General features: G+C 37.7%; 1 protein-coding gene across 1 annotated transcript; it reads left to right on the top strand.

The window, feature by feature from the left end:
* The first annotated feature begins 48440 nt into the window (after positions 1-48440).
* ZNF804B (zinc finger protein 804B) lies at positions 48441-118972 on the top strand. The gene is made up of 4 exons (XM_074900239.1): positions 48441-48552; positions 85394-85537; positions 108656-108786; positions 111486-118972. The coding sequence occupies exons 1-4, from the start codon at positions 48544-48546 to the stop codon at positions 115162-115164; spliced, it is 3963 nt and encodes a 1320-aa protein (XP_074756340.1). The 5' UTR covers positions 48441-48543; the 3' UTR covers positions 115165-118972.
* Positions 118973-144179: the final 25207 nt, after the last annotated feature.

Consider the following 144179-nt stretch of genomic DNA (forward strand, 5'->3'; position numbering starts at 1 on the left):
CAACCCCATAACCTTATTCATTTAAGATAATCACTCAAATACCTGAGTGAGTCACTGGAAAGCACATTGTGTCCGAGTTCACTGTCTGTCACAGTGCCAGGAAGCCCAGTTAAGCTGGTTTTAAAATGCCACCATGGAACCAGATTTTTCTAAGTCCCCAAACAGCAAAGCAATTTCAGGAATACAGCAAGATAAACAAGGAGAAAAATATAAAAGCAAAACAGTAAGTGCAGGCTGCTTATTCTCTTGAAACATCAAGTGTTAATCACAGACTGCAGCAGGGAAAGGGGAACATGGGAAAAATACCGAGTAGTGACATTTTGTAATTGCAAATAGTACGGTGAGTACCAATAACCTTCATCATACTCAGAAACCTTAGAAACACTGTCTGTGAGTGATGCTTGAGAAAACAAGAAAAAGCTGTCTTCTTGTCAAAGAGAGTTCTTCTCCCTCTTGGTACTTAGCTTCTGCATGAATAGGCTGATGGTGGAGTAAGATGCCTTTTGTGATTCTATTTTTTGCTCCTGTGTTGCTGGTATCACGGACCAACGTGGTCCATCTGGCAGCTTATAGGCTGAAGCTCACATGCAGGGCTCTTTCTGCAAGTCTTCCTTTCCATCAGTGTAGCCCGGGACCAGCACATCAGCTGCTCTAACAATTCTCCCTGCCGCTTGTGCCCTCACCCACAGACGGTGCTTAGAGCCTGAACTGGTGCCTCTGTGGCTGTGTGTGTGTGTGCGTGCATGTGCAGAGGACAGAGAAGTTTGAAGCACCCATGTCCACCTGGCATCACAAGGGAGCTGCCTCCCCTGCACGGGTCTGGCCTGCCTGGCCCCCAAAATTGGGGTTCAGTCCCTATAAATACCAAAGTTAGAGCTCATTTGTTCACATGCAGCATTTCCCCATAGAGACTTCTCTTAAGGAGGAAAAAAAAAGTTGAATTTAGGCACTTTAAAATAAAATTAAGCTGGTGGATTTTTTTCTGACCTGTGTTATTGGGTCAGTGGGTTTTTTTGAGAGGTTGTTTGTGAAAATAGAAGGTGGAGAAGCTGACATTTCAAAGATGTCTTTCATACACAGAAGAAATAGAGTGTAAATACATTTTGGTTTCATGAATTTGTATGTTTGTACTGAGATATCTTTCTGATTGAAATACAAGGACTACAGCTATATGGACCCTATGCTGAAATTCAAGATACACTTTTTGCTGGTGAAGAGCACGTGCTTTTTCCTGGCAAAAAAAAATTCTGCTCTTATGTTCTTGTGCAAAAGCAGCATGTATTTAAATTAGCGATCTATTTTTATGCAGTAATTCCCTGTTAATAATGGCAGGGTTACCAGCTATCTCTTCTCTAGTTATGGAAATTCTTCCACATTCAATCCAGGAGCTTTCCTATTTGATATTAATACATCAATCTAATTATAAGAGCCTTATATAAATGGGCAAAACAAATGGATATCTTTCTGCTCTGTCTCACAATCACAAGAACATTTATTTTCAGTTCACATATCTTTGCATTGCAGGTCATATATCTCATAAACTTTCAAAATAAAGCCAGCTTATGACTAATTACATTTGCCCTCTGCAGTGCCATCAAATTCATTTTCTACTATGACACTGTTACAAATATTCTATTTCGTTGCTAGCACTGAACATCCTTATGAAGTCTTTGTCAACTTGTTATTACAGTAACGTGTGGCTTATAACAAGATGTGTTTTATATTCATTTTAACATGTTTAAATATCAAGTTGCCTTTACTTTACCCTATGTAATAAATCACTGAATGTGCAAGAGAATGTTAATGCAATAGGGAAAAAAAACAATTTCAGGTTTCAGCTAATAGCCTTAATAGCTGGGCAAATCTCATCAAAGTTTTCTGTTTGAGGCTAATTTGACAGCAGGCCTAACATCAAGCAACAGTTACTGGCTTTAAAGTGGTTCTTGTCTTTATCTCCTGTTTTAAGACACTTCAAATGAAAATTAGGAGAAGGGAGAGGAAACGTTATGGTTAACATTAAACTCCTGAGTATGTGAGTTAAGTTCATTTTACTGCTCAGCTTGAGAAGTCAGTGAAATGCAAGGCCTAGGACTTGACCTCTTTGTGTTGTATTTTGTAATTACAGTTTATGGGAATTCACATGATTGTTTAGAGCAAGGATGCTGTTGGATGTCTATATAAGTTTCTTCTCAATTGTTCTAACATCTTTTGCTGAACCCATAGCTGCCAGCTCATGTGTTCCTAGTTGGGGACTCGAAGCAAGGAGCTTGTCTAAAGCGAGATACAGTGTGAGATACAAAGCGAGACACCTCTGGCTCCATCAGGAAGCTTGCTAGTAGTTGATACTTCATCCTGATGAGCATGGTCACCTGGTGGGCTGCAGTCCATGGATGAAAAGACTAATTCAGAAATGAACAGGATGAGTGTATAAGAGGTATTGATTTTATCCTAAGACCTGTGTCTCTTCAGACCAAGTCAGGTGGAGGTCTCAGGTCCTAGTTCTAGGTGTCCTCACTTTAATGGCTTTCCAACTTAGCATTAATTTTCTGCTAAAATGGGTTTTGGAAGCTGAATAATGCATAAACAGAAACATACACAGAGCTATTTCAGGATCCCCAAACTGGCATGCCTTCACTCAAATGATAAGCATCTAGCTGTGTCTGTGAAGCTAGGCACATCAAAATGTCCTTGCGCTGTCGTAAATTCTTAACTTCAAACTAAAAGCATTCAAATATTTTATTCAAAAATTCAAAGGACTGGCCTCAGTTTATTGACTACTTGTGTGCTGTATCATATCACTTGCCATATTCTGTGTAGGCAGCAAATGCATCCACTTGGTGAAATTTCCAAAGAATGTGTAGCAGCAGATTAGAACTTTCCTTGAATCCCAATATTTGGATGAATAGTCCATACTGTTCCTAGAACATATGCATTTTCTGGCACCAATGAAGAATGTGATGTTCTCGCAATAAATTTAACTTGACACATACGAAGTATTGAAATCTATTATTTCTGGACAACGTCATGGCACATTTTTTGACTTGAAGTGTTCTGTAACTGATGTGATGAACCACTGACGTTTTTTGGGAAATTTTACAAAGCATTCCATTTTTACTATCATAACCTTATTTGCCATCAGAATAGCCTTACAGTCTAAGTAAATCCAGACTATAGAGCTGGAGGGATACAAATGAGAAAAGAGAATGTGCTGATCCTGAAAGCACAGAGAGAAATAGCATGCCAAGTAGAAGAAACAATATGAAAATGAGAATAATACAAGGCACAGATCAAAGCTGACCTGGAACCGACAATATTCTGGTGACAAGCATAATAGTGTCTCTATTGCTCTTGGTAAGTATTTACTGCAGCAGGAAAGCGTTATTTACAATTCCCATAGGAAAAGGATAGCATAAGGTACCACTTCAAGAAATTTCTTTGTCCGGTTTCTCTGTCATGGGTTAAGCAGCAGATCACACTGGATGATGAACACAACACCTTTCTGGCCTTGAAATCTGAAAAAGGTCAAGAAAATGTAGTTAAAAAAATAAAATTGAAGAAGTATGTGTGGAATGGTATTACTACACAGCTTTAGTGATTGCTATCCAGTTCCACACATATTTCTTTAATTTAATTTTTAATGGGCTCCATTTCACCTGCATAACTGTCCCTCTAGGAGCATGAATCCAACATTTAAATAATTAAAATTCTCACCACTTAACCTTACAAGTGCCTAAAATGTGTAGTGGTCTATAACCTGGTCCATCTACAGGAGTAGTACTGCCCTGAAAGCAGTTAGATTCATGTGGAAGTTGCATTGCCTCTGAACTAAACGTGCTCTAGGAGTTTTAGAGTTAGCTTTGTCAGTCCTGTTTCAAGGATTTCTGCACCATCTCTGCCACAGGTACTCACAAAATAAGATTTATGTGATTTGGCCCTGCAGGTGTGTGTGACTAAAACAGAAAAAGTTTAGAAGTGAGTGAGAATAGGTACTTCCTACTTTTTTCTTTCAGCTATTGCTGTTCTTGTGCTTGTTTATTATCAGTATTCATGATGTACATCATCAAGGCCCATTTGTGAACTCTCAGCTTTAATTCTTACATCAAGTTTTCAAAAGAAGAATTTGAGCAATGGAAACATAAAAAATATTACACCAGCAAAACATGCTTTTTCCATTCAGCACAACTCACTGAGAAGTATTTAAAATATGTTTATATATTTACATATTTTCTGGGTTTGGATAAACAGAGAAATCTGGTGCATATTTACAATAAGTTTGAAAGTTCAGTAATTATCACCAGAAGTCATCATTAAGCCTCCAGATAAACAATGAAATGTCACTTGGTTTGACAATGCAATAGAAATAACTTCTACTAATTATTCCTGTGATGAATTTGGCTCATTATCTTTTACTAGAGGAAAAGGAAACTGAAAAATCAATATTTCAGTTCACTTTTTTTTTTTTTTCATCACCTGAGAATGCTAGTTATATGTTTTGCACAGTAATAAAGGGAACCAGAGGGCAGTCAAGGAGACCAGAAAATATTAAACTTAGAACCAATAGTGATTAACAATAGATGCAGCTGTTACCAGAATGCAAACAACTGTTGATTCAGAGGAAAGTTTGGTCCTTTACAGTCTCTCTTTAGAGACTCAGTTTTTTCTTTTTCCTTAAAACAATCATATAGATGGCTCTTTTGGACAAATTATCTAGATTAATCTATGTGGATTCAGCATCACTTCTTTCTTCCTTTGCTCGTATAATGTCTAATCACAACACTTGTTTCTTCCCATTTTTGCTTATTAAGGTGTTGTTTGGTACTCCTTTAGTTTTGCATTAATTTTGCCTTTTTAGTATCTTCACTCAGTCCCACCAGTGATGATGTGAGATCTTTCCTTTGCTGTCTGAACACAGCTAGAAAAGCCAGTGAACAGTCGAGCCTTTTAAAACACATTTTAAGCTGGAGAATTGCTTTGGTTGGGAGCATTGGTCAGCCAGGTTCTCAACTTATACTGCAATTCAATTAACTATGATGCCAAAGAAGATGTCAGGATTGTGGTGCGTCAGGATCAAGTCACCAGCTGGTTTGCAATCTTTAGGGGATATATAAGGCTCAGTCAAAACATGTACTCAATCTAGGATGCATTGCATGCTAGTCACATTAATGAAAAAAAGAATCAGTGTTGTTGAAGAACTAGAACTGATCAGAAACTTTCTGACTGAGTTTTTTGCCCTCTAAAGATCCTGATCTGTCAGGGAGAAATGTTCCTATGGTGTGTAGCACCTGGGGGAAGCCTAGCTTGTTCTCCAACTAGGTACCTATCTTGGCATGTATCCTGGTGCTGCCTACCTTCAAGCACCCCAGGCTCTGAAACTTTGACAAAGAGAACCCCAGGGTTGATTAGAGAAAGTCAAAGAATAGGATTGATCTTAAGCTATTTTGATTGTCTAAAGAAAGATGACCACATCTAGGTTATGTATATCACTCTTTGTAGTCATTGCAGAAACTGGGTAAACCAGAGACGTATTTCATCTGTTCTTTTTTAAGGTACTTTTCTTCAGCTGAAAGGGATCATCCTTTGGGAATGCCTGCTTCCTTCTGTTGTTCAGAAATCCTAAATTACATTTCAGTGTAAACCTTTTAGACAGGAAAGCTAGGACAGAAGAGTCCTTCCCAAAATAACATGTAAACTCATATATATATATATTTATAGTTAAAATTATAGTTGTGAATATGTATGTATATATAAACATACATAGAGATATATATAGATTAATTTCAACTGTGCAAGAAATTTTACTTACTGATTTTCCTTTTTTTTTTTTTTAATGATATAGTTCTGAAATCTGGGAATTTCTTGAGAATGGCAGTTCCAGTTTTCACAGATTTCTGTGTATAACAAATATCTTGCTTTGTCTTTTCTGTAGAGGATGAAATATGAAGTCTGCTAACCACAGATGTGAATGACATAGCATTCTAACAGAGTTTCAGATAAAATAGAACATGAAAATCAGAGTATTCCTGCAGTTCTGATGATAGAAAAACAAAAATATTTTTTTCAATGTTGGAAAATAATATTTTCAGGAGTCACACCTAGCTGGGTATATCCAAATGCTTTTCATCAAAAGAGTGCACACACATCAAATAAAATGATCTAAATGCAAGACGTATTTTTTTTAGTCTCTCAATATGGCTATCATATTATGAAAAGAGAGATACACTAATTTACCATTGCTCATTGCGCTGTTTAAGCGTGGCAATGAGTAATTGGCCAATAGGTTCTGAAACAGATGTAAAGTGTCAGTGCAATGTTTCCAGTGGGGTTATTATAAAACACTTGCTTTCTTAGTTTCCAATATAGAGGGCTTTGGGCCATATAACTCATCAAAGAAATTGCTAACTAAATGAAATCCTTATTCTATATAGAAATAAAAATCTATTTATGATATTTAGGAGACCTTTTTACTGTACTATCTGAGCACCTCACAACCCTTTACAGTAGCTTCACTTATATAGAAGTAGGAAATGGAGACTCCCTGAGTCACGAACTCTGACAGAGTGGTGTCAGGCACTCAAGCCTACCCACCTTCAGGCTAATGGTCTAACTGCAAGCTCCTTTGTCTTTCTCCCAGCGAAATAAGTATAGCTGCATGCAACCTAAAATTGTAAAGGAGCTTGATATAGAAAACTGTAGGAGAAATAAAAGAATCATTAAATTCAAAAATTGAGGTTATGTCTGGTCTGAACATCTTTATGACAGCAGAGAAAATAACTAGCTGCAAGCGGCTAAAGGACATTCTGCAATTTCAGATATGTATGCTGCTCCAGTTCCCCTTTCCAAGGTTGTTTACTATTATGGCACCATGACTTGTGATATCAAGTTATCTCATATAATGCTACTGACATTTCAGTGTATGTCAGATATGTTTTAGTGCTGCATGAAAACATGAGATTTTTAAAGAATGTATGTCTCAATGTATTCCATTGCATTTCAAATATCCAGCAAGAGCAGCATTGGAAATGTGTCTTTGATACCTCTTAAGAAACAGAAGGCTGAATTCCATGGTTACACCCTGGCATCTGCAGAGTTTTCTCTCAAGTTCTGAGCAAAACTGGAAACAGAACATTTTAAAGCATTTCTCCATAATTGGACTATTGTAAGGGTTTGATCTCGTTACTGGAGCATACAGAATCTTTAACATCTGTGACTGACTTTGAATGCAGTTTCTGTCTGTTTCTATGATTACGAACATGGTGAAAAATATGGCTGGATAGGAAAAAAGCGTGTATATGGCTAATGTTTGACACTTTTGTTGAGCGCCTGTTTACCCAATTACAATTTATGCAACATGTAACAATAGAATGTGTATGAATGGCCTGTAAGTCAATCTGAACTTCTTTAGGTTGTGGTGATCAGGTAAATTAAATTGTATTTTAAGTTACTCTCCCAGAATCTCTGAAGTAAACATCTGAGTAAAGATGGTGATTTTGGTTTACCTCAAAACTGCTATCTAAAAAGGAGAAAAAAAATGTTGTCTTTTGTTGTAACGTTGATGGAAATTCTTACTTTGTTTTCAGTTATCTGAATCACATCCACTAGCAGGAAAATGTGCAGAATGCAAAATAGTATTAGATTCCCAAAGAGCATGTGGTACATATTTTATTTCAGAACATCAGTTACACTACTGAAGTAGGATACTGAAGTTGCCAGTTTACCAGATAATTATGCATAATTCAAAATTTCTGGAGACTTGAGTCTCAGGTTTTCTAGTTAGTCATTCAGTGACTAAATTTTTAGATCACTGCCCTGAGTTTGGTGCCTTGTTTCGGTATAGTGCTTTGGGAGACATAACTGTCTAATAATGAGATTTGCAAACTGTGCAGAGCTACTTCAGCTGGCTGGTGGGAACTGTTATGAACAGAGGTGGTCTTAAGCTGTCCTCGAGTACTTACAACTTTAGCCCCAGTGGGACTCGCAACACCGAAGCTCTATTGTGTAAGGTGCTATTATTCACTTCTCACAAAATGCATCTGGAGAAGCCAATGGTGATCCTTCCTTAACCTTTAATCCAATAACTCATGATTAAAGTACTCACCCAGGCTGCAGGAAAGGCAGATTGAATTGCCTTCTCTACTTAATGGGATTCACCGCCCTCCCTCCCCCCGCCCATGTCCCAGAAGAGCATCGTAATGGCCAGACTATAGGCTATTCTGAGTAAAGGCTTTCCCAGTCCCATGAAAGCTCTTTCATGCTGTCTGAAATAATTGAAACTAGTGGTAGTGCTCTTGTAGCTGTAATGGTCTAAGAATAATAAGAGAAGAAAAGCTTGGTGGAAAAAGGTAATGTCTCCTATAAGAACATCTGATGAAGCTGAAAGAAAAGGACAAGTTCAGGGTCATCTAAGACATTCCCCAGATCTACAGTAGAAATTTAACTTCACAACAATACATTTAATGTAAAAGATGTAGGGCCAGTGAGACAATTATTATGACACTTGGGAATGCAGACTTCATCCCTACTCAGATGAGTACTTAGTACACATTACTTATTCATGGGATGAGGACATGGCATTTAGGTAGCTAAGTTAGATGGCTCTAGATCCATTGCCGTTTTATCCATTTACCATGTAAAAATGAATAAAACAGGACATGCAGCTGGAAGTTGCAAACGATCATATTTTTTTCCAACACAGTTTTTAAATACTGTTCATGCTTGTCAGTGCCTGCAGCTTTATGTCCTGGTAGCTTGGGAGAGATGTCCTCTTCAAAGGCAGTATCTCAGGTTTTGCACACATGTTCAGTGAGTTATTTCAGACTATCCCACCTCTGTGTTATGTGGAACACTGTCTCTCACTAAATTTCTCACACTCGCTTCCCACAGGAAACATTTTTCATCAGAGCTGGTGGGAAAACAGTTTTCCATTCTGGGCTGGGTGCTCTGGGATCTGTCTTTCCGGATACTCCCCTCCATAGTGGACACCTGAAATGTGTAGACTGGGCGCACATGGGGTCCACCAGCGTGCCTGAAAGGACAATGAGTGATGCTCGTGGCCCTGTCTCCCAGCTTGGTTGGTCTGACTTCAGGTCAAAGTGACAGCTCTTACCTTCATCTTACCCTTTTTCTTCATTATTAATTTTTATAGGAACATTATACAAACTCTCCTGTAAAGTCAGAGGCCATATATGGTCTCCATGTGAGAATAAGTCAGGAGATATTTGCTGCGGTTTGGAGAATGTATTTTTATTGTTTTTCACAATTACATACAGAATGCCAGTTAAACAATGTCCACCGGCCAGGATAACATCCCAGAGGTCCAAGAGTACAGCTGTACTATTTTCCGGACCACCAATCCCTCATTTACTGTTAACAATCTTGTCAATATTGCTAAAAAAAAAAAAAAAATGTTTTCTTCTAATTTATCTTGCAGAATTGAGTACTGGCAGCTGTAGCCCTTAAATGTAAAAACAGGGAGCTAGTTCATTAATTATAAAAAAAAAAATATTTTCTTTAGGTTTCTTTTATATTTCAGCCTCACTTTTAACTTGAGAATTTGAATTATATTTGAATCTTACCCTTCCTTCCTCACCTGTTCTCTTTTGTCTGTCCTAAATAGGAACAGCTATACTGTAGGGAAGACATGGGATGGGGGAATAAAATAGGATAGAGGATTAGGACAAAAAGTAAAAATGCTAATTAAGATTATTTGTTTCATCAGTTCAGTTAAACAATAAGGTCATATAGGGAGTCTTTGGCTGGAAATTCAATTTTTTATACCTTTAATAATACACAGAAAGCATAAAATTCAGTCCCATCAAGGCTGAAATCTAATTTGAAGAAGAGTCAGCCCTGGAGGCCTCAAATTTCTTGTTATTTGTGAAATAATGTTTGTTACACAAACATTTGTCATTAATGGTAAGCATTAAAATGAGAAGAAAAACTCCATGGATTGGTCAGAGGGACAGGTAGGATATGTTTATACAAAGTCTAAAGAATCAACAAACGCATTTCTTGTTGGCATTTCAGTGTTATTAGCAAGGTCATAATTTTGCATGGAGCCCTTTCACTGCTGTTACAGGACAGCTGTAAAGGGACTTGTTGATCTGCATGTAGCATTTTCTGAAGTTAGAAACACTTTTAGACCTTTGGAAGTCTTGTACTACTCACCTCTCAAAATAATGATGTACCATATGTAGAGTGTGATTTCCTGCTTACAGGGATGGCAGATGCAGAAGCATTGCAACAGCTCGTAGAAGCAGTTAGAGCTGAAACACGCACCCGTTGGAGTTTTACGGAGACAGTATCGTTCACCAAAGACTGGGTGGGAAGATGGCACAGCAGCTACAATCCACATAATAACAAAGAGGCTTAGTTTGAGCTATTACCAAAATCTTTAGAAGAGGAATGGGGAAATTTTGCACTTAAAAATACAGTTTTGTTTGAGGTTTTTTGATTTTGATAAAGTTTTCAAACAAATGTCAAAACTAATGCTCTCTGTTCTTCGGAATGTGTAGTAGAGAAAAACTCATTTAGCTATGACATGGTTCTTTCACTTAATACAGACTTATTCTAGTTGCTACATCAGGAATGCTACTCACTTATGTGGAGCTGTTTTCACATTATCAGGCTATTGTTCATCTCTATTAGAATTTATATTATATTAATAGTTTGCATTTTCCCAGTGCTATTAAAATGATTTTAACTTTCTGAGACAACATATTTTGACACTAGCAAAGTGCGACAATTTGACATTATAAAAACAAACGATTCAGTCTGATTCTACATTTCTTGGAGTTTCAATTCTGTGAAAATTGATGACATTTTGACATTTCTCTCTGATTTAGAATGAAAATACATTTTTAATTGTAAGAATTTTTTATGGAAAGGAAACTCTATTTAAGGATTGGACCCTGTTGTGACTCATACTATGGGAAGGCAGCTAGCCATCATTTAGAGGATCTCCAGAAGATAATTCAACCAGTTCTAAAACAGGTGTTCCAAAGAGTTGCAATAAATCATCAGCTAGAGGTGCCCATTCCACTGCACTGATTGGCAAATATGTTTAGGCACCTAGTTTAGACTTTGTTTAGACTAAATTTAGAAATTTAGATGTCTGAAGTGGGACAGGAGTCCCATCCAAAATGGACCCAATTTCAGCAATAGTTTACCTATTATCACCTCAAGTAAGGGACTCTAAGTAGTTACAATTAATGCACCAACCATGAGATAAATTTTGCTTTGAGTAAATGGTGGAAAGGGAGGGTTATTTTAATTTACACTATCTTACACTTTCTTGTTAGGGTTCTTTTTTTTTTTTTTTTTTTTCCTTGCTATATTCCTCCTATTGCATTTCTCTTGTAGGCTTGTAGGTTATAAAATCTAAAAAAGCTGACTCCCCTGAATCCATGTTTGTCACATCTGAATTTGGCCTAATGTCTTTAGCCACATGAGTCAACTAATTACTTAAATTCAATCAATTGCCTGACCTGCAGCAAACACAAAGAATCCTGATCAGCTGGTGAGAATGTTAGCTTTACTTCTTGCAGGATGCTCTCTAAGAGTGGATTATGTTTTAAAAAGTAAATAAAGTCATGGGGAGACTAAGCTTTAGAAAAACTCTCTTTCTGATCAGTTACTCTCTTCCCAGGAGCCATGTGTGATAGGTGTCATTTTTCTTGAGCTGTAAAAACTAAATAACCTCAGCCTTGTTCTGTGGTTTCCTCTCTGGCTCTGTTCAGAAAACTGTTCTCTCAGAGTATAATTGGGACCCCTGATGCCATGTTATACTCCAAAGAATTACAGCAAGGAGAAAACTTATGATTTGTACTGTTCTGCACACAGACTGCATTATGCAGTGCTATGGTCAGACTAAGACAGCAAAACTTGGGGTTTTTACCAATTATTTTCTTTCCCTATTAAGACTCTTGAGTGATCTGAGCTCTGCTGAATTAAATGATTCCTGCTGGTGCTGGTGACTCAGTCCATGGAGAACAGTCGCTCCTGCCTTTTTCACAGGAGCAAAACCGCACAGCTCCATACCTCGCGGAAGTTTGAACACTTAACTTCAGGACGCCACTAAAATATTCTCCTTGAATCAGCTGTGCCATCAGCAGCCTGTGCTTCATAAGCAGAGTACATCCTGGATTTCATGTATTTTGCCTCAGAACACCCAGGGAAAGCAGGAAACTTCTTTTATCTGTATTTTCACCAATGTGAAATGATATTCTCCTGGTTTCAGCTGGAAGAAAGTTAATTTTTTTCCTAGTAGCTAGTATAGTGCTGTGTTTTGGATTTAGGATGAGAATACTGTTGATAACATACTGATGTTTTAATTGTTGCTAAGCTGTGTTTATATTGTCAAGAACTTTTCAACTTCTCTTACTGCCCTGACAGCAAGGAGGCTGAGGGTGCACAAGAAGCTAGGAGAGGAAACAGCAAGCACAGCTGACCCAAACTAGCTGAAGGGATATTCCATACCATGTGATGTCATGCCCAGTATATAAACTGGGGGGAGTTGACCAGGGGACACCATGGCTCAGGGACTGGCTGGGCATTGGTCAGCAGGTGGTGAGCAGTTGCATTGTGCATCACCTGTTTTGTGTATTCTATTTTTCTTCCCTTCCTTTTCTGTCCTATCAAACTATCTTTATCTCAACCCATGAGGGGTTTTTTTTGTGTTTTTGTTTGTTTGTTTGTTTTTGTTTTGTTTTTTTCCCATTTTCTCCCTCATCCCCCTGGGCAGGAGGGAGGGGAGGGAGTGAGTGGCTGTGTGGTGGTTTATTGCTGGCTGGGGTTAAACCACAACACACAGAAAAGCTAAAGCTTCTTTAGACAGTTAAAGTAGATATACAGCCACCTTGCTCCAAACCCAACCCTTAGCCAGGCGCGGTCCCAGAGCCATACAGCTGCGTTCAAGTATAATAGCTGGGAGCCATGAGCAGGGCCCAGCTGAGAGGAGGACGTGTCTGGTAACTGGATGGTTTTCTGGCTGCCAGGCTGCAGCTGTGTTGTGGCCCTCAGGGACAAAATGCAGACAGAGAAAGATGCTGACTGCCTGCCCTTGGGTTGGCAGCATGCGTATGTGGGATTTCCTAACCACCCAGGTGGTCTGTGGAGGATTTTGGACTCAGGCAAGCCCTGTCCTTGGAAGGTAACAGTATGTCCCTGTGTGTTCACTGAAAGTCTAGGGATTATATTTTTTGTAAATTATTTTTTAAAAATGCTCTGCAACTGTATGAGCTCTGCGAGTTGTTACAGCATGCATTTCTGAAAGATGTCCTATGAAACAGATATTCTGTAAATGCCCTCATTCATTATGTAAAGCTATAAATAGCCAGTCATGTCAGATGTGAGTCAAAGCTTGTAGGCGTTATATAGTCCATTAAAGAAAGACTGAGGACAGTGGCTCACCATGGTTATCACATCAACTGTGAAGTACTTGAGAAGTTCTGTGTGAGTTAATGGAAACAAATAGAATTATTTACAAGTCCTCATTAGTGGAATCATCTGGTATGAAAAAGGCAATTGTGGGGTTTCTTCCTCAGTTTGCTTACTTTTTTACCATTTCTGTGATAGTTTGCAAACTTTTTGCTTAAGGAAACAATTTACTCATTTTCTTTCTCAAGATGCATTTCTAAAATTGAGGGTGTACCTGCAGAACACTCAATCTCCTCCTTCAGAGAGTGTGAGTTTCCAAGTTGCACAGGGTGCCTTGTTGATCCAAAGAGTTGCAATGATTTGCCTTTTCTTGCTTTTGCTTCAGACACTTGCATTACGTGGGGCTGTAACTCAGCTTTTCATTGCTGTGGATTACAGGACCACTGTGTTGTGATGGTGTGTGTGTAACCATGGCTACTACCATTTTTCAGACCATTTTTCCTTGTACATATCTGCAGTCATACTTTTGGGGTTACTTTATTTGGGTTTAATTTTTGAACAGGAGCCTTTGAAATAGAAGTGTACTCTGATACGGAGTTGTCCAGTGTCTCCAGTCTTCCCAACTTTGTGAAAAGAGGTTAGAGTGAAATCATTCCACTTCAACTTTACAATTTGACTGAACCTGTTAAAAGCGGATTACCTCTAGGCAAGTCTGCAAGCTCACATTTGCTATTGACAGTGAGAGCTGGTGTTTGTGACACCCTTCAGGGAAAGCATCTTTCCTTGAGATAAAGCCCAGCAAAGCAAACTGCACACCTTTCATCACAGTGCATAGTGGGAGTAGGTCCTGAGCCAAAGTCTGCTAACGTCAGTTGAATCTCTTCATTTACTTCCGTGTTATTGTTCAAGTCCTACAGTAAAGTGAATGTTTTCCACTGCTAAGCAGCAAGCAGGAGGATCTGAGCTGTGGTAATGCAGAAGTATGGGAACACAGTGCAAGTGCTGTGAGGTCTGTCAGTCTATTCAAAGGGGATTTCACTTGGGAGACCCTTTCTGAGAGGTAGAATTGGTCTCTTAAAACCTTTTTTTCTGCCTTAGATGTAAAAGACACTGTCACTTATCTTCACTAAGAAAATGAGGAATTTAAGCAAAAACAGTTTTTGCAATGCAGCCAGGCAGCAAAGCTATCTAACCTCTGACAGAAAAATACTGAAAGCACTAAAAAAAACCTGCTGGTATGATGACTACCACTGTTTCCTTCAGATCATTTAAATCAGAATGAGACTGCATGTAAACACCAGAGCAAAGCAGTATAAACCTACAAAAATCAGTACAGCTCTTCTAACTACAAATCTGGCCCCAAAGGCACATTTTGAAACAAAGCGATAACTAATTTTTTTTCAAGCTGGTTATTAAGAACAACCCATGACAACAATGGCTGATAGAGAGTTCCAAAATGTAGAGCTAATGCATTGCCTTCAAAAGAAATAGAGTTAATCAGTTATTACTGCTAGCTGTCCTGCTTGGGCACAGGTTCTGCTGGAATGTCCTATCTGTTTAGATTCATATAGTGTATCCTGTAGACTAGAGTGCTAAGTGGATTGTAGCATCAGTTTTTGGAGGGGATTACTTTTTAATTTATATATACATATGTATATTATATTCATCATTCCTTTTTACAGGAGAGATCTCAGTCAGTAGCTGATAGTTAAAAATAACATTCAAATATTAGACTAGTATGTAAAGCGAGGTGATAATGTAGCTTATATTGTCTAGCTGTTATATCAGCTTCCTGGACAGGGAGATGCAAGGATTTGTTGAAGAATAATAATTCTAAATTTGCCATACTCATGAGTGCAATTAACTGAGAACAGTCTTCAGGGAATAAGGCTTCTGCTGCTGCTGGCTAAGAAATGATTAATAACTGGTGTAAAACTTCACTGTTCGGGTAAATACAAAAATGAGACATTAAATATGCTAGAACCATCTAAGCTCTCCTTATCACTATTTATGACTACTGACAACAGGCGTTTGTGATATGACGTGAAGCTAGAATTCACTTTACATATAGAATTTTCTATTCTGCTTACACTCCGTGGAGACAGTATTGCTGTCTAAGTGATTGGTTATGAGTACAGCTTTTTGCTTTGATGCACTTTTCTCAAGTCAGACTTGCTTTTCACAGTCTGCTTTCTCACAGTTCATACTACCCTCATTAGTATTTCAATCAATGCTCCAAAGAAGTGTGGAGGAAACTGCTGGTTAGCTAACGCTCTCATTCAAACCTCCAGACCCTGGAGCCATGGAGAATTTACTTCTGCTGTGAGACCTGCTCTGAGACCTTATTCCCCAGCTATACAGACACCTTGGGCAGCAGCCCAGCTGCCTGGCCCCGATGGGCAATGCCCCAGTGGGGCTGGTACCCTGTGTGCACACGTACACTTGGTCTCCCTGTACCTCACCACACCACATCTCCAGGGGCTGTTGAAGGCAGTCTGTGAGGCAGCTGTGGGGAGGGAGGTAAAGGAGCACACTGTGCTCTTCCCTCATCTCCACATGGCTCTTTAGCATTGGTGTGGATAAAGCCAAGTATCTTCTAACCTATAGGTCTGTGCCTCTCATTCCTCACAGCCAAAACAATCCTTCATTTTATGCCTCATTTCAGTCCCAGAATGGTGCACCACCCAAACTACTATTTTATCTGATTTTTTTAAATGCATGCTATCTTGTTCTGGTCCCTATTTCCACATAAATTCATTCCTGATTGTGTGCCTTTCAACCATAATCCCCTTTCCTTTCTGCCTTTGCGAGTACCCTATTCTTGACTCTACTCATGTTCCACATAGTTTTTCCTCAAATATATTTCTCTCCCTCCTCAGAACAGATTCTTGACTTTCCAGGTACTCAAGCCTTCCCCTTCCCAGGGTATTTCTCAGTATTTTTACCACCATCTTACTTCCTTTCAACTTTCTCTTTCACTACAGAGACAGTGTATGATGTTTTTCTCCCACAGCTTTCTCCCCATCGGACACTGACTAGGTTTTATGATCCAAGGGAAGAATATTAAATGTTATGATATCAGAGGGTGGATTGTAATGTAAGTTTTGAGAAAGACATGTCTTCCAATCCCAGTCTCAGTGGACAGGAAAGTACACACATTTGTGAATAAGCACCAAACTGTGCAGTTTCCTTAAGTGCAAGTGCAAAATATTTCTGCACAGGAATAGGAGAGAATTGTTGTTGAGATAAATTATGCTTGAGGCTCTAACCACCAAAGTTAGTTCATGGCATTATAAATTACTATTTATGATGATGCAGGCGGAGTAAGGTAGAAAAGTGGAGAGTTTTGTCAGATGTAAGATCAGCCCACCATTTCAAAGTAAAACCAGACTTTTAAATGTGACACTGTGCTTGCTCAGACAGTGTAGAAACAGTTATGGATGACCCTAGCTAACTAGTGTAGCCCTGCTGATCTTGAGCTCATGCCAAGTGCTTGCTTGCCATGGACTTAATAATTCAGTGTCTGGCTCTCCCTCCATCCCTGCTACTACACGCACATTTTCTAACTAGAAAGTAGCCAGGTAGGGCTTGTATGTTGAATGGGCGATTCATTTAGAACATGACTAATCTACAGTTCTTGCAAAAGCTTTGTTGAGAAGCATCACTCATTCAGAGTCCTGGTGGATGTAGATACTTGCCAGCTGCATAAATAAATCTGTGTCCATATGATTTAGGAGCATATCCGCTTCCCCTGCCACCCTTCTTCCCAGGCACAACAAATAAGTGATTTTGTAAGCGGCCAGGCTAAGTACTGGTTCTGTCCAGGTTAACAGCTGTTTCAAAGAGAGAGAATATTTATTCAGGTCAAGCTGTCCCTCTACCTCAGACAAGTTCCTGTTGATACACAGAAAATTTTCATTTCCAGTGTTAAACTAAAAGGAGGAGGGGTCAGGCCCTAAGCTTTAATGGCAGTGGCAGATCACAAGTCTTGGTCTGCCATTCTCACTAGAGTGTGGCCAGGGTGAGATTAGGACAGTAAGGACAAGGTGACTAGACAAGGAACCACAGAGCTGGGGAGTCGTGACAAGTCCTTGCCCCATGGGAGATGGTGGGAAAGGAGGGGGAAAGTGTTCTGCCACAAACACCCTCACTAACATCAGGCTCTCAGTGGGAGAGCTACCACCTGTACAAACCACAACACCTGAAAAGTTTGTCGTCAGGCTGCCTAGACTTAAGATATTTCTCGGTGACAACTATCTTTTCTTTTTTTTTTTTTTTTTTTTTCCCAATTCATTAACTGTTAACTGTATTTTGGTGCTCTACAATCTGCTTAAAAAGGCATTGGTTTCAGAATACTACTATTACACACATCTTAAATATCAGCTTGTGTCATTTAATCTCACCTGTTCATACAAGTTGAAGAGCTAAAGAAAAGATTGAAATGGTACATTTCTTTCCCTAGAAATCAACAGCTCTGTATTATTGTTGATTTATCTTATTAATAGAATGCTGCTTTTTTTTTTTTTTTTTTTCTCCTAATCTTCCATGCTTTTTAAAGTGAAAAATCCAGGGAAGATTAAAAATCATTGAAGGTCGACTGAAGTTTATAGATCCATACCAGCCATGGCCAGGGACAGAACTGCCTGCTCCTTTCAGTTCTACAGTATGTCATCAAAGTTTAAACCTGTTGGGAATAGCTGCATGATGACATAATATTTTTATATAGGAAGACAAAGTATGTACAAAGATATTTTCACACTTAAGTCCAGCTTAAAACAGTGGAATCCAGGTGTCAAAGTCTTTGTGGATCTGGGCTCTAGGCTCAAATACTGAAATTGTTCCTGAGCTGTTTTCTCGTTTCCTAAGGTGATGTATTTTCCCTGAGTGGACACTAAATAAATTTTTTTAAAAGTGATAAATGTTTGTACAAACCAGGGATTTGTTTTCATAGCTCTTAAATTTAGTTTAATTCTCACTGACTTTAGGAGAGATTTTATAGGAAAGGTTCTCTGTATTAAACACTAACAAATACGTGTTTACTTTTAGATATAAGTAGCAATTTATGCTTCATTGCACAGGTGAAAATTGCACAGGTGAAAATCTGTAGCATCTTCTCTAAACCCTACTGAATTCTTCTGAATTTGAACTTTGTATAAGAAATCACAATTTGGCAAGTAATTTTTAGTAATTGCTTTCCTTGAAGAAAAACCTAAATATGCAGGGAAAAATCATATATATAAATTTTTCAAGCTAATGTTTCTATAATTTGTTTATTAGGGGTTTTGGTTAATAGTGTTTCAAAAAAGGACTAACAACATTTTCTAAAGAAATTCAGGGTCTGACATATTGTTGGAAGTGGAGGATTTTGTGCTATTGCTGCTTTTCAGCATCACAGAAATTACAGGAAAATAAACCTTTTTCATATCTGAAGACTACTGCTGGAAGATGTATGTACCATTGACCACCCACTCCTCTCATGTGGCTATAAATTACTTCACCCATGTTTATTCACTCAGCTGATTTGGAGTAGAGTGATTTACCTTTCTTAAGGAAGACATACATTCATTTAATAAACAGCTAGAGATTCTGAAGTTGAAGTGTTTATCAGTATACTGGTTTTTGCTAGGATACAGTTAAATTTCTCCATAGTGGCTAGTGTGGGGCAGTGTTTTGGATTTGTGCTGGAAACAGCATTGATAACACAGGGATGTTTTAGCTGTTGCTGAGCAGTGCTTGCATAGCATCAAGGAGGCCTTTTCTGCTCCTCACCCCACCCCACCAGTGAGCAGGCTGGGGGTGCAGTAGGAGTTGGGAGGGGACACAGCTGGGACAGCTGACCCCAACTGACCAAAGGGACATCCCACACCATATGACGTCATGTAGAGCTGGGGGAAGAAGAAGGAAGGGGGGACACTTAGAGTGATGACCTTTATCTTCCCAAGTAACTGTTACGTGTGATGTAGCCCCGTTTTCCTGGAGATGGCTGAACACCTGCCTGGGTGGGAAGTGGTGAATGGATTCCTTGTTTTGCTTTGCTTGTGTGCATGGCTTTTGCTTTACTTATTAAACTGTCTAGCTCAACCCACGAGTTTTCTCACTTTTACCCTTCTGATTCTCTCTCCCCCATCCCACTGCGGGGGGAGTGAGCGAGCAGCTGTGTGGTTAAACCATCACCATCAGTTTCAGCACAAAGTTCCAGGGCTTGATTTCATCTACTAAGGGAAGAGGTTTGCCCAAAGCTATGAGACTTTGGAGCATCATGGCTGGAGAGCAGTCAGATCCTGTTTTGCTTGGGCTGTGAAGGCGATAACCTCTAGTGTTGGATCAACTTGTATGGGATCTGTGGGGTCAGTAAGTTTTACTCCCTGTAGCTGCTTGGTCAGTGAATGTACATCTAATATAAAACATTACATTTGGATATACCCATAGGTAAAGCAAGATGTTAGTACTTAGAATCTCTCACAACTTCTTGACCCTTTAGATGTATACCTGGGTAACTGAGAGCTTGTGTAATACCAAATAATGAAGATTAATCTTGGTATAGATGTTAAAAGAAGAAATTAAAAGTCAGCAAATACCTTTTATATGGATTTTCTTGGCCAGAGAATCCTGCTGTTTGCAGTGCAAAATGTGGCAGTGAACTCATTTGTGGCAGCTGCAGCAGAGATGGTGACATTGTGGATCTGTGAACTACAGTCAAGCAGCAGACACAGGTGATGAGTTATGCTCATCTCCATAAACACAGATTTTTAATTTTTTAAAAAAAAAAATTTCATTCCACAGTAATGAGGTGAAGCCTCTTATTTCACCAAGGTGCAAAAGTACGTGAGTGCACCACACTCATTTTCAACTGCTTAATAAACAGTCAGGCTAAACCATCAAACCGTTGGCTTCTCCCAATTCGAATGCTGTGCTGCAGTGTTCTGGAACTTGATGCAGAAAGGGGTTGGTAGGTCATCTACCCTACTGGTCCTTACCATGCGGGGGCTTTCTGTCTGTTGTGAAAGAGTGGCCCAGATCTTGGGGTATCACAGCCAGATGCTGTGGTTTAATAGATTTAGAATAAGCAGATGTGTAAATAAGTGCTATGAGTGCTGTCTCTGTACATACACACACACACACACAAAAGTATAACATATTTGGTGTATGTGGCAGTGATAAGGAGATATTTCCTTCAAGATACTTCTGTCCCTAGCAGTACCACACACCAGTATCTCTCCTTTCTGATAGGGGCAGCTGTGACAGGTAGAAAAGCTGAGTGTGTACAGCATTTTTGTCCAAGCAATACCCAGAGAGATGCCAGTCCTTTCACTCTGTCATCCCTGCAGATCTGCCTGGAAAAAAATCCAAAGTCGTTCAAAGCCAAGCATTTTAGCATATAAAACAACCTGCTGTTGGTCAAGGGCTCAGTCTCGCCAGTCCTGAGGAGCAGCATGGTTTGCAGGAAGATGAGTGCTAATACATTGCTGAAATTTCAGAAACGGCCATAGAATAGGAATAAGCAAAGATTTTTAGAGCCACATCATCTCTAAGGGCTAAACCCACCTATTAATTTTGATACTCACCTATCAAGTAGAACTTGCTGTCTCCCATTAGAGCCTAGGCTCTCCTCACAATACTTGGAAAGAGCTGCATGACTGGAGAGGAGATTCTTAGAAGTGAGTTTAGCTCACCAACAGAAAATGTTGTTGAGAGGGATGTGACACGTGTCCTATCCTCTTTAGGGAGGTAGGGCTGTACCGTGGTGAGATATGGGGGGGTATAATGTCACTTTCCTCTGTCTGAGATTCACAGTTCTGTCCTCTTCCTTGATTTAGATGCCTAAATAATTTCTCAAACCTAAGGAAGCAGAGGATTTTTTAGCATATAACATGGTCATTATTTCCTTTCCTTAAACAGGTTACATAAGACCAGGTCCTCACTTCGATTTAGAGAATGGTTTTTGACCCCCAGTGTCCCATTTCCCATTGATGACTCTTACCCTCTGCTGCCTTCTCCGTTGTTTGCACACAGGTCTTACATACCTACTCTACATTGTAAATACAAAGTTAAAACGTGTTGGAAATATTTGCACACCGTCTGAGGCCTGACTTTCTACTATGTACGTGTTACAGACTTGTGTGAATGTTTCGCAACTCCATGCATGTCTTGCTTAGGGTGTAAAGTGGGAGCAATGTGTTTAATTTAGGGCTGTTAATTGTACTACATCAGTGTACTGCATTTTGAAATTAATTCCCTAGTGAATCTTTGACTCTAAAAGCCTCAGGGTGCCAAGGCAGTAAGTTTAGGCCTCATATTACGGAGAAACATGCAATTAAACAACACCAATTTTCATCTAACTACAGAAATGCTAATAAACAATACCTGCTTATGATTGGGTCTGGATCTTCTGCTTCTGACTTCATAGAAATTTGGAATAAGTTCTCCTTGCTTTTTTCTGCCTTTCAGACAGACATCTCTGAAACAGTCCATTTTGTGAACAGATTTTGAAAAAGGCTAAACTTAGCTCCTGCTAAAGATCCGAAAGCTGATTTAGAAATAAATAAAATCAAACTACCACTGCATGCACATTTATTCAGTTTAGGAGGAGATAATACGTATGGTTATAATATGGAAATTATGTCCTCATATGTTTCTAAATAAGAAACTTTTGCTGTCTAGCACTTATGTCCATTTTGCATGTGAAAGCAAAGACAGCTTCTCCTTTTGACCGCTAGCTATTTTCCAAAGTATGGCATGGCATGCAAAACAGCATTAAGTTATGACTTCGATATCGAATACTAGTTCACACAATCAAAGCTCAAAGACCAAATATGTACAGTAGTTTTCCAGTTAATCATCTCTTATAAAATGAATACATCATTTCTGTCTTGTCAGTCTGTGCTTTTCAGCTTCTGACATGCAGACTACTAGGTCTAAGGACTATTTCTAAATATTCTGTGGAGGATATAAAAAAGAAATAGAGTTATTATTATTAAGCTTACATTCTCTACTCAGCAGTCTACTTCTTTATTGTAATATTCTTGGAAATGTTTATCAAAGAGTTTTTGAAGGCTGGTATCCAATCATTTGTTTTTTCTGTACCATCAAATCTAAAAGACCTTATACCCATTTGCACAGAAGCCCTGAGAAATGTAAACCAGACATTTTGGCTGTGTTTGTATCAGTACAGAAAATAGTGTCAGGAAACACCCACAGGCATTGGATCACAGTCATTTCTGCTGTTAGATTTTAGAATGATTCCTGGCACACATTTGGGTGCAGGCCAGCATGCATTTTCCCGTACAGTTCCTGAGCATGTTTGAAGAGTTCTCGGAAGGAGGGGACTAGGTTGTCTCTGTCTTGGAGAATAAGATAGTTAACAACATTGGTATGGGCTGTTTCAAGCCAGTCAGTTTTAGTGCCAGAGAATGTTCCTGCCACCTTGAGTGTAATATATACATAGGTAGTACTTGTGCAGATACCTCACTTCAGTTTGAGTGAAGTATCCAGTTCCCATCCTAACTTGTTTATGAGTGTTTATATGTGTGACTGAACACCTACCTTGTTGTTGACAGGTGGCTCTCTCCAAATGGCAGCAGAGATTACAGTTAGGAAAGAGATGCAAATATTGTTGATGTTTTCTAGTTTCTATCTCCTTAAGCTAAAAGATCCTGCTTAGTTTAGTTTTCCTTATGTGTGGGTCAAATCTGATATTTATATTGCACATGCTACTTTTTGGTTCAGTTTCTTGTTCTGAGGACACTCTTTTTTTCCCCGTTCTTTCAGGAATGAGTCATAAACAAATCTCAACTGATAAGCAAGACATTTTTACAATGCTTACATGTTTATGTATCTTCAGTATTCATGCAATTTGTGCTCTGGTTTTAAAGCCACCTGCATATTATCTCTCACTTCTGAACTGTGTTTCCTCTGCGAAACATCAATAAAACACCAGCTTGTGTCCCCAGTACATATTACAATCCCTCTTTGAAAGATACCACAAGTTGCTACATTTAATAAGATCTAACCATTTTAAAAAATACTTTTAATAAAGCTTTCAATTTGAAAATAGCATGTCACATTGTGACAATCACAACTGTAAAGGATGGAAGTGTCAGACTTGGGCTCTTAGAAAAATGTAAATTTGAAATATTCCTGCAATACAAAAAATTGTGGTTCCTGAAAGGTCACACAGATAGAGGAAAGGGAGCAGGAGCGGGAGTGTGAGCAGAGTCGAGCAGTGAGGAGAGGGAAGGGGAAGGAAGGGGAAGGGAGTTATTTGCCCTGCGTAACTGGATAAACTTCTCCTTGAAGACTGCAACTTGCATACAGGTATCCTGCTGTTTCTCTTCCACATGTCAAGCTAGGGACATGTATAGTGATCAACTTGAAAAATTAAGTAACAGAAGCTACATAAAAGATGTAAAAATGTTCTGGTGTAGATGAGCCTGGTTTATTTCAGCTTTTTGATAAGGTTTTTCTCAAACAAAGATCAACATGCAATATATTACATATGTTGTTGTTTAAAGGTTTGCAAGCAGTTGCTGCATAGTTGAAATGCAAATATGTTCATGCCCAAACCAAAACACAGTAGAGCGCAGTTTGTGTGACTAAAGTTGTTACAGTCTGTGCCACAGAAAGGAGAGACATTAAATTTCATTTGAACAAGAAATAAAATTAATGTTATGAGTTAATAAAATTAATTTGGTGTGAAATTCAGCCCATGTCAAGGGGCTGAAATAAATCTCCCTTTAGTGACATACATGGGACTCCTGTAGAGAGCAATCTTCATGCCTTACAGAAGTCAAATTACTTCATAAAGGTCAATACTAGTCATTTTATTGGTGTTACAAAGAGTGTTGAAATATGTGAAGGCATTGTTGTGCCATTTGTAAGAGATCCAACCAAGGAAACAACACCATGTGCCATCAGTAGCAAACTGTTGGTAAACAGTGAACCTGCAGCTCAAAAACTGTTTGTATAAAATGAACTATAGAATTTCATTAATGAAAATATTTATAAAAGCAAACCTGTTGACTGTTCACAAACAATGCACAAAAAAATATTTTTCTAAAAATGTTCAAAATTGTTGCTTTGCCTGTATTGGTCAAAGAGAATTTCCTCTGCAGCATTATATGTGATCCACTTTTATATTGTTAACTCTTCAGGGATGCAAAATAGTTGTAAGATGTATAAGTACATGATAGCAAAGCTTTGTGTAGTGATTCTGAATTCTGATTCAAATTTTTTTAATTGGAGAACACAAGAAATATGTAGGTCCACAGAAAATAAACTTCATGTGTACTTGCAGGCCATTCTTTGTATTTTGAATTTTTGATTGGGTTCTCTGGGAAAATGCAGTCTTCATCTAGACAGCCTATTGCTGCAGCTAGAAAATTTTGGAGCTCTTTTAGGTCAGAGGTCTTCATGTATATATACATCTGCACAGTGTTTCTGAATGGAATTTTTTGACACATCTCAGCTGCTGTTGTGCTGGGAAAATCTCTATTTTGCAAATCCCTCCCTAAGAGTGGCAAACCAGGTCTTCTTTAGACTAGAAATTTCTTTAACATATTTGTAGTTATTCAAATTGAAATTTTTAAACACTGTTCATTTTTCTAGACTAGTGGGTAAATGTAATTTTTGACTGCAAAAGGAAATACAGAGATATTTCATAATAATACAGTCATTTTCAGAATAGTAACTTCAGATTCCTCAAAATTTTAAAGCATAGATGCAAAATTTTCCTAAATTCAGGATCTTTGGTTTATGTAGAAAGAAGACAGCAACTCTTTAAACGCCTCAGAGGATAAAGTGACTTTGTTATTTTGCTGAGTACATTAAAAACTGTTAATTTTTGTGGGGAATTAGTTTAATCTACAGCAGAAGAGAGATTCAGGATTCCTGGATTTTTATTTCTGTCTGCATACATCAATTGAGTACTGCATTCCTCCTGTCCTGTCTCACAAAGAGTTTTGTATGGAAAATCCATGTTACGTGCCACAACGATAACAGTAGTATCTTTGTACTAGCAGAATTGGTTTAGCTGTGATAGTCTAAGGACATAAAGTAAAAGGCAAGTTTCATAGGAAATATTAATCTTTTTTAAATATAAAGTTGGAAAAAACAGATAAGCTTTTGGAAGCATGAGACCTTCTTCAGGTATCCTTCTTGTTTATACAGAGAATATATTAAGAAGTCAACTTTCAAGAAACAGGGCATGTTATTCTACTAGTAGCAGAAATGCTTTTCTTGTCCTACACAAGTGCACACAATATGTGATGACTGGTAACAATGTACTCTGTCATAAATTGTTATTATTAATTATTTCTATAGTGTCATAGGTCTGTACAGACAAATTGTACACACAAATTGTGCAGACAGATAAAAACTGACAGCTTCTTACCTCAAGGAGCATGCAATCCAAATTGCACATAACACAGCAAGGGATGACAGTAAACAAAGAAAGCAGGTGGGGGAATGCAGAAGGCAAAACTTCCAGGATTGTGAGAGATGCATTTCATTAGATACATATGCTGTTTGTTCCTTTTTAGCTTTGCTGTCATTTAAAATGAGTGTATGAGACACATGAAAAGACATGAACAGTGTCTAGAACAGCAGCATATTGAAGCTGTTTGTGTCTGAGTTGGGGGCTTTGGAGGAAGAGATATGAGGTGGTCTTGTCAGTTAAAAAGGGCAGATAATTTATGTCCTGGATGACCTAAGCCATTCTGTGGAGAGTTTTGTTCTGCATGAGAGCGTGTGCTTGCAACATCATCTACACAAAACTCCTTATCATTAGCTTAAGAGCCAAGTTGCTCTGGTGGTGAAGGACAGGGATAGACCATTTAAGCTCAAGAATGATCAAGCAGGAATTCCAGCGAACTTGCAGGGAGCCTGCAAGTTTGAATAAGGAGCTCCTGACTAAACTCAAACATAAAAAGGAATCATACAAAGGTGGCAGTAGGACCAGATCAGCCAGAAGGAAGATAGAGACACTGTCTAAGTATGCAGGAATGGGGTTAGGAACAGAAAAGCCCACCTGGAGCTGAATCTTGTCAAGAGATGTCACAGTCACAAGGACAACTTCTTCAGGTATATCATAAGCAAAAGGAAAATATGGGCCTTCTGCTGAATGGGAATGGGGTCCTAGTGACAAAGGACATGGAAAAAGCTGAGGTGCTTAATGCTTCCTTCACATCAGTCTTTACTAGTAAGACCAGCCTTCAGGAATCCCAGGCCCCTGAAAGCAATGGAAAAGTCTGGAGAAAGAAAGACTTGGAGGGGGAGGACATGGCTTGGGAACATTAAAACCAATTTGACATGCACAATTCACCAACTTCATTAAGTTCAGCAAAGGAAAGCGCAAAGTCCTGCATCTCAGGAGAAACAACTCCAGGCACCAATATATGCTGTGAGCCACCCAGCTGGAAAGCAGCTTTGCAGAAAAGGACCTGGGGCTCCTGGTGGGCACCAAGTTGAACGTGAGCCAGCAGTGTCCTCTTGCAGCAAAAACAGCTAATGGTATCCTGGGCTGCATTAGACAAAGTATTGCCAGCAGATCAAGGGAAACTATCCTTTCTCTCTCCTCAGCACTGATGAAGCCACACCTGGAGTGCTGTGTCCAGTTCCAGGCTCCTCAATACGAAAGAGACACAGACATACTGGAGAGAAAGTCTAGCAAAGGGACATGAAGGTGATGAAGGGACTGGAGCATTTCTCCTGTGAGGAAGGGCTGAGAGAGCTGGGACTGTTCAACCTGGTAAAGAGAAGGCTCAGGGGGGGATCTTCTCAATGTATATGAATACCTGAAAGGAGGGTGCAAAGAAGGCGGAGCTGGGCTCTTTTCAGTGGTGCCCAGCAGTAGGACCAGAGGCAGTGGGAACCAACTGAAACACTGGAGATTCCATCTGAACATCAGGAAACACTTTTTCTACTGTAAGGGTAACTGAGTAGGGGCACAGGTTGTTCAGCAATGTTGTGGACTCTCCATTCCTGGACGTATTGAAAACTTGACTGAACACAGCCCTGAGCATCTTGCTCCAGCTGACCCTGTACAGAGCAGAGCATTAATACTGGATGGTGTCCAGTGGAGACTCCTGGCATCAGCCATTCTGTGATAGACCAGGCCACTACAAGGAGAAGCCTGACAGCTGTTCTGGGTTACTCTTTGCATCAAGAAGTTCACAACCTGGATTTAAGTAGCTTTTTCATTTTCATGGAGGTAAAATCGCAGTTTTATTTGACACCACTTTTGAAAATACCCATGTGAAGAAAAAAACCACAGCATAAATATGATTACTGTTGTAATTATCCATAGAGATAAGATATGATATTATTTGCATAATTAATTTTATGTACAGATTCATCAAAGGCAGTTTAGTATGAAACATTTTATTAGGTTCTGTCAATAGCAATGAAGAGAGTTTTATTTCTTTTCACTGTAGTTCAGAACTACTCCTAAGGGTGCTGTTTCTAATTTCCTGTTTGGGAAACCAATTGTGCTATTAGCAAAACAAAATCCTCTATTGTTTTTAGCAGCAATATTCAGTTTTTGTAGTGATTATTTCTTGGGAGATGTATGTAGACTTTGAAATGGAAGAGATAAGTCAAGTGACATATAAATCTTCAGGATTAAATCCTGAAAGCACGTTCAATGTGATGTTTGCTGTGACACATAGTTTATTGGTATTCCTACCCTTGTGATGCCCTTTTAGTTACATTTATAATTAACTATGATTTCAGCCATATTTCTAGCAGCATTTTATTTAGAAAGTATCCAATGAAAATAGTGCTTTCTTGGAAAATATAATAGCTCTTCTATCAACATAGAGTAATACTGATATAATCTAAATGTAATTACTTTTGTATTTAAATGCTAAGGTTGAGAGAGAGAATGACTTTCTCAAGATTGGTGTAATTGCCTGGACCAAAAAGAGTGGTATTGAACCCATAATTTCATCAAAGTGGAAAATTGTTTCTTCTGTTTTCTACTGTGTAGATTAGATGAGTGTAATAAAATATTAGTAATATTAATAAAAAAGCACATTAACATTTGCATATGAGGTAAACAGGATATATATTACATGTATGATGTTAATTTAACAGTGCAGAACACATACAAGATATCTATCTGATTAGATATATAAATAATGTTTGGTTTTATTTCTAGTACAGTTCTTCTTGAGAGCTAAGTGCACTCAATTGAAGTTTATTTGCTGCTTGAGTCTCTCTAAACAGAATAATTTCTTAGAGAGTGCCTATGAGCTACCATGCAAAAAGAAAACATTAGTCAGTGTCAGAAAATATTACATGGTAGAGTGTTGTTTGTCTAATGACTATGTTGGTGTTTATTCTGGGTGTGTTGTTTGTATTTGGCTTATGTTTTGTGTTTATTATGATTTTTTTATCCTCATTACTTTTGCTTTACAATCTGTTCAGGTAAGAATCTTTCAAAGACCATTACAAAAGCTACTAGTTTAGTTCAATACCATTTCATTCATAAGAATTTCTTATTTTACAATGTCGCCTGAATGTCTTCCAAAAGCTGCTGATTTTTCTATTGACCTCAAGATTGTTCAAGTTGTGTATATCTTTGATTTTTTCATAGTAGCTTTAGAAAGTGCCCTTTTAAGTGGAGAGGAAATGAACAGTAAATTCTCTCCCTCTGTCTCTTGCCTCATTTTTTTGTTCTTCCACTCTGACCCTTCAGGACAGCAATGAAGTGCATATTTAGGCATGAATATATGTCAGGGTCCTGTGGAATCCATGAGTTGTGTATGTGTCTGAGTGCCTGTCTAAAGCACAATTAATGTAAACCAATTTAAAAAAAAAACACACCCAAAGCTGATCTTAGAAAAAATACCCCTAAAAATGATTGATAAATGGTCAACATTTGCAGCCTTTCAAATACACATCCTACCAACAGAATTATGGCTTGATGCTCATAGCTGGCTAGCAGATTGAACTTGTGGCACTGAGTTGTCTCAGAAACATATTTCACATTTGGAGGCTATTTTTTGCCCAAGTGCTAATAAAGCTAAGTAAAATTACATAATAATTTGGACAAAAATGCTGACAATATTTTTCTTCCTCTTGCATACAAATGTTTCTCATTTGGGATAATTTTTCCAAAGGAAAAGTTGTTTGAAAAAATTATTCTGCTTTGTGTTTCTGAAGGTTTATGAGATTGATCCATGAAAGACATGATTGGGACAAGTGAAAATGTTTCAAACTTCTTTCAGTTTTATTATGAGTACATTGCACACCTTATATTAAAAAAAACCCACAAAAAACAAACAAAACACCCCCCACCCCCCAAACAACCACTTTTTGTTGCTGTGTTTCTATCAAATTGATTAGGACTTTCACAGGAGCCATTTGTTTTAGCATAATCCTCAGCCTTCCATAAAAACAAAGAGAGAATAAAGAAATTAAATAAGATGTCAGGAATATTCCCTGCCTACTCTGCTAAACAAAGACAGAATAAGAAATACTCTCTCAAAAGACTTGCAGTGTTCAAAGCTCTACTTTGTCAGATGTGGAAGATTTCTAATGGCAGCAGATAGAAACAGTTTCAAGGGGGTGATGACAAGCCTAAAGACCAAAGGAAAGAGGGCAAGAAACAATAGTCTTGGGGTAATTATTTAATGCCAGGACCCTGAGAATGTTTGGTAATGGAGAAAGTCTGGAGAGATGTTCAGCTGATAGACATTGAAGGTTTTTGCCTGTTGGGAAAACTCAGAAAAACAACCAAAACAAACTTTTTTGTTTCATATTCCACAGTTGGACCTCACAGATCCTAACTCACAGTCTTACAGTCTCCAAAGTGTCACATTACTTTTTGCTCCAGAGTCACATGGGCACAAGAATATAGGAGAAAAAGTAGTAGAAATGGGATTAATTGAGCAAAAGAGATGTGATCTCTCTCGGCTCATTTAGAAAAACGAATTATTTTAATTGTGAATCTGATACATCTTTATTGAGTACATGAAAATACAGGCCTGGAGATTTTTTTTTAAGGTTGGCCTACAGGGGTTCATTCAAATCTTTGCTGAACAGCTCACTGAAGATCTAATTGAAACATTTAATTTGGTACTCCATAAAAATACCTTGAAATACATTTTATCACAGTACCAGCAAATATTAAATGTTACTTATTACAAGGAGGCAAAAATGATCCTGTGAAAAATTGATTTTTGCTTCAGAGGTGCCAGAAGGGAGCTAATTAACAAAATGCACACTGCATACATGAAGTCAGTTTTGATTATACAGTGAGATTTTCGGTGTGAAAGAACGGTGTATTTTTTAATTGTTTTTTAATTCTCTTAAGTAGAATGTGGAATAATCTGCACATATCTACATGTACATAATATTGTGTACTCTTCACATAGCAGGTATTCATTTAAAATCAAACAAAGGAATCAAGGACTACTGTACCACAAATCAAGGACAGACTGAAGAAAACTGAAGCTATATAAAATATCTTGTGTGTGTGTGTGTAATAAAATGGCTTTTGAAGAAATTCTTGGCTATGTCTGACATTTCTAGTGATGAATGCTGGTGTTCACTGGGGCATACTAATAGGGAAAACAAGAAACAACTGAAGGTCTTTAAGTAAAATGAGGGTCATTTTAAAGATATGCATAGAGGAGTCTTAGCCACTAATAAATGCAGCCTGTGTAACCCAAGGTTTATAAGAAGATGAAGCACCATATGTCTGTGGAAGGATCTGCAGAAGTTAAATCCTTCTCCTGCATGAAAATCTCTGGCTACTTTTCTTCTCTCCTAGAATTTCCACAAAAAGTCATGTACTGTTCTTTCTCAAACTGCTCTGTAGTTTGCTATGAGCCCAAGAGAGATATTTAAACAAGGCATGAGTCCTGCAAGGCAGTGGGAGTGGGGGGCACTGTAAGCACACAGGTCATCACTTCAAGGTGGTACAAAGGAAAGCCACCATCAAAGATTTCAAGAAGATATCCTGGAGATGGGTCAGGAGGAGTGAAAGCAGCTCACTCAGCAGCTTACTCCATCAAACCACTTTATTGGCAGTGTTGTCCTGTGAAGTGGTGGAGACTCAGTCATTCTCGGGGAAAATATATTTTCATTCTTTTTTCATTATAGCAAATTATTAATATTTGACGCAGATTTGTTTGGCTTAAAATAAACCCGGTGAACCTGTTTAAAAGGAGAATGTAAAAAAAAAAAATTCCAAATCAAAAATAACAAGCAAAATGTCAAATTTCCAGAAAATATTGATTTGGGACTATAGAATTGGTTTTGTATAAATCGTTACATAATTTTCATATGGTCAGGAACACTCCTGAGTCTTCAAAACTCATAATCTTGCTATTACTATGTTTCAATTTATCTCAAGTTTTCTGTCTATCCTATGTCTATCCTCTGTTCCAATATAAGAAATAAGAAGAAAGAAGTGATTATGATCAAAAACCATATTATTAATTCTGGCATTAAAACTTAAACATTAAGATTGCCTTTTTTTTATTATTATTATTTTTTTATTTTTCAACAGGTTTTTTTGGTCAGCATCAAAGAAGTGACCCTTAATAGGGCAAATTACTGGGGAAAGTGTAGAAGGTAGGGCATTAGTTAAATGAAGCTGTATTGTGGGCAGGGGGATCATGGAAGAATAGTTAGACAGAAAGATAGATAAAGAGGGCTGAGACAAATCAAAATCTGGGTGCTACATTCTTTGTTAAATATGAAACTGAAAAATATGTTACACAGTTGTAAGCAATCCAATCTTGAAAAAGTCAGATGTGCTGAAATAGTTCCTAAAATTCAAACAGTATAAAGGAACCAGTAACATCACAATAGCACGAGGCAGAAGAAGTAAAAGAAATGGTCAGACATCTAAAATCTGAAGGATGGGGCTATTTTTAACAAAATAAAAAATCATTTAGTCTTGAAGAAGTTGCAGAGAGAAAGAAAAGAAGTACAACTGCCTGACCCTGGCCAGATCAAACCCTGACCCTGGCCAGATCATACCATCCATTCTTTTGTGCCCAGCTCACGTCAAGATAATAGATCAAGATAAAAGCACTTGAGTTTTTAAGACTGCCTTTTTAGAAGTACTTTCACCTTTGAAGGTCTCCAGTATTAAAAGCCATTTCTCTTTATACTGATGAAAATCTTTTTTTACTGTACTCTAGAATTATAAAGTTCCTAAGATGAGTGTAAATTAAAATGATAGAAAGAAGTATCTACTGTAAATGGAAATATTCATAATTATTTTTCCAGTTGATCTCAAGATTCTAAAGTGAGTCTATTTTTATTGGGAAACATTAACTTAAAAAAAAAATCCATTATCATTTACATTTCTTACTACAGTAAATGAGCAACTTTTAAATGACCTCAGCTTCTCAATTTTAAATTCAGTAATAAAATTATGTGCAGAGGACACTACACAGAACAAGAGACCATGCAAAGTAAAAATGTGTGCCTCAGTAAGTCAATATAGTGACTCAGAAACCATAAGTCCAGATTGCTTAAAGGTTTTCTGAAAGAGGAAATATCATGTTGGTAATGTTCAAATACAGAATCATAGAAACAGAATCGTACAGTCACAGAATCATTTAGTTTGGAACAAAACATTAAGGTCGAGTCCAGCCATAAATCTAACACTGCCAAGTGTACCACTAAACCATGTCCCTAAGGGCCACATCTACACGTCTTTTAAATACCTCCAGGGATGTGACTCAAATGCTTCCCTGGGCAGCCTGTTCCAATGCTTGACAACCCTTTCAGAGAAGAAATTTTCCTAATACCGAATCTAAACTTTCCCTGGTGCAAGAAGCCATTCCCTCTTCTCTATTGCTTGTTACTTGGAGAAGAGACCGACACCCACCTCGCTACAGTCTCTTCAGGGAGTTGTAAATGGTGATAAGGTCTCCCCTAAACTTCCTTTTCTGCAGGCTAAACAACCCCAATTCCCTCAGCTGCTCTTCACAGGGTTTGTTCTATAGGCCCTTCACCAGCTTTGTTGCCCTTTGGAAGGGAAATTCAATCTCTTTCCTGTAGTGAGGGGCCCAAAACTGAACACAGTATTTGAGGTGCAGCCTCACCAGTGCCGAGTACAGGGGGGTCAATCACTTCCCCAGTCCTGCTGGCCACACTATTTCTAATTATATAATAGAGCTCAGTAAAGTGTAGTTTTGTACTAGGATCTGTCACAATTGTATTGGTGCCCACAGGCAAGGAAGTATTTTTCCAGGTTGTTCTGATCAATGCTGTTAATCAAGCTCTTCAGCTGAAGATTCTTACACTTGTTAAATTAAAACCAAATAAGATGCTTTCAGGCTACAGTAAGTTGAGGGGCCATTTGGAACAAAAAGGTAGTATGCACATAAGAGTTGTGAGAGGTCTATATGGGGGGAAAACTGGAAAATTTTTTTTGCCTCTTTTTTTTCTATGGAATTGAAGGCTGATATATTTCTTTAACTATTTTAAAAACCTTTAGAAGATTGCTCTAGAGAGCAACTGCTTATTCATGTTTTTATATAAGAAAAATAATCAGCTTAAATTGTCACAAATGAAATACAAGGTAATAGCATTCTAAAATGAGTAGGTATTGGAATAAACTCATTGAAAGATGTGCAATCAGCAATACTGAAGTATTTTAAATTGTGTTAGAAAAAATATTTCAGGCATAGCTGACCATGTCTTTGAAAACTAGAGGTATACAAGATAAATTCTTTATTCTGTTGTGGCCCATGTCCTATGACTTCTTGATGGGACATCTAATGTAGTACAAAGTTCCGGTGTGACTTAAGTATACTAATGACCCCTTTCGCAAAAGGCATAATTTCTTCAACAGTGTTACTCAGTTTTTATTTTTCAAGTCATGTCTGAAAATGTATTTTTGTTAATGCTGATGCCAAAGTGATTTGAGATTCAAGAATGCCTAAAACTTCTAAGAGGCTAGCATGCAAAAGATTGTGTTCTGGTATTGCTTTCTATTAGGTCAACTTTTAGGTAAGACCACTTAAAATTTGTTGGCTAGTGGTAGGACATTTATAACATTCCAAAGAGCTTCTATTGTTTGTTTTAAAAATATACACAAAAACTTTAAGGTATGAAAATGTACTGTGCTGGCATTCAGTTGCATAGATACCATATATGATCTTATTACTTACAGGTTCAGAGATACAAGAGCCAAACGAACTATCTACCAGTCTTTTTTTTTTTTTTAAGGCGATGTATTTCTTTCTGGAAAATACACCTAGGTGTTTCCTCTCATCTAAAAATTGGCACGTGAATGATCTCCTGCCCAATTGAACTGTTCCAACTTAATACTTTTAAGTGTTTCTTAAAGAAAGATACAGTTCGAATTTCCTCACTTCAAATTCCAGTTGTTGGACCTCATTGGTTTTGGGTTGGGGTTAATCTATCCTAACTTCAGCCACCCTAAAAGATGCATGTGCGGTGTTTATGTTTGTCTAGTTTCCCTCTATAGTCCATGGTAGAGAAAGGGAAACTTAGAGACCAGTTCATCCCACCTGAAGATATATGCCCAAGACAGGCAGCATAAATTGATGTTTTCCAAGCCTGTTGCCCTCCATGGAATAAAGAAAGAATCTAAATGGATGGCTTAGATTAGACACATAGATTTATATTTACAAAGGAAGGTGAGATGCAGTTTGCTTTAATCAGCAATATTGAACTGCTTCACAGTATTTGGCTTGTTTTCTGGCCCCTGGACTTCTCTTGGTAAACCATTGAACCCTATTCAGTATCTTCATGCTCTCTGAAGTTTGGACACAGAACTATGCTTGTGGGCCTTAACAGTGCTGTGGGAGAAGAGATCCTTCTTATCACCCTGTTTAATATATCTGAGAGTTGTACAAAATCTTTTCATGTTAGTATGGCTCTGGCAACTCCTGAAATGATCATGCACAGCAGCCCTTTGTCACAGGGGACTATAAAATAGAGAGGTCATAAGAACTCTCTGCTAATGCAGTGCTACATACCTCATTTTCTTTCTTATGGCAACTGAAATGGCAAACTTTAATTCTGTCATTCCAGAGAGAAGATGCCTCAAGGCAGGCAGAGCCTGGCTTCAGGTCCAGGTGAGCTCAGCAATGTACAGTGATATAATACATAACTAGGTCAGCTAAAAATTTTTGCCTGTTCAATATTTTTTTTATGTTATCATACCCAAAATGGTGACTCAAACATAATGTGTGACTGTTACTAAGCTTGGGACTTTGTCTTTCTCCATTGATCCCAAGCTGCTTTGTAGCACAGCAGCTTTTGTTTTTCATCCTGTTTCCAGCCCTCTCATCCTCAGGATGGTCCAACTGCATCATTTGGATATATATTGCATATGATATGCATATATGTTTGTACCTATTACATATGAGTGACAAGCTTCCAAATGTCCTTAGCATACTGCTACCTTTTGTGCCAAAGTCGTTAGTGAAAATGTCTTAAAAAGATCGGTTATGGAACTGGTCCTTCTTGCCCACAGCCCCATACCCTATTTCACACCCTTGGTGCCATCAGTCCCTGCCCAAGCAACACTGCAGCAGTTCCCATCTCCTGCTCCTCTCAGCCCTGCCCTGAGCCTCCAAGCTGGGTCCACCTGTGGGCCCACATCCCAGCCTAGCCTCAGCTTGGGCTCAACCCCAGCTTGGTGCCTGATGCCTGGGGCTGGTCCTGCCCTGGCTGCCCCCAGCTGCCCTGCTGCTGTCTGGGGTGGTGGTACTGGCCCAGGCTGTGAGGTCCTGCTCAGCCCCCTCGGAGGAGCCCCCATGGCTGCTGGCTTCTGGGAGTCCCCAGCCCATGTGGCACCCTGACACTTTTCTAATGCCCTCTCCCTAGCCGTGTAATTGCTTTCAGTACAGCCATAATGGCCACTACCTGCTCATCTGTTTTAGCTAATCATTTCTATAAGCATTTGCAGAAGTATGAGTTTTATAATACAGTTTGCTTTGAAGTTTATTTTGGTATAAAACAGTGTGCTACCTTTGTCTCCTCAGAGAATAAATCCTACCCACTGGTTTTATTCTGGCTAACTATTAACCACAGAGAAGCAGCTGCTGCTAATGAACTTTCAGGAAGACGTTGTGACTAAAGCTTTTTATGCCAAAGAGCTGCAAGAATCTTTTCTTGTCAACAAAATAATAAGACAACATTATGTTAGTCAAAAATATGCTCTTGGTGCATTTAACTCCTGAGTCTCTTTGGAAGTGCAGTTCAAAATTGCTGATGTGATTGGCATTTGACAGGCTGTTGCTGAACCTTTTGTTATTTCTTATCACCCTTCTCTTCTGGATTATACTACTGAGCCTGGTGGAAGCTGAGAGAACTAAGCTCCTTACTATGAAATAACATTTGATATCAGATATTCAGCAATAATATTCAGGGTTTGTGAGTTCCAGGGACTTGTCAGCAATTCTATGTGCACAACTGAAAAAACACGAGAAACAATGTAAAAGTCAGTGTTTGAGTATTCACGTGTAATAGTGGCTATTCCAGACAGAAAACGCTCAGTTTTAAAAGTTGATAAAATTGTTATCAGAAAGTTCAGAGACACACAGTTCAATAAACATTGTCAAGCTAAGTAGAAAAATGACCGGTGAAAGGTCAGCAAATTGAAGTTGGAATAATATGAACATACTTTCTGCCAGGTTAAAAATTACTTTTTCCAATATGTTCTCTTATCGGTATACCTAAAATAATTCCTACTCCATCAGAAAGTGTTAGGCAGCATAATTTTATTGATAACATTCAAATGCGAGGTGAAAGTGTTTCCAGTGCAAGGTCCATGTCTTGAGATGTTCATGCACTCATTTATGGGAGGATATATTTAGTCTGGTTTTAGCCATCTAAAAGTTTTCTTTAAGTGTCTCATCTGCAATAACTATATTTAACAGTGCGAGAGCATTTAAGGGAGTCTTCTTCCCAATCATATTAAAAATCAATCTTAGCACTCAAGTGCATGTTTGTTGATAACTATAAAAGGAGTCCAAATAAATAATAGTCTGCATATCTACACCTCTGTGGGGTAACATTAGGTCAGAAGAATCATGTATCTTGCTGAATATAAAGACGTTCCTCATTGCTTGTTCTGTGATGACCCTTTCATCACTATCACAGTTTATCTGAGACTGTAATGGTGATAGTAGCATAAGTGTGTTTTATGGAAAGGAACATAAAGAATGGCTGAATTACAATAAATGTATAAATGAAGATATATAGACCTTTAATAATGCATGACAGGACTGAAATGGGGTGCAAAGCATTTCATTTTCTTGAGAATGACTCATCTTTCCAAAAAACTGCATCATAAGAGAGAAAAATCACAACCCTAAACGATATGTTGCAAAGCTTTAGCTATCACGGAATGTTATGGACCATATATATGATGAACATGTTACTGTGTTTGGGACTTCAGTCATCTCAGCCACAACAGGCTGTTGCTTGAATGAACTGAAGCATTTTTCTCTGTACAGTTGTGTGATAAAATTAAACATATGTTTTAATATGTGTCGCACTGAGGCTTTTAGGCCAACAATATTTCTGACTCTCAGGATAAGCTAAAATAGCTCTTTTTGTCTCTGCCTGTCTGTCAGTTCCTGTCTTGTGTTTTCGATATGGGGGCTCTGTTTCAACATTACCTTGTGGTGTGTTCTTAGTACCTTATGGGACGTTTTAAGTCATGTAGGAATATTAAAATTAAAGAATGGAAAAGGAAGTGCAGACCACACTTCAGTTTCTTCAAGAAGAATTGGGACCATCCTCACTCACAGGTTTTTCGTGTTTGACTGAAGGTTAAAACATTTATAAACATTATGGGCATACTTCAGCCACCTAGCTAGATATGGGATGGATCTGAAGTCTTTAAAGACATTTGCTTCTCTGTCAGCTACGTGTGGACCTTGGGCACTTTACTCTAGGAGATCTGATTCATTAACAATAAAGGAAAGTTCATGCTGCATGGCTAACTCAGGCAGAATACAGCAGCCTGAGTTCTGTTTGTTTCTTTGTCTTTTTTCCTATGTCCAACACTCCCCCAATTTTCTCCTGAAAAGTTAGTTGAAAAGTTTAATCTTGAAAAAAAAAAAGCAAGCATTGTTCCTACAGCTTGACTGCATTATATTAAGTTTGTTTGGCTTTCTATTGTCCAGGTAATTTGGGAGCTGAGTGAGATACACTGGTCAGTGGGAAAGCCAGGTAATAGTGGTTATATGAGCTGAACTCTATAGCTGAGTTATGTGGGCAGCCTAACCACTGGAACAGAGAGAGCACAGTGCAGAGAAATTGAAATGGCTCCACAGAAATTATATCAGGCATAGAATCATTGAAACAGAATCACAGAATTGTTTAGGTTGGAAAAGACCTTTAAGGTCATCAAGTCCAACTGTTAACCTGTCAGTGCCCAGTCCACCACTAAACCGTGTCCCTAAGGGCAACATCTACACGTCTTTTAAATACCTCCAGGGATGGTGACTCAAACGCTTCCCTGGGCAGCCTGTTCCAATGCTTGACAAGTCTTTCAGAAAAATTTTTTCCTAATACCCAATCTAAATGTCCCCTGGCACAACTTGAGGCCATTCCCTCGCATCCTATTTCTTGTTACTTGAGAGAAGAGACTGACAACACCCACCTTGCTACAACCTCCTTTCAGGGAGTTGTAGAGAGCAGTAAGGTCATCTCTGAGCATCCTTTTCTCCAGGCTAAACAACCCCAGTTCCTTCAGCTGTTCCTCACAGGGTTTGTTCTCTAGACCCTTCACCAGCTTCATTGCCCTTCTTTGGACACGCTCAATGTCTTTCTTGTAGTGAGTGGCCCAAAACTGAACACAGTATTTGAGGTGAGGCCTCAACCAGTGCCAAGTACAGGGGGACAATCACTTCTCTAGTCCTGCTGGCCACGCTATTTCTGATAAAAGCCAGGATGCTGTTGGCTGCCTTGGCCACCTGGGCACACTGCCAGCTTATGTTCATCAGGCTGTCAATCAACACCCCTGTGTTCTTTTCCACTGGGCAGTTTTCCAGCCACTTCTTCCCATGCCTGTAGCATTGCATGAGGTTGTTGTGACACAGGTGCAGGACCTGGCACTTATCCTTATTGAATCTCACACAGTGGGCCAGATCCCAATGATCCATCCTGTCCAGATCCCTCTATAGACCCTTCCTACCCTCAAGCAGATCAACACTCCCACCCAACTTGGTATTATCTGCAAACTTACTGAGGGTGCTCCCTTGATCCAGATCACTGATAAAGATATTAAACAGAACTGACCCCAGTACTGAGCCCCAAGGAAAACCACTTGTGACCAGCCACCAACTGGATTTAACTCCATTCATTACAACTCTTTGGTCTGGCCATCCAGCCAATTTTCTACCCAGCAAAGAGCACACCCATCCAAGACATGAGAAGCCAGTTCCTCCAGGAGAACACTGTGGGAAACTGTGTCAGAGACTTTACTGAAGTCTAGGTAGACAACATCCACAGCCTTTCCCTCATCCACTGAGTGGGTCACCCTGTCATAGAAGGAGATCAGGTTAGTCCAGCAGGACCTGTCTTTCATAAATTCAGGCTGACTGGGCCTGATCCCCTGGTTGTCCTGTACATGCTGTGTGACAGCACTCAAGATGATCTGCTCCATAACCTTCCCTGGCACCAAGGTCAGACTGACAGGCCTGTAGTTCCCCAGATCCTCCTTCTGGCCCTTCTTGTAGGTGGGCGTCACATTTGCTAATCTTCAGTCAACTGGGACCTCCCCGGTTAGCCAGGACTGCTGATAAATGATTGAAAGTGGCTTGGTGAGCACTTCTGCCAGCTCCCTCAGTACCCTGGGGTGGATCCTATCCCATCCCACCCCATAGACTTGTGTGTCTATGCTGTCAGAAGGGCAGCACTGAGTCAGAATTGGTAAGCTTTGCTTGACTTCAGTGCAATACATACCTGATTATTCAGTGTCTCTGTAAATGGGCTTCCCATCATTTCCTGTATAGAAAAAGTTTGCTAAATCTACATAGAATCACTTCAGTGCAGACTCCATGCTGCAGATAATCAGATTTACTCTTTCTGGGCTGAAGGTAGACCTGGAAACAGTATTGCCAAGTTTTTGCAATGCTGCACCTGAACAGTGCATGATCTTGCAGATCAAACATATATGGAGCTAGCTCCAATGTCTCTCTTTATTATAAACAATAAAACTCCACTGATATTCCTCTCAGGTTTGCATAGCTGCCTACTGCTAAGAAAATTGCCTTGCTCATTATTCTGCCAACACAGCCAGTTGAATTTCATTTTACACGTATTTTTCATCCTAGATAGCTAATAGACAGGTAGAAAAGCTATTTCAAAGACGCCAAAGACATCTCATCCTCTCCAAAAAGACTTTAGATTCACAAGTGACCGTTATTTCACTGATTAATGTTTTTAAAATGTTTAGACTAATCTGTTTCACTTGGATTTGCAGTAAAACACCAGGAAAAAAAATTTATCCTCAAGCAAAATTGGACATTTCTAGAATTTGTGGAAGACAGGTATAAGCATGCTTTCTCTTCTTCTGTGCAAAAAAGAGACACCTTACTTCAGAAGAAAAGAGTCTGAGCTATGGATGACAATTAGCATTGTGTCAGATTATTTGGCAGCAGGCAGGAAGGTGCTCCGAGGATCTCATTCTGACATCCATGCAGTCCAGTCATTCACCAAGAGCTTCATCTGTGTGAGGGGCTGCTGCCTGCAGGGTCTTCATGGCTTGGAAGGGAACAGATTCTGCAGCATGCAGTAAACTTGTCTAGTATGCTGAAATCACCTGTCTTAAACCTGTGAGCTTCGATGTTGTCCCCATCTCCTTTCTGAATGGCAGGTAACTGAAAGTGAGTAAAAGAGAAGTTCCTGTTCACAGAAGTCCTACTTCATAATGCAGAATGTTTCTTGCATGCATATACATATAGAGCAGGTACAATCTGATACTTTGTTGTTTGAGATGAACACAATTCAACACTTTATATGAAGATTATTCTCCTCTAGACTGCCTCACTGAGTAGAATAAGAATGTTTGTCTTTGTATTCAAAATATATTGGAATTGAAGAAGAGGACATTTTGAGTCTTTTCATTTTAGCTTTAAAATCTTTAAGGAATGGACAATCATGAATGGATCAATAAGAATTAATCCAGATTTTCAGTCTCAATTTAAAACTTTGTTTAGATTTACAATCAGGTAAATGTTGAGTTTTCTTCTCTATTATTGCATTCCCTCTAATTTTCCTGTTATAGAAAGGGAAAATATGTTCAAATACACCAAGAAAGGCCACCCAAAAAATATGTGATAGTGTGATTGTGTTGCATTGGCCCAAATGTGTCCTTAAAAGTCCAGGTTTCCAGAGTTCAGTTAGGATTGAGTAGGCATCTGATCTATTGGATGGCATAAAAGCTTCGTCAGTAAGAAAAAACAAAATCTAAAAAAGCCCCTGTATAAATAAAATCTTTAATCCTTTTGAGGTAAAACAAAGACAAGGAGCAAATTGTCTGTCAAAAAACAGCTGGCACAATACATCTTTTAAAAGATCTGCTGACACTAGTCAAATTTCTGTAAGAGAAAAAATGCCATGCAACGCTGTGTCAAAACAACAGAGTACATTTTGGTGCAAGAAAATAGATATGATGGAAGCTCAACAAATCCATCCATATTGGGTGATGGTTCTTAACAGATTCAGAAAAAAATAGACAATGGTAAAAACTAAAAACACCAAGGACCTTCAGTCATGTCCAAATCAGTTTGTGGTCCTTGTGACACCAAAATCTTACCAGTGCCTTTTGAAGTCACTGCCAATTCTGCAGACTTTGGAAGAAGGATAGTGTGTTCATCAACCAGTTCAGCAAGGTCTGGTGTATTACCAGTAACTATGATGCTTACTATGTATCTGTCACAAATATAACAGTTGGCTTCTCTTTGAGAAGCAGAATATGCTAATACGTGTAATAACTTTGGTACTACTTTGTTACTGGGAGTTTACCCTGCACCCTGATCTAAAACAGGTGAGAAATATCACCTTCTGGAATGCCCCTCTCCCTACAGACTGTAGAGAAAAATCAAAAGATTTTGTGCAGTCAAAATTTGATTCTGTGAATGCCACCCTACATGGCAAAGTAAAGCAGCATGACTGTTTACTGTCTTAAAAGTAAGCATGTCCTGCACTGCTTTACTTATAGCCAGCTGCTTCAGCTAGCAATGCAAGTCATTAGGACTGGTTCACCTGGTGCTCATCAAGAGAGGTTCAGTGATAATGCCATTAACACACACAAAACAATGACAGCATAATGAGGTCCATGGTTTAGCATGGAAACCAAAATCACCATGACCACAGAATGTAACTTGAAGATACACACTTGTCTTGTTGCCAACATAATCATAGAAAATAATTCACAACTATACCCTATCTTACTGTCATTGAGTTGTGGCAAAAGACCCTAGACAGGAACTACAAATCTTCATTGGTCTCAGCGCTCAGATATTCCTTTTATCCAGATACTATTCAGTTCCTATAATTTCTGTTGGAAATATCACTGATCAAACATAATTTGCAAAGAACACAAAGGCTTGAGATGCATTTTAAAATGAACTTCTGAGGCATGGTATTGGTTAATAACTTCACTTCAGGTTCATAATTATTTTTATCAGTGTTATTTCCTTGCAGCTTTTTAATTGTCTGAGACCATAAAACATAACACTGTTTATTATAAAAAAAGAAGCAGCAGCTATAACATAACATAACGTAACATAACATAACATAACATAACATAACATAACATAACATAACATACATAACACAATTTTACTGTTGATGTTATTAACATAAAAGGATATATTGAAACAATTTTAAAACTGTTACAATATTTAATGATAGTAGTCATATTTTATGTTTGTTTAGTTTTCTGTCCTCTTCATCTTTTATTATATCATCTATCCTTTTAACTTAAACTACTTCTGCCATTGACAAGAGGAAAAACCCTATTACTTTGTTAGAAAAAAGTCTTCATATACTCTCATTTATGAAGGAACCTTGTGATGTGCCTAAATTTCAACATGTGAGTAAGAAGTTAGGTTATTTTCACATATATATTTCTTCATGATTTCAGGCTAAAAAATCCTTAGAAGTGTTCTCACAGTTCAAGTAAATAATCTTAATTCATTAGTTTGAGAAAAAGATGTTAAAACATGTGGAACAATGAGGGATTTGAATAAGAGGAAAGCAGAGAGGATCAATATTTCTTTTTCATGGGCAGAGAGAAGTAGTTATCTCTTATGGTTCTAAGTAGTGGAATTCAAGATAATTGCCAGAAAACCAATTTTCATGCCAGAAAACCAGTTTCCATGACATTTAATATTCAGAGGAACTGTGTACTTTAATTCCCAAGTATGTCTCACAAGGATATTTTACAGGCTCTCTTTTAGGATGAGGAATGAGAAATTGCAGGTGGAGTAGCGTGAAATATTCTGGTATGAATAACTTTGTAACTGGTTGCAAGGCCATGGCTAAAGAATAAAAAAAAATAATAAATGATATATAAATATATAAATATTTAGCAGCAAGTATTCATAGCAAAATTTTATTCACATCCACATTGTTCAAATTCCCACAGTATATCCCACAGTTTAGTACAATTACACATTATTTTATCATTAACAACAATTTATGCTTGCCATTGTTTTGAAATAAAGTGGGAGATGCTAGGGAAAGTTGACATATGTAGATGTGAGCAGAAGCTACAAAAATTTTTTGTTCTACAAAGTATCTCCAGAAGCTACTGGAACACACATCTTTGATACCATCCTACCTACTTGCTTGTACAGTGTATGGAAAACTCTTTGTAATATTTGTCTGTGAAACATTATGTCCCTCAGCTAAGGAACATGTTTCTTACCAGAACTGTGCTGACTGGATTTGTCTCCAGAGATTTGCATGCTGATGAACAAGCTTCTCTGGGCAGTCTGAAAAGTCTACGAACAGACCTCTAAAGCAGTTGTGAGAATAGACTCAAAGGGGGAAAAAAAAAACCTTTCCAAAGGTCGTGGCATTATATGGTAGAATCAGTGAGCCATAAAATATAATTAATTTCCAAGAACAGGGCAAGCAGAACACTTTGAACAACTCTGGTAATGGAGAATTTGGGAGATACTTATAGGAAAACAGGAAAAAACACAACATTGCCTACTGATAGTATTAGACACAGGTGATGTGATTAAAGTGAGAATAAAAGACAGTACTCCCTCAGGAATCTTTCTTGAAGATATATCTTTGCTTCATTCCCTGCATTTAAATACTATGTAAAGATGCAGAATTCCATCGCCTGTTTCAATGCAATAAACAATTCCTTTCAATAGTTTTATAAATTATGAATATACAGGGGCGGTGGAGCATTTGAACTAATGATTTATCTGAAATTTAATGCTGTGACTCACTGACAAACTACAACATATTCATAGAATTTAGTAAGAAAATATTAGTCCTTTCCTATGCTGGGTCTCAGAAACATAGTTTTGCACAAGGAAAACACGATATCACTTTGTGCTGTTTAAACAAAAAAATCCCTGGATGGTGTAAATGGCATTACTATCTTCCCTTTAGTAAGCCAGTTTGCACCAGATGAAAATATTTGCTCTTTCAGATGTTTCTCACAGTAGCAACTATCAATCTTCTGACTGATGTGATTATGCATAATTCTGAATGTAGTCTATCAGCCCTTGAGAAACTTATGATCTTTGTCTTTTCTTAGGATAAATTCAAAGTAGTAAATCTTTTCCAAATGAAAATATTTCTAATTATTATTTTACTGACAAATGCAAATTTTTGCATTATTTAATTTGCAAGAATGGTATCATGACCACCCTAGATCCTAAGGTGTTTTTTTCAATAATATTTATTCAAGATGAATGAACATTTCTCATTTATTTAAAAAATATAATGCATGAAAAAGTCTTAATAATTTCTTAAGACATGTTTTTATGGGATGATTTTCCTTGGGTAGCTATTTATGTACCTTATAGTTTACTCTTACATAGGTGATTAATAGAAAACACATTCACAGTATTTGTGGAAAGAGATAAACAATCCTTGAGGTATCCAGACAACATTGCAGAGATCATTGGAAGTCACCCAACTAACCATTCAGCTAACTTCTTACAAATGCTGATGAGGGATTACCTTAGCTTTTGTTACCTTTGCCTTAAGTTTAAAAAAATCTATAATATTTTTAGTCTTGTATACATTAAGTATCCTCTTGATTTGTAATATTATTTATATTCAGAATCTTTCTCTACATTTTTAGGAATTTTGGAAAGATATCTTCCAATTGACTAGTCTTTCGTTATTTCATAATCTACTCAAGACCATTGTTCACCTCCTGCACTAAATGCAGAATTTTGACAGTTTGCCAAGTTTTAATAGACTTGTTCTTGGGGTTTATTTTCATGATGTCTGTATTTGGTAGCTAATGAGCTGTAGGGCTGTAAAATTTGTATCTTTTTTGTTAAAAGTTTCTAGATGTCTTGCTTCATAGCCTTAAGGACTAGACTTTGATTTTACAAAGCTATGTATCTCTTGGGCTTGTGATGGCATGACACCATTGTTGTCCAGCCCAAAGCAAAGAATAAGGAATAGTAGGAAAATTTGCTTTCTGTTTGTATCTATCACTCTTCACTGATTCCATACTCTCTGAGACTTACTGCTGAAAGTTTTATATTGCTAAACTTAACAATTATGAATCCTTTTTGCTATGATATTCATCACACAATAATAATGAAATTTTTACAATGGCATAGAGATCCATAAGATGTATGACCTGACATCATGATTTAGTTGTTTAGTTTAGTTTTGGTTACAGATTTTGATAAAAGAATGTATATATTGATTTTAGAGGGATGAGCTTGTTTCCAAAGACAAGTTTCTTGAAGATAAGAGGTATTAGTGCCTTCAAATCGTTGTTCACATATCTCACATTAGAAGACAGAAATCTTTCATCTTTCAGTATTTTCATGATGGACCTGTTGGTTGTCTAAAAAGATCCTGAAAAAGACTTTATGTGGCACTTTATGACAAAATTATTTTTTCTAACCTGGATTCTGCCTAAGGGCACCCACATGTGGAACTGCCTGATGTGTTTTCACACTCAGCAGAAAGGATTTGAGGGGGTTTCTAGATACATCTGGAGACTTCTCATTTGGTTATGACCCTGTTGGATAGAAAGTTCCATTCCTGATAAACAGCAAACAGCAATACTTGTTAGTGAACTGGCTTTATGTGAGCAGTGAAATATTTAACAACTGAAAATTGAGTATCTGCTTTGTCAAAGAAACTGGCAATACACACTAACAGAATACTCTGGTCTTTCATTAATTTAATTCTATATATATGGCCTTGATGGCCCATCCATCTTTTTCACACTTTCAGATATCACAAATACATACATTTTCTACCATCATCTGAAATGTCAAGAACTAGAGAGTGGAACCAAACATCAGGAGCATGTCACTGGTGTTCCAGCCAAGATTACTGAGACACCTTTTAGATTTGTCTCAATAGATCTGGAATGGCAAAGGTATGAAAATGGTAAGTACTGGGGGAACAAAGTATCCTGACATTTATTTAGATAGGGGTTTGGGTCATGTTTTGTTCATGGTTACTCTTGTTTTATCTGGGTAGATTGAAATGTATACACTTGACGTTATTGTGTCTGAATTTTCTCTCTTTATGTCTACAGAATAGTAGAGATTAAGTTTCAGAAGTGCAGCATTAATAGAAGTGTAAGCAGCTCAGCTGTTCATCTAGTTATTCTTGTGCTGCTGAACAAATCTGGTTGAATGACTGAAAACTTAAACTTGACCTGTAGAAGTAATTTGTCTGAGAGAAGGATATGGGTGTGTAAGCATGGAGTTATAGCATGATTTTTCTCATGCTGGAAGAACCTAGAACTTCTTGGAATCAGCACAAAGTAGAGACAATTTGCTAAAGATAATGGAAACAATACAGATTATCGTCTCATGTTATAAACACCTAAAAAAGAAGGAAAGCTGTGACCTCTTCCACTCTCATCTAATAGCATTATTGGTATTATTAATTATATTAATTAACTAATATTAATTGTAAAAGTCTTTGTAATGAAATTTACTACCCACGGGGGACACTTTTTCCTTTTCCAAAGGCACAGGTTTCCCTGTTGTGTTTAAGAAGTTTTACTTTCTACTGTAAATTATTTTCAAGGTTAATGAGCTGAAAATTAGTTTGCCTTTGCAATTCCCAGAATCTAACCCTAGTGGAATCTTCTGTTTTGTGAAATATTTTGCAAAGTATAGGTAAAATAGTGGCAACAAGTGAAAAATACATGGAGCATTTCTGCATGTGTGGGTTTCTAATGTTAGACACAAATTAAAGGCACTGATTAATACACTTGCAGTTGATTCCATTTGTAATTACTTCCTTTCTCCAGTAAGACTAAGTTTTAAGGGCAGTAATAGTGCAGACCACTGTGGTTAATTGTGTGTGTTACAGCTTCTAAAATTGTGTACACGATTCATTTGGAGGTCTTACAATGTACATGCACAAGCCAAATAAATTAAAAATAAAGGCCTCTTATTAATAATGATTTTTTTGACACTTGGCATAGTCTTTTGTGTTGTGTGAAAAAATAGACACACAGCTGTTAATTGACAAGGTAAGTAATAATCCTTTGATTACAGTAGCTAAAGGCTGTCCTTTAATGGATTTTCCTTGTCACTTTTAATTCTTTTTAATCTTTGTCTGCATTTCATTAGAACGGCTTTATCATTCTGATGGCCCTCCTGTCGTTATTCTGATTGAGTTAATGGGTTGTCGTCATACCACAGAGCTCCGGTATAAAATATAATAGTGTTATATTTATAGTCTTCAGGGACGTTTTTAAGATGATTGCTTTACCAATCAGCTTTTCTGGTTTTACATAGTACATTATTGTAAATGGAGTGCTGTATTTTGCTTTCTCTTGCCTGGTAGGTACTCTGAGCAAAGCTTCTGTCTTAATCTTCCATGACTTAATCTACCTAGAAAATTCAACAGCCAGTTGGTGAGGGAGCTAGAAAAGGTCTGTTATAATTTTCTGTCCTGCTCGTCAGCTGCGATTTTGATTTTCTGTTTAAAAGCTACATGCCTGCACTGCAGTTTTCCTAACAGATGATACAGGTACTTGAATATTATTCAAAAAACTTACCTGAGGTCTCATAATGCAGCTATTAAAATGGATTTGTTACTATCTTGTTTTCAACTTCAGCTGTACAGCTGAAGGATGCGTGATATTTAGGCCTTTATGCTTAATTTTACTTATCTTTGGAAAAACTAGTATTGAGGGTACTGTATTTTTTCCACATATTATTGAGGAGCCTGATAAATTACTAACAGTTTTAAAGATAATACCATTTAATGGAAGAAAACCTTGCTAAATAATTGTGGAACATGTGTCGGGTAGCGCATGATTATTTTTTCAATTAAATCTTTAAACAATATTCACTTTGCATATAGAATGATACTTGGGTGAACAAACATATTTGTCTTTTTAGCTTGAGACAAGCAATATAATATAATATAAATTATTGCAGAGAATCCATTAATACAGTTTTAATGATTATATCCGTGATACAAGTCCAGCTGTGACACTGAGCCATGCTATTGGTATGGAACTCTATAATACTCTGCTGCAGAACAGATGTTGTAATTATAATAGGCAATATTTTATTATGTGTTTTCGGAAACTTTCCTAGAGCATGACTTACATGTTTATAGTTTATAGCGAGGTAATCTTGCATATGAGCTAAGAAATGAGGAAGATATGTGGAATGTAGCTACCTAAATTGATGCATTTCTATTTTTAAAACAATTTCAGTGTAACAATTTCATTTCTCCCTTTTCTGTACAGATTTGCTAAAATGGGGTGCAGTTTTCAAAGAACATTAGTGGTTACATTTATTGTCTAAAAATTGTTGATGAAGAAGCAGAGACATGCTGATAATGTATTATATCAGTAGGAAAGGTTTTCAGGACTGTAAATAGAAATGCAGAGGATTTTTTTAAACTGTCTTCTATAAAGAAGAAATATCTATTACATTTGGGGTAGTCTGTGTTGGTAGCGTTAAACAGCCTTTTCTTGACAAGGGCTACTTATGTTCCTTGTGTTATTTAAATCTCTTACAATGTTAAGTACTGTAGAAGACAAATACTGTGTCTGTTTTCATATATACATGTATGTTTGCTTATGCTCACTGTGCTTGTAATTAACTGTTTAATTGGAGAGGGGGGAATTAAATATTTCTTTTACTTTAGTCAATGAAACTTTTCTTTGAGACACACTTCCATTTACTACATTATTAGCAGACCTTAAGCAGTAACAGATACCTGACTGCGACCTTTTCAGTTCCACTGTACTAAATTGCAGGTGTTAGAGCTTGATGAATCATGCGCTGCTGCTGAAAAAAAATGGTATTTTGTTGAAGTTCCAGATGCAACTATATTTAAATGTTCTAATCAGAGATAGAGGCTCCAGAATAATAACCTCTATGATTTTCTCCTGGGACCACCAGAGAACATCCTTCAGGCTGTCTATCTTCTAAATAATTACTATTATTATAATTTGCATTCCTATAGTGCCCAGGAACCCCAGCTGGGAAGGAACTCCATCTGAGTCCTCCTATACTATTTCTGCATGACAACAATACAATATGAAATCTTTACAGTACAGACAAAGCTCACTTTACAAATTCTGTCCCATGCAAATCATTGAGTCCAAGTGCAAGATATGCAGAGATTTTTTGATAGTAGCAACCTATTCACTTTTTGAAAACTTTTCAAAGACAAATATTTTCAAAACATTATACTTAGTGCCTAGGATTTTGTAATTTTTTTTCCCCTTTTTGGGTAGCTACAGCAAAATGGCTCACATCAGAATTAGTATATTGCAGAGAAGTCCATATAACAGCACTCTGAGAGATTATACTGGTTATAATAGGTATTCCTATTCTCTTGTAATTTTTAATGATTTCTAATGTTGTGCCTACTGTCTGAGCTGTTCTTCAATTCCAATATGTCAGCAGATATGTACACTACTGCCTGACTTCAATGGAAGCAACCTCTCCTGTTCTCTATACTTAGTTCAACATAACTGACTTTATAGCTTGCTTAAAGATTGGTGCATAGATCTGTGTTGATTTATCTCTTTCTCTCCTCTATGAATTTGCCTTTGTGGATGGTGCCAAACAAACTCAGCAGATTTATTATAGTACTTTTCTAGCCCAAGTTAAAGGATAGGCAAGAGCAGATGATGATTTCATGTGGGACCTATTGAAATACAGTGGTCATAGAACAGTAAATATTTACTAGAAACCTACAAGGAAATAAAATGGCTCCTAGAAATATTTTAGTGTAGCTTTACTCCACTGAACCGAATCAGCAGTGAAAAATTCAGAAATTTAGGTGTTTTGTGAAGTATCTGTTCACTCTCAAGTGGTCTGCTGGACTACCCTTATTCTATATCAATAAATGAGGGCTCATTGACAGAGGTAGATGACTGGCAAAATACAAAAGACACAAGAAAGTCAGAATGGACATTTAGAAAATACTGGGTAGAGAAATGGAGACAAAAATTGACAGAAAGCAGAGAGGGAGAGGGAAAAAAGAAGGAGAGACTAAAACAAAAGAACTTGGATGAAGTAATAAGAGAGAATATGTGCAAGTTGAAAACAGCAGGATTTTAACTTCAGCTTTAGACTGATGATATTTAATGCCCTAAGTCTCTAGATACCCTAGCAATAGTTGGGTTTATCTTTTTCATCTCTCTTGCTTCAGCGCTGCGCTATGAGTTATAATTAAAGCAGGGCTAAGATAGCAACAAAACTGAATAAATTATTCATTGAAAACCAGCAACATTTTCTAAATAATGTATTCAATGAATAATATTCAACTAAAAATAGGTACAATATACAAAGTATTCTGTGCACACTCAAGAGTTGGTCCTTGGCCCACATTTTATCATAACTAGTAGATTGATATATTTTCTTTCTAGGAGAGGCAAGCAAGAAATACTGCTTTTCTTTCTAGCCTCACAAGATAGGATATATGAGTGCATTTTGTTGTTACAATTTTAAGGTTAATTTCCTATAGTATTGTAATAAGTAAAAGTGAACTCATCTCTTCTCTGGAACTTGTGGTGGCCTAGACATTAGTGACGATATGATCTGCTCAAAAAAGGAAAATAAAGATAGTTCCAAAACCCAAAGAAAGATAAAAGAAAATTCTGACTTACAGCAAAAAGGTAGACAGAAAATTTTGAGTGGAAGTGGATATGAGAAAGGATTTATGGAACAGGCAGGAAGCTGCATTGCCTTACTGAAAAAGTCTATTGCAGCTCAGTGGCAATACAAAGGGCACCAGTTGTCAATGAAAAGCCATGGGGAGAAAGTGGAAGAAACGGTACATAAAAATTAACCAGTAAACATGGGAATATGAAGTAGAGAGTATTTAAAGAAAGATTAATCAGTGTAATGCAGTTGAGATACATTAAGTCATGTTTCATATTATATTCTAATACGTTAGAAGTTTTCCAAATACAAAACCAAATGGATTTAGAACTGTCCCTTCTTCTGTTTCCTAAGAAGTTGGACCTGTTATAATTAATTTTACACTAACATTTACCCTTACTTTACATTACATAAACATGTTGTTTAGTTTTACATTAAATAAATACATATTTTTAAAGCTGCTATTGTTGAAAAGTGGGATGAAGAAAGGCATTATTGACAGAATACTGTATTGTCAGTTAAGGTAAATAGAACAAATTGTTTGTGGCTTTATCACAGAAAAGCATAGTTACCATTTTGTACAAAAGTCATCACCACCCCACTTGTCAGGACTTTCTAAATTAAAGTCTGTTAAAAACAGGAACATGGAAAGCAATTTAGTGGAAAATATCAGTGTTTTGGCTCATTCAGACTTCTCTTGTTAAAGCATTTGAAATATATAGAATCTTTCAAAAGTTTCTTGTTCAACCACAATCACTGTAATCTGCATTCATTATAACACTGTGCATTGTACTCCTTTGACAGCAGAGCTAAGCAGTCAATATTCTCCTTTTCAGCAGTCTGTGCTGTACCAATCTCATATGGTTAATAATTGAGACAGATGCACTGTATAAGAATTTCACAGTTGTACCAAATGCATGTTGGCCTCTTGCAGCCTTCTGTTAGCAAGCAAATGCTTAAAACAATACCTACTACAGTAACTTCTTGCTCAGCTTTTAGAATAATTTAAATGGAAGAGCTAAACCCCATATTTTAAATCTAGAAGAAAAAATGGTATAACAATGTAGTTTAAAATACATACAAGCAAATTATTATATAAAACCAGCAGTTTAAAGATGTAAAATGTCAGTATATGCAAATACATAGTTAAGACACACAAACTTAACTTTATGTAGGCCATAAAAAAGACAAAGATACATATTACATACATCCCATGCTTCTAAGTGACATAAACTTTCTTATCCATATATATATCTAACTATATTTGTTCCTCTCTTGTAAATAATTTTCTTTTAAGTTTAATTGTCTTTTGTGTTTAGAATAATGTCTCATTGGATGTATAAAAATGTCAGATAATAATTAAGTCTGCATAATACATCTGCTTAATGCCACAGCTGTGTTAGGCAAAGAAAAAAAGCCCAAGATGCCCTGAAGTGGCAGTTAAACAAGTCTGTACATGGTATGTAGGATCCAATATTTGTAAGAGTTTTGAGGAGTTTTATATTTGATAAATTTCATATTGTTTCTAATTTGTGTGTATGAAGGCTGACATCACAGAATCATATGACCACAGGATAATTCAAGGTGGAAGAGACCTCGGGAGTTCTCTAGTCCAACCTCCTGCTCAAGCAGGGTCAGCGGTGAGCTCAGACCAGGTTGTTCAGGGCTTTGTCCAGTCTGGTGCGGAAAACCTCAAAGATATAGAACATGCAGCCTCTCTGGGCAATTTGTGCCACAGCTTGATTGTCCTCATTGGGAAAAAGTTTTTCCCTATATTGTCTGAACTTTCCTTCTTTCATCTTATGCCCACTGCCTCTCATCCTCTCATCATGCACAACTGTGAAGTGCCCAGCTCCATCTTCTTGATAACCCCTTGCAAATGCTGCTGTTAGGCCCCTCCAAAGCTATCCCTTTCCCAAGATGACTAAGCCATGGTTCATTCAGCCTCTCCTTACAGATCAAGACTTCCATCCTGACCATCCTGGAGGGCCTCATCAGACAAAGAAATCTCTTATAAGTAGGTAGTGCAAATCTCTTGAATTGCCCATATAGTGCAAAAGGCACCTGCCATCATGTTAAGGTGCTTTAGCTTTACTGAAGAAGAACATTTCCAGAACATTGTCAGTTCTTCCTTGCCTTCACTTCTAGTCCCTGTCCATTGAGTGATGGTTCTACCTGTGGTCTTATTATTCACTTTCAAAAACTGAGATTCCATGCAAAAAGAAAGGTTAGAATGGTTTCAGCAATGACTGGAAAAGAAATGAAGACATTTTCAGTTCATATTTTGGTCTAAAGGAATCATTAGGGGGTCTCATGAATTATGCAGAGACATGAAAAATGTGATGGTTACATGTGTATTAAATAGTAGATTTTTATGACAGGTGCGATGTATAAATAATATCGAGTTGCTTACTCTGTTTACTAATCCTTCTTCATATGCTAGTGACATATTTAATACAGGAATTTTTATGCCACAAAAAGCCCTAGATGAGAAGTGTTTACTGGTTTGCTACAGTTTTGGTTTTTTTTTTTTTAAATTCTTTGTATTTGTACATATGAACAGCTATTTAATATTTTGATATACACTCAATCATTAAGTAATTATATTTTTAAAAATAATTACAGTAATACTACATTTTTGGTTATTATTAATTCCCCAGTATGCAAATTAATGTTTAACTTTCACAGGGAATGTAACTTAAACATATTGTTTCTAATAGTATCATCAATTAAGGTCGCACAGGAAGTGAGCAATAGATCAGGAAGTTATTGAATCCATTTATATATTTGTTTTCTTGCTCTGTATGCTTTGATCTTTCACTAATATATTTTGGTCACTCTTTGTATAATTTTGAGGGAGGGAGACTTTTTATTTCTTTTTTCATATGCACTATACCATGTTTGTCACATTTCAAATTCAATTTCAAAACCAGTTATAAACTTAGTACTGGATCCACTCAGAAATTTTATTCTCAAAGAAAAATAAACCTGTGCTATGTGTGTTAAGCTTGAACATTAACCTTATACTAAAATGATAATTACTTAAGACCATGGATTGTGGCTAATCAGTATAATCAGTTTCTTAGATGAGACAAGATCACCCTTTTGACTTCAGCTCAGAAAAGAATGCCCTTATATTCAGTCGCAGAGCAATGGGCAACATCAGATGAGAGATATAAACACAGAGTCACTCAGAACCATGGTGTATATTTTTAGTTGAAGTAATACCCCTCTCTGATGTTAAACAAGCGAAATAATGAACATGTCCAAAATGGCTATGCTAAAAATTGTAAAACAGAGCCAAAGAGTCTTCTAAATGGAGAATGTGTTTGAGGATTTTTTTTTCTGTTTCAGAAATACTTTATGCTGTGTTCTTAGCTGCTGTATTGATTCTTTCTTCTTTATGTAGGTATATAGCTACAATTGCAGTATTGCATGTGTTAAGTTTTGTGGGCAATAGGGAACTGTGATTTGTGAAATGCTCTATGCCAAAAAATAGATTTTAGACTGGCTGTCAGATGCAATCTTGATCTCTGGCTATGAATTTATATATATGTTTGTCTCTACCTTAGTTACTGGAAGGACTGTATGAAATTAATGGGAAGCTCTCTTTTCCCAGGGATCTTCTTAACTTCTTGGCTAATATTTTAACTCTTATTTCAGGATGTCTTTACAAAATGGCATTATATAGTTAACATTTGAAAAGTCAATGAAATCTATTAATTTTCTCTTAAAATAATTCATTGAAGACAGTAATAATGAACATATCATTTGTCTGTTATGGTAAATTTCACTGAAATTTACTCCTTGCATGGACTGAATTTATCTTCATTTAGTTATGCTTGAAAATGTTCTTTGCCTGCATGAACATAAGATAGAGCCTTTTCTTCTGCCACAGAATTCAAATTTTTATAGGCTTTTCAGTTTTAACTTTAATATTTGCTGTTGTAATTTTAAAGATAGCTATGCCAAAGGTAGTCTTTGCAAAACGAATATGGAAGAATGATAGGCTGGGCTGAACTTTATCTGACTGCATTTGGGCACAAATTTGTGACTTGAGAAAGACTTAAATGTCATTGTATTTCTCAAATTCTTCTGATTAGGAGCAAGTTTCTGTAGTCATTATTCTTTCTTCACAAAACTTACCTTAAATTTTCTTATGCAAGAAAACTGTTCATCTGTGTTCATACCAGATTTTGATTAGGACTCTTGGGTACTACCACAATATAAATAATTAGTAATTATAATTATGGTAATAGTAGAAGGTTTGGATGCACAGGGAAACAAACATTGGTTATTCAGTTTACTGTTGATCTGATTAGTAACCATCCTTTCTGGAGACAACAGTACAATGATAACTAAAATCAATGTCATTCTTCTGGCAAAACAGTTTGTGATTTTTCATTATTCCCTGCCCTCATTTGCAAAAAACCTCTCAAAATACTTATTCTTTATAAGGCAACTTTTTTTCTGATATGGCAGCTTCATGCAGATGAGCAATGGGTTTATGGTGTCATTAAAGCCTGGCAACACAAACTGGCAAAAAATGTGTATTTTTATTTACTATTTGACTTGCTCTTTAATGTGTCATTTAGTACTTACAACCAAAATATTTGTTCATCTAATTTGATTTGGCAGTTGCATACAGTACAGATTATATAAGGAAATAGAAAGTTAGAGTGTTGCCAGTTTGGTAAACACTTTTCATGAGAATTTTCAAAATCTCAATAAAATAATAATGTCAGAAACACAAAGCACTACTAAAACCAAAACCACAAAATTAAAACTTTGCTCTATGACAATAGACAAACTACATGTGGTAATAAATAAGAGAATCAATGTAGAAGTTTTCCCTGTTGAGAATTCCTACAGAGAAAAAATGTCTGCAGTTATTGACATAGATTAAATATTTACTTAAAATAGTGTCTTGGAATCAGTCTCTTTTTAAGTTTTCCTAAAACCACTGGGTACAGTGAGCTATTACAAAATTGTTACAGTGAGGTTTAGTTAGTTTCATTCTGCTAGAGAAGTTATTACTTTGCTAACATATTGGAGCTATGTTTTTGGCCAACTTGATCATTAATTTCTAAACTTTCATGCACCTTGTTCTTAAATATGCAAATAATGATTAGAATTTTCAGTAGAAAATGGACATTTACATGTAATTGGTGCACAGTACCCTGATGACAAGGACATTCCAGCTCCTTATTAGTGGAAATAAGCATTCCTGGAATTTTAGAGGTTACAAAAGAGTTTGCCACTGCAATCATCTTCCATTTGCTCTAGCATAAGGGATGATCAATCAGTCAGTTATGAACAACTTTAAGAAAAGCAAACAATAAGCTATATAACTCTCCAGTTATTAATAATCTTCTTCCTAACATGCAGACTGTTTTAAGGAATATCTTTGACAGACAACTACAATTTCACTGTATTTATCAATGTTTTGTTTACCATTTAATCAAAGAACCAGAGCTCATAGACTTGCCTTTCAAAATATGTCTCATTCTTTCATATTAATTTTACAATAAATTAATTCACAGAAAAGTTAAATTCCCTAATACAGGATGGTTCATATACACCCTGCTTGCTATCCAGCTCCCAAGCCATACTCTCCTAAATGGTTTGTTCTTCCTTGCTTAGTACTGCAACCTGTGAACTCATCTATGAAGACACTGGCAATATACCAGAATAAACAGGGACATTCATTGTACTTTGTCTCAGTCTCTATCTACAAAGACCATTAAGTTTACAAATGATGTGTTTAAATTTGTTATTACTGAGCAAATATATTACATTATTATCCATTATGAGCATTTTTACAGTCCTGATATTCAACATTTATGAACGTCAAAGTGTGGGTAGAAATGTTGAGGTGACCTGTGTTTTACAATATAAACATCCAGAAAGATCAGTAGAAAACTTTGGGAAAAAAAATATCTTGCAGTTGTTTTCACATAGAAAGGTGATATAATTCCTTACAGAGGATCAAAATGAAATACTTGTTAGATTGTGAAACTGGTTGTAGGAGTATTAGGGAAATGAAGATTTACTGAGCTCAGGGGATAAGATATAATTAAAACACTCTGCCAGGATTAAAAAATAAAATAAACTGACAGAAGGGAGGTTTGATAACCATCTATAAAGCCTAGCCATCGAGTGGGGAACAAAAAGTCACAATCTCTGTAGAGTGTGGTAAACAAAAAGTCATAATCTCCCCACATGTCACAACATGATATTCAGGAACAATACTGAAATAGTGGTACAGAGTCTTCTACATCTTTAGTGGAGAGACAAAACGAGGCAAACAATAATCCCAGAAACGGTCAATCTCATTTAACTTCAGTCATCTAAAATCAGGTGTCTAAATTTTTCATCTCAGGCCCTCAGCATTAAGAACATTTTATCTCATCTATTTTAGGACGCCTATTTTATAAGGACCATTGTTCAGGTGAGAATTATTTCTCCACTGGCTGTAAAGGAAGTCTAAAGTGAGTAGTACTGTCCAAGGCCAAATATAATTTTTATATGGTTGAATCAAGGTGAGTAAATCTATCCATGTAAGATTAATCACGATTGACTGTCAGTAAAGCAGTTGAATGCATTTTCACCATGGATGTAGAGATATTCCATCGAGGGCTAGTTTCAGGACTCAGCAGTTTCTATTCAGATACGGATATAACAGGTTCATCTTTCCAGGCATTCATATTATACTGAAATAGAGAAATGTCTGCAGTGGTGCAGAAGCTGAATATCTGGACTGTAGTAGTGAATTGCCATAACACCTGGGCCTCAGAAAATATGTGCATGTGTATCTGTGTGTGTGTCTGTGTGTGCATCCATATGTATATTTTCAGATAGCTACCCTTGTCTGTCACTCATTATGCAAAGTGTAGATTCAGGAAAGGGCATAAAAATGTTGTAGAGTCCTTGTCACCTCAGAGCATTTCTGTTGACAGAAAAGCCTGATCAGTGCCGAGGAAGAGGAGTGCACGCTGCATGTGTTCAGAGCTGGTGCCCTGAGGAATTATCAGATTGTCTTTATTGTTTGCATTACAATACCATCTGGGGCTACCAGGCTTGGAGCTGGAGCCTTCTGTGGCAAGTAACCTTCAAATAGCCAGAAGGTATCTGCCCTGGATTTGTAATAATTTATATTAAAATACAAAGGACAGCAGATGGATATAGACAGAAAGAAGGGGGAGAAAAATGGGGGGGGTTGGGGGACACCAAACAGTGAGGTAATACAGCATCAGTAGCCAAAGCACCTTCTATTTTTGCACTACAGCAAAGGAGAGGCTTTTCCTTCACTTCAAAGTGAAGGAAAATAACATCTTGACTTGCTGGATGTTCATAGGTAACTGTCCCCCCAACATATGGGAGATCCTGAAAGTAAGTGTATTTTAAAATCCAAGCAACTAAGAGATACACACTGATGAGGTCAGTTTGCGGGTTTAAAGCAAGGACAGATGAGATCTCCTGAGAGACGGCAGGTAACATGAGTATAAGCTGTGTTGAGCTTTGACAGTAACAACAAATATGCCATTAGGTTGATTCAGCTGGACAGAGAGTACATTAGCCAACATTCAAACAAATTAGTTTCTTTTCACATGATTATAATTGCAATTATTTCTTGTCTTTCGGTTACAAAAAGATGAAATCTCAGTACATACATATATTTTTTTTTTTTTGTAATTGCTAATATGCAACAGGAATGGATTTATAAAACCACAAAACCTTTAAAGCAATTCAGTTTGTTTATGACTTGTACAATCACCAGTTATCACACTCTGAAACTTGTTTTGGTGAAATAGTTACATAATTGAAGAACAATTAACTGGGCCCACTCCAATAGCTTCATTACAAAAGAGGAGTGAAAACGTTAAAGCTGCTTCAAAACTTACTGAATATCTGTTCTGGCCTTCAGGGGTTTTTTTTTTAGAAAGGCTGACAGTCTGAGAATCCACTTAATGACCTTGAATTTGAAGTTGCTCCATCACTGCTAGATTTTGTGCCATTTAATCAGTTATATCCTCATGAACATCCTGCAACACAAGTGACACAAGGTAATTCAAAGCTGTTAGATAAGAGGATCCGAGGCATTAAAAGCTTGGGGCTGAAATTTTAAAACATGCCTCTCCTATGGGCTTGGGCAATTTTGACACACACAGCTATGCACATCCAAAAATACACTAGAGACCCTTCAGAAAATTGGTAACATGAAGCATTGCTCCTGAAGGGTGAGCTCCTGATTTTAGCTCTGTAAGTAAAGAAGTAGATTAACATAGAATATCTAATATCAAATAGAATTTAAGGAATTACCTGCTCCATTATCAATGGCTTTTGTACAACTGAGATAGGGCTTTAATCTCTAATAAAATAATAAAAATTATTTCCCTTGTCTTTCTCCCTTGTATTTTCCTCTAAATTCTTTAGCCTTTATTGATAGGGACAGAAGAGAAATAGTCAGAGGTATAAGATTAGATGTCTATAAAATGTTAAAACAGAGTGAAATTTGTTTATTTGTTAAAATTCTTCACTGTTTGTTAAAACTATGAACAAACAAGTAAATAAAGCAGCAGTGGCTGAAATAGCAATGCCCATTTTGCAGATTGCTATTCATTCAATCTGAACTTCCACAGCTATTTTAAAGAGTACTGTGTGCTGCTGAAATCTGTAAAGTATGATGAAACGTGATTTAATTGACAATAGTTTGATTAATAAAACTGAAATGTCAAGTTATTTAAGATTAATTCGTGACTTACCTTTCACTGTCATTATAAACAGTAGTTCAAACATTGAAAGTCCTGGAATTTGGTTTAGGTAGTATTTGTCCTCATTTTAAACTGAAAAGCAAATTAAATTAATATTGGGTTGGGTCACGCAGGTACCTTTTGCAGTTGAGCAAGGAAGGAAGGGGAAATAAGGAATTTAACAAAGACAATGACTAACAAAGGCAATGAAAGCATACTTAGCTCTGGTGTGAACAGTGTATGTGACTTCACCTAGTTTTGCTGTATCTGAGTTTCTGGGAAGAAGCAGATGAGGTCTACGGGCTTGCCGTTGGTCAGAGAGCAGAATAAATGTACCTTTTGAAGACCTGGTGTAATTTGGTTCACACAATTGCAAAATTGCAAGCAATTGAATTGGTCATCTTAAGGAGTTTCTTCCTGCCAGCACAGATGCAGCAATGGACATACTCCAGCCCATCCAGACAGTAAAGGTTTCAGGACAAGGATGTGCAGATATTTATGCCTGTGATCTTCATCCTGAAGATTCCTGTCACTGTGGTTTACAGATGTCAGTAGAGCCAACATTACTGAACAGTGGATTCTGAGAAAATGCTACATTCAAAGGTCATATTAAAGACTGGATGCATTTCAAGATGAGGACACTGTACTTAACGCATGTTCAGATTCTCCCTCCTTAGCACTCTGTAGAGCCTGTGGGGTCCAGAAGAGCTGCACAGGGAGCCCTTCTTGATGCCATCATTTAGCTGTCACAGTGCTGTGGGGCTTGAGGATATACTGTGAGGTGACTGTCTTCTGTGGCTATTGAGGAGTCAAGAAGAGGACATGCATGATGGCATGGAAAATTAACTGATTATTCAGAATTTACTTGTTCTTTCACCTTGTGTTTATAGGTTTGACATTAAATCTCCAGAAATAAAAAGAAATTATGAAATACAGGCTAAATAACAGAAGAATACACTAGACTAAAATCTCACACATTTTACTTCATTAAAAATATTGAATTACACAAATAACAAATGCTGGCATAATCAATTTGATAATATAGTCATATAGATCAATGTCTTGCCATTTAGTATCACTTATTGATTCAACACCATTGTCTTCACAGGCAGTTCTTAACATTCATCTAGTTATAAATAAACACAGACTGTGGCAAAACTATACACTTCTGCATATTCTTTGTAATATGTATTACAGAAAATTGCTGGGTGGGGGATTGCTAAGGCAGCACAAAAAATGGTTTCTATGGCAGCATCTTGGACAAGATTTCATTTTGAAGTAATAGCATGTTTAAGACTTATTAGACCTATTTCATTTTCCATATTGGATACAGCAGAGGCACCTGAATGAGGAAGTACTGAGCTGGTTAAAACAAAAAGCTTCAAAGAGACAGTGTGGCCATATTATCACTAGGTCTACAGGTTCAGCCATTTCCAGCCACAGCTATGTGTCTTGTACCTTTTACATGACTGGAAAGCAGACTTTTAACTTCTGCTTTTTTGACTTTATATTTATGCAGCAGTAGCATCACACAGTGGCATCCAGTGTTTTTAGTATGTAGGAACATCCACTGTGCCATTCTGATTGTATTGATGTGCTCAAGGTGCAGCTAGGAGCAGACTAGGAGTGCCTCTGAAGCAGACTGTGAAGTCATGCTTATCAATGAGCATTTTCCCTAGTATTGGCTCAGACCTGAGGTTCCTTAAACGTCCAGAAACTTCTGACAAGATATAACTGTATTGCATATGTGTATAATACCATTGGAGCATTACAGTAAGGCTTGGCATTTTCTTAGATGCTAGAGAAGAACACTAAAATGGGGCTGACTTTCTGCAGCCCATAAACTGTAGGAGACGCAGATGTGTTCTACCATGATAGAAGGACTCTGAGTGTGTGTGTCTGTGTGTGTGTGCGCCCACCCTTAGTTTGTCTCAGGGACATATGCAGAGCTGGTTCCTCTGGTACACCAGCAACAGCTGCATGCAGCACTGGTGTTTAGGTCATGTTTTGGCTTTGCAAATTATTTTCTTCTTCTTAACACTCTTGTGATTGATCATTCATCTAGGTTCAGATGTGTGCCTTGTGAGTTTCATAAGTGTTGTGGAACAGACAGGACAGAATATGATTTGGCTTGTATTTTTTTGAAGGCAAATATTGCAGCTCAGAAGAAATATAGTTAGGAAATGCTGAAAGTTTTGCAAACTTTATTGGCTGAATACCAATCTAATCTGCATGTCAGCAGACAAGTACTTCAGTGCCTCTGTATGTGCTCTGACTCAAGCATTTTCAGTATTTTCTAAGGTTGTGGAGGAAGCAACAATAGCAATCACTATGTATTATAACGTATTTTATGCTAGAGCCAACAGAGATGGTCTGGTGTACAGCATGGGCAGTCCTATTTTGAAAAATATAACACAGAAGCATTTGGTTTATTGATCCTATCTCTTCATTAGTTCCTATCTCATCTATCAGAATCATAAGCAGTGAAAGCAAATAAAGACACAGTGCCGGAAACCTTTATAGTGACTCCGAGACCAAATCCCATGCAAGAGAAGAGCTATTGCCAGTTTTGGTTTGTTTGTTTGTTGTTTGTTTGTTTGTTTGTTTGTTTTCTTCTGAAATAAGAGCATTTTTAATTGCAGTCTTTGGGTCAATCTGATATTCATGTAATTATGCAATAGCAAATACATTCCTACAAGTACGAGAGTCTTTTGCCAGCAAGACCAGTGAGTCTTTCCTTCCCTCCAACCTTCTGTCAGCGTAATGCTCAATCCAGTGATGTAGGGGAGATAGGGGACGCACTGTCAGCAGCCAGGATGAATTCTCCTTTTGTCTTTCACAGATGTTTTTATGGTTAAGTCTACTTTACTGGATTTGTGAACCAGAAAGTGGAAATGGTTCTTCACAGAACTGTCCCAAGCTGCATACCAGTTTTGCAGTCTACTGTTGAAAATATGCTTGCGTTTATACAAAGTTAGCCCAGTTTGACTAGAGAGAGATGTGAAGTATTAAGAAAGTATGAAAATCGAGGCATAACTGTAAGGAAGTGCTCTAAAGAAGCCTCTGAAAAATGGCCCTAGTCACAATGTAGTGGCAGAATATTCCTGTCTTGGCATTATCCTGAGGGAAAAATGAAGCGTCCTGAGAAAGATGGAAAAACTTCTTCTTGAAAATGCCAGGATCACAAAGGATTAAATTAAAGAGCAATAAAACATTCAGAAGTTTAATGAAATGACTGAGTCAGTAACAGTCCATTTCTTTGGTCCTTCTGGCACATTTCATTCACTCCCTTTTTAAAATTAGATTATTTGTATTCTCTTTGGATTCAGTAATTCTCTAGCTATTTTGTCATCGAATTACATTATGTTTCCTAACTGTACCTTTTTTTCCCTAGGATGTGGCATTTACCCATTTGTGTCCCCAGTAGAGCTTTTTACATGGAAATTTTTTTCTTGCCTCTCGGTATTCATTTCTGGAGTTTTACATATTTTTTCTAATGTTCTACAAATGTGTATATGTAGTATTTCTATAGCTACTAGAAATGAGTCTTGAGTCTAGCAAATTAGCACAGCTAATGAATAACTGTAAAACTAGCTAGAACTCTGCCATAGACTACAGAAGGGTTTGTCAGTCTTTAATGCCTTTTCAGGAAACAATTTTGCAAATGCTGAAGCCAGTGTTACCTCACAGCTTGCAAGCCTGAATTCTTAATGTATTCCCCTATTGGAGCCACAGAATAAAGACAACTTCAGCTTCTCTGACTGTTTCTGACTCCACAAAACAGAATGCTTGCTTTTGGTAAGAGGTTCTAGGAAGGAGAGGTTGCTTTTATTCAGATTACAGTCATATAAAGTTAGAGAGCAGTAGAGACAGCATCTCTAGTATTGATGTCTACAGTACTGGAAGGAACACTATTTGCTTAATATTTTGCATTTTTAAAAGGAGACTCCTCTTTCTGTATTGTCCATCAGACTGTATAAAAAACCGGAAACCCTTCCAGAGTTTATCTGAACGAAATATTTAACTCCATCTGAGTGAGAACAGAATTTAAAAAAAACCAACACATTTTTTCTTCTTACTATACAAGAAAATTTGATAATGTAATTGTCAAGTTTTCATTCCACCTGGCAACAAAACACCATGCAGCCACTCACTCACTGACCCCTGGTGGGATGGGGGAAGGAATCAGAAGAGTAAAAGCGAGAAAATTCGTGGGTTGATCTAGACAGTTTAATATGTAAAGCAAAAGCCCCACACACAAGCAAAGCAAAACAAAGCATTCCTCACTTTCCACCGACAGGCAGGTGCTCAGACATCTCCAAGAAAGCAGGGCTCCATCATGTTAATGGTTACTTGGGAAGACAAACACCATAACTCCGAGCGTCCCCCACTTCATTCTTCTTCAATCAGCTCTACATGCTGACCATGACGTCATATGGTCACTTGGTCACTTTGTTCAGTTGGGGTCAGCTGTCTCAACTGTGTCCCCTCCCAACTCCTACTGCACCCCCAGCCTGCTCACTGGTGGGGTGGGTGAGGAGCAGGAAAGGCCTCGATGCTGTGCAAGCACTGCTCAGCAACAGCTAAAACATCCCTGTGTTATCAATGCTGTTTCCAGCACAAATCCAAAACACAGCCCCATGCCAGCTACTGTGGAAAAAATTAACTCTATCCCAGCCAAAATGAACACTGTCACTTTTAGCAGCCTCCCAGTCAAGGTGGATAAGACTTCAGTGGTCCGTGTAGACTTTCTTAAGGAGTAATGCATATGCAATTGATTTTATCTAGGCTATTGTACATAGTAACTGAAAATTGCCTACCTAAAGTGCAACCACTAGTTTCATTTCTGCAATGCTTGCAAGTATTCATTGGGAAAAATTGCAGGTAAGCTGTGTGATTATAAAACACGTATTGAACCCTGGCATCCCCCAAACAGTCCAACAGACCTTTATGAAATGTCAGCAAAAACTATAATTTCTTAAAAGTCCATTCTCTTTTTTAAACCAAAATACCATATGGCTAGAGTGTAGCTATGCAAACAAATGTATCCTTTGAGACAAAGAACTCTGAAGAGCCTCTTTCTAATATCATTTACTTTACTGTGATAGCACATTACAAACCCTAACTCCCCCTGTATTAACAGGAGGAGTTCTGGATATTTTTTACTTTATGGTGAAAAATAACTTGCAGAAGCAGGTTTTCACATTATTTGAACACTGATAGGGGTCACACTGGTCACTCTCCTTTTAATCTAATATAAAAGAGAATTACATGTGGTGGACCAGCAGCACAATAAGCGTTGTCCCTCACTCATTGTTCAGTTGACAGTTTCATCATCCCCAAGGAGAAGGGCTGTCAAGGAACATCCTGCCTGAGAAGAGATGCTTGGTCTCTCCTGATGCTGGAAAATTCAAAGTAATAAATGACCTGAAAATTAGGATTTGAAAAAAAAAAAAAAAAAAAAGTATTTTTCTCTGTTCAGCAGATAGTCAATGAATTTAACAGGACAGTGTAAGAACAAGTTTTTACTGACATGCTTTACTAGGGATACAAGCTCCCCTAACCTAAACCAGAACAGGTTTTGAAGTTATTGAATCTTGGGAGTAAAAAAAATTAGTATCTCCAAATTCATGTCCTAATCTGGCAAGGTTGGCCTCTTTCCCTTGCCAGCTGTAGGTGTCAGCAGAAAAGATTTGAAAAGGTTTTAGTTTTTCCCATAACTGTAAGCACTTGATCCACATTCCAAGATGAGACTCATCTCCAGGCTGAAACAATCTGAGTTGAGGTGTTGAGACATGAGCTATTCACAGGATTCAGTTGCCTGAGCTTCCTCACCTAGTGACATTTCCTATGCTCAAGGATATTCCACCTGTTCCCCAGGTGCCTCTTTGAGAAAGGTGTAAGACTTGAGTGGGGTTCAGTGCATCAGACATCCCTGCATGGGTGTCTTGATAACCACAGGCAACTCAAAAGGGACTCAAAATCCCACATTGAGCCTCTGACCAGCACAGGCCACTTAGTCTAGAGAACAGCTCATGTTGCTCCGAAGTAGATCCCAAGTGCAGGTTTGGCTGAACCTTTCCTTTCACCCCGCTTGCTCAGCTGACAAGTCATTAGATGCAGTTGCCCTTACTGCATGGATGGGAGATAGGATCTAAAGCAGATTGATGCTCTTACAGAGCAATACTAAAAACATATCAGGTAGCACTGGATGTGTATGGGCAGCAGAACCAAACCCCAGCACTCAACTGATTGTAATAGGAGAGCCTAGACAGTGCATATTTAGACACTCGTCCTTAGGTATTTTAGTTGTGAAATGAATACCTTTCTAAATGCCTGCACTAATGACTACATGGGCTTGTGCTCAGTATGACTATCTTGTTATAGTCATCTTCTGTTACTCAGCTGCATGCAATGCTTTGGCAGTCCATGGGAGCAAGCATCCTTACACTGCCTTCTGCCTCACTGATCTTAGGAAAACATTTCTAGAAGCCAATAATGAGAACACCTTACAGGATAATGGAAAGCAGTGTGGAAATGTTCTGTAGGTGCTGAAGGTCAGCATCTGTTTTCTAGCTTTTCTTGCCCTGGTATTGAATCTGTAGTGGGATCTTTTTGTGCCTAAACTGAGCAAGCTAATGGAACTGTGCAAGCTTATTACTGTGCACATGTAGCGAGTGTCTCTATAGCCTGATAATGTACTGTAGTATGCTTCTCGGTGGTCTCAGATAAGTCTGGTGATACAATTCAAAGGTGATGATGGCGTTTTATTGGTATATTTTTTTATAAATAGATAGGTGTTGTTATAGCTATATCAATTCTATGCCATATCACCTACCCATGGTATGTATGGTACATCATTATTTACACCAGAATTCACCCTGTGCAAACTATAGCTAATGAAAGTCCATTCCTATAATTAGGGTAAAATTAGTGCTATGGTAGCAATGAAATGACTACTGCAGCACTGCCCCAAGTAAGAAAGCATTGCAGAGATGGACAGAAACCCAATAAATTATCTTTTACTATAGATTAATGCGTATATTGCATATTTAACATATACTAACTGTGTATACTGTAAAGCAAGCTAAGGAGCATGATTTGTTTAATAAGGATTCTATCTCTAAACTATTCTTTGTCTTGAATTACTTCAAAATCTACCTGGCAGTATAAATTTCCTTACTGCCTCCAAGCCAGATTGCCAACATTGGACTGCAGGCAAGCACCTGCCCATGCCAAGCCAAAGTGTGCTCCTTCATACAGACATCCTGTGCTGGGGAGATTAACCTCAGAGGAAAATATTTCAAACAGTTCTAAAAATACCATCTCTTTTCTTATTCTTCTCTGCCAAAACAAATTACTAATATTTGCCCTGTGTAAAGACTTCAATAGCATTGCTATTTGGAACCCAGCTGTTCTGAGACCAAAAATCCACCCAATAAACCCAATAAAAAAGCACAGAAGAACAAAAAAAGAAGGTATTATTCTAACACACTTCAGGAACATGAGTGTGCAACTGTCATGCAGTTACAGGGAGGTGGACAAGATGACCTAGAGTATATGTCTTTTCTTCTCTATCAAAAATTGTTGCGGTTCTATAATTAGATCAAACAAAGTCGTGCTTTCTTTGGCCTGCAAGTGGTGCCAAGTGTTATCAGTATGGAAAGGCAGGACATTTAAACCACTCAGGCAGGTGAAGTCATTGTCACTGATCTTATTTTCCTGAGTGCTGATAATGGCTGTTCAGCTAATCCGGTTCATAGGCTACTTTGCTATATTGTAATGATATTTGCACCCCTGGAAGACAGCCACATGCTATTGAAATGATGCTTGATAATGTTTCTGTACCAGTTCTGCTTCAATTGACCTGACTGAAGTGTTATCAAAATGTTCATTCTATAAAACCTAAGATATATTTGGTGTCTCCTTGATGGAAAAAAAAAAAAAAAAAATCGGTCCCTAAACACTGACCTTAATGCATAAATTATAAATTACACTTTTCTTGAATGCAAGAGGAAGCAAATTCACTTTGGGCCCTCACTTCTTTTCGCTGCTATTTTAAAGCTATGGGTTGCTAATGGACTGTCCTTCACTTCTGCACAGAGCAACCCTCGTGTTTGACCCCATCTCCTTGGCAACAGGCTGGATGCAAGCTAATGAGTGGGCTATGGAGTGAGTTTGTATTAACATAACTCAGAAAGCTACTGTTCCCATTTTTACCATAAAACCCTCAAACCCAGAAAGATACAGAGAAGCCTAACAGCTGTTGACGAAGGAAGTGCTGTATAATACAGTATGCTGACAAATGGCCTACTGATGTGTAGCAAAACCTTTGTGCTTTACTGAGTTCAGGAGAATCAGGGGCAAATTTGGTAGAGCATGTGATAGGGGTAGTTGGAAAAAGAAGATCCTAGTCTGCTCTGACTTGTCTACATTAACAACCATTTCAGTATAGTAAGAGTGGATCTGTGAATTGAAACAGTTGGTTTTGAGACACCTTCATCGACCTTGTTGTTCAGAGATTTTGCTTTGGACAAGTTTTAGGCTGCTCACTTGGAACAGTTGTCCCCACCACACATGTGGCTCACAGGTGTTTGCAGGATAAGTCTTTAGCTTAGACTTTATGTTTCCATTAGCCATTGGAGCACATTTGGCATGCACCCAGGGCAGGTCTTCTCCTGTAGTTTCCCTTGAAAGAAAGCCAGCTGCATGCACAAAAGCGGCTCCGTGAACCAATACAATGTGCAGGAAACAGAGAAGGCTTTTAGGTTTGCTCCAAAAGCTTGCTACTGCTTTGATCCAAAATACTAATGCAAAGACAGCCACACCCTGAAGAAGCCCTGCTTGAGGCCTGATTTTTATTTCTAGTATAAATAAATTAAAAAATAATTAAACACACCTCCTCAAACATAGCTATTTCAAGTTTCTTATCTCTACAGTTAATTTATTTTTGCCTTAAGACTCTTGAGTCCCTTGTATGAGGTGCACTGGCTGAAATTATTTGACTACAGATGCTGTTATACCAGGGCAATGATTACACTGTACTTCAACACAAGGTTGCAGAATCTAATAAGTGCATGTCAGCAGCTTTTGGGGTCCTAGAGTCCAATCAGCCCCAAGACAGCTCAACCCTTGACAGTCCAATAAACCCTTGACAGCTCAAAAGACTAGAAGGCCCAAGTCTTATGCAATGAAAACAAGATGAACACAAACATGGATTCCATTGCTGTGCATAAGAATACTAACTCAGAATTCCCATCTGCTTGTTTTGCTAGAGCTTGCAAAGGGAGAAATAAGCTTAAATTTCACTTAAAACTGTGGCACAGTCAGACAATATGCAGCCCTTGCCCTTCCTCCAGTAGCTTTGAAAATCTTCTTCAAAATCTGCACACTGACTCTCATTGTAAATGGAATTCATCCCAGTGCAGAGCGCTAGTCAAGCTCCTAATTTTTGCCCAAGGGAGTGCAGAGAATCCTAAGTAGGTTTTCTATGCAGGGTTGAAATTAATCCAAAATTAGATGCCAGTGTCACATCATTACATTTCAGGGCAATACAAGTAATTATCAAATTCAGGATCTGAGGAGAAATTAGGTAGCTTTGGAAAGTGTCTTGGTGAGCAATTAATGTAAAATAAAAATCTTTGTTTGGTATATGATAAATTTGTGGTCAGGTGTATAGTTTATGAATAAAGTAATATATTAAGTGGGCTGGGTTTGTGCCTGTTGTATGAATATCTTGTTTGCTTTGTCACATTAGTTTTCCATTATTTTATTGTATCCTGACTCCTTTTTTGTTTATGGGAAATATAAGCATGACATTAATTTTATTATCCTATTCTGCATGCAAGCATGTATAACATCTGCAAATGAAGAAATGGTAAGCAGAAGCAAATTCAGTAAGAGGGTTTATTATGCATGCATAACCAAGCAAGTACTTGTTTTAGAACAGTACATCTTGAACAGTTGCGATAAGGATTGCCAGGATTTAAGTATGAGTTTTATGAATAGAAATTTTTTAAAACTAACTACTATAGAAATTACTTCAGTTCATTGACCTCTGCATGTTTTATCTTGAGTAGCACCACAAATTGTGATATTCATTTTTAGACTGAGTTGAAATCTGAAACAGAAACAAGGGACAAATGTGGGTATTATTAAAATATGTAACTTGTCATAAACTCTCATTATTGTAAGTAGCCTCCTCTTTTATGACATCTTAAGTAAAAATGAAAAGAACTGCAAGATGTTTTTCAGCACTAACCGTAAAAGAAAAATCTTGAGAAGAATTTTGTATTGAAACAGATCTAAAATACTTGTTCCCATAAAATATGCACTTTGCTGTAAATTCTAAGATACTAATACTATGCATGAAGTGATGGAACCATAGGTTTACTTGAAGTGATTTGTGAAAATGCAGATCATTAGAAGAGCCAAGTTTGTAGCAGAGAAAGTAGTAACACTATTTCTCCTTATCGTATTGTATAATGTTGCAACATTATTTCGATTTAGTGATGCCCACTTCTGTTTCTTGTAAAGTCACACTTATGTATCTGAGCTCTGTTCTAGTTCATAATGCTGATGGCCTATCCTCAGTGACACAATGCTATATGAAGAATACTAATGTAGAAATTAATAATAAAATTTGTATTGATATTATATTAATAATGGCATTAACTTGATATTACATATAGTATTACATTTTTATTATATTATTGTACTAATGATGTAATAGTATAATAATATCATGTATGCAATATGTATATTATATTAGAACTGTAGTATTGTTTCACAGCTATACTATATATACTATAGTACATAAACTATACATACTATATAAACTAAAGACAGAAAGGTTGAAGCATATATATCAATACACTGTGTTTTTTTCACCTAGGTAATTAGTATGAAGTCTTTCATTCACCTTCCATGGTTGTATTTTCTCCTTCCTCATTTTCTCTGGTGCCTTGTCATTTGTTCCTTTATTTTCCAACCATCTTCATCTTCTTTGTCGTATTTTTCATGCTCTCTAGATATCTTCCCTCACTAAAATTATTGAGGATGTAGTCATGCAGTTCAATGGGCTAAGGACAGAACATGGGGTGCTATTTCTGGCACAACAACAAACCCGCAGGCAAATCTTACTCATGTCATCTCACTGCTTGCTTTCACTTTTTCCATAGTGCTAGAAGTGTGTAGTGTTGTACTGAGCTCCTCTGTCCTCCAAGTGATTAGAAAAGGGATGTGAATAAGTGCAGTGCCATGTTCCCAGCTCTATCAGAAAATCCACCTTTGTGGGAAAGACATGAAAGAGGGACCAATTCCTTGTGAGGAATTGCTTAGATATTTAACTTTAGGAAGGCATCCGAATCCCTGAAGGAAGGACACATAAAGCTCCATTTTTTCTCTTGGTATTTCCTAAGACTGTCTCATTAAACATGCTGGATTTATTCTGGGCTCCCAATAGGCAGCTGTGATGTCTAATTCAGCTCTACAGGTTCCAGGACGCAGCAAGACACATACAAGGAATTTACTATATAGAGGTCACTGAATATGGTTGAGTGTCCGGCATTTAAGAACTCTGTTCCTCTCAAATGGGGAAAAAGAACATTTGCAGGACAGCACTAACTGCTTATATGAAATTTGACTCTCACCTGGTCACCCCTGTCATGATGCAAAAGAAGGCCTGATTGTTTTTAAATCGCTGCAGACTTCCTTCCCAAATGGTCTAGTCATAGCCCTAATGAATTGAGTCAGAACTTGTGCTTTAGTAATTTCATACAACATGGTACTTGTATTAAAAAGGAAGGAGAATATCTAAATACAGACAATAAAACCTGACAAAAATATTATTCCCTGGACATTTCTACAGTTCACTTGTGTTGTTCCTCACATGTGGCAGGGGGAATGATTGTAAATCCTTGCACTGCTAAGAGTGCACGTCCTGTCAGACAGCTCTTGATATTAGTGTGAGCCAACTCAGAAGAATCCAGCTTCACATTAACATGTCAAATCTCATAATGGCCAATTTTCTGATGGATTTTCCTGACAGCATATTGACAGTGTAATGGAAAGCTGCTCAAGGATGAAAGTTAGACCAAAATCACCAGTGATGGAAATGTACCAAATAAGTTGCTTTAAACCAAAATGTAAGCAGTGAAGTGTCGATGGGATGTATACAAAATAATGAGGTTTAGAGACTGAGGCAGTGGAAAGTTTGTGCAGAAGGGAAGAAATTAACAGAAGAACACCATATAAAATAGCTTGCCTAAATTTATTAATATACTTGCTATGCAAAGCTTTTTTTTTTTTTTTTTTCCCTGCCCGTCCACATTAACTCTTCGTTAAACTTTTCGTTCTCAAGTTGGAAGGGACCCATCACAGGACTACCTAGAACTAAACCATATGACTAGGAGCATCATCCAGATGAGAATTACTGTTCAATTGCTTATCCTTTCATACATACAGTTATGTAACCAAATATTCTAGTGAAGCCAGTGGCAAGCCAGTGAGATTATTAGCAGGTTTTTTTGTTTGTTGTGTTTTATTCAAGAACAGGCAGTTTACTATGTAGGTTTTAAATACTGGAAGGAAATGTCTCATTGTTAATTCATTGAGTCATCTCTTTTAATTAGATCAAGAGTTAGAGAGCTGACATGCTTGTATTCATATCCATTAAGGAAATGCACCATCAAATCTGTTATCTAATAAGATTGTGCACTGTTTTATAATACAGGTGGTTGTGCTAGCAGGTTATCGAAAATCAAAGTTACAAAGTACTTCTGATCACTTCTGTATCATTAAAATCATTAAGCATTCAATGCAGAATCATAGTTCAAAAATAAAGGATCCAGAGAGTCCGTAATGGGTACAAATTCAGTCCATTTTTAAGAAGACTCACTCTTAAGAAATGTGACACAGTAAGGCAGGAAATTTAATGATGGTACTCTTGGAGTTGAGAACTCCCCATTTGTATTTATAATAGGTGATGGTGAAGCCAGAAATATTCTTTCAAGTTGAGAGGCACCAGCCTAGCTCATTTTTGTGAAATGAAGAACCTCTAACATCACACTATGTTCCGTAAATTCATGGGATTAATTGACACCCCAGGAGGCCTTGGGAAACAGCAGAAAGCTGTAATCAGCCACTTGAGTTGTTATCTCAGGAAGCCTCAGGTCTCCGCGGCAGCACTAGAAGTGCTCGTTAAGTCTGGGTAATGTATTTCCAACCAAGGACGTGTGACAGAATTAGCTCCATGTTATATAGTTTATTCATTTGACAGGAAATGAGGATGGATCATCTTTTATTTGTTCAACAAAGTATCTATTTAAGATCTTTTGTGCCCCAGACACTGCCATATTTATTTTAAATAGTATGTTGTATTCTACAGCACTATTCCTAATACCAACAATCATATACAGTGAATTAAAGAGCACAATAGATGTTTGCTATCAATTTGGTATCAGTTTGTTACTCAAAAATATCACAGCAGAAAAAATGTGGTCTTTGACTATAAAAAAGTTTACTTTTCCTTTTCTACATCTTTTTTCAAATCTGTCTCTGCAAGAATATGCTCACTCTCCCTTTTAATAATTTAATAATCTCAGGAGATCCCCCTGGATCTAAAGTTTATCTTCTCTGTTGTTTGTTTTATTTTTCCACATATTATGCTTGTTATAGCTAGACCTTATGCTCCCATTTGAATCAGTAGCAAAACTTCTATGGACTCCAGCCACACTGGACTCTGCTAGACCCTGGACTGAAAATGGAGGTGGCTGCATCTCTGATTTGTTTTTACCCAGTATCTGGGGAGGGACCTCACCAAGAGGTGAAGCCCACCCTGGGTTTCACTAGCTAGAGCTTTTAAAGCAAACATTTTTAGATAGCCCATCATACTCTTTTGCAATATGTCCTTACACTGTGTGAGAGAAGAGCAAGAGGAGTTGGTAAGTGGCACCAAGGTGTCCCAACTAATCTTGAGCATGGGAGTTTCTCTACATTCTTAAGAAGGCCAGAAATTTGCACCAGTGATATCTTCTGACTAAAGTTTCTTTTCTATGAATAAGTAATCAAACACAGTGCAGACTTGCAGCTGAATACTTAACATCACTGTTGACTACAGTGTCTGGTAAACACAGAAACTGGCAGGTAGGACCAAAGTTCTGTCTCTGCCGTGGATTATAAATTGAAGGAAAGGAGGGAAGTGAACAAAGCCACAAAGTCATCCAGAATCAGCTGTAAGTCGAGCAAGATACCATGGGCTGGAAAGATTCTGCTGCATGCCCCTGGAGTTGATGCACATTGAGCATGAAAACTGTAAAGAAAACCACTTGGCACTTGAGTCACATTCACCACCACTAGTGCTCAGCAGTGCTGCTGAGCCATCACTTCTTGTGTGTCTCCACTCATTTCACTAATGCATTCACTCCTCCCTGCTGAAGAGACCTCCTCATGCTGAGAATAAAAACTAGCAGTTCCTCTTGAAAAGTCTCTCCTAGGCGAAGGTTGGAACTGAAGTTGTGATGCAAGAACATAGACACTGCACAGAGTTTTTGGATTAGTTAATGTTGATTCAATTACAAGTCTGAAGGTGCTGGACAGACTGAATTGATGTCTTCAGTCAATAATTGTTTCTACACTCAACAATCAATTATTCATGTTAATCCTTTAGATTTGTCAGTAACTACTGTTTTTTGCTTGTGGACATATTCCTAAGTCATCACACAGAAGTAGTTGTTTCCCTTCTGGTGCAGGGGATACTATTGGTCCATTTTCCTGTGTGATGGCTTTTGAGCATGGGATTGCAGAGGTTTTTACTTCGGAAACTGCCATAATGGTGCCATGAATCTGCAAGTTGAGTATCCAGTTGTATTTAGAAATGAAATTACCTTTAATTGCCAGGTGTGCTGCAGGGTGGGCTTCAAGTCATAAGCATTCGGCTAAAGAAAAGTTAGGAAAGTATTCCTTCCTTCCACTGTTCTACCCTTCCTTCCTTCCTTCCTTCCTTCCTTCCTTCCTTCCTTCCTTCCTTCCTTCCTTCCTTCCTTCCTTCCTTCCTTCCTTCCTTCCTTCCTTCCTTCCTTCCTTCCTTCCTTCCTTCCTTCCTTCCTTCCTTCCTTCCTTCCTTCCTTCCTTCCTTCCTTCCTTCCTTCCTTCCTTCCTTCCTTCCTTCCTTCCTTCCTCTCTCCATTCTACCCTTCCTTTTACCCTCCCTTCCTTCGATCTTCCTCCCTCTCTCCCTCCCATGCATTTTTTTTTTGACAGTCAGAATGCAAATATGCTTTCATTTGGCAGACGAATGAAAGGAATGTTTTTGCTTTCGTTCAGATTAGTGGAATTGTAGCATGTATAAAACTGCAGTTAATAAAAAGTATATAGAATGAATGCATCTGGGGAGGGACAGAGGAAGAGGGGTATATATGTGTGTAAATAACCTTCCTTTTTTCATCTGGACTTTATAGAGCAATTTAGAATGCTTTCTTTTTCACTTGGATAACCTCAAGTGCTGAGGAAAGCCAAAGCTTTGGTAAATCAATGTTTTGGGCTTCTGTTGAACAAAAAATGCAAAAAGAGATGCATGAAAGGCTAATGCGCAGAAATACCTTGGTTTCTGGTTAAAAACATGTCATCAAATGCTACACGATGCAATGATAAGGCAGTATTTTATGGGGAAGTTTTAAGAGAAGGTGGACGGTATAGATAAAGTTCAAATGTATGATTAATGCTTACCCTGTAAGACTTTTTTCTGGAGTAGATTGCAAATATACATAAGATAAGAAAATAAATTGTCAAATTTGGATTTACTAAAAGTTTATTAAAGTTTTATCATTAAAAAATTAACAATCAGTCTCTGTTGCTATGAGCAATAGAAACCCACTGATATTAGACATCATATTGCATCATTTATTATATTGAATTAGTCTACATGAATTGGCTTTAATATTATGGTATCTGCAAAGGAAGAGTCAAACAATATTAAAAGAGAGAGGATGTAAATGTTTAATGTTATTGGTATTAAAGACTATAAAAAGCTATCCGATATGATTAGCCTGTATTTATGAAAAGGCATTTAATAAAAAAAAAGGTTCTAACAGCCACGCTTGAGTTGTGTGATAACTATTCCTGTGCTCATAACAGATGGTGTGTTTTCCTACACAGTTACTGCATGATCAATATCGTTATTATAAAGTGCTTTTAGCTAATATTTCAAATATGAAAGACACTGCATATAAGTTAAATTCTGTTGTGTTCTATAGAAAAAGTTTTTAGGTCAAAACATACAGAGATCTTAAATTATGTCAAGAGGGTTTCATCTGAAAAGAGGTGTCAGACAAAGAAACAACATCGCACAATCTATTAAATGCAGTGCTGGAACATGCATTGTACTCCAGAAACTGCGACTGGAAAAATGAGAATGGTAAGAGATAAATGGAGAAGTAACTGTTCAGATTAATTGTTAGTACCTCACTCATCAGAAAAGAGGTAAAAGAAATGATCACTTGAGAGAAGGAAAGAGAAAGTAGTATGAAATAGTGAATAAGTTGAAGGAATTGTCCTTAAATTGAAGACACACAATAATGTCATAATCAGATTCACTGAAGGACTCATGCTTGTGCAGAGAAGCAGGACTATAAGGAAAAAGTGAATGATGGTTTGTTGTTTTTTTTTTTTTTCTTATTCTGCATTACAGGAACAGTTCTTCTGTCTAACTTAATAAAAACATTTCCATTCTATCTACAAGATAGTCATACTGAAATATAATTTCAATGAAGCCTTAGTAGGGAGTCTAGATTAACAGCAGTCACACCAGTCACCATATCTGCAGAGGATCAGGAAACTTTCTGAGATCTATAATTTTCTATCTTTTGAGTCTTACCCATGAGTATCTTAGAATTTGCTTTTAAATGCCTAGAGTATAATCCTAACAGTTATAAAACTACATTCATTTCCACTGTTTTCCCAGAAATCGTTTCAGCCTCCACAACTGTGTCGCAACCCTGACAGTTCTCACAGAATCACAGAATTGTCTAGGTTGGAAAAGACCTTGAAGATCATCTAGTCCAACCATTCTGATGCCCTTTGTGTTCTCAGGTTGTCCTTGAGTCACATTCCTTCATCTTTTTGGGGATGTTGTTCTAGTTACAGAATGACAATTTTTACTTTTTTTTTTTTTTTTTTAATGGCAGTGTTAGTATTTGGAAATTGTTATTTAATTACTTCATACCTAGAAAATACTTCCAAAATAATAAGTCAAATGCTAATCATAGCCCTAATATAGGACAAAGATTAACAATGAAGCTCAGAGATAAAAATCAGACAGCATCACATATCATTAAGCATATTTACTCTAACCTTAGATTTCCCTAAATCTTCAAACCAAGTTTAGTTTTCTACTGATATAGTCATCCAAACCACATCATATATTCCCCTTCATAAATGTATCATGCTCTGTCTTAAAATGACACCCCCTACTTCAGTTATAGAATCGATGTGAAGGTTGTTCTTAGGTCTGTTCTGCTGCTGCTGAGAAATCTTCTGGATTCCAGCCTAAAAACAGTGAAGTCTTTATGTACCTTTGGATCTTTACGCTTGAGTGTGTTTCCGTCTCTTTTAGAAATTCAGCATTTGGTGTATTCAAGGTGGTTTTTTGTTTTTTTTTTTTTCTACTGCATCTCACTAGTTGGTTAATACATGGGAGCAGAACCTTCATCATCTTCTGTTTCAACTGGGAGTTGCCCTGACCCATGTGCAGGACCTTGCGCCTGGCTTTGCTGAACTTCATGCAGTTCACACAAGCCCACTTCTTGAGCTTGTCCAGGTCCCTCTGGATGGCATCCCTTCCCACCAGTGTGTGGACTGCACCACAGCTTGGTGTCATCTGCAAACTTTCTGAGAATGCACTCAATCCCACTGCCTATGTCATTGATGAGGATATTGAACAGTACTGGTCCCAGTACGGACCCCTGAGGAACACCTCTCATGACTGATCTCCGCTTTATCCTTTCATTTTATGAAACTGGTGATTAGTTTTCTTTCCTATTTATGCTAGTTTCATTCTAGTTCTAATATTCTCTTTGAGCTGGTTATTTATCCTAGAACTCTTGTCTCTGCACTGTATGTCAGTTAAAGAAATAACATTTTGCTAATTGCTTCCTTTAAGTTCTTTAAATATATCCCTTTGTAAGAAACAATGATCTAAACTCTTGATTTCATTTTATTATAAATATTATTTTTAAATGAAACTGAACACATACAATTTTGTACATAACTTTCTGTTAGGTACCTAATTCCCTTTTCAGGTCAACTCTTGATCACATTTTCAGAAAATCTAATAGATGCAGCTGCTTAAATTCCACTGATTTCTGAAAATGAGGGAAAAAATATTGAATCAGATTGAGGTGTTTGAAAAATGCTCTCTATATCCACAGCAAAGATTTTTAATGGTTATGTGCTCCATTTATAAAGCTGAAGAAGTGTATAGAAAATCTCAAAGTACAAGTCCCTTAAAAAGTTGCCAGAAGCAGCAATGTGTCTTAGAATATAAAAGATGTGCTGAAGATCTGAATAGCCCTGCTGGTGCTTTTCTTTGAATTCATATGTTCTATAAGGCTGATTCCAATCAGCACTGATGATTTTGATAGTAAATAAGTTAGGAATAGGTTTATGGCTCCTTTAAGTTCTCTATCTGTCCTATTAGTTCCAGCAGGTTTGTAATCTGAAAGGCATTTTAGGACCTGCTAAAAGCATTGCTGTTCTCAGGTCTCAGCATTCTAGTAGCAAATAGAAGTGCATATAATTGAAAATGCTGCAGTAATTGGCTGAGTGTGAAAAATATGAAGATGTATTTATTTGCTGAAGTTAGGAGCTGCCCTCTGGAATTCATCTGGGAATGACAGTATTTATTGGTTTTGAAGAAGAAGAAAAAATTCCTTTGCAATAGATAACTCTAATTCCTTACTGTAGAGGAAGCTGAGCATAGAGTTTTCAATGGCAGAACATGTGTGAGGTAAATGAAAACATTCGGTACTGCTGGCTATTGCAGCTGAACAAAATTACTTGCTTTTTATACTACCTCCACAGGTAAACTTCCCTAGCAAATTCCTTTGGTAAGACAGCAGAATCTTCTTCAGGGAAAAAAGAGACCATTCAGGGAAAAGTTCATTAATTTGACCATCCTGATTTCATTCATATGAAATATGTTCAGTTGCATATCCTAATATCAGGACAGTTGTGTGGTTCTCAAATTTCATACTGCACACAAGTATTTTGATTACTTCCTGCATTCTATCACCTGCCTACTGAGTTTTAAAATCTTTTAAAATCTATTCTGCTGTTGCTGCAAAAGAAAAGATATAAAAACTTAAAAATTATGTGCAGTTACCCTAAGAACTGGTGAATGAAAAAGAAATGGTGAATGAGCACTCAAAATGAAAGTTCTGCTGTTGCTGTCTCCATCCATCCGTGTGCAGGTCCCTACCACCCAGAAATGTTTTGTATTAGCCCAGGCAGTTTTACAGATTTCCCTCAAAAAGTATTATTTACAAGTGCTCACATGAATGATCCAATGAAAATATGAATTACAGATTGAAATCTATTTTGCCTAATTTAAGCATGTAACTCAGTTTTAAACCTTTTATCCCTACTGTCCTGCTCAAGGTTCTCCCAAGTACGTCTGTATCTTTCTCAAATTACAGGAACCAAAGCTGCTTCAGAAGCTACATCTACATTTTGATCTTCCCCAACAAGCAGGCCTAGTCTCTAAGGCCCAGTGATGCAGAAAAAACTGTCAGTCACACTGCATCCCAGGGGCAAACATTTTATGTCCTAAAGACTTGTCCTAAGTCTCCTCAGGTCTGTGTGGTACCCTTAGGTATAATTGTTTTATTTGTTTTATTTCAGTCTGTCTGAAAAACTGTGAGGGCTATGTTAAAACACTGGCTGGGAAGTTCTTTTGTTGCAGAATGTTTCATGCATTTTTACAGCATGCAAGTGTTTCTTGCCTTCAAGAGGGCCATGAGATGGGAATGCCTGGGGGAATGCAGTTTGATGGTTGTTAGAAGACTATACATGACATGGAGAGCCTAGTGAAGTCTCATCTTTGCTGCCTGTAAAGTGTGGTCCCTGAGCTCAATGTTTTTCTAGAACTGCACTCATTTTTATCTCAAATGGAACTAGCAAGTTTACTCTGAAATGAAAGCCTGAGAATGAACTATCACACACGGAGTGGGGATGATAGAGAGCCAGATTCCAGGAGCCAAGTTATTTGCTGGTGTAGATGTACCCAATAGTATTTTACAGCTGACATTTCACCAATACTGAATCAAGTGGAATCATTACCCTCAGCATCTTACATATAACACTACTATTAACATGTCAGAATGTGATTTGCCTTGACTTTCATTGTTGACTTCCATTTAATTTCTTTTCCACTCTAACGTCCTGCACCTTTTCCTCTGCATTTGTGTTTACTCAGCTATTCACAATCTAGTATTGGTGAAAATGATTTCCCCCTCCAAAGTGTAGCACTTGACACACATCTTATTGAATTTTATCTTGCTGACTTCAGACCATATCTCAAGCTTATTACAGTAATTTTAGATCTTGATCCTGGTCCCTAAAGCATTTGTATGCCCTGTGCTGTTAATTAATATCATTCATAGATTTCATACATAATCACAGTTCATTTTGTCATGTAGGTCACTAATGAAAATGTACTAAAAATTAGTAGATATCAAATATAATTCTGTGGCTTATTCATGTGCTTATGTTTGTCCTACTCCTTTAACCTCTAGTCTGAGAATCCCCAAGAGGCACCTCAGTAGTTGCATCAGTATTTAATACTTGCACTCTTATCTAATCCGGTTCACAGAATTATATTTAAGTTATCAAACTCTAACAGCTCTGCTTATGTCCCCAAAGAGGGAGCAGTCTGTCACTTACTGAGCTCTGCATTAATGTGAGTTAGTTGTTCTGTCACTAATCTTGCATTCCAATTTAGAAATAAGTGACCAAAAGTGGGCTACTGATGTTATATTTTTCTCATGTTATTTGCAAGCACTATGCATTTACTCCGCCATATTTCTAGAAATCCATGGGTCTGCAGGAAACTGCCTCTGAAAGTTTTACTGTATCAAGTGACCTACTTTTCACCTTAGTCCATTTGACCACAGCAGAAATATTTACTATCAGTTACTGAGGCAGGCAATGTGGTATTGTTTTTTCTAGATCAGCATACTTTAATGGCCATGCAGTCTCTTAAATATCTCTTACAGACTCTGGATTTAATAAATGATTTCTAATTGACTAGGTGTCAGTGGCAACATTCTAGAAAACTCAGTTACATGGGATTTTTCATTGATTTTCCCTATATTAGGAAATGAAATGTCAGATACCATTAATTCCATTTTCACAATAAGAAGCATACTGCAAAAGTAGCTGCTAAGTGAAAGCATTTGCAGCCTAACGCACAAAAGAAGTATTCTTTTTAAATTAATCCAATATATAAACAATTATTACAGTTATGTGCCTCTGTGTGCCAAATTGATGTGAATGTAATTACAATCTATAATATGGAACCATTTTGCAGGCTTCTAGGAAAAATATGCATTCAGGTATATTCTGCACTCATTTATCCTTATACAGTGTACTATCTGCATCCAGCAACACAGAAGGTGGTTAACCCATGGTTTCTAGGAGTTCTTACCTATGATGGCTCCATCATCCCTGACATCAGCTTGCACTTACTGTTTTACATGGCTCAAAGACAGAACTCTTATAAGTATACACATGTTTACCCAGGCTATATGTTGTTAGTAACTAGCATGTGATCCAGAATAAAGTTTATGAGACGGACACACATATTCATTAGCATCAGTGGTCCCCTGTTCAAAATGCATTAGTCTATCTTTCCTGCTTTCCTGTGTCTGCATTGGTGTAATCAGGCATTCATGATCACATGTTTTCTACAGATGTAATTCTACAGCTTTTCTTTCATGTGACTGCATTTATTATGCCAGAACTGACACCAGTCTCTATAGTCCTAGGGAGATGATATGAGCAGCCTGGATGTGAAAATTCATTTGACTATGCACAATTTACTGTAGTGCTAGAAGTTCTTATGCCTTTGTAGAGAAAGAAAAATCCATGACCTTTCTAAAGCATGTGATGTAGCATTCAATTTCCCTGCATCTGATCGATAAGCAAGCAGGAAATTATATCTTTTGCCATGGTAGACAAGCATAATTAAGCAATAAGGCAATGGAGGTAGTTGTGATTATCTTAAGATGCACCTGGGAGCTGCCTTGTTGCTATTTTAAAAAATCTTTATGTTAAGGGAACTGTATTAATTTCTGCTTAGAAAGATAAAGTTGGCAGTTTGGAATGCTCATGAGCAGCAGTTTCAGTTGTGCTTCACAGAGAGTCATGTGGTGTGTTCACACCAAACAACGAGGCTTCTCCTTCAACAGAAGCAAAGATCAAGCAGGCTGTAAACATTTAATTGACAGTTCAGACCTGGAAAAAAACCAAAAACTACTACAAAAAAAATTATGCTTTGGATGGCTGCCAGTGAATGTAAAACTTACATTTTTACCAGTTCACAACAAAAATATGTTACCTTCACCACTTGACTTCTAGGGAAGACATATCTGCATAATTAATGCCATTGCATCCACATTCTAATTTATGCATTTTAATTATACCAAAGGCCCAGTGAATAATTAATGCTATCAAAACAATGGGTCTGAAGCATAATCTGAAAAGTATCACTTTTTAATGGACTTTTGTAGATTTAAATAACTAATGAAAGCTATTTAACTATTTGATTGCAAAAGTATATCCCCCTGATAAAATCAAGTATTAACTACCATTGTTGAGCAGCATCTCAAGTGATGAAATGTTAGCTCAGACTACCTGTTTTCACAGTTGTCCAATCTGAGTATACCACAGTATACTAACCCACCTGAGCCATATGTATGCAGGAAAGAGATTTATTTGGATGTTTGCCCTGTGTGAGGGACTGACATGTCATTGGCATCATCTGGATGTAAAATCCAAATTCCAGGCACAAAATTCGTCTTTTACCTAATGTCTTCAAGCAGGTCAGTTCATGCAAGTTTCATGGGGAGATTTAGAACTGAATATAAAGAAATACAATATAGAATTCATTACCTCTGAGTTCAGCAATCTAAGAATTAAGGATGTAGTCCAGGTTAGTAATTTAGAGCCTTGCAGTGGTCGACAGAGAGAGATAACACCTCTGGAGAGTTTCATCTCATCCTAAAATAGGTTTTTGAAATAGATGGAATTAATAATCATTTGGCAGTGGCTATCATTTTTCTGTTTCTTACAGAGGAAGCTTAGGATACTGCCTTAGACCATATACCTAACTTCTAGACAGTCTAGTTTAGGTGAACTTAATCTCACTAGCAATGACAGCTTTTAAAGTACCGTGTGAGAAAGACCTACTCATACAGACCTGAGGGCATAAAGACCAGGGCAGAACAAAAGGACTCCGAGCACAGAGCTGTCCAAAGCTCCGTGTGTTACACTGACAACCAGCACCCCTGCTGCTTGGTCAAGTCTCAGGTTTAAAACATGTCACACTCATTAAGAAGTCCTTCCCCCTCTGAAAGTCTCAAAATGTGCATTAATGTTGATCTGCTGTGTCCAAAGGCTTGCCTCCACCCTGGTGTGGTCCCTGGAAGGATGCTGGGCAGTGTGATGTGCTAAGAGCAGGGTGTCCCAGACGTGCAGCATGTCCTAGGTTTGGTGTACTCTGAATTTGACAGCAGACAGAACTGACTGCATAGCATGGAAAGCCTGATGGCAGCAAGTACCCTTTTCTTTAGATGAGTAAAACGATACAGTAAATGATGAATTACTGCAATACTCAACAATAAATTACATACATTCAAGTAATATCAACTTGTCAATACGAATATAAAATGAATAGTTTTAACCAACATTTTTATTCATCTTTTCCATGTCAGAAGTTTACTCTTTGACCTCTAATGTAAAACATTCAAGAAAGTGTTGTAATATTAACAGTATAATGAAGGACTTGTAAAAGAAAGAAGACTGGCAAAGCTGCTGCCAATTTTGAATATCAGGACCCTTGTTTAAGTGCATTATTTGGGGCTCAGTAACATTTGGCTCCTATGTTTTAAGTTTTCTCTTTTTACCTAATATTGTATATTGAAATCAAAGTACTTGGCTCTCCAGCGCACCCACCTGAGTCACTAGGGAGACATAGATGGGGACTATGTAAGAACTAATTGTGTTTTCCCTGTTTTCAGTTGTGTTTTCCCAAGCCTGGACATGAGTTAATTCTCTTGTCAGTGTTTGTGGTCTGTGCTGGGCAGGTGACAGTTACATTCAGTTTGAGTGTGCTGGATGGCAGGTCCCCTCATACAGATGTGGGGAAGGAACATGGTGGCATAGAAAAGGCTCATGCTGAAGTGCCTCTGCTCCAGGGAAATCTCAGACAGCCATAGCCTGCTGCTGCCTGGCCCTGCCGAATATTTCATAGAAGGTAGAAAGCAGAACAAAAAAGAAAACCTGCCTTATTATCAGACTAAAACTAGTTTCTTTCTTCTGAGGAATAGTACCTGAAAGAGCAGACTGGTGCAAACTGGGAATTCTGTGGCAGTTAACAGGTTAACCCTGGTTGTTTATGTGTTCTTCACCGCTCAGTTCTCCTGCCCAGGAGCTAGACAGCACCTTGATGGTATTCCTCTGCACTCCACTCCTCTCTACTTTTCTTACTGCAGTACCTACAACAAGCACTAAGAATAATTATTCAAGAAACACAACTATTTTATTAAATCCAACTTAGAACCAAAACCTCCTTAGTGTGTACGCACTGGAAACCAACGATCTAACAGTGCTAGTTAGTCTAGTGTTTTTAATGTGGATGACAAAAACAGCTGCTGAAGCATGAGCTCGTGATCTCTAGCAAAGTGTCTCCCTTTGCTTCTGCCTTTGCAGGACTATGCTGAGAAGGAGAAAGCTGCAGCCAAGGCTCTGGAAGATGTAAAAGCTAACTTCTACTGTGAACTATGTGACAAGCAGTACCACAAACACCAGGAATTTGACAACCACATCAATTCTTATGACCACGCTCACAAGCAGGTATATCTGACAAATGTCTGTGCATGTTACAGCAGTCCATCTTCCTTCCTCATTGATTGTGGGAGGTTTCTAAATTTGCTCAAGTAGAAGACAATTTATTATGTGATGTTTTCAACTTTAACATGTTATTTTTCATCAAAATAAAATGTAAAATATTGTTTTAATCTTCACCACAATTTCTTTTAAGCCCCTCTGACTAAAAGATCTCCATCTACAGTTTTAGATAGGTGCTCAATACCGGTATTCACACTTCATTTGATATATTTAAATGTGGAATTACTTAAACTAGAGGGAGAGGGAAGGACCACTTCCTCAAATGTCCGGGTCCCTCTTTTGGATGCAGAAGGCATATGGCCATGCTGTTTCAAGCAGTTTAGTTTTTTAAAAAAGCATGTGCTTTGTGAAGTTGAAGTCTATGTCTCCTGATGTTTCTCAGGGTGGAATACATTTTGCCTTGCATGCAGAACATAATATAAAATAATGGCTACTATTGAACAACAAAATATTGGATTCCTGGGAAAAGATAACAGATGCTAATTTTTTGTCATTGCTTTTGTAACAATTTTAGCAGGTCTATATGTGGTAGGTATATTCTACCCATATATGCCTATTATTCTTCTATCCTGCATCCTAATTTTCCTCCAATTTTAGCAACGTCAGTTGGCATTATGCAAGGAAAATGCAATTAATTCACATAAGCAGTTCAGATTTCAAAGAAAACTGTTTGCAAAGTTTGGGAATGAGCATTTCTGAACCTCTGATGTGACAGATCATATCTGCTAATCTAACATGTGAAGTTGGAATGTGTAACTAGGTTCCACAGATGTATCTTTTTCTCCTGTGTTTCTGCTAGTGCTTACATTACACAGTTCAAGTTCTTATTTATTGTGTGCATTCAAGTTGCCAGTTTATTAGTGCCTTCTGGGTGATCACACTTCTGGGTGCATGGGGATACCTTACAAATATCATTTAGGAGTTGCAGGTATTTCTGACAGAGGACTAGAAATAAGTGTTATGTAAAACAAACATGCTGAAGGAAGAGTGCCTCAATCTCACTGCAAGCAGACTTAATGTCTTTTGCTGTATTATAAAGAATGTAAATCAGCCTGGAAATTTCTATCACAGCACTGCATTAACAAACTGCTTAGCATCTGCCCACCCATCATGCTGAACCATCCTGCTGAATTCAAGCAGGCTGAAGTCAGCTATCCATGTGTATTAATGGGACTCTTTTGGCCCATCACTCCAAAACTACCAATAGATTCATCTGATGTGTTTCTGTATTAAATCAAAAGCAATTCCTCACATCACCATTCCATTAATTAATCCATAAAACCGGCTATAATAATACAAAACAAATGCTTTTCCAGATCCTAAACACATGACTCTAATCCCTGTAAATCCCAATTTGCTGCACAAAGAATTTTTTCACCCTTCAGCTGATTTTTTAACTCAACATAAATGCAACTGAACTGAAATGAATCTATTTGTGCCCTTCCCTTTTTACACACTCCCCCTGCAAAAAGCAGCTTATGCAAAATGAAACAGCCTTCTTGAGGAACCATCTATGATTGGGTTGTTGGGCAGGGGAGGTATTGGCAGCATTCTGTTATAAAAGGGAATGTTTAAGCAATAAAACTCTTTTTAGTTTGTAGGTAAATTTAGTGCTTTAAAAGCTGCCAGACACAGTACTGGGAACTAAGGTTCTGCATGGAAATGCACGACACATACAGAATATCATCTGACAGTACAAGCTCACCCCATCCTGCCCTTTCAGATGTAGTTCAGAAGCTCAGTTAGTGCAGGATTAGCTAGCTACCCTCCTGATGTGACAGGGTGATTCAGTCCCTTCTCCCCTCTCACTTCTTGACTGCTCAGCCAAGTCTGGGAACAGCATTAATTTGCCTCTAGGAATAGCGTGGATGAGCCCTTTCTCTGACTTTTGTAATCGGTCACAGAAGAGCCTTTATTCTTCTTATTTTTATCAGAGTAATCTTCAAAGGAAACAAATAAATGGTTTCCTGTGGTTTTAGTTAGCTTAATTTCAAAATGTTTGTTCTAGGAAGGATAGTAACCATCAGGAAAGTGTCTTTCTCCTAAGGTATGTTTTTTGTTTCCTAGCAGAAATTTGAGGGTACCTTTAGTCATCCACACAAATATGTTCTAGGCATCATTCTTCTAATGGAGAGTAAATTAAAATAAACAGCTCTTTACATCTCAGTGACAATACAGTGTAGTCCTCCCATGTGATTTCACATTTAAATGCTACTTCTTCAAAATTTGTATTAAAGTGGCAATGCTGTTTAGAGAAGATAAAAAGGCAGAAAAAAGGGTATTGCACTGAGTACTTTGTCATGTCTTTTGTTTCTCTTCCAGAGGAAACAGATTTTATTCAAAGAATTATGACTCTAATATCCCAATATTATGGTTTTATAAAATTAATTTTGTGATCCATTTTCTTATCTATGATTTCAGCCAGTTGTTAAGGCAGAAAGTACTGAGTCCTGGATTTAGCAGTCAGCATACCAGCTGTTGCCTTCTCTGTCCTCAGAGGACTGCAAAATGTTATGATGACAATTTGGCCTTGTTTGCATAACTGCTCTTTCTGCTGTGTTAGGTTATTCTAAAGTAGTATACTCACAGAGAGAGACTTTCTCTCTCTCTGCATGCTACATACGTTCATACTTACATATATAAAAATATTACATATGTATGTGTGCATATATACCAACATGCGCATACAAATAAAGCTTTGACAGAACATCAAAGATCCCCCCACGTATATCTTCATTATCTTCTAACGCTGTAATGACCCTGGAGGGCTTTAATATGATTTATATATATTTTAAGTAATATTGTCTGAGTATTAAGCAGTTCTTACTTCTTTGGTTTTCTTGATAGCATCAGTCTTAACTAATGTTGCCGACATCTTTCCTTACGCACTACTCCACAATAATTTTTCATTCATGTTACCTATTATTGGAAATTAATTTCTTTCAGTGCAAAGCTGGATAAACTGAACTCAGAAAATCTGGTTGAGTGGAAGGCTGTGCTCCTACCCAGAATTACTTGAGCTCCCTGTTGTTAAGCCTGATACTTAACAAGGCTGGGGCTGGTGTGTGGGTGACTTTCCTAGGAGCATCGAACCTTTCATCTCCATACAGCCCTGTGCATACATGTCTTATTGGCCCAGCACATACCAGCTAATACACTTGAAATCAACGGCTTTTTTCCTTTGTGTTTTTCATTTGCTATGGAATCTATGAATTTATAAACTCCTGGGCAGCAGTCATGGGCAGTAGCACATTTGATAAATATTTAATATCTCTCATCAGGCATCAAGGTGAACAATGTTTGCTATCGCTTGCTGTGTTCTCGGCAACAAAAGTTTATGCATCAGAATGGATTACCTTGGCCCTGTCAAAAGTTTCTGAACACTGAAAAGGATAAGCGTACTGGTGTGAATTCATTCAAAAGTGACTAGTATATAGAAAATCAATATAGGCTGCTGCCTGAAAATGTAATATATGTGGATGTATGTTACATGTTAAGCTGAAAATAATATGGAAGTATAGATTTTTCAGCAGGGTTGTAAGTCACATGCATGTGTAAAAGGAAGGAAAACTTGAGCGGAGATATCTATTTGTTAACATTATTAAATGGAATCTTTTAATACCTCTGGGTCATGCATAGCATTTACTCATTCAATTAATGTCAAAGTGGTTGGAGCTTTCAATTTTTGTATAAATAATCCTTAGTAATCAGCAAGGCTTTTAGATGTCAGCAAAAGAGAAAAATCACAAATCTGTTCCATGCACTGCAATATAATAATTGTGATGATAATAATATAAATAAGCAGCAAAGAAAAACAAGACTGTATTGCCATCTTGGGGTTTCTAATGACAAAACAGGTCTTTTAGTTTTGTTGCCAAAATTTAGCTATACAGTTAGGTACATCACATTCTTGCATATAGAAAACAAAACTATCTCAATTTTAGTGTTCTTGAAGCAGGCAGTACTGTATAAGTAGATGAACAGAACTTTCAGTCTACACTAGCTCACATGCAAGGACCTGTATCTTTGTATTTAAATCCATGCATACTAGCACTTGGGTATATTTTTTACATGGAAGTCTGATTTAGTGTGTACAGCTGTGGGCACTTGCCGTTAAGCCTTTATGGTGCTTGTGGATTTAAGCTCTAATTCAGGCATAGATTTAGCTCCTGTTAAACATCAAAGCTAGCAAATATGCCTACATTTTAGCTAGCATTGCCTCTATCACCTAGAAAATGCACAGATAAGTGAACACAGAGAAAGCTTCAGGAATGAGTGTAATACTGAGATGAATTGTTCATTCATCTTCAGGATTTTTTTCCCAGCATCTGCATATTTATTGGAGGAAAAGTCAGTCCTGTATTTTGGCTCTAAGGTACCCCTTTCCTATTAACCATATAATTTACATTTAGAGGAAAGGAAACTGGTTTGGTGGTACCTGAGAGATTGGGATCTGGGAAATTAGGCAAACACAGCCACACCAAGAAATATATTTAGATGTAAGAACACATTTATCAAGCAGAAAGGGCTACACGAGCATGAAAGCCCACTACTATGTGTGCTTGTGTAGTCTCTGCTCTTTTCCCTTGATAAATAGGTGGACCCACTGTCCCTCTTGTACTCCCATGTGAACAAAGCTAACATCCTTCCCTGCAGCCCTTGCTTCTGTTTCTCTGCATCAGGACACTGGCTTTTAAGAAGGGCCTGTTTTATTAGGGCCAGGTTTTGCACATGAGGTCTGTACTCTCTGTGGCATCCTGAGAAAATAATCGGAATGGCAAAAGACCTCAGCATTTCTTGCTCTCCATTAGCAGCAGGTGCTGTCTGCAGTCATCAGCATTCTGCTCCTATAATCTCACAAAAATCAGCTTTGTTTGACGCTTGTTAAGAAATACATGCATCCTTTTAATAAAATTTTCATATTTGTCATATCCCTAGTAAGAAAGCCAGAACCAGAACTGTATTAAAGCAAAGGAGTCAAGCAAGAGAAACAGTAATATGTTATTAGATTCCCTCAGCTGGTTTATAAATGGACTTGAAGTGATAAAGGAATTTTGTATGTGTGGTAGTTATTGTCCTACTTTTAGTTACCAATAGATTGCTACGCTCAAAAGCAGCTATCGTATACACAAATTGTTATGTGTGTGCAATTTGGAGGGTGTAAAATTAGGTCCAGTCCTGAAAACAATTGTGAATTTGCTAACATGTATGCCTATCAGCAGCCCCACGAAAATAAAGTATTCAAATGCATAAAGTGAAAGATGCTCTGATGTTTTACAAGAGATCAGTTTTAGAGATTAAGGTTATTCCTTTTTTTTTTTTTCCACCTTCAGAACATTTACCATAAGTATCTCTTGTCAGCTTAGATGCTTCTGACGCATAAATCAAAATACTGAAAGCGTGATTCAGTATGGTCAACAGATTCCCAGGTTTTTCCACAAATTATTCTTTAATTTTAATGAAAGCACCATTTACTTTTAGCTTTAGGCAAATCTATTACCAGTTTATGGTTTAACTATCACCATTAGACAATTATTTAGAATTGTCATCTGTGCCTGTATACCCCTGTCAGACACTTCTGCTTCATGATGAATTTTGGGGGTTTTGATCCTGAAGAACTCTTAACTGCTATTTTATTTTTAACTTAATTGTTATTTTATTCTTAACTGTTGTTTTATTCTTTACAATAAACATACCAATTCAATTTTCCCTGGTCTTTCCTTTTAAGCGCATCTTTCTCTTCCCTTGGAGAGAGTATACTCCTTATATTTCTGGCATAAGTCTTGGTTTTTTTCATGTGAAAATGAAAGCTAAAAACAAAGAATTATTTTCTATAGTCTATCCTATCATTTCAGTAGCTTTTTGTCTTAAAGACACACTGTTCTGTTCCTCATTCTGAAACCAGTGATTTTCTTATTGTTGCTTATGCCTATGCCATTTATTACATTCTCTAATTTCCGTTATAGCTTCACACTTCCTTAGCTTTTCATCATACATTGATTTTGCAATGTGTGTTCTTGTTCATACTCCCAAAAATTACTTCCACTCTGTTTGTAACTGTTCCCAAAGAGAAGGTTTTTGATAATTTCTTGCTGAATAGTTTTCATTTTCTCAGAGTGCCTTTCCCATAATTAACTTAAAAAATTCTTCTCATTCTTTCAGAATTTGTTCTTGTGAATTAGCTCCTTTTACTTATCCCTTTTGTACCTAAATTAGCTTTGATTACAAACTAGATTACCCCATGGTTTCTACTAGATGGTTAGATACAGAGTTGACTGTGATGTTTATAATTAAGGTTTCCAAACACTTTGTATTTTAAGACACAGGTTTCTGTTGCTCTCAGGGACTGGGGTGAAGTTTACATTCTGCATCCTAACCTTTAGTAAAATACAGTTAAAATATATAGTATTTGCAATGTCAAGAATAAGGAAGTAGTAAGGCACCAGAATCAATACTGTTTGGACAACCTAATCTGATACTTTCATGTATCTGCTCTTTAGTAAAATCTTTACTCTCAGGTTGCATGTTGATTTCCCTAAGGAATACTCCCTGACACAGTACTGAAGATGCACCATACTTGAGGAATGAATCCATCTTGTGCAAGGGATGAAGCTGTTGGCTACAAAAGAACTGATGATATGAAATGAGGAGGAAACAGAATGAGAACTGGGTTTAAGAAGTTATTATGGGAATAGGGGTAATGGACAGAGACAGAAATTTCAAGAATAGAAAGGCATGGAAGTATCACTCTGAAATTAGAAGACAATGAAAGGTGTGTACAAGAAAGGGAGAAGAAGGGAGTTGCAAGAGGAAGGACCTGGAGAAATAATCTATAAATAAGGGAAAATACCAAGATAAAGCACAGGAGGAGACCATCAGTGTCAACCACTAAGAGCCTCCGATGTCTAAGCCATTTTACTTAGAGCTGAGGAACTGAGTGAATCAACCAGATAGGCTATATGAAAATCACATTTCACAACTCTGATTCTGTTAACAAGAATACCACAGATATTACATTGGCACAAAATGTTGTATTGAAAATAATATAAAGGACTTACACAACATAAAAAGTGTCTGGGGTCTGAAAAAAAGCAAAGAATGAAATGTATAATGCTGTCGCTCATGTACGATTCAATTTTTTACCACTGATAGATAATATAAGACCAAAATTTTATTGTCCTGAACACTTCTTTCTGTTATTTAGAAATAGAAAAATCCTGCCTTTCTAAAAGCATGTGTGCATCAGAGCTGCTGTGCTTCAAACTACCAGCAGTCCAGCATCTTTGAAATGCTGAAGTAGCAGTGCAGTGAAACAATCAGATTGTGTCACATCACAGAAACTAATGCAAATAAAGGTGCCATAAAGCAATACAGGATGACATCAGCATTGAAGCCAAGGAGTAGTGTACAACATATGAGCAAAAGCAGGATGTAAATGATATGATAATTCTGTGGCATCACTGTACTAAGAACATTTATTTTGCCAGTTTGAAATGGTCTTAAAGTGAATGCTTAGTTTACAATATTAATGCAATATTTTCTTAATGTTATGTATTATTATTCTAATATTTTCTTATGTATTATTGTTATGTATTTATAGCTGTGCTACACAGAGATGCTTCAGCTGCACTCTACAGCAAGTGCATGTACCAGAGTAGCTCTGGAGCAGCAGAAGCAACATTATCAAATACCACTGAGCATGCTCTGGTGATTGGGTGTGACTCAATGCAACAGATTCCAAACAAGCATCTTTATTTAAAACTTACCGATCTGTACAAATCAGGGGGCCTTATTAAGAACTGATGAACCTGCTACCCTGCCAAAGCTCGCTGCTTTCTTACTACTCAGTGATAAATAAATTGGCAGTATTCATCTTTTTAAAATTGCATGTTGCTTAGAATAATGAGATTCCTTTAATCATTAGCCCTCAAAAAAACTTCTCGCAAATAATGCAGAGCTTCTTTGAAATTTAATGTCTTGATAAGCTAAACTGTTAAATGTTAGATGCTATGGAATTACATTTGGTGTTCTTTAGAATGAATGTTAATTAATATGTAAATTAGCAATTTAACCCTCTTTAAATTGGAAAAAAACCCATGGGACACCTAATTTCATAGTTGTTAATGATGGTCCAATGGCTGTAAGATATTTCTTAAGCGTTTCATTATATAAGGAATTACAGAAGTGTATTATCAGATTTTGGCATTTAAGACATAGCAATAGCCAGAATGTCAGTTAGAGGAACTGCTCTTCATTAATGCCTGTGTTATTCTACTTTTCATTCTTCTCAGAGGGTACACTTTTTAATCACTAAAGTTTTACAACCAGTTTTTCAAGGAGGAGGAATGGTTGATGCAGTATAATGGATTCAAATAAGCAAGGAATCTAAAGGATTAGATTTGTGGAAAAAAGAAGATGCCAAACTACAGACAAATATTAAATTCTACCCAAAAATATCAGTTTAAGTTTTAATTTTGTACAATAATTCCCCACTCAAAACATGAAGAAACGTTTTCTTATCTAATTATGTCTAGACTAAACATGGTAAATCTGGTTGAAACTCAACATCTCTGGTTCAAATAATTTTCCATTACTTCAAATGTTGCTTCCATTTCAAATATGGAAAAGGAAAAAATTCTCAAAACCAGATTAATTCAAACATTCCATTATGACTCATTTAACATGGTATTTACAATGTAAATTCAATAAATTTGGAAACAAAAGACTTTCTGAAACATTCTGTTCAAATAAGAAGTGGTTTTGAGCCAGTCATACTTCTTTTTCATACTGTCTAAAAAGGGGTGATCTAAAAAGGGGTGATTAAAATCAATATATTCCTCTTTGGTTCTCAGTTCTAAAATGATACATGCAGTACATGGGATATTACTTAAGAAAATGGCATAGCTATGGAGAACCTATGTTTTATGTTTAAATTATTCCCATTTTCATTTAACCTTTAGGGTACTCATGCTGCAGTTTTGCCTGTATTGTTTAATGAATAAGATAGATAAATTACACTGGGTGTTGCTTTCCTTTTTTGAAATGTCTGTATACAGATGTCTTTTCCATTATTTAAATGCCAGTAATAAGGACAGAAGAAACAGAATATACAGCATGTTTTATACCTACTTCTATGTAAAATGTTACAATTCATGCAAAAACGTCTGGTTCACCATGAACTAATAAGAACGTGGCGAGACTGAACAGAGACATATATTTCATATTCCAGCTTCAAAAGATTGGCAAACATTAGATAATGTTGCTTATAGGCCACATAATTTGCACCTTTTTTTTTTTTTTTTCTTTTTTTTTTTCTGTAAAATCAGTAGATCTGGAATAACTGATGTCATCTTAAGGTCAGGCTCTACACATCTTGCTTCAAATGGTGAGATGATAGAGACAAAGCACTGCCAGATGCTATGTCTTTGATTACTGTCTGTTCACAAGTACTTTAATTCATATTTGTGGAATGGCTTGTAGAGTAAGATACTATTCAGCCAGATTAAGGAACCTGTTGTTACAACACATCTGTACATATTTTACCTGGAGCAATTCTGTGCCATAGTCAGCTTTTTGGAAGTACTGGGCAATAAGCTTTGTTAGCAAAATGTTGTACCCTCAGATGCTTACAGAAAAATTGTTTCTGTTGGCTTCTGCATAACTTCTGAACAGTGCTCTCTTGCTCATATCTTTCCCTCCTCTGGAAAAATAATAATTATTCTAGTCCCATTGGCATCTGCAAAGTATACCTGGCCCTATGAACATCTGTCTGGAATCTGCATCTGTTATAGTTCTGTTCATTTTTTACTGTCTGCATCTTCCATGCAGTAATTAATATGCAAGACTGTAGCTGAGCAATTGATTCCTGTGGAGCTTTAAAGTGACGCTAATCAACTCTGTTTGTGTTTGAGGAACTGCACAATGTGCCTTGTATGTCTTTAAGGGGCATTCATAGCAGAAACAAATATTTAAAAGAAAACCACAAACATATCTGTGCATCACCAAGACAACAATAAAAGTGCTGAGATTAGTCATTTATTATCCTTACTTAGTTAAAAGCATTAATTAACATCTTTTAACATGTCTCTAAGGGAAAAATAAAGAAGGTAACCCAGACTAATTATCATTTCACAGCTTTTGCAATTTCATAATAATTAGATTCCACCAGGAGCCATTAAAAAGATGAGGGCTCTTTAAGCACCTTCTCAGATTAAATTGTAAGGGAATATCTAGGGAAATGTGGATGACATTCATGTACACTACCAAACAATTATCACAGGTGACGGAACAGTAAAATCCAAACATTTCCTGAACAAAAAAAATTACAGTTAAACACTTGTTTATCAGGAAATGCTATTATCATTGTACAATGGTTTTGCAGGAATGTGAGAAGATCCAAACCATTTTTCATTTGAAAGGTTTACATAATTTAGTTTCAGTCAGTTTGAAATGGTTCATAAAGATTGCAATACTTAGCTTCAACAGTGTTACTTTAAGAAAATACTTTAAAAATTATTGCAAAGTACTTAAAAATACTTTTACATGATGAAAATTATAACTTTAAGGCATTATGTTTCATCCCTGTTTAGATGTATTGACATCAAGTCACATGGAAGCACTAGAAATTTTCAGGTTTTATTAAGTATTCAAAATTTTATTTCTCCCAGTAAGACTAAAAAGTAAAGAAATCCCAAATGTCAAGATTCCCTGCAGAGCAGAAATCCTTGTTCTTTAAACAAGTCTGTAACTACAGAGGAGTTGACAGAAACCCCCTGGAACTCTGTAGGATAGTTTATGCTTGTAGTTAGTATTTCTCTGCTTGTTTTCAGCCCTTAGCATGTTGATGGATTTTTAGCACTGCTTTCTTCAAAACAGGTGCTTAAATACCGATGTTTAAAAGTGCAAGTGCAGTCACATTCCATTGCTCTGTATTTACACTATCCATTTAGGATCTGTGGGATTTGGAAAAGTACTAAATTCTATCCAGCAGAAGCGATATAACCCCTTGCTTGTATTCTGCATCTGCCCTGGATCTCCAGTATTAGATAAGGATATGATTTTGTGAATATCAAATCATAATTAGTTGAGAAATTATTGCATAAAGTAATATCATGTTTAGAGGTAAAACAGTGCAATTTATTAAATCACATAGTTATCAATATCTGAATACAAAAATATTGCCTAAAAGGTACAATGTAATGTTTACCTTTTAAAAGGAACCGAGGTATTCAGATTAATTTTGTCTTGTTCTTTACTTCAAAACAAAATTCAGACTTCTCATCAGCCCCTAATGACCATCTTTTCTGAATTCTGCATTACTTTTATATCATTTCAGCCTGTGTTACAGCAAACATTCAATTCATTGACATAACTATGGCTCTCAATAGCCCATGTCAGATTCTGATTTCCTTTCTATTTTGGAATTTAGCACAGTTTAAAAAAGAAAATGAAGATTCTGGCCTGCAATTTGAAAATAATCATAAATTGGATCTGTACACATGCAAAACAGCAAGTCATAGCCTAATCTGAACATGGAGCATATGAGAACTGTACAAGAATTGTTATAGCAATTTTATTTTATTTCAAGGAAATTAACACATTTTTAATATTATTCCTTATTTATTTTTGCACAAGGTCTTTCTAAAAGCTAGACTAATAATACCTGGGAAAACAATGGAATATTTTTTTCAGAAATTGAAATGATAACGTGTGATCCAGTTGCCCTACTTCTCCTTGTCTCCCAAATAATTTACAGTATTGTTTTAACTCACCTACTCCAAAGAATCTAAAGTCACTATCACCATATTGTACCCGTGTTAGCGCATATTTTAAGGGGATTGTTGTTCCATTTGAGTACATAAACTCACAATCATTCTTTTTTTTTTTTCAAGAAATAATTAAAATTCAAGGGTGTAGGAAAGTATGGATTATCAGAATAAGAAGTCACAGTATAAATAAAAGATCAACTTCAAATTTATAAGAATAAAAAGTTTCCTGGGAGGGAATAGTAGAGTAAAGCTTGCTTAAAAGGTTGGTTGTGTCAAGTGACAGGAAAGAATTTGAGAAGTGACATAAAGTATTTCAGAAGCAGAGAGTGATAGATCAGGTTTATAATATTAAAAATGTCCATGTCTACATGAAAAACTAGATGTGTGTTTATAGCATCATTTGATGTAAGGGTGAATACAAACAGACATAGTCTGGAGCAGAGAGAGAGACATTGAATGTTACCCCAAATAGCTTCACAACATACAAGGGTATAAGAGAAGTAGTTTGGGATTATGGTTGTAAAAGTGCATCATGTTCATTTCCACCCCCTTTCCAGGGAGAAGTTTCTAGAACAGTATTAAAATTTTTAAATCATGGAATCACAATTGAAGGGTGTCAAGTTGCAGCTCCATGATATGTTACACACCAGTGGGCTGAACTGCATTTCTTGACCATGTGTTTTCTTTTAGCTCCCTCTCTTCTCTTAGAAAAAGCCTCAGGCACTGCATGTTGCAACAGCAGTATGTTCAAGGGGACCAAATACAAATAAGAAATTGCAAATAAATAATATTTTAAGTATGTGGCAATAAAAAGGCTGTTAGATAGGCCAAAGTATCTTTGCCTTTATAAACTGGAAAATTAGGACATCATTCACTCTGCACAGTTTGGTCATCTTTTTCCATGACACACTGAATTTGCTTAGGAAGCACCTTATTGCTTTTGTTATTTCAGAGGGAAATGTTCAGAACTGTGAAGAGATAGATAAGTCAAGTAGAGGGAAAAAAGGACACTAAAGTTAAAGGAGACAACACATATTAATAACATGAGACAAGTCTGGAAAAGAATTAAATAAAAGAAAAAAGATATAATCAAAATAACCTCTTTTTAATCAGTATAATTTACTGAGATGTATTCTCAGAAGATTGTCTCAGATAATCAAAGGCTAAAACAGGCTTTTGCAGGAGTGAATTACCCTGGAAAAAAAATGGGACATCTGTTCATCTCCTTCTGTAAATAAACCACAGACTGGAACATAAACTGCTACTCCAATCCCATCCCATGCATGAAGAAATTAAAATTAACAGATTATCCATCTGAATTTGCTGCCTCCGTGGGCCTCCCTTCTGTCAAGAATAGAACAAAAATACTTCCTCCACATTATCGGTCTATGAAAAGCTGATCTTTAATCTATACATTATTAGCATTATGACGATCAATACAGGCATACAGGAAATTTTAAAAGCTAAGCGATTGTATTTAGTAAATACAAATAAAATATTTGCATACATTTTATAAATAACAAACTGTAACATACACTTCTTTAAGGAATCTACTTTCATAAAGGTGAATAAGCTTGCCAAATGTACTGGGAGGAGGAATTGAAATGGAAAGATGTGAGAGAGACCTAGGAAGTTTTAAAGAGCACTTGGCAAATGGTTTAAGAACCCAAATTCCACAATTGGAAAAGACCAAATAGGTTATAAACAGCTTATCTCATTTAGAAGGAAAGTCGATTCTCTGTGGCTTAAATTTATAATAAAGGAGAGAAAGGAAAAATGGATGGTAGAGATCATAAATCAGAAGTGAAGAAATTGGGAAAAAATGATGGAGGAAGTAAAAAGGGCAAAAGGAAAATCTGTAGTCATCAGAGATGAGGGCAAGAAGGTTTCTGAAAGTATATTGAGGACATAAAGAATCTTCTGGTCCAAATAGAAATGAATTACTTGTTAGCAATGATGTAAAAAGGACTATTCAATACAGATTTCCGTTCTATACTTGGGGCAAAGCCAGACTACTTAGTCACATCTATGATGTTTATGATGACTGTGAAGTACCACTCTACCAATAGCTAAGAAAGATATTAACCAGCATAAGCTAGAGCTAAATATTTTTGTATCTGCAGGTTCAGGTGACCAACGTTTAAGAATTAAGAAAGAGATGGCCATAAACTCTCCTAATCATTAATGTTAATTTTTAATAAGTTTCAGAGCACTAGAGGAAGATGCATCAAATTAGAAGCTAGATAATGCCATGCTACGATTTAAAAAGAATAAACAAGAACATCTGTCATCCTGACATTAGTGCCAGTGAAAATACTGGCATGACTGATACAGGACTCCATAAAGTATTAAAGAATGATAATGTAATTAATTTCTTTTAAAGTGGTTTATGTAAAATAGATCTTGTCAAAGTAATTTGATTTTATCAATTTATCTGTTAAAACATAGCAAATCGGGATGTCTTCTGTCTTGCGATATGGAAAAGTTTTGATCAGGTGATTACAAAAGTCCTTTATGACCTTTTCTTATTGATAAGAACTACAAAGGAATGTCATTTGTTAAACCTCTTTTACTTTGAGCAGGCATTTTGTTACAGTATTGCTGCTAGATTCCTGGATACCTTTAACTCTCCTACTCCAGAAGATATCAGTGTACTTTAAGCAAATACAAAAAAAGAGAATATTTTGGTTTTGACTGAATAAAAAAACCCCAAACAACCTAAAATTCTTTTTATGGACTGCTATTACATCCTATTAGAAAAAGCAATATTTTACTTCCCTGAGATATTTGATGAGGTTTCTGCTTCTAGCTGCATTTAATATCCTTGATGCGCATATTATTTTTCACTATTTGCCCTGACCCTACCTTTTCATCTAAAGTGCAGTGAGCGGTGCCTATAAAGAACACTACATTTATCTCAAATACAATTTAAAATGACTCTTTTTAGTGATGAACTTGTTCTCTGGTACAGCACTTTCAAATCACTGTGTAGTGGTCTGCTGATTCCACTTTCCTTTATGTAAAACTATAGATGTAGCACGATAGGTTTGTAATAGGTTTATCCTTTATGCTTTATTGTTGTTCCCTCAGCATTACCATAATTATCAAGAAACAAATTATTATACAGGTAAATCAAATTTAGGCTTAATTCAGATGTCTGGCATCTTTCCTCTTGTTTCAATAGGCTTACAAAAAGTTAGATGCGGTAAATTAAACATATATCTGTAACTGCTGACTCAGACTCCTCCTAGCTCTTTTCAGAAGTCACTCCATGTCTCTTTGCCTTCATTTATTTATTTCTAAAATGACATCATGGTAGAGATACATGTTTCATAAGAAGCCTGAAATCTGTCTGTGCAAAGTGCTATGTCAAATCTATGTACAGTCACTTCTACTATCATTTTTGTTACTCTGAAAGGCTGATTACGACATTGAGGAAAGTTTGAGTCCAGGCTTTTCACTCACCTGTTGAATTCTTGGATAATTCAGACTAATTTTTTTTTTTCCTTAAAATGTATGTGATTTTGTATCCTGCCCATTAGAACAAATTAAAACAAAGTGGTGAGACAGGCCTCAAAAAGGTGTGGAAAATGCTTAAATATTTTTAAAATAAGATTACAAGTACTGAAATTTTTGAAAGGAACTAGCCTTGCACAGGGTCTGTAATACCAGTTTCTTCTCTTTAAGCTGCTTAAATAGAAGGAAAAATAAATAAAATATATGAGATGATGTTTTTTTCTCTGGCTAAGAAAGAGAGACGAACACCCCAATGAGTGAGGAAGTGTATGGACATGCAGTGAAGATACAACCCCTGCCCCAAGTTTCCTATCATTCAAATGTGTTGCTTTTACTAGGTGAATTACTCCGTATTCCAAAGTGGCACCGAATGTGTCTAACCAAGTTATGCAGTGTGCAGCCAGCTTGTTGAAGCATATGACAATAAGTTTGTTGGAACTGATATAAACATGGGTGGTCAAGTGGGGCATATGACAGATCCACAAACAGCTCAGGCCTTCAGACGAGTGAGTTGCTGCCACAAAGTGCCTGTTCTGCCCTCTCCCCTATGGAAATGCCCCCCATGAATTCCATCTCTTTTAACTTTACTTGAGGAATTCTCATGAGCAGTACAAATGGATATACTTTCATTCAGCAATGATGAAATGAGTTTAGTTAGCAAGAATACTTGCAGATCTGGTTGAACAGTAAGAAGCTCCCACAGAAAAGGCATGGGCAAACACTAGCAGGTCTTGATGCTTTCTGACATGAAGAGCCATTGCACTAAATCAGACCGTCTTTCTGTACAGACTTAACAGGAATTTCTATGAAGAAATGTGAGAACAAGCCCTCCAAACAGCCATCTGCAATTTACCCTTCTGGCTGGATCTGTGATAAACATCTTATTCACTGATAGAGGGATTCTTTACAGCATGTCTGAGGACCGACTTTCCCCCCCTCCTGCTATCATCTTATTCCCTAACCCAGTCACACCAGGATATTTTCTGTCTTCCCATTCACTCCCACTAACAATATTGAATCTGTTATTGTCTGTAACATAAGATACTCCAAAAACTGATTACTATCACACACTTCAAAATCATCTATAGCTATTTATGGGTAAAACAAATGAAAATATATGAGCTAGTTTTTGAGCTTCATATCTCATGGTTAATTCCTATCTATAATAGCCTTCCCAATTTATTTTTAGGATTTTATTTACCATAGTGTAAACAAATTCCTTTGTTGCTATTTTCTTCCTTTCACTTAGAGAGTGAAATCCGTAAGCTTCAGACATGAAGTCTAATTATGTTCTCTAGTAACTATCATTCTCATTTGATGGTTTGCAGTGTGGCTTCATTTTAAAAGTAATGTGATTGGTTCCAATGTTAGGGTTACAGGCAAGAGAATAATTACCAAAATCCACGTTCCTTTTTTTTCCTCATTTAACGCTTCTATGGTGGATTTGTTTAGAACTTAATTAAGGAGCTTTTCAGCAAAGTGAAAATCAATCTTTAAAGCCAATCAGACACTCAAACACTCACATTAGTTCATGGACATAGACTCAGAGAAGGCTCTCTAAATATGACAGGAGTCATATAGCTTATGCTGACTGAAGAAAGCAGTGGTATATACTGCTTTTTTTCCTGGGGCTGCAATGCTTTACAGATTGATGAATATTTTGGAGGGTGCATTGTGAATGATATTCTGGAAAAAAGAAGTCTGAATATAAGTGGAAGAAGTCACTTAATTTGTTCTAACCTGACATTTTCTAACTTAATGCATGTAATTTATTTTTTCCCAGAGTTGCCTTCTATTTATATCAATGCAGTTACACTACTGTGAATAACAAAAGGATTTGCATGTCAGTATACTTGCAGCAACAGTTATTTGCCCCAGCATCTGAAGTAGTTATACCAATATCTCCTGTTAGATCTATATAATGGGATGAGCATGGCCCCTGGCAGAATGCTCAGAAGGAGAAATGCTCTTCCAATGATCCTCAAATTGAGAGAGAGTGAATGAGAGCGCAATAGAAAAAATGGTTCCTAAAGCCAGAGATCCCCTAGAGAATGAGGGGAGGAAAATCTGGCAGGGAAATACAGATTATGAAAACCTTCTCTGTGTTCTTGTCAACAATTTATACAAAAACAGATATCTTCCTCACTTTCTTTCTATTACATGTGCCAGAACTACACTTTTATGCAACCTGTAGACATGAATATTATCTGAAACAATGAAAATGTACCAACAGCACTGATTTCCTCTCTCTGTCAAAATTCTATGTCTGACGTAGAATCACAGAATAGTTTGGGTTGGAAGGGACCTTTAAAGGTCATCTGGTCTTACAGTCCCTGCAATAAGCAGGGACGCCTTCAACTAGATCAGGTTGCTCAGAGCCCTGTGCAGCCTGACCTTTAATGTTTCCAGGGATGGGGCATCTACTGAGCAACCTCTCTGAGCAACCTGTTCCAGTGTCTCACCACCCTCATCATTAAAAATTTCTTTCTTATACCAAGTCTAAATCTACCCTCTTTTAATTTAAAACCATTATCCCTTGTCCTATTGCAAAGGCACTGCTAAAAATTTTGTCCCTACCTTTCTTATAAGCCTCCTTTAAGTACTGAAAGGCTGCAATAAGGTCTCCCTGGAGCCTTCTCCAGGCTTAAAAACCCCAGCTCTCTCAGCCTGTCCTCACAGGGGAAGTATTCCAGCGTTCTGATCATTTTTATGGCCCTCCTCTGGACCCCCTCAAACAGGTCCATGTCCCTTCTTGTACGGAGGACTCTAGAGCTGGATGCAGTACTCCAGGTGGGGTCTCACTAGAGTGGAGTAGAGGCACAGGGTCAACTCCCTCAACCTGCTGGCCACATTTCTTTTGATGCAGCCCAGGATACAGTTGGCTTTCTCGGTTGCAAGTGCACATTGTCAGCTCATGTCCCACTTTTCATCCACTAGTACCCCCAAGTCCTTCTCCTCAAGGCTGCTTTCAGTCCCTTCATCTCCCAGCCTGTGTTGATGCCAGGGGTTGCCCTGACCTATGTACAGGTTGCACTTGTCCTTGTTGAATTCATGAGGTTCGGATAGGTCCAATTCTTGAGCTTGTCCAGGTCCCTCTGAATGGCATCCTGTCCCTCAGGTGTGTCAACCACAACACTCAGCTTGGTGTCGCCTGCAAACTTGCTGAGGGCACACTCAATCCCACTGTCTATGTCACTGATGAAGACATTAAACAGCACTGGTCCCAGTATGGGCCCCTGAGGGACATCACTCATCACTGATCTCCATCTGGACAGTGAGCCATTGACTACTACCCTCTGGATGTGACTATCCAGCCAATTCCTCATCCACCAAACGGTCCACCCATCAAATCCATATGCTTCCAATGTTGTGGGGGATTCTGTCAAAAGCTTTACTTACAGAAGTCCAGATAGATGACATCTGTAGCTCTTCCCTTGTCCACTGATATAGTCACTCCATCACAGAAGGCCACTAGGTTAGTCACACACTTGCTTTTGGTGAAGCCGTGCTGGCTGTGTCAAATCACCTCTCTGTCCTCCATGTGCCTTACCATAGCTTCTAGGACAATCTGTTGCAGGATCTTCACAGGCATAGAAGTGAGGCTGACAAGTCAGTTGTTCCCAGAGTCCTCCTTTTTACCCTTTTTTAAAAATGGGTGCAATGTTTCCCTTATTTCAGTCATGAGGAACTTCACCTGACTGTCATGACTTTTCAGATATCATGAAGAGTGGCTTGGCAACTACATCAGCCGATTCCCTCAAGACTCTGCCATGCATCTCATCAGGTCTCATAGACTTATGTATGGTCAGATTCCTCAGGTGGTCACGAACCTCATCTCTTGAACTGTGAGAGACTTTGGTCCCCAGTCCCTGTCTTGCGGTTCATTCACTTGAGAGGTGTGGGAAGAGAGGTTTCCAATGAAGACTGAGGCAAAAATATTGTTGAGTACCTCAAGCTGCCTTCTCATTCATTGTTTCCAGTTTGCCAGTCTTTTTCATCAGGGGGATATGCTTTCTTTGACCTTGCTTTTCTGGCTGACATACCTGTAGAAGCCCCTGTTATTATTCTTTGCATCCCTTGCCAAGTTCAGCTCCAACTGCATCTTGGCCTTCCTCACCTCACCCCTACACAACTGGTCAGTGTCCCTACACTCCAGAGGATACCTGTCCATGCTTCCTCTGCCTGTGCATCTCCTTGCGCCCTTTCATTTGACCATCAGGTCTTATCTCAGCCATGGTAATCTCTTGTCTTTCTTTCCTGATTTCTTACATCTGGGGATCAAGAGTTTTTGTGCTCTGTGGAATGTGTCCTTAAATATCTGCCAGCTCTGTTCTGCTCCCTTGTCCCTGAGGGCAGTCTCCCAGGAGATCCTATTGACTAACTCCTTGAACAGCTGGAACTTTGCTTTCCTAAAATTCAAGGTCCTGACTTTACTCTTTGCATGACCCATTTTCCTCAGGACTGCAGACTCCATCAGTGCGTGATCGCTGCAGCCGAGGTTGCCTCCAAGCTTGACATCATTGATTGGTTCACTTGTGTTGGTGACCAACAGGTCAGTCAAGTATTTCATCCCCTCTGGCAGGGCTGTCTATTGCCTAGCTTAAGAAGTTATCCTCAGTGCATTCCAGGAGCCTCCTGGGTTCTCTACAGCTTGCAATACTACTTTTCCAGAAGATGTTGGGGTGGTTGAAGTCCCCTAGCAGGACAAGAGCCTGTAAGCATGAGACCTCCTGTAGCTGGAGTAAGAAGGCTTCATCAACAGGCTCCCCTTGATCAGGCAGCCTGTAGTAAGCACCAACCACAAAGTTCCCTCTGTTGCCTTGGTCTCTAATTCTTATCCATAAGCTTACAACCTGCTCATGGCTATACTTCAGAGACAGCTCTTCACACTCTATCCATTACTTGATGTAGAGGGTAACCCCTTCACCCCTCCTTCCTTGCCTATCCCTTCTGAACAGCCTGTAGCTATAGATAGCCACACTCCAGTCATGGGATTTGCCCCACCAAGTTTCAGTAATCACAACTAGGTCATAACTTTCTAGCAGTATGGTGGCTTCCAGCTCCTCCTGTTTGTTGCCCATGGTGGATGCATCGGTGTAGAGGCACTTCAGCTGGGCTGTTGACCATGTGACCTTCTTAGAGGAACACCCCTTAGTAATTAAGATAGCCACCCTTAATACTCTCTGCATGCAATGAAAAGAAAGAGGTACTTTTACATCTCGCTTTATCCCTCTTGTTTTAGACAGCTGCTATAAGAAGTGTTTAGGTCCCTAAAAGTGCTTATTTCTTCCCAGTGGTTGTAAAGAAGATCTAAGCAATTACTATAGGCATCTAAGTTTGATTAGATGAATAGCAATCCAGAGAAACATTCACATGCACAGGGAGCAATAGAAATCAGGATCATAACTCTGGAAAGAAAGTAATCTCCGTACTGGAAATGCAGCCAGTGGTGAGTATGCTACAAATGCTCATAGGTCAGTGAAAAGCAAATACTGGCCACAGTAAAGTGACAATTTAAAAAAAACCCCCAACATTAAGAATGGACAGAAATTGCTAGACCACAGGTATTTAGCCACTGTTATTTCATGTCTAGCGAAAGGTAGTGAAGATGCAGCTCCATTAACTCGTTTGGATCTCCTGGTGATTCATACCAGAGTTCAGAAGGAAAAGAATAGATTCGGCAATTTTTGAGTGGGTCTTAGACAGAGGAGCCAACATGACTCAGTCCTGGTTGTATAAGTAAATCTTTCCATAACATTTAATATAATTTTTTAGTCTTTTAATATTCTGTGTGGGTGTTTATAAAAAAGGTACGGATTACTATTAGATATGGCAATGTCCACACACATGTTTTCATGCACATGTTCACAAAAAACAGAGAAATAATAGAACATGAATTTTAAAATGAAATATAACTCCATGGCAACGATATTTGTAGAAGGTGAAGGACAGAACACAAGATTTCTGTTAAATAAATCATAATTTATTACACATGCCTGTATTTGGATGCCCAGTTAAGTACCTAATTACATGAAAAATGCAATTGCCATGTAAAGTGATGTTAATTTTCAAGCACACCTGTTGAGTTTAGGGTTGTCATTTGGGTACCTGCTCAGTTGCATGCTGTTGTACACCACCTGCAGAAAATATTTGTGTGCCTGTCAGGAGTTTGGCACAGGTTATTAGTGAAGAAAACCATTGCTTTGCAGGTTCAGAAGGCAGTCTCATGGTCTATCCAACATAGCTGACAAATTTCATTATGATTCCTAGCTGGAGCTCTGGCAGTGAAGCTTTTTTGTTTTGATGAGGGGATGTGCAGGGAGAACCCTTTCTCTGCTCAGACTAGATGCTTTTGATTTCTTGAATTTCAGCTCCAGTTGATGAGTCCTCCCCTATGCTCATCTACATTTTTTTTATTCTTTTCTCTTCTTCCTTGACACATGCTGTATGCCATTAGAGAGCAAAAAATACTACTAGAACTTCTATTTTTGGTGTTGGTCCATTTGCTTTGTTGATTATCATCCTAACTGTCAAAGAAGTGAAATAGCATTGCTTTGCAGTACCTGTGCTCCATAGTACTAGCTTTCACATTGTTCTTTGTTTCCTTGACAGATAGAAACTGTTTCTGTTTTTCCTCATGAATGCTTTATGTGTGATACTGAACAGCTCACAGTGACAGCTAAAACATAGCCAAGTGGCACTAAAGGACATTTCTCAAATGTATTTCTTTGCCCTTTCTTCACATTGAAGATGTTAATGAGACTACCTATGTTTTTCTATGGGGGATAGGTTCTTTACTGCTCAAATATCTCTACACTCTTGCAAATATTACTTAGGTGACAGAAAGTGTGGATTCATTCTAGGAAGAGTCTCTGAGTTCTTTTACAGCTTTGCCTTTAACATATTATTTAAAAAGATTCTTGGACTAAAAGCAACATTGTCTTACATATTCATCCAGTTTATTCTAAATTGCAGGGAATGAGATTGAGGAAATGGAGCATTATATGACTGTGCTGTCAAGGGGCAAGTGAACAGTGAGAGAGGGCATGTAAAGAGACAGGCAAAAGCTAAAAATGAGATGGAGCAACAATTTATTTTCAAGGAACTGAAGCCTAAGAGCTCTAAAGAGGACTTTGCAGCTGTCCTGATTTAGAATATAGTTCAGTGAAGTACTAGATGTTGGAGCTGATAGAAACTTTCTGGAGAAACATAAAGATTTGAAAGACTGTAAATATTTCTGATGAAGATGGTTAAACTTTCAACAGGTGCCAAGCAGCAGGATGGTTCTTGCTGGTTGGTGATGCACCGGTTCCCTGAGCAACTGCCTTTCTGGCCTTCTCATCCTCATCCATGCATGCATTTGCAAGTATAGAGATCTGTAAAATATATTACACACGCAAGCTCAGCTTTATTCCAGTATATGCCTATGGATTAAAGTCGAACTGACTGAATTAAATAGGAAAATTGCAAATACATTAAATGGTGTCTTTTTGTGTATGCATTTGTACACAATAGAAGATTTGTGTATTCATAAGAAACTGAAAAGCTATCATTCATATGTAGGTATATATCAGCTAAGTAGCAATGGCCCAATCATGTTGTTTTGTTAGGCAAAAATAGCATTTTCAATATCTTCTTAGGATGATAGCATTTTAAGTGTATTTTTACTCTCCATTTACATACTAACTTCACCAAAAGGAAATCAATTGAGTAAGAGGAACTGCATCTGTGTACATATTTAATCCCTTCTCTTTTTTTTTTTTTTTTTTTTTTCACACAGAGATTGAAAGATTTAAAACAAAGGGAGTTTGCTCGAAATGTTGCTTCAAAGTCATGGAAAGATGAGAAGAAACAGGAAAAAGCACTCAAACGTCTCCACCAGCTTGCAGAGTTACGGAAGCAGTCAGAATGGCAAGTATTTAAAATTTATATTATGTTTTAATGCCCTCTTTCCTCAGTCCCAGAAGAAATCTCCATATTTTTACTCCTACACTCTGTAATGTGCAGAGATTGTGTATACTGTAACCAGTTTTCAGCTGTCCCCAACTCCAAATGTTCCTGTTCTGCAAACCATAAAATCGAAAGCCCCTGAATTAATTACTTGCTATTTGAAGGTCTGTATTTTTCTCCCCTGTAGCTAGTTAATCTCATCTCTCCTGAACTGAGTGGCTTGAAGATGTTTCTATAATATCACCATTTTACCTTATTCAAACTGACCTGGATAGATTAGTATAACTGTCTTATCTTTTGATAGTAAGTGAACAGGAGAGGAAAAACACCTTTTAAAGCATCGGTACTTTGTGAATCATTTTCACAGCTTTTAGTATACTGAGATTATTCTCACAGTTTCTCTGTAGAGTAATGGAAGTATCATTATATGAATGACAAACAAGTAATTAACTGAGTTAAGTTTATCCAGTCCTGTTATGTCTATTGATGAATATCAAGATACAATAGAAAGTTTGCACAAGTAAGCCTTTACATTTCAGAAATCTCCTTTGTTTAATGACACTGAATGCTTCACTAGAAAAGATTGCCACCAGACCAATTGTTTATGTTAATCTATGACCATAATGAGATAAGTAGATAATTAAATTGACATCCTTTTAAATTTGTATCAAGCTCTTACTGTACCCTGGAAATAATGACATTGGAGTTTATTATACACTCATTTTGGCCTATGTAATTGCTTTTGAGTAGTCTGCTGAAATATAACAGTTTAGTGCTAATGTATCACTTTTATGGTTACAACTCCATTTTCATACAAATCTGAAAGAAATGTAACCACCTGAGGGAAGATGCCTTTATGCCCAAGCAATGAAGATGTAGCGTCAGATAGATAGGCCAGTAAAGTCGGTGATAATAGGAAAGCCAGAGTGAGACTGGGAAGGAAAAAGCAGGTTTGCTTTTAGAAAGAGCCATGAGTCCGTAATACTTAACAAAGAGCCTGGAAAGACAGTGCTCACTATTCCTTTTTTTTTGTAATGACTAATATGTTCAGGGGTGGCTGTGATCTCGGTGGAGGGGTAGCATTCCTAGTCGCTCAGGCAAGACAGAAAGTCAGCCTTTCTAAGCAAAAGTCTACACACACACATACACACAAATACACACTTGTTATTGTCCCCAAGTACTGCATCTCAGGTTCCAGCAGAGTTCCTTACAACAAGCTAATACAATCTGACAAAAAAATTGCTGTTAATCTTGTGCACAGAAAAATTGAAAATGCAGCTTTATTTTGCTGTTCCAATGAGACTTTGAAAAGGATCTCTTTACACACCTTCTCCAAGAAATAATTTCTTCTTGATGTACAAATAAGGGTGAATTTGTTTCTCTTGATACCAAATTTGTGGCAAATGCAAAGATATTCTCAGAAATGCATACATATTCTCATACTCCATGTTGACCCTATTCCAGGGAATCTATATCATTCCCACTGCTGAAGATCAATGCATTTTTATAGTATTTATAAAACATGCTGGCTTATTTATAGATAGCTGTTACACAGATCTGACAGTTGTAATTAATTTATATTTAATTAAAATATTTTCTAACTTTTAATCAAACTCTTTACTGAAGCTGTTTCCAAATTTTTTGCATGGAAGTGTACTGTAGTACTGCATTGATAGCAAATGTAGATAATTGGTCTAATGAAATGCATGTTTAAAATATTACTTGGAATAATATTTGTATGGTGGCTATATATGTCTCATCTCTAATGGAAAATGGGAACAGTCATTCTAATCTCAGTTAATTATCTGCTGCAAGAAGTCAATGATTTACCATGTTTGTTAAGGCCCTCTTATAATAGGTTGATTTATGGGGTTTTTTTAAGTACAAGAAAACTAAACCACATATTTAAAATCTGACAGGTTTTGGGAAGAGGAAAAATCAATGAAAGTAGAATACTGAAAGAGAAAATATGGCAAAATAAGTCAAATGGTGGTTGTTAATGAGAGCACTGAAGTTGCCATTATTATTGATGGAAATCCATCTTGTGTCCTTTTCCCCACCAATGTTTGGTGATAGTTTTAGCATTAATATCTCTTTGAATATTTCACAAAGTCATGTATTGTGGAATAATATAAAGATAAAATAAAAGTCTACTCTTTAAAAAAATCATACATACACCCCCTCAAGCAAGTAGAATGCTGCCTTTTCCCTTATAGAGTTTGATTCTGCAGATACTCCAGGTGCAAGTGTCATTTTGAACAAGGCACAATTTCCTTTGCAGTGGCCTCTCAGAAAAACAAGACTTATAACAGACCAGGTTGTCCTTGATATAAATTCAGAATAAAGCCAATATTGTTTATTCTGGATGTACATGGGCATAACTCTGAAAAAGAGCATTCATGTGCTGGCTTCAAATCATATAATTTCCTGTATGTAAAGATTGTCTTGCCCATATAAAAGCCCAAGCTCAGGGCTAGACTGCACATTTACCCCTTAGAAACTTTAGAAATTTAGTTTTCCCTTGTAACAGCATTACTGATACCCTTCTTTACCAGACAGACTTCTTCAAATGTGAGTTTTGTCTTTACTTAATAGAGCTTTCCTGTTTGTTTGTTGTTTGTTTGTTTTGTTTTGTTTTGTTTTAATTTATTACCTTACAGTATCACTGGAAGTGGACCATTGCTTAAAGCCCCCAGATTAGTCATGGAAAAGCAGCAATCACCAGATGGCATTTTCTTGTACAAGGGCAGCAAGTTCACTGCAAGTTCTCAAAGAACTGACAGGAATGAAGGACGAGGTTTCTCCAGCAGTGTACTAGAGAAACAGCAATTTCTCATAAGCAGGCACCAGTCCCCTACTGAAAGAACCCATACACTTGGAAATCAAGCTTCACATGCTTTCCCAGATAACACAAATACTTCTCCAAGGGCAGGAGTGTCTTTCTCATTCTCTAAAAAAGTCCCTTTGAAGCTCGAGTCTTCAGCATCGGTCTTCAGTGAGACATCTGAAGAAGGAAATGATTGTAGTGAATCTCCCAACCATAAAACAAAGCAAGGTCTTGAGGGCTGTCGTTCTGGCACACTTTTGGAGGAGGATGTGAAAGCAAGCTTGGATAAAGTGCCATCTATTACACAAGACCAATTGGATTTGGATAACAGTGCATCAAGTCATGTAGCTGCAAAACCTAAAATGCTAAAGGAGAGTGATAAAAGTAGTGATAGAGAATTAGAAGAAAAGGTCAGTGCTCATCCTTCATTTTCCAAAGTCAAAATACAGCTTTCAGATTTGGATTTTTCTGGTTCCCTTAGAGAAACAGATCAAGAGAGCCAATTGAATGAGTCTGAGCAATTGTTAGAAACTCTCATTTCACCTTCATGTCAAGCTAGCAGTTTTTGTACACAGCTGAACACCTACAAGCGCAGGAATGCCCACCTGTCTGACCAGTTACCTGAGCTCCCACAAGAGCCAGCACCTGAGCTGGCATGTGCAAGCAACATTAATGACAGTCCTGGAGTGGTAAAAAGAGAAAGATCTTTGGAGAGTTCAGAAACCACAAATGGGAATATGGAAACACTGCCAAGGCAAACCATCATTAAAGAGGTTAAGCCCCAGTCATTGCCTTTCCTCCATGTAGTGAGCAAAGATGGCACCACTGCTCTGCAGTGGCCCACAGAATTACTTTTGTTTACAAAAACTGAACCCTGTATTTCATATGGCTGTAATCCATTGTATTTTGACTTTAGACTCTCTTTAAATCACAAAGATAGTAAACAGCATGAAACAAACAAAGCAAGCTGTGAAGAGCACTCTATAAATAAGACTGCAGATGAAAATGAAGCCTCAGGTTTAATAAAACACAAGCAAATGTCAAATGAACAAGATAATCAGTTGTTGAAACCAAAGAAGATGAAAGGTTCCCTAAATCCAAGAAAGGCCAAGCAAAAAGCTGAGTCAGATATAGGCAAAGAAATGAATGAAAATGGTCAAATGTGCGTTGAAGATTATTTGAATGAAAATATACCCAAAGTGCCTGGTTACCTTGATGTCTCACAAAAGGATTATATGACAGAAAAAAGTCTTCATACAACACTGAGAAGACCTTTAAAGCATCATTTTCATATCTGTGAAAGAAAAAACCGGAACATCAGAAATGAAAGCATTTCCTTTTCTGCTTTTATGTCTAGGATTAAAAAGTCTAAAGCTGCAAAATGTCATTTAGTTTATTCCGAGGAAAAACGTGAAAACCAAAATGACTGCAGATCCGTTCAAGATGTGGCCAGCTGCAGCAGTGACGTAAGTGACAGTGGAAAAGACTCTAGTGGAAGTTTCCTTAGTTACAAATCAAGTTCAAACAGCAAGTATTCAGAAAATGAAGGATGTGGAAATTTAATGAGATGCTGGAGATTCCCATCTCCTCAAAAATCCTCCTCTGACAGACATTCCAGCTATTCTGACACTTCAGTTAGCAGTACAAGTAGTTACATGAGCTACATGAGTCCCACATCAAACAATCACAGCAGAAATCGTTTGCTTTTTTATTGTAAAAGAAAAAGCAAGACAGCTGAAAGGCACAAATGTAAACATGCAAAGCACAAGTGTATTTTCACTTCTGATGATACAGATGAGGATTATCTTTGTCATAGTAGGAATCACAGGACTAGAAACTGTACACAGAGGGGCACAATTAAGTACCGAAGATGTTCAAGGCATAAAGTTTTACAACACAAAGACAGATCTAAACAGAGGAGACATAGACACCAGCATCTGGGCAAAGTGCATAGTAGAAGTTACCATAGCTCCAAAAGTTGTTCCATCAGAGATTCAAGAAGCAGTGAAAGATCATCTGGTAGCAGAATATCAAGAGGCAGCAGTTCAGGATCCCTCTCAAAAGAGACTGACAACTGTGACAAAACAAACGAGGATACAGAAAGAGGTTCTAAAACTGAACTGGGAAAAGCTGAAACTGCACATTATGAATCTCTGAATGTGAATGGTCAGTCAAAAAACTTTTCCACCTGCTCTTCTAAAACCCTGGAAAAAGGCATATGTGGAAAAAGAAAGTCACTGACAGCCAAGTTACTTTTAGAAAGAGTGCAGTCCAAGAAAACCCAGGAACAAATGCGTGATTCAGAGAGATTTTCAAACATTTGTGGGGGAGAATTAAAGGACCACTCTCAAAGTCACTTTGCTCTCCAGTTTTCAGCAGCAGAAGATGACATTGCAATGTTACCTGTGCAAGAGAAACTTCTAAGCATAGATGAAAATGACAGGGGACATAATGAAAGCAGTTTGTCGGAAACCAGTGTGAAGAAAACCAACTTTGAAGCGTCAGAGATAACTAATGTTGCTCTTTCAACAGGCACTGATTATGATCATTGCCTTTTTAAAGACATCATTCAAATAGGAACAGGCTATCAGAGCCCGAGCACAAAAAGGAACACAGCAATAAAGGAACAATCCAATCTCTTCATTAGTGAAGTGCAACCCTTTATACAAAGCTGTGACCCAGTACCAAATGATTTCCCTGGTGCTTTTCTCCCTAATAGATATTCTGTTGTTGCTAATTCAACAGAGACCAAAGAAGAACTACATGATGTAAACATGGACTCAAACCAGGCAGAAGGCAGTTCAAACTCTCTTTGTGACAATGCTATGCAGAAGTATGATGACACAGTAAATGACCTAGAAGTGTACAGTAAATCCACCTCCTCTCCTTTAACGCAGCAGCCTATCACGTTTTCACCAGAGGAAGTAGATAAATACAGGTTGTTGCAGCTGCAAGCCCAGCAGCATATGCAGAAACAGCTTCTGGCAAAACACCTGAAAGTTTTGCCTGCCCCAGGACCAGCTGCCTTCTCTGCAACACCAGCAGTTCCTGCCCTCCCTGTTCAGCAGCATGCTACTGTCACCACCATTCACCACACACTGCTGCAACGTTTTGCTGTCTCAGCATCTGTACATCCCCATGGCAGCCATCTCTCCCTGGCACACCTCCACCCCCTCTCTCAGGCACATTTTGCCCCCGTATCACTTTCCCCATTAGCACCAGCCCTCATTCCCACCCACTCTGCTTTGCTGACAGGACATCCATTGCACTTGGTCTCCACCACCCCCCTCCAGCCTTCCCCACTGACCTTCCCTGTACTGCCACACACTGCATATATCCCAGCCTTATTTACACCACACCTGAATGCAGCCACACCTTCTGCCATACATCCAAATCCCTTAGTTCATCCATTATTCCAAGGGCAAGAGCCCCATCATCATTCTTGCTCTAGCCAGACCCAACAGTTGCCCACAATTAAAGAAGTTTTCAGTGTTTCTAGCTATTTAAACTAGCCCCAAAAATTACACTATGGCTCCAAACCCAAATTTTAATAAAATAAATTATTCAGTGTTCAGTCATGTGTCTGAGGGGAAATGTACTGCTTTGCTGAGAGCACAATGACAAATATTTTAAAGGCCACATTCTGGCTGACAGCATATGAATGTTGATTTAGTTCCCATATCACTGAGTAAAAGCTGGTTTAAAGCCTTTTATGATACTGTCACAAGGAGGATGGGGTCCAACTAGTATCATTTGAAAGAAGGTTTGGAAAAAACAACCTGAAGTAAAGTTTGTGATTATCAGTAGGAATGGGACCACAGCACCCAGATATCATGTGACCAAGAATATCAACACTGATGAGTGACTTGAAGTAGCGCAATTTAAGGTAGAGCAATCTCGACACACCTCCAAGGTTTGCTTTTCTGAGTGTGTATATGCAACGGCAATGTACTTGATCTAGTTAAGGTATTTCAGACTGAGCAAAAAAGAGGGTATCTGGGACCACAAGTTCCTGGTTCTGTCTCCTGGCCAAAATAAACTGAGGAGCCTCAGAGTGAGGGGTGATACCACTGGAAAAAGAGGTACAATAACATCTCAAAGATTTACTTTAGTGATTTTATCCCTAGGCTATGCTGCTTGGATGGTGTAAAGGGACTGCAGTCTTGTCACAGGTACAGAACAAAAAATTCCCTTCGTGTAAGGGAGCTCTGCACTGGCACAAGCAAGCTGCTATTTTTCTTCCTGAGCCAAGCATCCAAGAAAGCAAGGGAAAGAAGGGGATGAAGACAAGTTCTTTGGCATTGCCTGTCTGTGACTGTAGCATGGGGTATGTCAGTGGTGGGCTGCAGCAGCCCAGAGCTGCTAAGCAGCTAGTGCTGGCTTCGAACATTAGAGGTCCTTGGCTAAAACTGCAACACTTCTTTCCTACCAAACAGAGCTCTGGCATGTGGGAAAGTCTTGCCCAAAGAATGTGTAAATACTTTTCATCCCTTTCACAAACAACATGAACAATTGGCTGGTCCTATAAAATTATTCTGATATTCATAATAAAGCAGAAGTAAAATTCTGAGTGGCTCTCTAGGTCAGGTATCATATAAAACCATATCACAGTTCTCATCATATACATCAAGGTATATTGAATCTAAACAAATATGTCAAGATTCTCGCATGGCTTCCCAAACTCTCAACATACAAACTGAAGTTCTGAATCTGCAATGTTTGAATGCATGTATCCAACCTTCAGGGTAATGCGTGGTTGAAATTGCTAGTAATAACTGTGTATCTGGAAATAGGTGAGGGCTTCAGCACCTCTTTGAATGGCACATTTTGACTATTTTTATAATGTTTCTAATTCAATGTGGGATATTTAGCATGAAATTAAGTTCATGGTTAGTGTGCAGGCATGATTCCCAATATAATTGGACAGTGAAGTGTCTGACAGACAGTACCTGTTTGTTTGGATTAGAAACATCTGAAATAATTTAAATTCTTTTGCAATAATGTAGTGCACAATTAATAATGTATCTTTCAGAATCGATGTAGAACATATTTAAAAATTTTTGGAGGATTTTATTCCATTATATCTGGCTATCTGAAGAAACTGAGAAAACTAATTGCAAATGAGTTGGATATTTAAAATACAATTTAGGACCAATTTTCTAACTAGATTGATCCATTACAATAGAATGGAATTGTTTTAATTTCTAAAAGCAGCTGCTTCAGCATAAACTGGTATTATGCCAGACTTGTCAACTGGCATTAAAAGTTGTGACTTCTTGTTTTGTATTTGCAAAGTTAAAGTTTCTTTGAATACTGAACATTTTATCCATCAAATAAAAAACGTCAACAAAAAGATATAGAGACCGAGAAGAAGCAAAACATTTTTATATTTGAAAAGGTTAGCAGAGCCAGCACCCTCAAATAACTTTTGGTTGGATTTCCAGCTGATTTATTAATTTCATTAACAAAATGGATCCATGCCATTTTGGAGTTACTTATCTTTATGGTTTAATTTTCTCATTTAAATTGTAGGGAACTATCCTTTCATTTTTGGCTGAAAATCTTCCCCATTTTAGATCTGAATTTACATATTATTTCCATACTTCTGAAAATGTATTTTATCAAAAATATTTCACTGAATGTGACTTAACACCTCTGAAAATTAGTACTTGCTTGCTTGGAAGGAGATCCCTCACTCAGTGAACCACTTGGAAATATTACTTATATTCTGCAGAAAAACTCTGAATTGGATGTTTTAAAGGAGCAGGTCAACCTGTGCCCTAGAAGAGTCTGACTGAACTGCAGTTCAGGGCTAATACCAGCTGAAAAGATTAATTTCCAGCCCTACAAACCTTTACATTTATGGGCCCAGTTCCATTCCTAGTCAAGAAAAAACAGCTGTTCTCATTGTATATAAGAGTTCATTTGAACCCTAAGTAGATAACACCAAGACAAAAAAATGGAACAGAAGAAATGACAGACTAGTCTCATCTTTAATGTGTATATACACATTTTCTATCCTTGCTTCTTACAGGGTTAATATTGTTGAAATTCCTACGGCAAGAATCCTGACCAACTGAAACTTAATATCCTACTACATAGATCATTTATGGGAAATATATATGTTTCCCTTACTGTATGCACAATACAATGGGATTCTAGGAAGGAACCAAATCATAGGATGTCCATGCACCATTGAATTCCAACAAGGATGATCTGTTAAGGCAAATGAATAGACAATGAAGATTAAATTCAATTCTTGGAACCATGGGAATTAGGTTTTTGAGAGGTATTGATGGAAAAAAGATAGATTAAGAAGGAACAGAAACAGCACAATAGCAAAACAGCAATCGTTGACTACCAACAAAGGGAATGTCCAATATTGTTCTTAGTACACAGGAGGGATTTTCTTGGAGAAATGTAATAAAATTGTTAGCACAGCTGAGATCATATATTTGCTCTACTTGCATTTATTTTTCACCAGTAATGTACTTTAAATATGTATCATTACTATTAAAAACCTGATGTATGGAGCCGTGCTACAATTTTGATTTTATTTAGACTGGTTTTTAAAACAGTGACAATATCCTGGTGGCAGTGATATATACACTCCAAGTTAATTACCTATTTTAGCTTGATGGTATGTTCTTGATATATAATCCAAGGAAACAGGTTACCCACACTGTAAAATTCCAGTTAAAAAAGTTTCCTGAGTTAAACAATGATAAAATGTTTTTGTTTTTTTTTTCTATTTTATTATTATTTTTTGATAACTGAGGCACTTCTGGAATACATTTAACATGTATATTTGTTGTTCAAATTTTCATAAAAATATCATTTGACCAGATTGATTTTAAAAGTGTTAAGTTTGTATTTAAAACTGGATAATACTCTGGCTAGTATAATATGTAAAGTAGTAATTTGTTTTGTATTCTCTGTATAAAGTGTTTTATATTATACAGTAGCTAAGTGAATTGCACTATTGTACATGCAGCGCGCCTTTTTTTTTTTTAGGTTATTCAAGGAATTCCTGGGAATGTAGTTTAATGCAATAATTTTTTTTTTTTTTTTCAATAAAAAGGCTTACTGGTATAAAGAGTGTCAGTCATGTATTTTTAATGTAAAGCATACCAAAAGACAGCAGCATAATAAAATGCAGAATGATGCAAACATATTCTGTATTTTAATTTGCAGAACTGAAATATATTTAATTCGTCCCTGTGGCTATAAACCTGAAATTTCTTAGAATGTTTCCTAAAGATTTTAGTATGTGTTAAAAAAGTGGGTTGTTTAAATGGAACTGAAAATAAATATTCCTTAAAAAAAATTATTCTATCTATGTGGTTTTTGAAAGTACTTTTAATAGACCAACATCCTCCTGGATATTTTTATGCACTCATCAGTTTATTTAGAATTACACTTATAACTCACTTGTCAGATTCTCCAAATAATCTCTCTGAGCTATGATTCCTAATGCTTATGTAGAAGGTCCTTTGGTAAAGAAGCTAACAGTGGGATCCACAAATGCATTATTTATTCACTTTTTCACCATTTCCTGAAACTTACCTTAGTCATGGTAAGTATCTCATAATCCCTTGTTTTACCTTTTACCTTATATTTTTCCAGTTTGTTCATTGTATCCTTTTCTGACTATCTTTCATGTATATTGTAAGCTTTCTGACACAAGATTTTGGATTTTGTCACATAGGTACTCAGTTTTGGAGGTCCCAGGTACTGCTGCTATACTAATAGTAATTGTAAGGCTTGTTATGGCCATCAGTAGACAGTTTCAGAAGTTTCATATCTCCAGGTGATCACAAAGACTTGAAGTAATGTCAAAACAAGTGTCTTCATAGGTGCATGTAAGAGACAAAACTGTCTTTTGAGGTGTGGTGTAACAGAGAACATATTCTATTAGGTACGTCTGCATAGCTGGAAATACTTTGGCCAATCTCTGGGACCAAATTAATTTGCCATGCAGTGACATCTCATGACCCAAGCATTTTATAAAATCTTGAAATCACAGCAAATCAACAGAGACGTAATCAACACAGAGTATCTGATTCCATTCAATTGTGTTTCCTCACCAAGTTGTTTCATAATAAAAACAAGTTTCAGAACTGGGCAAACTTTAAAAATGTGGCATGTCTGAGAGAAATCCCCTGTGAATTAATATCTATACCATTAACTGTTAACTACAGTAGACTTCTGGTTGAGATCAGATCTCCACCTGTTGTTGAACAAAGTGATATTGTTTTGACTAAGATGTAATATGTGAAGAAATGAAGTTGTCCACACCTTCCTATTCCTGGTGAAGCTAACTACTAATCACCCTTTCTTAAAGCTTAAATCCCAGATCGGTTTAAAAGTTGAGCCTAAGATGTTTGGGTTCTGTTTGTTTTTTTCTTTTTCTATACCACAATTCATCTGTTCAGGCCAAACCTACATTTAGGACAGTAATTTCCTTGAGAATGAAAAACAAGTGTTTTGCCAGACTTGAAATGTCTCTTATCACCAGATGGAGATGCTTTTTGGAGGAAAAACATACACATATACATTTCATTTAACTTAAAAATGGATAACCAGATAAAGCAGATATTTCGAGACAGGATAAAAGATAACATATTTGTAGCTACTTTTGTCTAAATTTAGCTTCAAGCCACTCTTTTTGCTTCCCTCAGTTAAAATACTGTATTAATGTGTCCAGCTTTAGGAAGACCCAGATATTACCTCTACTTCAGAGGATCTCAACTTGGGGATGGGGTTGTTCTTAGTGATCCGGTTTCCCCCAGAGTCCACTTGGATGGGAAACCTCTCTGCCCTCAGAAGGCTTCCTGTAACTCTGAGGTGAGCTCTCAGGGCTTCTTCCATCACAGTACTGAGTACTGCGGCTTAAATATATCTGGTCCTTGGTCACAGGCTAGACAGCATTGTCACCCAGCCAGGCACATTACAAAATTAGCATGATTGCAAAACAGAAGAGATCAGCACCTCCCTCTCCACTTCCCCTCCTCAGGGAGCTGTAGAGAGTGATGAGGTCACCCCTCAGCCTGTTTTTCTCCAAACTAGACAAGCCCAAAGTCCCTGGCTGCTCCTCACAGGACATTCCTTCCAGCCCTTTCACCAGCTTTGTTGCTGTCCTCTGTGATGGCAGTGAAGGACCTTCACATCCTTCTTAAATTGTGGGGCCCAGAACTGCACACAGTACCCCAGGTGAGGCTGCACCATTACTGAATACGGCAGGATAATCATGTCTTTTAACTAGCTGGTTATACTGTGTTTGATGCACCCCAGGATGCAGTTTGCCCTCCTGGCTGCCAGGGCACACTGCTGAGACCTGTTGAGCCTGATATCAACCAGCAACCCCATATCCCTTTCTGCAGGACTGCTTTGCAGCCACTTCCCACCCAATTTTTACTTGTGCCTGGTGTTACACCATCCTAGGTACAGAATCCAGTATTTGAGTTATTAAATTTCATCCCAGTAATCACAGCCCAATGCTCCAATCTACCTAGATCCCTCTGCAAGGCCTCTTGTCCCTCAGGAGAGTCAACAGCACCTCCCAGTTATCAACAAATTTGCTAATAGTGCATTCAACTCCTGCATCTCTCGCCTCCCCTTCCCTTCCCTTCCCTTCCCTTCCCTTCCCTTCCCTTCCCTTCCCTTCCCTTCCCTTCCCTTCCCTTCCCTTCCCTTCCCTTCCCTTCCCTTCCCTTCCCTTCCCTTCCCTTCCCTTCCCTTCCCTTCCCTTCCCTTCCCTTCCCTTCCCTTCCCTTCCCTTCCCTTCCCTTCCCTTCCCTTCTCTTCCCTTCCCTTCCCTCTTTCCCCTATTGTGCTTTGCTTCACTGTTTAGTCCTGCAATCAATCACAGAAGCAGAGCCAAAGAGGAAAATGAGACTGAGCCAGAACAGGAAAAGAGAGAGAGAGAACAGTACAGGAAGGGATGCTGGAAACATATTAGGCCAATTTTCTTCAAAGATGACATTTGAGTGTCCCTGTGCAACACCAGCAAAATCTTTCCTACGCTCTGGTGGGAAGTCTTTCACTTAACCTTATTATTCAAAGTAAGAATCTTAATATAAACTTTATACAGAAATAGAAAGAATTACTGGGAATGTGACTCATTATCTTGCTCTTTCTAGACACTAGGCACAATGATAACAATGGGGGGGGGGGGGGGGGGGGGGGGAAGGAATCTGCAAGCCAGTGAACTACACTGCTGCTTTCCTGAGATTGGGACACACTGTTGTGATGTGCTTGAACGTTTCTCTGCCTCAGGGCTGAGAGGCAATACCCTCACTGTCTTCAGGACCATCGGGCTGAGTCTTAAGTCAACACCTTACTTGTCTATGGCACTTTTAAAATACTTTTTATTATTCATCAATAAACACATTATTTTCTTTACCAGAAAACACAGAATAAGCCAAATAGTCAACTGCAGAAATTATAGACAGAAATAAATCTACAGTTACAGAAATGACTATTTATTCTAAATATCTACTGCTTAACAGTGACCAATCTGTTTTGTGAATGTGCTTAGAAGTGTGACTGAGATGTCAAGCAGTAGATACATGACTGTCTTAAAAGAAGACTCAGCCCAAACTCATTTTTTATGACCTAGCTATAAACCCTTCAAAATAAAGATAAGGTTGAAAAGCTTGATAGACTTCTACCAAGCAGTGTAAGCAGTTCTGCTGCCTCTACTTAAGTGCACATCTAAAACTTATATTACACACAGAAATCAATATTTCATTCTTATGAACCAATAAACTTTTTAGACCAAATAAATTTGTCATTTGCAAATCAATAAATTAAATGTATTTATCAATTTTATGTATGAAACTGTTCTGTGTACTCCAAGCTGTATATGTGTGCAAATCAGCAACATTAATAAATAAATCATTGTGAATGGAATGAACCAATTAGTCTCAGACAGCTATAAACAAACTATTTCTATAAAAAGCAATATGTCCTATACAAAAATAGTTGAATTATAATGTTTTCTTCTTTATTGCATGTAATTTGTAGACTGTTTTCTTCCAGCCCCAGTGAGAAACCCTACGGAATTTAATAGAAAAAATATTATGTGTATGCATGTTGAGGAGGGACCGTGTGTCTTCTTAAGGATGTACAGTTGTATCTAGCAGAAACTTATAACGCTGGCACAGAATTCTGCAAGAAAATCAAAGGGAAGACGTACAGGTAGGAAATACTTTTAATCAGTTGTTGCACATTTTCACAGCTGAAATACTGCAGAGTTCCAGAAGCAGAGTCTTTTTTCCTGTCCCTCACGATTAGAAGCCATAATTTGCTGAGGAAATGCTTATCCGTCGTCTGTCCACATTATTATGAAGTGAAAAGTTATCAGAGAAGATGAAAACACTAGAAATGTTTGCTCCTTGCTTATGCCAGGATTTCTCAGAAAAGATTCCAGTCTTCTTAAGAGTGTACTCCATTTTCAAATGACTTTGCTTTCTCCAGAGGGCTGGAGCACATAGGGTCACCAGATTTGAAGAACCTAAACATATTAAAAGAAAAGTTAACACTGCATGTTTTTTAAGATGGGACAAGTTTCCTGCTCACACAGGACTGGATTTTTTCTGTCCTATCCATAGCATGCAACCAATACATGAAGTACACAGGAAAGTTTTCAGGACTATATTATATTTCTCTCTCTCTCCTTGAGACACTTGAGAAACTGTCCGTGAAAAAAACCCTGACAATTAAATGAGATGATCCTTGGCCTGTTTTTTAGTTATTAGTAATTTCTTGAAAGGTCTCCATAACTTAAAATATTAATGTTTTTATTAATATAATCTATAATTACAGTTCTGGCATCTACTGCTGACGTTATATGTTTAATCCTTAGCAATGAGCTTTCTCCCCATGACTGTCCCTCTCAGTTCTGTTCTGTGACTGTGTTTTTTCAAATGCTAAATTATCTGGATTTATTTTTCTTAAATAGTGTGTTAGATAAACAGTTTTTATATTATTTTTATTGGATACTATATGGGTCAGGGTGAAGTATAATAATGAATCTTATTATGGGTTATGAACAGAGCTTGTGATTTGAAAATAATTTTGTCTTTCATCTCAGTGTTGACAGCCCCCCCTAGCTTTTCACAAGAGAGATTCTCAGATGTTGAGGGCCAGTGAGGGTGCCTGAATGGGAGAGCAAAACAAAGCAAATGATCACAAGGTCTGCCTGTGAATGATAAAGGTAAAACAGAGGGCATGTACAAAGTCTGAAAAGCAATGTCAGATTTGTGACACCTGGAGAAAAGGTTATGTTAATTCCAGAGGGTGCAGAGAGCACCAAGGAAAGGTTAGACACATGATGGATAAAACTAGAGAGATTTGCAAGCTCAAATGAAACCTCAGATGAGCAGCTGTGATTACCAAAAATTTCTGATGGTTTTTTTTTACTCACGGTAGGCTGTAACTTTTGCAAAAATAGTAATTTTTTTTCCCATATATGCTCCTTGTCAAGTCCTAAGACAAACAAAGTCAGATAATGATGAAAAATAACGAATAACTGTACACGTGTTTCAGAAACCACACAAAGATGTGTTTAGCTACTGAGTAAACATTTGGTCAGTTCTTACTCTGCTTGATGTGATATGTCCATTCCTACATTGGGTTCATTTGAAACAGCAGGTTACAGGCCAGTGTTGAGCAAGTATAAGCAAACAGCATGAAACATTTCAAACTGGTGAAGTTGGTTCATTTGGATGTAAGAATAGGGGAAAATGAGTCACAGCTCCATCTGAATCTCAAGAAACTTGTATGCTTGGTGAAATGTATGAATTAAAAATCTGTTAAGTGGAAAAAATGTTAATGCGTAACATTAGCATTTTTTCTAGAGAGTTACAGCAATGTGTTTTCTAGGAAATAGATGGGGAAATAATAACTGCAAATAATAATTTAGGAAAATATTGGTCATGATATTTGATAATGTTTGATAGGCCAGTGTCCCAAGAAACTGTGGTGTCTTTCAAAAGAGAAATTTACCTGTTTCTTTTCACAAAGTTAACCTGATGCAGAACAACGTCTTTGCTGGAGCACTGACATCTGAGTATAGTCATAAGGAATGAATTACAAAATTCTCCACAGAACAGCATTTGAGGTAGCTGAGGCAGGGTGTTCCACAGGACGAGCAGATTCCTCCACTTTGGTGGACCAGATGTCTGTAGAAGATGATATGGAGGGTACACTGCAGAGCATCAGTCAAGAACCTCCTAGCTGCAAGCCTAGATATGTTCTCCATATAATTACTGGAAAGACCACTGCTGAAATCTCTAGGCATGCAGATATGCCTCGTATAGCATTTCAAGGCATTATAGATTGCTCATGACTCAGAATCAGCATATTTTTTTTTTAGGGGGAAAAAAAAAATGAACCAAACCAAGCTACAGTGAATTTAAATTTGAAAGTGTCTCCTTAATAAAAAATTTCTCAGCATATCTCGGTACTACAAGTATATATTAATGCTAACTCTAAAATCCTTCTAGAACTGTAAAATACATAAACTCTTTAATCATGCTGTAAAATTCCTATTGCCTGTGCAACACAAATCCTTTCTCTCTGCACGACTGGGCCATCATGATGATGGTAAACCCTGTAAAATGAACACTGAGAATACATATAGTATTTCCCCTTGTTGCTAATTCAATGAACACCTGGATTAAATATGTTCTGATCCTTTCTTTCTGAGGTCACTTATCTGCAGTTGGAAGCAGAGAAAGAGTTAGACTATTGCTAAGGGTATATTTTCAAAGTACAACAGAGATATTTAGCCACTTAATTTTCCTTAGAGGCAATATATTATAAAGGCTTTGTGACCTTTAGGTTAGAATACATGGGTTAATGTGTAGCTTCATTTTTTTTCTAAAGATTTCTCAAGGATTTCTCAGAAAATCGGCTTTAGAAACTCATAGTAAATAGAGACATAATCAGCGTGATCAGACATGCTCAGACTGAGAAAGTCTCCTTGGCAGCTTGGAAAACTAAAAGCATTGCATAAAAATCATATCACAGTCCTGTCTGTCAGTTCCTGTTAGCAAAACATTTCAACTTTACCTTAGCATTTCTTTGGCCTTCACAAATTCAAGAATAAATCAGTATGTAACATTCCTGCTGAACACTTTTCGGGTCTAAGCATATAAGTAGTCAGTACTTATCGAGAAACTTAACACTGAGTCAAATACTGGCTTGAACTTTCTCTGATTATGTGTTACTGGCTTCTCATAAGCTTGGTCAGCAAGACTGACGGGCTCCAGAAGCTCAGTGACACACTATGGGAAATTTGTGCCACTGTGCATTTCAGTCTTTGCCCCAGTATTTGCGTCTACTTCCCTTTATCTTCACTACCCGGGGTTTAGACCTTTCCAGACCAGAAGCCAAGGCACACTCTTGCCCCCTGTATTTGTGACAGATACGCCACAGTGCTCACATGACACACTGTGTTAACAGATCTGCCAGTGAAAACTCTCGTGTTATGGAAATGACACAAGATTAACTCATTGCATGTGACATGAAAGAATCCTCACACCTAAATGGGACTGCATAAAATGTAGGTGTCTACTCCTCCTTGATCACCTATATTCCCTATATACTGAAGAGCTCTTACAGTGGGCTCACAGCACTTTCCTCAGGATCACTAGAGCCACCCTTGCTAGGTGCTTACCTCTCCCCACTGAGCTTAGGAGATGCCTACATGGCAGCTCAGGATAGATGCCTACATCTTAGTGTTCAAAGTAGATCAACAGTGTAAGATACATATTGCTATGGTTTGGGCATCTGGAACTTTTTTAAACTCAGAACTGGAATCACTACAGCTAAGCCAACTCATCATGATAGAGGTACTACTCCTGCTTAAGGAGAAGAAGAGGAAAGCAAGATGTAAATCACAACAAGTCTCTTTTTTTTCAGCTATTTATAAGTAGATGCCTGTTAAATGCCTGCCCTGACTGAAGCCAAAAGAAGGCTAACATTTCAAATACAGGTAGGTTTAGCTCCAGTGCTTTACAAGAGTTATCTAGAATTATTTGCCAAAATATTTTGTGACTAATATATGATGAAAAGTATATTTTTAAGCAGCTTGTGAGCAATTTATGAAATTAAAAAGGTTAAATTTAAGTGTTATTTGCTTCATGTTATTTGCCCAGTTCAGATGATAATTCAGTTAGATTCTTACATGCTTTTGCACACAGTGCCAATTTAATTCCTTGGTTTTAATTTTTAAATTTTTCTCCTTTCTCCCCACTCAGATAAAGATACTTTCCTCATCATCAGGTTGGTTGACTTTCAGTGCTAGTTTTCTTTAGCTGGTGTTAAATAGTAAGTAATTATTATTCTGTATGTCACATAAACATTTGGTACAGTATCTGTTTTTCATCAACTTTAGCTGCTAGAAATGAATGAAAGATGCAGCAGTGGAACATTTCAAAAGGTTTTGTCAGAGAAGTGTGTGGGATTACCCTTTATGTGAGTCTAAGAAAGTCCACAGTAACAAGTTTAGATAAAATAACCACAGAAAGAAAATGACAGGCAAAGAAGAGAGCCTTCAGAGACTCTTCTTTTGATAAGATGCAATTAATACAGAAAATTATATTATTCAGATTTTGGTCTTTACTCTCTGACAAACCATTAAAGCATCTGCTACTAACCCTGAGCATAGGACATGCAAAAGCATGATAGTCATAAATAGACCTAACATAATGATACATCATAGTCTTTTTCCATGAATCGTCAATGCACAAGAAATCTAAGGCCCAGACAACACTGCAAAGGACATTTCTCAACCCATGTTGGTCAACTCAATACTCTCCCTGATGTATTTCAAACCTGAGGAAATAAAGGGAAATAAGACCTTCTATGATGTCTCATAAACTTCACTAGGGAATGGATGGTTTTAGCAAAAGTGAAGGCACAGGCAGGCCCCAGGGGAGCAGAAGTCCTGTGAGTGAGCTTGCCCTGTGGCAGAGGAAGCTGGGGAAAGCTCCCAGGCTGTGGCCAACAAGAGGAATGTGCTAAGAGGGACAGCTGCACTGCTCTGTTTGCATGGGAAAAGGCTTTAAAAGCTGAGCCTGGTCCAGCTAAAAAAACCACAGCATGGAGATAAACAAGCAGTCTACAAAAGCAAATAGCCCTACAAAACAAAGATAGCTCATTTTAACCCTCTTTAGTTAATGATGTGAGCAGCTGTGCTTAAAAGAGCATGAAGACACAATCTAAGGGAAGGGCAGCTCCCACATCCACATAAATTCCCGTGGTGGAGGATGCATGCCATCAGGACTGTTTGCCATAAAGTCTGCACTTTATCAGAGATTCTGTCCTTTCTGTACAGACTTTCTACTACATGGACTCATTCAACTCTATTTCCTGACCTGAAAATTTTACTTTGAGAACTAAATAACTAGAGGTTTTACCTTTGAATTGTGACATTTATGTATATAAAAAGCCATTTAAGCAACCTACAGAGCTGCTTATATATTGAGTACATCTGCAGTAGATGACATTGATGTCAAGGTGGAGAGGACCTTCACATACTCTGCAGAGGACTCATTATGCTCGTCTTGGAAGAACAGAAATAGTGGTTGGATATGACAGTTAGCTATAGATATCTTCAAAGCATAAGATGCCAAGCCATTACAGTTAGTGCTTGAAGATTAAAATATCTCAGGTAGATCCCATTAGGACCCAAAGATTCATTGCAATGTGCTTCATTGAAATGCTTATATTACACCACATGAGTTGGCTATAGCTCTCCAAATAAGGACATAAACTGCTGGAGATATGACAGAGGAAATGCAGGGCATTCATTGCACACAAAATTGCTCTTTCCCATTGTGGTCCTTAAAAATTTGCTTGACAGTCTAAGAACAGATCCAAATTTTGTAGTTCTAGTTTCGTTCTATTCTTACTGCCTTGATTCATCTTCACCAGTTGAGATCTCTTTCCTCCTTTCTGAGTCCCTCAGAGATCATGTTTTCCACCTGAACCGCCTTTCAACACAGACATCCTCTGGTGCCATCTCTCACTTCCCAGTGTAAGTTGTTATAAAGCAAAAGTATACAGCATTTTAGATTTATGCTTAAAATATAAAATGCCAGCCTCTCTCACATCGAGGCCTCAAGGCTTTTTTAAGATCAAGTTACTGCTGCTAGAAATAGGATGCTGCAATTGAATCTGTGATTCTGTGAATCATTTAGAGTTTTATGTTTTCTTATTCTGCACTATACCAGGCTTCCAAGTTGGGCATGTGTACATGTACATTTGATGACATCTAATGTATGCATACAGCTTATATAAAATTTACGTGATGTTAATTGATCACATGCAGGCTCTGATGAGCTCCTTTCCTTCTGCCAAGCTCCACATATTTTAGTGAACTTCTGCACTGGTTCATGTCCTGGATCAGAGTGATACATACATCATATATATCTGTGGTAAGTACAAATATACACTTTCCTATGGCATCAACAATAAATCAGCTAATGTGTGACAGCTAAAATAGTTCTGATTTATATAAGTTGCCAGATGAACAGAATGTTTTCCATTGCTTTTTTATTTCAATTTCAATCTCAATTAAATATAGATGAATCAAGTTCATCCATATTATGTCAGGGGTAAGAAGTGTCCTAGCAATCATATTGTTTCATACTTAGTGTTTGAGGGTATTTGTGCTAAAGAGAACAGTACAAATTGGCAGAGAAAACTAATTGACCTAGTACTAATACATTATAAGGAAACTTTACTATTCATTGACATTAAACAATATGTACAAGAAACCCTAGAATTAATAATTCTTATTTAAAAGGAGGAAAACAAGCTTACAGAGAGTCTAATGTATTTTCTTCCTACCTCTAGGCTATCATTTGAGGGGTTTCCTTATGTACAGACACTTCAAACAAGCTCTGAACCTACTGCTGAAAGCAGAGCAAAGGATCTTCCTTATACTCTGCAAAAGAATGAAGAATTAAGTGACACATTTCTGGTATGATAATCAAAACTCTAATGAATTTAAGGGAAATAATAGATTTTATCATCTTATGCAAGGTCTGCTGATGAGCATCTGGGTTTCACCGGCATACTGATTACTGATGGTCCAAACATATTAAGCTTTTCAGTCTCTTTGTTCACGGAATTGAAGCAGCACAGCAGAAGGAAGAAAAAAGAATCCTAAAATTATTTTCTATTGTTTTACGGAAATGCTTTATGAATTCATATATCTTATGGACAGATGGAATAATTCAAAGGTCTTATTTTATAAATGTATCTCATTATTTCACTGCTTATGAAAACTCCCTACCTTTCACAACGAGTCAGCAAGGTAAGGCTTTGTTATGTGCTGTGAACTACCGAGGATGATTCCCAAACAGCAGAGGAAGATAGAAATGTATACATTTGACAAAGGTAATGTCTTGATAGTACTTCTGACTTTCTTTCAGTTTCAGAACTCACATGTGAGCTGAAGTTTCACTCAAGGCACTTTTAACATTTTTTCTAAATATAACACATATAAATGCACTGAAAGTTAAAATTAACAGTCCATGTTCTTTTTAAGTAAGCAATTCTGTTCAAGGAAAGGACAACAAGCTATTTCAAGAACTGCTCAAAAAAATTTTCTAAAATCACACTATTTTCTCATTTCTTGATTAAAATAAAAAGATAAATAACTGCCTATGACCATCTGAAAATCTTCATTTGTCTCTCTTGAAGTCATGGCTAAACCTTGATTTTTTTTTCTAATTTCTAGCAGATATCCTGCTTCAGTAGGAACCTTCCTGCTTAGGTGACCAAGACATGATGAACAATACACCTGAATGCAGCTGTCTGAAGCATGGATTTCTGAAACATGAAAAGTAATGACCCAAAGACAAGGAGAAGCCAGGAAAATATGCTGCAGGTGAGACACAGCACTGAGACCGCATAGCAGTGAAAAGTTTCTCTTATAGAAAAGGCTCCTAACGCAAAGAGATACCACCTCTTCCCTTCCATTATTTCAGCTCTAAAACCTGATTTTATCCCATTTTCCTCATCTCAATGTCCTTCTTTTCTTTTCTAAACTCTGAACCCTGTCTTCCTTGTTATTTCTGATTCTATTACTCTATTACATTTTGCTGTATCTTTTCATTTACTTTACTTTTCTGCCAAAATAGTATGACATCAGACACAAGGCCTCTCAAGGATTAAACTATCTTCTCTAGAGAGGTCTTCATGGCTGTAGCAACTGAGCAGGTGAACAGGTATTGCAAAATCAGTGGTGTATATAAGCAAGAAGATCCCTGGCACAGTAGTAGAAAGATCATAGAAACCCATCTCAAGCACAGGAGTCCCATATTGTTTCTTGCATCAGCAACCAACCCAGACAGACTGCCTTAGTTTGGGGTTTCTGCTTTTCTCATACTGGACTCCTGACTTGATAGATGAGAGGATAATGTTTCTGCATTCAGTTTGTTCTGATCTATTCCATCATGTCCTAGAAAAAAATTCACTGGGTGGGGTACATCCCTTAAAACAAAAGGATGAGAAGAGGGACAGAATAAAAGAACTTACTTCTTGAAAAATAAGAGGGTAAGAAAAATATTTTTGCTGCTGCAATTTTTTTCCTAACAATGGCACATTGTATGAACTAAGTTATTTCTGTTTCCTTATTTACCTAATATAGGAGTGCATTGAGCTGTTCTCTGTCACACTGGAATGTGCTGTACCTGTAGGAAGGCACCACATAATATGATTCAAGGTGGCCTTTTTATCTAGGTTCACTGCTAGTGTTTCAGACAAGCATGCAGTAATCACAGAATATTTAAACTTTATGAATATGTAGTGCAGCCTTGAAAGTAGTGAGGAAAAGAGGAGTGAGAAAAACAGTGATATCTCTTTAAGACACTACCAACAATCTGTCTTCTTTGAATTTGTATGGTCAGTTTAACAGCTTTCTATTTGTTGGTGTTCACAGAGTTTTCCAGTTTCCTAGGAAATAGCTTATTACAAAAAAAGATGCCACAGACCGAATCCACAGAAGTCTAACCAAAGCTGCAGAACTTTCTGGGATATTGCCATGATACACAGGCCAGAGCTGTGCCTCTTTTACTTGAATGGACAGTGACAACACAGTTCCTACAACCCCTCTGTTCATACTGAAGAAAAATGGAAACACTATCTCCTCATTTTCAAATAAGTTATTTCTCCATTTTGGACAGGTAGTTTAAAAGAACTGGACATTTACAGTAGATAATGATTCTATGCGAGCATGAAAGCTGTACCAAGTCATTGGATACAAACTTAAACCTGCTAATTTCTCAGTTTATACCTCAATGCTTGCAGTTTGCCCAGAAAAGTAGGGTTTAGGCACAGAAGTCCTTTACTCACAATTCCATAATTCCCTGTTTATACCTTCCAGAACACTCTCATCCTTCTGCCCATTACTGGATAGAAATTGAGAAGACCTGTGTTGGGAGATAATGGACATGTGAGCAATCCTGCATATGTGCACGCCTTGGCAAGGACATGACAAGGACACAGAACAAAGAACTCAGCAAACAAACAACTCCAGGAGATGGGTTGGGCGGAGAAAGACATTGAGTGTGGCGCTTATTATCCAATCACAAGAAGGCTTGAAGCGCGTGGACAAATCTAACTATCCAGTCATAAGGATTGTACCACGTACCGTTTGCATGCACAGGAGAAAACTATAAAAGGGCTTGCTTACCTTCAATAAATTGGCATTGCTTGATCATACTGGTCGTGTGCATGTCCATAGCTCCCGCAGACCTGTAGCAGTCTGCTTACTGATTCTCAGAAGGTGTCTCCCAAAGTACAATGTGGATGGCCTTTGTGGAGGTTATGATGTACATTATAATAATTTTGGCTAAATAAGAAAGTATGCAAGGTTGATCCTAAATGACAGTGGGGGCATATCTGGAGGTTTTGGTGGAGCAAAGCATCAAGGCACACATGGTTCTGTTGGTTTCTGTCCAAGGAATATAAAGGCACCAGAAGTGGAGCTTCACCACACCGCAAGATGCATGTGGTCTTCAAGGCACAGCAGCTACTTACACCTCCAGTTAATTTCATTCAGGTGCAAGAGCAAATGGGTGGACAGAGAGAATATGTCAAGTGAGCCTTTGTGCACTAAATGGCTAGAGTTTGTTTGCCTGTATGCTCAAGGCTGGAATCTAAAATGTTGAAGTGTCTTCTTCTCAGAAGAGCTAATGTTTTAGGAAACAAGTAACAGTCTGTACTTTTTAACAGAACAGTTCTACTTGTACTACTCACTGCTCAACATACAAGTGATTGTCATACACATTCTGACTTTTTTCTCTCTCATTCTCCATGCAGTCATGTGATAGGAGGTATTTACTTCATCTATCATTTATGAACTTCCTACAGTGCTTCCACCAAACAAAGAGACTTTGAAAAATTAATGAGAAAGTCCTAGGGAAGTTATATCAGGGAGATGAGTGCATCAGGTGGAGTCACCAATTTTATTTTCTAGCCCTTTCTGACAGTAAAGCCATGTGTCTTTAAATTAGTAAAAAGAGAAGTGTAAGCAGGGCAGAAAGCAGCAGGTAAGCAAACCACTGCCATTTGAACACAGCTCCAGATTTAGATATGCTTTGAGGTGGGATATATTTCAGTATAGCACAATAAGCCTACTGCTACTCAGCAGCCTAGAGCCACCAATTGAAAGGGATGCATTTCCATTATGTACATTACAGCAAATATTTCCTTATTTTCAAATCTGAGTTACCCATCCGAAGCCACATTTGTTATATTAAAATGTTAAAAGTTATAAACTGAAAACATCAATTTTCCCTTCAAAATCCCTTATGTCAGCCATTGAACCTTCCCCCTAGGAAGCCAAGGTTAGTGTCTCCCATCTGGCCTTCCTGGGGTGAATCATCTAGCATGTTCTGCAGCTTTCTGGAAAGTGCTAATACATCTAGTCACATTTTTGCTCTGAAAGCAAACATTTTTCACATATGAAAAATGCATAAATTATTCACCGGTTCACATATAAGAATAAACAAGCAATTAGAATACAAGTTCTGTTTGCAACCTAAAGGATTCATCTTGAGCGAGTCACTAATGCACCTGGCAGAGGTCCTGAAGCAGCCTCCAAGCAGGGCATCTCAGGGCTGCAGCACACCACAAAACAGAGACACCACCTTGGATTCACAAGAGAACAGATCTCATTGCTCACTGCAGTTACACTAAATGTGCTACATCCAACAGGACAGGCATGACAGGAGGGCAATAAGGCTCCATTTTTAACAAGCGTTTTTAAATAAAGCAGTAGAAGCCCAGGTGATTGGTTAAACCCCTGACTTTTCTGTGCCTTAGGTTAGCGAGGTCATCTAACTCCTCTGGGCCAGTCCATGACACTATTCGTAGTGAGTTTAGATATGATCATTTCAACTTGAAGAGACCAGACAAAAGCCTGTCTGGTATGGCAAATGTTAATTTCCAAGAATATGTGAGAGATGTGGGTAGGTGATGTCATAATTACTCAAATTACTCAAATTATTGCCTTTCTTTTCAGCTTGTCTTTTCAATCTTGAATGATCAACCCAGAATTCCTTTCCTTGGCTAAAGCTTTGTGTTTTCTAAAATCACCTCTCATTACAGAGTGGATGCATACACTGAACCTGTTTTGTCAATCAATTGATTTGTCAGTGAATTATTATTCTTTTACATTTGTTAAATATATGATCAGCTGCCTCCTGCAGCAATCAAATTTGAGAACCGAAGCAAAATATTTCATACCTCTAACACACAATAATAAAATCCATACTACTTCGTAATTAACATCCATGTAATTGTTGTATAAACTTATCCAACACCAGAAATACATATGGATTCCCAGTCCCAAACATAATGGGACTGGGATTTGGCTGTGAGGAAAAATTCCAGAATGCAAAAAGAAAAGAATATATGTCCCTGTAGTGTATAGATCCCCACTTGCCACTGAACATCGCTATTGTTTCAGGGTCTGAATGTCAGAAGAGGCAATGATCCCTGGCACACACCTGGAAGGCAGGCAGCCAAGCAACACAGGTGAATCAGACCAGCACATGCTCCTATCATGCTGAAGCCATTTGCTTCTGACACCATTTCTGTGTCACGGTGATCCTCAGAGAGGCTGGGAACTCAGGCACATTCCCATACAGTCCCCTGCCACACTCCCTTTTGTCAACCTCCTCTGGACTCCAAACTGTGTATGGAAGCTTCTCCTTGAGAACCCATTCCCACTGCATTTTGGGAAGAAAGTGAGTGCCCTGTTTGCATGCTTCAGCATGTGTTTTTATGGCTATAGCAAATACCAGAGGCACACGATCTTCTCGGGACAGTGGCTGCTCCCACCTCCAGTTAATTTCACTCAGAGCTAGCTGCAGGGTGGGTGCGAGTACAAAGGCTAAATGTGCAGTGAGCCTTTCTGTGCTAAATGGATAGAGCTTGGCTGCCTGCAAGCTTGAGACTAAATAAATTATATATACAGCCCTCTACCTGGAAATGAACATAAGTGGCATATTTAGTACATGCTGTTGCCTTCTAGATTTCCAAGCTGTTGTTTCTGAAGTTGCCAGGTAGAACACATTTCATGTATGACTAACTCTCATTCATTCAGTTTTAGATCAGTTTGGTTTCTGTGAAAACTTCCTCTTTCCTACTGCACTGATTTTTTGTCCTCTGGGCTGTGACAGATTGAACACTGTCATTTCAATGCTCATTGCCACCAGGGGTAACAGAGCAGGTTCTCATGTTTCCACTAAAGCAGTCTGCTCAAGGGCCAGGTGTCTCATCTAGTGCTCTCAAGAGCTGAAGCACTCAAAGCACACATCTGAAGCTGGAATTAACCGGGCAACATGGAAGACACCTGACATCAAGTGGAAGCAAAAAAGGAAAATCTAATGACCACAGAGTCAGAAACTCAGTGAAATAATGGTATTCTCCAAGTGATCAGCTTGTTACAGATGGGTAATTGCTATTATAATGACATGGATAACACTATTTTTCCTACAACAAGAAATAATTACTTTGATTCAAAACACTGGCTGTCTGACAATAGAATACCTACCTCAACACCTGCAGACCAGGAATGGACAGCTGTATTTTCCTGATAGCACTGCTAATCAGGTTCCTGCAACTGCCAGATCTTTGATTGAGGTTGAGGGGACAGGTTGCCATCATGCTTTTAAAGTATTTTTTCCTCTACCTGCTGCTTTAGTCTCAGTTCCTCCCTTGCCTTTCCCTACTCTAAAACACGTTGGCAGTGAAGCAAATGCAGAGAAGAGAAACTGCCAGCTAGTCAACTGATATAAATGAATGTATTATAGTCAGTAGACCTATATCGATATATGTGAGACAAAAATTAACCCCAAATCTGCTCAAATGCTAATTAGTATTTGATATTATCTGCAATGATTATGTGAGACACTAAACCCACAAAGGAAATTGTGGAGTAGGCAAACCTATTATCCTCAGGTTAGCAGTTGTCAGCATTCCAATCTTCCTTCTAAGCTAAAATAGACATTTAAACATGTGCTTGTTTCTGATTGTGTTCACTTCATTTTCGAGAATAACAAAAATACAGATCATTACCTGTTATAAACTAGATGGAAATGATGCAGGGAAAAAAAAGTCACTTTCTTCCACAAACATGATCTGCTGTACTGAAGGATTTTGTAATACTAAATTTGGACCAACATCAAGGACAAAAGTAATCTCACAATCAACACAGTGACAAGCTAAATGCAATGGCAGTAGCCTTCACAGAGCCTGTCCTCCAAACGAGCAAGTTTCCTCTAAAGGCCTTGTGGAAGTATAGGGTTATTCAGTGTATATAATTGTTTCCGTAGAATAGAAATCTCCAGACATTTTTACTTTTATCTACTGTACACACAGCTATATTGGCTTATGTCACTTTCTTCTACAGATTGATGGAGTGCTGTCTAAAGTTATGTAGCTTACTCCTATAGTATGATGCTGAATCATGCTTCTAAATAAGCATGAGAATTAATAAGGACAGGCAATATGCATTTTGAGTTAATCTTAATTATACAAATGTTTCCCTTATAAAAGACTTGCCAACTTGAATGATTTTTATTGTTTTAAAATTCAGTATGGATCGAGATTAGAAGACAGCCAGCCAAATAATTCGTAGGGAACTGAAGAGGAACCTTGATGAGTCAGTTAAGATTTGCTGCAGAGTATAATGAAATTATGAATGTATTAAAGTTAAATGGCATTTCTCAACATCCTAGACATTGTAAAAAGACAGATACAACACTAGGAATGTGGTTTAACTAGGTGGCAATTAAACTGCTTTAATACAACCAGGAAAGCACATTTTATAACTTGCTCTGTGCTCTACTATTCTGTCTTCTTTCTCACACAGCTGCCTCCAAAACTTGGAGGCCATGGATCTCCAACATGTAAGGTCAAGGGTAAATAACAGGTGGTTCTTCATTGTAGATCTAACGTGGTTGTCATCCAGTTAGAGGACTTTATTGCATCATTCTCCTGTGAGGTCTAATCCAGTATGGATCAAAATCTTTTGTTGCATGACACTGTGAATGGGGCTTGCTTTAACCTAAACTAGCCCCTGAAATTATGTGGAAGAGAAAGAAAGAGACAAAGTTTAATTGTCCTCCACATTAAAAATCACTTTAAAATTAATGCATAGAGCACATTACTGTCATGTCAGCCTTGGATATTTTCCTTGTTTATAATTTCCTTGTCTTTATATTATTTTATAATTACAGCAAGAAGTTCAATATCAGCTCTCCATAAGAAATGTGAGGTGTGGCCCAGCCAGGGAGGAGAGCAACAAAGATTCAGACAGGTGTTCATGAACACATACATTTAAAAGGCATGTTTTGACATACCCATGGGTATCCCAGTGTAGGGGTGTCGTAGTTTGAGCCCAGAGGACAACTGAGGACTACGCAGACATTCACTCACCCCTTCCCCCCTCAACACTGGGAAGGACAAAAATTAATCAAAAGGCTCAGGAGCTGAAATAAGAACAGGGAGGGGTATCTCATCCGTCATGGTCATAGGCAAAACACAGGTTCCTTAAGAGAAGAAAAAGAACATCACTTTAATTCAAAGACTAAGGACAACAACAGTTGACAGACAGAATGAGACAGTGAGAAGTGTTCTCATATCTTAAAAACACGTCCCCCACCCCTCTCTTCTTCCCAGGCTCAGTTTTGTTGCCAATATCTCTACCTCCTCTCCCAGCAGCCCAGGGACAGGAGATGGGGTGCAGTCAGTCCGCTGCTGCTTCCTCCAAGGTGTGGGGAAGAATCACTCTTCCGCATTCTTCCCCTGCTCCACGTGGCGTCCCTCTAACAGGAGACAGTTCTCCACAAACTCTCTCTGCTGTGAGTCCTCCCCACGGGATGTGTTCTCTTGAGATGCTCCGGCGTGAGTCACCTCTACATGTTGCGGTCCTCCCAGTGCCAGACTACAACAGCAGGGGCTGCTTCTTCCCACAGAGTCCCGGGGGTGCTCCACAGGCTGCAGGTGAATCTCTGCTCCTCTAGTGGCCCCCATGGGTGTCGGGGGGAGGGGTCAGCCCTGCTGTCTCATCACGGGATACAGGGGGACTCTTGGCTCTGGTACACCTTCCCTGCTTCCTCCTCCTCCTTCTTCTTTCCACTGACCTCCGTGTTCACATAGGTGTCCTCCTCCTAACACCTCCTCATAAGTTCCCACCCCCTCTCAAGTTTCCCTTCTTAAATACGTTATCACAGAGATGCAGCAACCATTGATAATTTGCTCGGCCTTGGCCAGAGGCTGGTCTTACTTGGATCCAGGGGAGCATTCAAGAGCTTCTCACAGGCACCACTGCTGTAGCCCCCTCCCCCGCTACCAAAAACCCCACCACACATAAACCCAGCACAAGGGGAAGGACTTGTGCAACAAACAGCAAGGCTATGACCTCATCCCCCTGTTTTCAGCAGCATCTTCTGAAGACTGTTTGATGTGTTCAGGCCCATCTCCACATCCCCTACAGGGAGTCTGGAAGCAGTAGGGAAAAACCAGAGAGGGACACGGATAACATGAGCACAGCAAGCATATGGCTCACCTGGACATCCTTGTTAGGCTTTCCAGCTGAAATGTTTCAGTCACAACTCAAGTGGGAAAAGAAAACTGCAGGAAACTCACAGAACCAAAAGCCTGCAATATTTCCATTAGAAAACACTGAAATACAGTGAGTGAATGTATGGAATGTGTTTCAAATCCTGGGCTGATAATGAGACTAAACTACCTAAATTTACGACCTTAAAGCAGGTGTTCTCTGTAAATTAGGTGTCTAATCTTCCACTGTAGCTGAGGCAGAGCATGATTCAGCTGAGGAGCTGTGGGGGACTCAGCTGAGGTGCTGAAACATAGTTTCCTGGTGTGATGTTAAAACTGCCACTAAGCTGAGACCTTGTTGTCCACCTTGATGTGAGCTGCTCCCCAGGCTGTGCAGTCAGTCATCACCAGAGATGCAATTTGGGTGTCTGATGCTATTTCAGATGCTCAAGGGAAATCCTCCTGATCTACAGCTATCGCTCAAAGGACACACAGGTGCTGTAGGTACTGCATTGTATCTGACAGGGTTCTGCAGATGTCTTGGGTACAAGAAAGTCTCAGCCAGAGCAAGGCACCTAAGTTTTGATAATTGAATCAATTCTCAGCCAGAACAAGGCACCTAAGTTTTGATAATTGAATCCTACTCTAGCACAGTCCCTAACATGACTGTGGCTGCCTGAAACACAGCCCTGCTCAAACTTCCTAAAGTCTAGGTAAGCAAAACATGGATGCTTATCTTACTTAGTCCTTGTATTTCACTACTGGCAGTAACAAAACCTGCTTTTCTATGATAAGAAAAGACATGCTGGCAGTATGAACATGCCGAATGCTCCAGAAGTGAAGACCCCAGTGCTTCGAGACCCATTTGGTTCCTTGGGCTCAGGGACAAGTTCCACAGATTGTGCTTGAGACAAGTCAGATGGCTGTAAGGATAGGAACCTGAAAACCATACAATCCCTGTTCTGTGTCACTTTGTTGCCACAGATCCAGAAGCTTAACCCTGAAAACATGATCTCAACCTTAAACTTTTGGGGGCTGATTCCTTGGGCACCGTGTCTCAGGCTGTGGTAGCAGAACGATGGGGAAATCAGTTGGTCTGGGCCTCCTCATATAGGACTATTGTGCAGACTGGTTGTCCCAGACCTCAGAAAAAAAGTGATTCAGAGGTGTTGTCCTCATAGCTGTGTAACTGCAGAGGCAGACATACATGTTGCACAAGCCTTGTCAGAACTGAAACCCTGTCTAGCTCACAAAGCACAGTTGTTCCCATTATATTTAAAAAAACCAAACCCAACCAAACAAACAACAAAACCAAACTTCATAGAAATGCTTTGCTTTTTTTAGATCTCAGTTTTCCCATTAATAAATCCCACTTCTCTGTAAAAGGTCCAGTGAGGCCCAGTGTAATACCCTGATCAGAGATCAGGAGAGAAAATTAAAACTCATTTCCACTTGCAAACAATGGAATGAATGGCACAGCTATCACAATATGTGGGTCAAAGTTTCCCATGAGAAACATCAAGTTTAATTAATAGGATGTGTTACATGTAATGATGGAACCTAAAACTAGATTTACAAGTTGTTAACAAATACCTCAGTATGCTTTTAAAATTAACAACCAATCTTGCTTATAATATCTTTCTACAATATTTTGTTTCATTTACATAGAGATAGATAGCTAGGAATGTATAAGCAGTGATTCAATTGCCATATTATTTAGTTATATAAAGATACTAACTTTGGGTTTAGAACTACTGAAAAAAGCCATTATTTTGTTGCAGAAAATGTAGAGATTTAAGGAAATATGAAAGCATCAGAAGACTAAAGCTAAGGAAGCAAATATTTTGATTCAAAATGGAGCTGTGATTGTCTTGTCTTTCTCTTGTCCTCCACAGGCCAAGTGCTTCATTTCATATAGGTGATGATCAGAGATATTTATTCTTCCTCTGACTAGAAACTTGAGGAAAGGATTTATACTTTTTAAGTGAGCATCCCTTTGGTTCTCCATACATCACTTCTTTATTAAACACAGATTCTACCAGGCTGTGATATGATAGAGGAAAATCATCAGATAATTTATGAGGTAGCCTTCAAAATTCATCTGATAAAATACCTGAAAAGTAGACTCTTCTAATATAAGGCTGATGTTAATCAAATAATGTTCTTCCACAGACAACTGGGTAACACAAGATACCAAACATTTTTCTGGGATGGTATAAATTATGCTATCTTACTTCAGTTTACATATATTATCATTGGAATGGGTAGAAGTTTTGGTATGAGGATTTGAATAGCCTGCCTTTTGAATCACCAGTGATTTGAAATTCACAAGTTCAGTCAGCATCAGGCAGCTTCTTCTCTCCTGCCAGCAGACAAGGAGATCTGAAGGAAGACTGAAACTCTGGAAAGGCTGTGAAAGACAAACATTTTGCTCAAGTTGTCCACACAAAATCCCAATATGCAATGTGCTTAAAATAAGTTTTTTTTACCCGCAGCACATCCAACTCATTGGTGTCCAATAAACTTCCTACTCCTGTCTATCTGTACCACCAACCTTTTATGAAGTTCTCTCGTCCATGGTCTCTCAGTTTTCTCACTGGCTATTTGTCCAGAGATTGTCTGAAAGGGTATGGTTTAAGGTGTTTCAGTGCCATGTGGAGGTGCACAGAGAAATTTTCACCACTGAAAAGCCACTGCAGATGTCTTACTGAGACCAGTGGGTACAAAGTGAAATCAAAATCATGTACTGCTGCTGAGCCTGATCAGGATAAGACCACCAGGTGCTGTCAGTAAAACCACAAACAAATAATGTTTCTGAAGTAGCTAATGTATGCTGAGAGAGAATAGAATATATTTACTAAGACTCACAAAGCCCCTGCAAGTGTTTTTGCTACTTATTGAAGAAGGCAAAGTTCAGGCACCAATGACACTGTCACTGGATCCGAAAATGGTAATTTTCTGGCCAATGATGCTCATGATTAGATGGAATGTCACAAAGGAAAGTTCTGAAACACTGAGTAATATTGAAGAATATGCAGAAAAATGCCAAGTATTCAAAACCATTTTCTTTTGGTTTCAGTGCTTTCTTTATTTTAACTTTGTAGTTACACATAAAAGACATGATCTAGAGTAGAGCTGCAGGAATAATGGTGGGCCTTGCTTTTTATAATTCAAACAATGTAAAATTATACACTCAGAGCAGTCTGAAAAGTGAAAAGTTCTGCTTTTTTTTTTGCCTTTTTTTTACCTTTTAAAAATTGGGTATTGGTGGAGTACAAGGAGTACACTAATACCATCCCTAACTTAAATTTCCTAGTTCTGCTGTCAGAAGTAGAGCACTAGCAAGAGTGGATAAAGGTCTACTTCAACAGGCTTATGGTCTTAAGTTTAGGATAGGCCTCATCTCATCCTTAATTCCTGTGCTGTTGCAATGGACAGACAGCAACTTAATTTTGCTTTTTTTCTTTGATTTGTGAGAATGCAGTGTGATATGGTCAGCTGGAGTATCCAGTGATGAAGGCAGTCAAATGCAAAATGAAAATGCTAATAAATTCCAAAGAACATTGTCATGCACAGTCCTATAGATCAAACTGCATTTTAAGAACCTTTATGATCTCTTCAAATACCAGTCTACCATATGTTAGAGAAGTTATTTTAAAAGAACTCTCTGTCTTTGATGTGCTAACAAAGGGAGAAATGACAGTAGATATGAAAAAAATGGTGGGTCAGTCAGGAATTCTAGACCATTTCTCTGAAAGTGGTATAAAAGAATGGCTGAAAAGTTTAGCTGGGAAACTACAAACAATATGTTCATTGTACAATAACATGAACAGTAACAAGGAAAAAAAAAAGGGAGGAAATCCCACAGCAGCAAATATCATCTGAGACACTGAAAATGAACAATTACTTGTGCTATGTACAAAATGAAAATCACAGACTTGAAGTCTTTTCCTCTAACCAGAAACAAATGTCTTTCAGCTGAAAGACACTGAGATAAACTGTTGTGAGCAAATAATCAGGCAAGACAGAAGAGTCTGAAAGGAGAAATCATGACTACCCTTATAAAGTTTTTAAGGTGGGAGAGGACAAAGGATTAAAAAAAAATCCAGTTTTATGTCAGAGAATATCCCTCTAGTCATAGATCTGGAGTTCACTGGTAGGAAGGTATTCAAGTGAACTGAAGGGATTCCTACTACCATAGGGAAATATTTAACCTGGTTAACATTAGCTCAAGTAGATTTTTTATCTACTCTTTCTGAAAAGAGTGAGTGACAGGGCATGGAGGAAATCATATCCTGCCCAAACCTGACTTGCCAGAGTGCCTCTGGATGGGAGTGCACCACGGGACAGCTTTGAGCCTTCTCCACCTCTCCAGACTAACCAAGAAATCTGCCTTGGAGTAAAGTGTATTCTGTACCCATAGCTTTACAGACAAAAATAAAACTATAAAAGAGGTTGTACTAATATCCCATGATCAGATTGTTCTAATCACCAATATAAGATGAAAAGCACTCATTCACCATTTAAAAATGATGGAGCCAAGATTCCAATATGGGGAAAGGTTTATAGTTGAGTTGTAAATCTTGGAAAATATGATTATACTATCAAAACAACAATAAAGGATCTTAATCTATTCAAACACAAACATTTCTGCTATAATTACAAATATCAGGAACTATAAAAAACTGGGTCAAGTGAAGAATTAGGAGAATAGGTATTACAACTCCTACTGTTTCTGCAAACATTTTTATTAGCTAAAGAAGCAATGGAATTAGACCAAAGAGATTGAGTTTCTGGAAACTATTTCTAACTATAAACTAGCAAAGGAACAGGGAATTCTGGTTACATTGCAAGCTATTAAAGTTGTTTTTTCTTATTCCCTTTTTTCTCCCAAATGGCTGTTCAATATGAAAAATTACTCTCTGTCAGCAGACTTTTTGTAACCCACCCTGATCAGCAACTTCCATTGTTTTATTGAGATAAACTGGCAGTATAAAACCAAAAGATTTTACATAAATGAAGTTAAAAACTCAGAAACAAGGTTTTGTCATGCAAGAATAGAAACTAAAGAACAAATTAGATTCTCCCTGTCAAACAAATTAACAATAAGCAGCCCATTCTGAACTGCCTCTTGATTCATTTCCTCTCAAGGTGAAGTTGTGCAAAATTATTTACTGACTAAAAACCTTTTCAATTGCTATGGCTAGTATTTATTGTTATTATGAGCATTAACTATTCCTATAGTTCTCTAGTGTAAACACCATTTCTCAATTACATGTGATAAACAGAGAACGGTTATCACCTTTTTTTATGTTCCATTTTCCTCTCATTAAAGTTCATTGTTTTCATTTAAGCCTTATTAAATAAACATCCTGCAAACATTTTTGGTAGATTAATTTCTTTACTGGAGAATAAGATTTTGTTAATACAA

Source organism: Athene noctua, chromosome 2 (assembly GCF_965140245.1).
Source record: "Athene noctua chromosome 2, bAthNoc1.hap1.1, whole genome shotgun sequence".
Classification (NCBI taxonomy): domain Eukaryota; kingdom Metazoa; phylum Chordata; class Aves; order Strigiformes; family Strigidae; genus Athene; species Athene noctua.

Coding starts and splice junctions, on each gene's coding strand:
- ZNF804B (XM_074900239.1), top strand. Junction 85,538..108,655: donor ATGACCACGCTCACAAGCAG/GTATATCTGACA, acceptor TTTTTCACACAG/AGATTGAAAGATTTAAAACA. Junction 108,787..111,485: donor TTACGGAAGCAGTCAGAATG/GCAAGTATTTAA, acceptor ATTACCTTACAG/TATCACTGGAAGTGGACCAT.